This window comes from Dendropsophus ebraccatus, chromosome 9 (assembly GCF_027789765.1).
Source record: "Dendropsophus ebraccatus isolate aDenEbr1 chromosome 9, aDenEbr1.pat, whole genome shotgun sequence".
NCBI classification, from domain to species: Eukaryota; Metazoa; Chordata; class Amphibia; order Anura; family Hylidae; genus Dendropsophus; species Dendropsophus ebraccatus.
The window spans coordinates 115,776,044-115,881,151 of NC_091462.1; the positions used below are offsets into that span (position 1 = coordinate 115,776,044).

A 105,108-nucleotide genomic window follows, 5' to 3' on the forward strand; every position below is an offset into this window, starting at 1 on the left:
GAATAACCCTAACCCCAGAGGGGAATAACCTTAACCCCAGGGGGGGAATAACCCTAACCCAGGGGGGGAATAACCCTAACCCCAGGGAGGGAATAACCCTAACCCCAGAGGGGAATAACCCTAACCCCAGGGGGGGAATAACCCTAACCCCAGGGGGGGAATAACCCTAACCCCAGGGAGGGGAATAACCCTAACCCCAGGGGGGGGAATAACCCTAACCCCAGGGGGGGGAATAACCCTAACCCCAGGGGGGAATAACCCTAACCCCAGGGGGGGGAATAACCCTAACCCCAGGGGGGGGAATGACCCTAACCCCAGGGGGGAATAACCCTAACCCCAGGGGGGGAATAACCCTAACACCAGGGGGGGGGGAATAACCCTAACCCCAGGGGGGGGAATAACCCTAACACCAGGGGGGGGAATAACCCTAACCCCAGGGGGGAATAACCCTAACCCCAGGGGGGAATAACCCTAACCCCAGGGGGGAATAACCCTAACCCCAGGGGGGCCTCTAGTATATGTGAAAAAAAATGTTCATGTATTAATACAAAGCCCCCTGCCCTAATAAAAGTCAGAATCACCCCTCTTTCCCCATTTTATAAATAAAAATAAATAAATATTGTATCGCCGCGTGCGTAATCGCCCGAACTATTAAGTAATCACGTTCCTGATCTCGCACGGTAAACGGTGTAAGCGCAAAAAAAATCCCAAAGTGCAAATTGCACATTTTTGGTCGCATCAAATCTCGAAAAATTGTAATAAAAAGCGATCAAAAAGTCGTATATGCGCAATCAAGGTACCGATAGAAAGATCACATCATGGCGCAAAAACTGACACCTGACACAGCCCCATAGACCAAAGGATAAAAGCTCTATAAGCCTGGGAATGGAGCGATTTTAAAGGAGCACACATTTTTTTTTAAAAGGTTTTAATTTTTCAAAAGCCATCACACAAAATAAAGGTTATACAAGTTACACATTGTTGTAATCATAACAAATTGAGGAACATATATAACAAGTCTGTTTTACCCTAGGGGGAACATTGTAAAAACAAAAAAAAAAATCTGCCACTGCAAAGTACAATTAGTGGCACAAAAATAAGGGCTCATCTGTGTCTCTAGGTGGAAAAATGCAGGCGCTATGGCCTTATATACACAAGGAGGAAAAAACGAAATCGCAAAAATGAAAACAGGCTGTGTCCCCTAAGGGTTAAAGTGTCACTGTCGTTAAAATTTTTATTGCAGAAATCAATAGTCCAGGCGATTTTAAGAAACTTTGTAATTTGGTTTATTAGCCGGAAAATGATTTTTTATCATGAGAAAGCAGTTTGAAGCTCTCCCCCCTGTCTTAATGGTTTTCCTATGGAGAGAGAAAGCAAAAGCAGCAAAACAGGACAACAAAGAGTTAATTTACATCCCCATCATGGGCTCTCTCCTCTGACAGTCAGCACTGACCTCTCTGACCTCTAATTAGGGCTCTGAATAGCTCCCCCGCTGAGCAATCCTTTGTTCTCGGCTCTCAGCTGCCGCTAATCTCGCTCCGTCCCCCTCCCCCCCCCTCTTCATAGACCAGACAGGATCCGACTGATGAAAAAACAGTCGAGATTTCCTGATTCTGAGGAGTGGATGACAGAAAGGAGAGGAGGGGGGAGGGGCTGGGAAAAGGCTTTTTACATGTAGATAATGGCAGATTTGGCTAATAAACCCAATTACAAAGTTTCTTAAAATCGCCTGGACTATTGATTTCTGCAAAAAAAATAAAAATAAATTTAAAGACAGTGACACTTTAACCCTTTAAGGACATGGCCCATTTTCGTTTTTACGTTTTCGGTTTTTCCTCCTTGTGTTTAAAAGGTCATAGCACTTGCATTTTTCCACCTAGAAACCCACATGACCCCTTATTTTTTGCGTCACTAATTGTACTTTGCAATTACAGGCTGAATTTTTGCATAAAGTACACTGCGAAATCAGAAAAAAATTCAAAGTGTGGTGAAATTGAAAAAAAAAAACGCATTTCTTTTATTTGGGGGAAATGTGTTTTTACGCCATTCGCCCTGGGGTAAAACTGACTTGTTATACATGTTCCTCAAGTTGTTACGATTAAAACGATATATAACATGTATAACTTATATTGTATCTGATGGCCTGTAAAAAATTCAAACCGTTGTTAACCAATATACGTTCCTTAAAATCGCTCCATTCCCAGGCTTATAGCACTTTTATCCTTTGGTCTATGGGGCTGTGTGAGGTGTCATTTTTTGCGCCATGATGTGATCTTTCTATCGGTACCTTGATTGCGCATATACGACTTTTTGATCGCTTTATATTACATTTTTTCTGGATTTGATGCGACCAAAAATGCGCAATTTTGCACTTTGGGATTTTTTTGCGCTGACGCCGTTTACCGTACGAGATCAGGAATGTGATTAATTAATAGTTCGGGCGATTACGCACGCGGCGATAGCAAACATGTTTATTTATTTATTTGTTTACTTTTATTTAAAACCTGGGAAAAGGGGGGTGATTCAGACTTTTATTAGGGGAGGGGGCTTTTTACTATTAACAACACTTTTTTTTTTTTTTTTTACACATATACTAGAAGCCCCCCTGGGGTTAGGGTTATTCCCCCTGGGGTTAGGGTTATTCCCCCTGGGGTTAGGGTTATTCCCCCTGGGGTTAGGGTTATTCCCCCCTGGGGTTAGGGTTATTCCCCCCTGGGGTTAGGGTTATTCCTCCCTAGGGGACTTCTAGTATATACACTGTGATCTCTCATTGAGATCTCTGCAGCATAGATATGCTGCAGAGATCCATGAGATCGGCACTCGTTTGCTTTCGGCTGCTGCAGCCGAAAACAAACGAGTGCCGAGCCGAGGACGGCGCCATCTTGGACGCGTCCCCGGCGGCATCAGTAACGGAGATCGCTCCTCCGGGACAAGGTCCCGGAGGAGTGATCTCCCCCACTAGATACCAGGGAAACGTTGCCTCCGGTAATCGGAGGCAGCTGTCAACTTTGACAGCTGCCTCCGATTAGCTAATTAGCGGGCACGGCGATCAGACCGTGCCCGCTAATAGCAGCGGTCCCGGGCTACTCGCGGCACCCGGGATCGCGGCACTTCAAAGCGGGGCCGCCGCGCGGCCCCGCTTTGAAGTGCAAGTGAGGACATATGACGTACGCATACGTCCTATGTCCTTAAGAGGTTAAGGAAAAGGACGAATGTTGGAATAGAGCCAGACAGTTTTGTGAGGGATGCCTAAAACCGGCCATTACTGAATACACATTCAAACATCTGGGAGAGAAGATGGTGGACGACATTTTAAGTGGTGTCGATAATAGGATGTTCAGCAGCAGGACCTTTTTTCAGTGTAACCTATTAACAGTTTTACTGGAGGAAATGTCTTTTCAGAAATACGTACAATACATCCATTCATATGAGTCATATTCAAAAAAGTGGATACTAAATTATATTACGGAAAAATACCAATTTACCGAATTACTAGAGACCTTATATGAAAATATTCTTTCTTCCATTTGTGTAAAAACCCTGAATGTTCTTCAAGATAAAACTTGTCTTCAAAGTAAAAATGTTTCATTATTTTTGAGAAATGTTTGCAAGGAGTTGAACAGAGAATTGGTGATTTCAGAGCTGAAAGTCAAAGTCATCACCTTCCATAACACCGCGAAGGTGGAGCAGTTTTCCTCCAAGATTCAGGATTTACTGGGAGAAATGAAAGATGAAATACTATCGGAGCTGATGTCTATGAGTGTCGACTCTGTACTCTCCAGGGTCGCTATGAAGCCACAAGACGAATTGTTCAGGAAGGTGATTGGATGTGGACATCAGTGTCCGTTCTGTAAAGTCCCCTGTGAGGCCGGAGGGGCTGATCACAAGGACCACTTTGCATCTGTTCATAGACCCCAAGGTATAGGACGATATAGATGGAATGAAGTAGACGTTTTAGTCACAGATATTTGTACCACTGCTGTTGTGTCTGCAACCTGTTTTAAAAATTCAGCCACAGATGGTAAATGGCATCCATACAAAGAGTATCGCACCTTATATCCAGACTGGGCCATCCAGCCCGACCCCAGCATCCAGTCCTCAGATTACTGGAAATACATTTTTGCCAAATTTAACGAAAAGTTTGCTGAAAAATATAAAGCCAAACCAGCGGACCTGCCCGATGACTGGTACCAAATCACTAAACTCCAAGCGCTTGAGAGTCTACAGAAGGTTTTCAATGTGCATTGACTTGGTAACATGATGGAATCTCAGGTGTCGACTCTCAGTAATAATTTCTACAATCATCACTATATATTTTATGAAATTTAAAAATCAATCTTTCGATTCACACAAGATGTGTATGCTGGCACTGTCCCCAGTTTTAGGAAACCAAACTTGGACCTCACCGTGACTCTCCCTTGGTTTGTGTAACTGTACCGTAGGTGGTGCTCAGCTTGAGAAAACAGTCCAGTAAAGTCTTTGCACAAAAGGATAAGATGAAGTGCGGCAGCTCACCAAAAATCAATCTCTTTACCTTCACGTAATACAGTTATCAAAAATCTTTTCAATACCACGATAGTATATCACATTGCGCTGGGCCCAGGGACTGACAATCAATTTAAAGGGGTACTCCGGGCTAGGGGTATTTTTACTGTATGGCCGAGGAGGGGTTGGATAGAGATGCCACTGTCCACTTACCTCCCCGGTTCCAGCGTCGGTTCCCGGATAGGGCCGCTTCGTTTTCCCGTCCCACTGCCGCTTCTTGGTCTGAGCTGCGGTTTGAGACGTGACATCTCAAGGCAGCTCAGCCATTCAGCGGCCGAAGCAGGACCCTGCTATGACCGGACAGGAGAACGGGGCGGCACCTGGGACCCGGTGCTGGAACCGGAGAGGTAAGTGGACGGCGGCATCTATATCCAACCCCTCCAAGGCCATACAGTAAAAAGCACCCAGCCCGGAGTACCCCTTTAAATTTTAAATTTTTGGGCCTGTCCCCGTCTGAAACTCTGCCTCTCACATGGGAGCCAACAGTGCAGTGTGTGGTGAAGTTAGAAACTAGGTGCCTGCGTACAGAAAAAACCTTTCCAACAGGCCTGTGTCCTATGCAGTTAGGGTCAAGGGTACGGGTCTATATACAGATCTATCTCCTATCTATCCATCCATCTATCGCTCTCTCTATATCTATTTATCTAAATTGTGATTAAAATAGAGAATCATCTAAACTGTTGAAAAAAAAATGTAAGATTTTATTTTTAGGCCATATGACAGATATCTATAATATATGGAACAATAATAACTCCTAATCACTTTGTACCTAGATTGTCATGTAATCAATATAAATGTTGTTGTACGAATAATTAGAATTATCAGAAGCTGAGGGCATAAACCTACGGCCTATGGTCACGAAGACTTCCCAGGCTGTAATTCAGGTGCATGCTGGGATTTGTGATTTAGTCCTCTGCAGCATCCTGCACTGACCAATAAAAATATGTTATAGCTGCCATAACTGTTTTTTAGATTAAAGTTAAAAAAATCATTAGTAATCAAAATCATTTATATTCTGACAAATTATAATAAAGAAGACAAGACGTTCTTACTATGTCTCTTTTATCATTGGTTTCTGTATCTGTGTCTTTTCTTACGGCCGCCTACAGCCCATGGCGCCTACTAGGGAAATCCTGGAGATAAATGACTTGTAACCCTTGTGTTCTCGCTTCCTTATGTGTGATGGGATGACAGGCAGCTTAAAGTGTACCTGTCATTTAAATGTCAATTTTCAGAAATCAATAAGTATGAAGGGTACAACGATTTTGAGTAACTCTGTAATAGGTTTTATTGAGCAAAAGAGTTTCCTTCTGTACTCAAAAATCTGTTTTCCTACCAGCCCCCCCCCCCCCCCACACACACACACACACTTGAGAAGAAGCAGGATTTCTGTGTCCATTATGCTCTATGGAGAGGGGAGGGGGTGAGGGGGATGGCTGAGCACAGAGAGGAGAAAACTCAGCATTGCAAAACACTAAATCCTGCAATCTTCTCTCACCGAGCTCCCAGATAAGCACTGACCTTTCTGACCTGTGAATCCAGTGTTTTATGTGCCCAGACAGTCTCCAAACTGTACAGCTGCTTGTCTGCTCTTCCTGCTGACTCATCCCCCTCCACAGGTTATAATGGACTTAGCAAATCTGACTTCCCTTTGCTCCTCTGTTATGAAGACGACTTTGCCTGATGATGAGCATAGTGCTATTTTAAATGATGGTTACTTTTTACGGCTATGTTCACACAACGGTTTTCAACAGCCATTATTTAATTTTCAAAATAACGTCTGTTATACTGAATTAAGTACCAAATACCAAATATTGGCCGTTGTTTAATATACTTTGGAGGCCGAAGTTGCAATGGTACATTGTTTCGGTTTAGGTTTCATGATGGCCGTGCTCAACAGTAGAGATGAACGAGTAGTGAAATATTCTAAAGTTCAAAATTCGATTCATGTAGACTATGCTTGAATATCGAATCGCATTAAAGTCTATGGGAAAAAATGCTTGTGACTTGGTGATCTCCAAGTGGTCGAATTTAGGTTTCCGAGTCCACCATGACACCTCAGAAAATGATGCTAACATCTCTGGATACAACTGGGACTGCAGGGGGCGCATGCCTGGGTGCATCTAACACGCCAAAGCATTACGCCACTATCACAGCCTCTCAACTATACACTCCAAAAATTCCCAGTATGCAGCCGTATACCCTATGGCTAGGTTCACACTACGTATATGTCCGGCCGGACATATACGTATGAAACTCCGGCCGGGACTTTACGCAAGTTGCGGCCGGATACGTACAGACCGCGAACTTACGCCCGTAGCGTACTTACGCTTCCCGAGCGCTCTTCGTAGCGATCTGACAGCGGTCTTTTACTTGGAAATCTTCGCCTAGCCCCGGACACCCCACAGAACCTTTTGGATTGGAACAAAAAGCTGGCAAAATGAAGAAATCACCACTACGTACGGGACCGCATGTTACGGTACGGGTGTAAGTTACGGCATTTCCGTCCGGAAACAATGGTCTTGGTCATTTTTTACGGCGCCGCATACGATCCGGGCGTAAGTTCGTACGTAGTGTGAACTGTGCGCCCGTAGATCGTATACTTTCCATTGTACGCAAACTACGTAAGTTTCCGGCCGCTTATTCACGGAACGCGCTACGGCCGGAAACTTATGTAGTGTGAACGTAGCCTATATATGATTTTTTAGAAATGCCTTCAGGTGACAGGCGTTCCAATGGTTAATGTTACGCACAAAATGCAAAACAGTAGTACCACATTATAATTTTTTTTGGCACACTCTCGGTATATAGCTGTATACTTATATCTGAAGTTTTCACCCAGTATCTCTAGCTCCAAGTAGCATCTGAAAACCACTATTCTTGTACTTTATGGGTCACATGATTTAGCCAGCCAATGAATGTAGATGCACTAGGGGACAGGCTCCTAGTGCCTGTCTCCCCCCCCCCCCCCCCCCCCGAATAATTATAATATCAAATCAGAATCTTGACAACATACTCTGAGGGAAACTTTGTCCCTAACAAACAGCACAAATTGGGTGTGATCCTGCGGAGTTGGATAAGAGTGAGTAAAGAAATAGAAGCAGAATGGTATAAAAATAAAGAACATTAGGGGATTATGTATTATGCTCCCCCAGAGATAAATCTACCCCCTTACACAAGTAATAAAATGCCATCTGTTCCATGTAACTCGGGAGGACGGACTTGTACAAGATGTGGTCAGCAGAATCCTGATTGGCGGGAGGATTGTCTTAAAGGAGAAGTCCGGTGAAATTTTTTATTAAAGTATTGTATTGCCCCCCAAAAGTTATACAAATCACTAATATACACTTATTACAGGAAATGCACATAAAGTGTTTTTTTCCCTGCACTGTACTACTGCATCAAGACTTCACTTCCTGGATAACATAGTGATGTCACTTCCTGGATAACATGGTGATGTAACTTCCTGGATAACATGGTGATGTCACTTCCTGGATAACATGGTGATGTCACGACCCGACTCCCAGAGCTGTGCGGGCTGTGGCTGCTGGAGAGGATGATGGCAGGGTGATGCTCAGTGTCCCTCCAGTGCCCTGTGTCCCTCAGTGTCCCTCTGCCATCATCCTCTCCAGCAGGCACAGTCCGCACAGCTCTGGGAGTCGGATCGTGACATCACCATGTTATCCAGGAAGTGACATCACCATGTTATCCAGGAAGTGACATCACCATGATATCCAGGGAGTGACATCACCATGTTATCCAGGAAGTGACATCACCATGTTATCCAGGAAGTGAAGCCTTGATGCAGTAGTAAGTGCAGGGAAAAATGCACTTTATAAGCATTTCCCGTAATAAGTGTATATTGGTAATTTTTATATCTTTTGGGGGGCAATACAATACTTTAATAAAAACTTTCTCTGGATTTTTCCTTTAACTGTAATGCTCCCCGTCCCAGACCAGAAACAGGATTATATCCTGTAATATCCAAAACTGTATTTCTTCCTGCAGGTATTGCTCCACCACCTGATAATGTGGCCCCTGCAGGTGCAATTAATTTAGGAATAGACTCTTCTGGAGTATCAAGCCCTTCTTCCTCTACACCCAGGCAAACTGGCATCCAAACTAGACATGCGGTAGACTATAAACCTTGGTCTCTCTCTGAACGAACTAGTCTTATTTCTCAAATGCCCGACCCTGTAACCAGACCAATGGCTTTCTACCGTCATATGGTGCAAATTCAAGCCTCTTATAATGCAACCTGGGCAGACCTAGCTCCCCTCATATCATTAAAAGCTGGGGAGGCTATGGGTAAAGGAATAATGGATGCCATTAGTAATATAGAACCTGAACCCTCCACAACTGAACACAAAACTGTTTCCAGTGGTAAAAACCTGTGTAATGGACTTTGGCACAGGAAAAACTGAAAGAGACATCTATAGCTCTCACTGATGTAACTCAGAGTACGGGAGAGTCTGTAAAACAGTACTCTGCCAGGCTACAACAGAGATGGAGGGATTTGGGATATGATGAGGTGGAGGGATTTGGGATATGATGAGGTGGAGGGATTTGGGATATGATGAGGTGGAGGGATTTGGGATATGATGAGGTGGAGGGATTTGGGATATGATGACCTGGGAAACATTTGTTGAGGGTCTTATTCAGCCTCTGAGGTCTAAAAGCCTGTAAACGGGGGGGGGGGGCGTGGCTTGCTGATGGAGGAGTGAGGACGCACCTCGGCTCGGCTCCGCTCTGACCCTCACCCTGAAGCCCTATATGAACTGAACCACTCGGTCTTTTCTCTCCCATGAACCGAGCAAAGAAGAAGAGAGACCTCTCGGCACAGTCTCAGGCTGATTCGGGCTCCATCCACCGTTTTTTCGGCAGTCAGGACAGCCGCCAGTCTAAGACCCCCCGCTCCAAGATGGCCGCTGCCACGCGCGCCTCATTGTCGGCGCGGTCACAGGACTCTGGAGCTGCTTCCCCGGCACTGTCAGGCCGCTCCAGGGGCACAGATGCAGATGAGTCGGAGGACGAGTGGGATCTTAAAGCCTACATTAAAGCTCTACCTACAAAGGAGGACTTTGAGAGGTGCGTCACAAGGTTGGAGACGAGCTACAAGAAGGAGGTAGACGCCATAAGGGGGGAAATACAACACCTAGGCCACCGGGTGGTTGACTTGGACAGACAGCAAGAGGCCATACATGACAGGCTGGACGCGCACACGTCCATTTTGCAGGATCACGCGGCCAAGATACAAGACCTTCTCACCATGCAGGAGGACATTGAACCGACATAGGCGTAACAATGTCCGCCTGCGCGGTATACCGGAATCTGTGCAGCCGCAAGAGTTGGAGGAAGCAGCTCAACGTTTATTTCACACGCTCTTAGGCCCCGATCACACTGGGCCAGTTGAGCTGGACCATATATATCGCTCACTGGGAACTAAACCACCTGATAATGCCCCGCCAAGAGATGTGATATGTCGGGTTCATTTTTATAAGGAAAAAGACAAAATTATGTCTGCTGCCAGAGGAAAGGGCCCGCTCGACTTAGATGGCGCGTCTGTCACCCTATTGCCTGATCTAGCCCGTCGCACCCTGCAGCTGCGCAGAGCACTCAAACCTGTCCTGGAGGCCCTGAGAGAACGGGAAATCCCGTACAGATGGGGATACCCCTTCCAACTGATTGTCCGACAGGGTGGCAAGTCGGTGACCTTTCGACATCTTGGCGACCTGCCTAATTTTCTGGGAGCCCTAGGCCTGCCGATGATCTCTCTCCCGGATTGGCCACCTGTGTTGTACCCTGCTGATCCTCCGCAACGAGAAAGATGGCAAGAAGTCCCTCACAAGAATACAAGACTTTTCTCCACTGGGGGTCCCATGAGATGGTCTGGGACTTTGCCGTAGTCTCCTTTGCCTCGGGGCGCTCCCCGACCGGAGCTGAGAATATGGTCTACTAATGTCTCTCGGCTTTCTTCTTATTGGTTCCTATTTAGTTCCCTGGTTCAGTTTCACATACTGTTTTACGTTTATGAGTATTTTGGTACCCGTTCATACTTATCTCTCTGTGTCTTTAGGGTGCGGGGTGGGGGGAGGGGTGGGGTTTGGGTACTTGTCTTGGTCCTCCTGTTTTTGTTGATTTTCATTTCCCCCAGTAGGGTTTGTAGCCAGCGGGCTGACTACAAGTGTACTAGATTGTTAGTTATTCTTCAGTGGTTGCTACCACACCCTGGCCTAGCATTGCTAGCTATTCTGTGCGCAGTGATGTTTCTTCACTCTGTTGTTTTTGCTTTCTTTCAGACTTTTCTGCCTTTTCCTTTTTCTTTTCTGATTATCCTCCTCTGTCTTCCCTTTCCCCTCTTCTCCTTCTCCCCGGTCCCATCCCCCCTTCCCTCTTCTCCTCCCTCCCTACCCCCCCCCTCCCTGGTTCCTGATCTTTGACCACCTATGGATGCCTTAACTGTTTGTTCCTTTAATGTTAAGGGCCTGAATGTGCCTCAAAAACGAAGCCACATTCTCTCCTATCTCCAGAAACGCAAGCTTTCCATTGCTCTATTGCAGGAAACGCATTTCCAAATCTCGGCCTGTCCCAGATTATCCACCAGATTGTACCCAACCTGGTACCATTCTACTAATGACGAGGCCAAATCTAAAGGTGTTTCTATTGCCTTTCATAGGTCTTTTCAACCGGATATATCTAAGATTCAGACGGACCCGTTGGGTCGCTATCTCTTCCTCCAATTCACCTATGCCTCTCAGTTATTCACAGTTGCCTCTGTTTATTTCCCCAACCAGGGTCAGGTCTCGTTTGGACTGGATCTCCTTCGTAGCTTGGATGATTTTGCTGGGTCCTCCAAAATAATCCTGGGCGGTGATTTCAACTGGGTGTGGGATCCCGAGGTGGATTCTTCGAGTGGTAAGTCCTCACTCTCCTTTGCATCACTCCGTAGACTAAGGAAAGAATTTTATTCCCGTCATCTCATTGATGCCTGGCGTGTTTTACACCCCGGCACCAAAGACTACACTTTCTTTTCCCCCTCTCACGCCTCCTATTCCCGATTGGACATGATATTTGTCAGCCATCCCCTCTTATCTCATGCTCCTAAGACGTCCATTGATACAATGGTCTGGTCAGACCACGTCCCGATCCATTTGAGCCTGGAGTTCAGCACCAACCTTGGCCGTCCATTCTCATGGAGGCTTAATGACCACCTGCTCAAGGACACTTTATGCCAAACGGAGGTCCATCGTGTTATCACCTCATTCCTCGAAACACATAGCTCTGACCCCACGGCGGCCCCACTTAAGTGGGAGGCCTTGAAGTGCACCGTAAGGGGCATTTTCATGTCTCATGGGGCGAGACTTAAGAAGGCTAACTCCCTCCAACTGAAAAAGTTGTTTGCAGATCTAGCCTCTGCTGAAACTCAAAATAAACGGAGCTCCAGGCCCACATTTCGGCTGTCCGACAACAAATCCTCTCCAAGCTGGACAAACGGTATTTGTGTATGCGGGAGAAGGTCCATCGTGGCTATTACGAGCATGCAGATAAGAGTGGTTCCTGGCTGGCAAGATACCTGCATTCCAGGAAATCCTCCACATATGTGCTTTCCCTGAACTCCCCTTCTAAAGGCAAACTACACATCTCTTCACAAATTCTGGAAGAGTTCCGCTCCTATTATGAATCCCTGTATCTTTAAAATCAAAGTTCTCTGACCTTCCCCCACCACTCCTTCGGGATAAAATTCTAGCATACCTGCGTAAGAACAAACTCCCCACTGTTCCAGAGGAGAGATGGGAGGCCCTGGAGGAGCCAATGAGCCAGGAGGAGCTGGGCGCGGTGATTAAAGGCCTTAAAAATGGTAAAAGTCCGGGTCCCGATGGATTCACTGCAAGGTTCTATAAGGCCTTCGGTGGAATCCTCTCGACTCCTCTCTTGGAGTCCTTTAATTCCATTTCACAGGGTTCCCACTTCCCACCCCAGGCCTTAACCGCTCATATCTCGGTTATTCCGAAACCAGTAAAAGACAAAGAAATATGCGCTAATTATCGCCCTATATCATTAATAAATATAGATATTAAAATGTACTCCAAAATCATAGCCATGCGACTGGGTCCCTTGCTTCCCTCCCTGGTCCACTATGACCAAGTTGGTTTTGTGCCCGGGCGGGAGGCCAGGGACAACAATCTCATGACGTTCTCTCTCATGGCCGCTGCAAAGCAACATAAGATCCCTTCCTGTTTGCTTTCTATCGACACTGAAAAGGCATTTGACAGGATAGGTTGGGATTTTATGAGGTTGGCATTGGAGGAGATGGGTATGGGCCCTACCATGCTCCAGTATATTCTTGCCCTATATAGAGGTGCCTTTGCTCAGGTGCGTGTGAATGGAGCCCTGTCTTCTCCCTTTCCAATACGTAATGGGACTAGACAGGGTTGCCCCTTGTCACCCCTACTTTACGTCTTAGTGATGGAACATTTGGCGGTGGCCCTGAGACAGAACCCTTCCATCCCAGGTGTTACTTTTGGTAGCTTCACCTCCAAATTCTCATTATATGCAGACGATCTCCTTTTATATATTACCTCCCCCCGGACGTCCCTTCCCGCTATACTTGCGGAATTCGAAACCTTCGGCTCCCTAAGTAATTATAAAGTCAACACGCACAAATCCGAGATCCTGAACGTATCCCTACCCGTACCGGACTTCCAATGGATAGCTACCCAATTCCCATTTAAAGTCCAATCCACCCAACTCCGGTACCTAGGGATCAATATTAGTAGCGACCTGAACGACTTGTTCGGTGCTAATTTTCCGGCGCTGCTACGCTCCATTGAAGGAGACCTGCAGTCGTGGACTAACCTTACGTTGTCATGGTTTGGTAAGATGGCGGCCCTAAAGATGGACATCCTACCTAAAGTACTCTACCTTATCCAGGCTCTCCCCTGCCCTGTTCCGGCGTCCTTCCTGGCTAAATTTAGGTCCCTGATCACACGGTTCATGTGGCACCCGGGGGGCCCACGTATACGCTACACGGTACTAATCAGATCTAAGGAGTGCGGGGGTGTCGGGCTTCCAGACGTTAAGCTATATTATCAGGCTGCCGTTTGCACCCGGGTTCTGGACCTTTGTCACCACACGGCAATCAAACGGTGGGTGGCATTTGAATCTGCCTTGTCTGGGGCTCACCCCTCCGCCTTACCTTGGCTTCCTCCGTCAGATCGTCCCCCGGCCCCTACCATCCCCTATGTTACAAGGGTACTTTTGCCTGTGTGGGACGGTTTCTTCCTGAAGACAGGCCTCTCATCTAGACCGGGCCCTCTTACCCCCCTCTTTGATAAACCTCAGTTCCCCATTGGCTCAGGAACTCATGTTCTCCTAGATCTCCCAATACATGATTAACCTCGCCTCCACCAGGTCCTTTCAAGTACCCAAGTATGTTCTCTCCAGGTTGACCCCCGGCCTCCACCAGGTGCATGGCTCCTCCGGGCTCGCTTGGTACATTTTGTCAACTCACTTTGAATTACTTTGTACACAATCCTCCCCCCTTTCTCATACAGTTTCCTTAGTCTACGGTTTGCTTAGAGGCGATGCGGAGGAGACGGATGCCAGGCTCAGTTATATCTCGCATTGGGAGCGAGACCTCAATAGAACTCTTTCGGAGGAGGAGCTCTCTAAAATCTTCTTGCTCACCCACAAAGCCTCACTGTCGGGCAAGATCCAAGAAAGAAATTATAAGATCCTAAGCAGATGGTACAGGTGCCCGGATAGGATACATGCTATGTTCCCCTCTGCCCAGGGCCGATTCTAGCTCTTCTGCTGCCTGAGGCGAGAACTGAAATAGCGCCCCCCCCTCCTCAACTGAGATCAACATCATATAAACACCAAATAATTCCACCACATAATGACTGCATAATGATGATGATGATATTGATAATTGTTGACTGTTACTACTGTGCTGCAACACCATTTCAGTGACTGGGGGACTACCTGTCTGGTCCAACCTCCACCATGGACTGCTTTCCACTGTTTTCCAGACTTTCATCACCTACCTGGGATGGACTTGGGAGTTCCTTTGCTTCTTGGACTCTTCATCCTAATGTTAAATTCTGTTCTTTTGGCTCCCTGTCGCCTGATTTATGTGTCATTATATTGCTTTTGGCAAACTGTTCCACATCTGGTTTTCATATGATAATAATAATAAAAAGATTTAACCATAAAAGCCTGTAAACCAGAATGGCGGCATAGTGATTCTCCTGGTCTATTACAAGCTGCCAAGGGACTTGAGTTAGATCTTAGGTCTGAGAAGGAGAAGAAAGTGTTGTTTGCCTCTGCGAGTAGAGATTCTGGCCAGAAAAATTATAGCAGGGCAACAGACACAAAACCTGCTTTTAAATGTCATTATTGTGGAAAACCTGGTCATTTTAAAATGGATTGCAGAGCCTTCAAGGCTGGACAACCCCCTCCACGAGACACTGGTCAATGTGCCAACGCCCCTCAATGAAGCGCTCGCTTACTTGTCATTGGCGATGATGATATACCAGTCTATTTAGGTGGTACTGACGGTGAGTCCATCTGGCTTCCCCAGGTACCTGACAAATTATGGGCACGGTCAAAAACAGATATTGGTAGACTGCAGGTACCACCCCAGATGGTATACTTAAAACCTGGCTGTACTCCTCCCAGAATCCAACAATATCCTTTCAGTATTGCCCAAGAGAATGCTATCGCTGAACATGTTGATGAGTTTATGAAACTCAAAGCTTTAAAGGAAACAATGTCCTCTGCAATAAAGAAAAAGACTCCAAAAGGTACCCCAGACACACACCGGATGGTACATGATCTGAGAGAAATCAACAAAGTCACAGTGTTAGACACACCGGTGGTCCCAAACCCACATACACTCCTGGCACAAGTGCCACCTACTGACACTCATTTTAGTGTCATAGATTTGACAGATTTCAGCGTTCCCCTGGATATCAGGTGCCGGGACCTTTCCACATTTTCCTTCAGGGGTAAACAATACACGTGGACTGTTTTGCCACAAGGGGCGCACAACTCCCCTAACATGTACACTCAGGCCCACTACATGTACACTCAGGCCCACTACATGTACACTCAGGCCCACTACATGTACACTCAGGCCCACTAAATGTACACTCAGGCCCACTACATGTACACTCAGGCCCACTACATGTACACTCAGGCCCACTAAATGTACACTCAGGCCCTACAGTCACTTCTGCAATCATGGGATCAGCCACAAGGTGCTGTTACAATATGGGCGATGATCTGCTTTTGTGTGCAGAAACCTTGCTAATCTGCCGGACGGCCACCATTAGTCTGCTCCCATTCCTAGCAGACAGTGGGTGTTAGTCTCCCATTGCAGACCTTGGATAAGACCATTGTATGACCGTCTCTCTTCTGTTCCTTTTTCTCTTTCTCCGCAGGCCGTTGACAACTTCCACTCCCTGAAGCTTGCCATTAATAATAATTGTTTATTTGTATAGTGATTGCCGTTCTTTCTTCTCCAGCTCTTGGAACACCAAACTCTTCTCTAACTGTTTCTCTCCCTTGCCAGACATGTTAGAATGCAATGTGCCTTGTTAATGCCCCCAACATCACCTTTAAAAGGTGTACCACATTGAATCCACCCACTCTTCTTCCTGTAGATCATCTGGATTCAAATGGGGGAGAGGAGAGCATGTTCTTAAAATCTCTAAATGATGAAGCGTTATATGATGCCACACAGGGGCGGGCTGGGCCGGGGGGCAGGGGGGCACATGCCCCCCGGGCCGCTCTTCCCCCAGCTCTTCCCTTTTCTGTCATATTTACCTGTGGCTGTGCTGTGGATCCGGTCTGTGCTGGAAGCGGCCGCTGAAGCCCCACCCCCATGACGGTAAGCCCCGCCTCCTTTATGGCCATTATGCTTTCTATAAGCCTATGAGGCTTATGGTAAAAAGCAAACTGCTGTACGCAGTATCTTCCTCCGGCCACCAGAGGCCGCTCTCTCCTCCCAGCTGGTTCTCCTGTGTCTGGGCTAGAAGAGCCTGAAGACCGAGAAGATGGTGTCTGCAGGAAGCCAGGTACCTACACAGGAGGAGATCTACACAGCAGGACATCTACACAGCAGGACATAGGGCAGGAGGAGGGAACCAAGGCTCTTCAGATGTTGCAGAACTACAACTCCCATCATACCTGGGCAGCCATAGGCTGTCCATGCATGATGGGAGTTGTAGTTTTGCAACAGCTGAAGAGCCAAGGTTCCCTATCCCTGACATAGAGGATACATATACACAGGAGACCTACACAGGAGGATACATATATACAGGAGGATACATATATACAGGAGACCTACACAGGAGGATACATATATACAGGAGGATACATATATACAGGAGACCTACACAGGAGGATACATATACACAGGAGACCTACACAGGAGGATACATATATACAGGAGACCTACACAGGAGGATACATATATACAGGAGACCTACACAGGAGGATACATATATACAGGAGGAGACATACAGAGGAGTATATATAGCAGGGGTGGGGAACCTTTTCCATGTCGAGGGCCGGTCGGGCATTAATAAAATCATTCGAGGGCCGCATACTGTGCGCGGCAGTTAGTAGCGGGGGTTTGCAGCACCCAGGGCAAGGCAAGGTATTGTTCCCCTAGTGTCCCTGCTATTGTAGTTAACCCCCAGCCATGTCCCTGGTAGCCTAGTTAACCCCCATCAGTCATGTCCCTGGTAGGCCTAGTTAACCCCCATCAGTCATGTCCCTGGTAGGCCTAGTTAACCCCCCCCCCCCCAGCCATGTCCCTGGGAGCCTAGTTAACTCCTCAGTCATGTCCCTGGTAGCCTAGTTAACTCCTCAGTCATGTCCCTGGTAGCCTAGTTAACCCCCATCAGGCATGTCCCTGGGAGCCTAGTTAACCGCCATCAGGCATGTCCCAGGTAGCCTAGTTAACCCCCCCCAGCCATGTCCCAGGTAGCCTAGTTAACCCCCCCCAGTCATGTCCCTGGTAGCCTAGTTAACCCCCATCAGTCATGTCCCAGGTAGCCTAGTTAACCCCCATCAGGCATGTCCCTGGTAGCCTAGTTAACCCACATCAGTCATGTCCCTGGTAGCCTAGTTAACCCCCATCAGGCATGTCCCTGGTAGCCTAGTTAACCCACATCAGTCATGTCCCTGGTAGCCTAGTTAACCCCCATCAGGCATGTCCCTGGTAGCCTAGTTAACCCCCATTAGTCATGTCCCTGGTGGCCTAGTTAACCCCCAACAGTCATGTCCCTGGTGGCCTAGTTAACCCCCATCAGGCCTGTCCCTGGTAGCCTAGTTAACCCCCATCAGGCATGTCCCTGGTGGACCAGTTAACCCCCAACAGTCATGTTCCTGGTAGCCTAGTTAACCCCTATCAGGCATGTCCCTGGTGGCCTAGTTATCCCCCCCATCAGGCATGTCCCTGGTAGCCTAGTTAACCCCCAACAGTCATGTCCCTGGTGGACCAGTTAACCCCCAACAGTCATGTCTCTGGTGGACCAGTAAACACCCAACAGTCTTGTCCCTGGTGGCCTAGTTATCCCCCCCCCCAACAGTCATGTCCCTGGTAGCCTAGTTATCCCCCCCCCCCCATCAGTCATGTCCCTGGTGGACTAGTTAACCCCCATCAGTCATGTCCCTGGTGGCCTATTTAACCCCCTAATAAAAAAAAATAAACATCCCACTCACCTTACCTCCGCTCCCACGCTGCCCATGTCCTCTTCTCTCCCAGGACCTCTGTGCCGGTCTTCTCCTGCAGGCGGCGCGCGATGAAATGACGTCATCGCACGCAGCCCGCAGGAGACTGAAGACACGCGCCGCTCTGGAGGAGGAAGGAGCCGACACAGACAGCACGGCAGCTGTCACAGACACCGGAGGATGCTGTGTGCGCCGGCTCCTTCCTCCTCCACAGCAGCGCGTGTCACAGGGGAGCTGCGGGCCGCGGGCCGCATCGGGAGGTCTCAGGGGCCGGATGCGGCCCGCGGGCCGGAGGTTCCCCACCCCTGATATAGAGGATACATATATACAGGAGGATACATACAGAGGAGTATATAGAGGATACATATATACAGGAGGAGACATATATACAGGGGTACATGGAGGATACATATATACAAGAGGAGACATACAGAGGAATTAGGGCTGGGTGAGTAAACAAATTAATTCGCCCGGAAGGTTAGAATCAATTAGATTTTTGTAAAAATCTTAAATTAAATTTTCACAAAAAATCATTGCAGGCGGAGCAGCATGGATTGTCGGGTTGGCGGCCGGGCAAGAGGTGCAGGTCAAGCGGGCGGCGCAGAGGTGAGGTGCATGGCGGGCTTATGGCGGTGCGTGGAGTGTTGGGCCGGAGGTGAGGTGCAGGGCGGTCGGGCAGTCCGCCTAATAGAGCTGCGACTGACCTGCCTGAGCTATAAATATCACGTCCTGCTCCCCTCTTGGCCACACAAGCAGGTCCCCGGTCTCTGGAGCAGGTGATATCACCACTACAGTCCCTGCGGCCTCCTTCAAAGACTGGGGACCTGCATGTGTGGCCGGGAGGGGAACTTGTGTGCCAGAATGAGAGGAAGAGGAGAAGGGCTATGTGCACTCCTGCCCCAATCACCCCCAGCTGTCCCAGTCCCCCTAGAGTCACCCCCAGTCTGCCTCAGTGCCCCTCAATCACCCCCAGTCTGCCCCAGTCCCCCTCAGTCACCCCCAGTCTTTCCCATTTCCCCTCCGTCATCCCCAGTCTGCCCCAGTCCCCCTTCAGTCAACTCCAACTGTCCCCAGTCCCCCTTCAGTCACCCCCAGTTTGCCCCATACACCCCCAGCTCTCCCAGTCACCCTCAGCTCCCCCAGTTTGCCCCATACACCCCCAGCTCTCCCAGTCACCCCCAGCTTGCCCCATACACCCCCAGCTCTCCCAGTCACCCCCAGCTCCCCCAGTTTGCCCCTTACACCCCCAGCTCTCCCAGTCACCCCCAGCTCCCCCAGTTTGCCCCATACACCCCCAGCTCTCCCAGTCACCCCCAGCTCTCCCAGTCACCCCCAGCTCCCCCAGTTTGCCCCGTACACCCCCAGCTCTCCCAGTCACCCCCAGCTCCCCCAGTTTGCCCTATACACCCCCAGCTCTCCCAGTCACCCCCAGCTGCCCCAGTTTCCCCCAGTGACCCCTCAGCTATACCCGTATTACTACTACACCCCTCATCTTTACCTGTACTACTACTACTACTACTACACCCCTCATCTTTACCTGTACTACTACAGCCCACATCTGTACCTGTACTACTAATCCCCCTCATCTGTACTACTAATACACCCCTCATTTATACCTGTACTACCATACCCCTCATCTTTACCTGTACTACTACTACTAATGCCCCTCATCTGTATAACTAATACCCCCCATATCTATACCTGTACTACCTCACCCCTCATCTTTACCTGTACTACTACACCCCTTATTCACTATACCTCCACTACTACACCCTACCTAGATGGAGGCACCAGTGGTATGGTGGTATAAGTAACTATGTGGTGAAGGAGTGGTGATAATATTTGTTACTTATATAATGGTAATAGATGATGTGGCTATGGGGTCATAGAGCGCAGTTATGGGTGTGGCTATGTCCCTCTTTCCCCCCAGCAAAAGTTGGGGGGTATGCATATATACAGGAGTACATAGAGAAGACATATATACAGAAGTATATAGATGATACATACAGTATATACAGTAGTACATAGAGGAGACATATATACAGAAGTATATAGATGATACATATATACAGGAGTACATAGAGGATACATCATATATCCTCTATGTACTCCTGTATATATGCATCCTCTATGTACTGCTGTATATATGTCTCCTCTGTACTGCTGTATATATGTCTCCTCTATGTACTGCTGTTTATATGTCTCCTCTATGTACTCCTGTATATATGTATCCTCTATGTACTGCTGTGTAGGTCTCCTCCTGTGTGTGTATATATATATATATATATATATATGTGTATATGTATATACGCACACACAGGAGGAGACCTACACAGCAGTACATAGAGGATACATATATACAGCAGTACATAGAGGATACATATATACAGGAGTAGACATACACAGCAGTACATAGAGGATACATATATACAGGAGTAGACATACACAGCAGTACATAGAGGGGACATATATACAGGAGGAGACATATACAGGAGTACATAGAGGATACATATATACAGGAGTACATAGAGGATACATATAAGTATGTGTGTTTGTTGTTTTGTTTATTATTATTTTTACTAATGGGGGGTGCACACACGAGGGGGGTGTTCTAAAAAGAGGAATGCCTATACCCACAGGACCACAGCAGTGATATAAACGAGACTGAAGACACGCGCCGCTCTGGAGGAGGAAGGAGCCGACACAGACAGCACGGCAGCTGTCACAGACACCGGAGGATGCTGTGTGCGCCGGCTCCTTCCTCCTCCACAGCAGCGCGTGTCACAGGGGAGCTGCGGGCCGCGGGCCGCATCGGGAGGTCTCAGGGGCCGGATGCGGCCCGCGGGCCGGAGGTTCCCCACCCCTGATATAGAGGATACATATATACAGGAGGATACATACAGAGGAGTATATAGAGGATACATATATACAGGAGGAGACATATATACAGGGGTACATGGAGGATACATATATACAAGAGGAGACATACAGAGGAATTAGGGCTGGGTGAGTAAACAAATTAATTCGCCCGGAAGGTTAGAATCAATTAGATTTTTGTAAAAATCTTAAATTAAATTTTCACAAAAAATCATTGCAGGCGGAGCAGCATGGATTGTCGGGTTGGCGGCCGGGCAAGAGGTGCAGGTCAAGCGGGCGGCGCAGAGGTGAGGTGCATGGCGGGCTTATGGCGGTGCGTGGAGTGTTGGGCCGGAGGTGAGGTGCAGGGCGGTCGGGCAGTCCGCCTAATAGAGCTGCGACTGACCTGCCTGAGCTATAAATATCACGTCCTGCTCCCCTCTTGGCCACACAAGCAGGTCCCCGGTCTCTGGAGCAGGTGATATCACCACTACAGTCCCTGCGGCCTCCTTCAAAGACTGGGGACCTGCATGTGTGGCCGGGAGGGGAACTTGTGTGCCAGAATGAGAGGAAGAGGAGAAGGGCTATGTGCACTCCTGCCCCAATCACCCCCAGCTGTCCCAGTCCCCCTAGAGTCACCCCCAGTCTGCCTCAGTGCCCCTCAATCACCCCCAGTCTGCCCCAGTCCCCCTCAGTCACCCCCAGTCTTTCCCATTTCCCCTCCGTCATCCCCAGTCTGCCCCAGTCCCCCTTCAGTCAACTCCAACTGTCCCCAGTCCCCCTTCAGTCACCCCCAGTTTGCCCCATACACCCCCAGCTCTCCCAGTCACCCTCAGCTCCCCCAGTTTGCCCCATACACCCCCAGCTCTCCCAGTCACCCCCAGCTTGCCCCATACACCCCCAGCTCTCCCAGTCACCCCCAGCTCCCCCAGTTTGCCCCTTACACCCCCAGCTCTCCCAGTCACCCCCAGCTCCCCCAGTTTGCCCCATACACCCCCAGCTCTCCCAGTCACCCCCAGCTCTCCCAGTCACCCCCAGCTCCCCCAGTTTGCCCCGTACACCCCCAGCTCTCCCAGTCACCCCCAGCTCCCCCAGTTTGCCCTATACACCCCCAGCTCTCCCAGTCACCCCCAGCTGCCCCAGTTTCCCCCAGTGACCCCTCAGCTATACCCGTATTACTACTACACCCCTCATCTTTACCTGTACTACTACAGCCCACATCTGTACCTGTACTACTAATCCCCCTCATCTGTACTACTAATACACCCCTCATTTATACCTGTACTACCATACCCCTCATCTTTACCTGTACTACTACTACTAATGCCCCTCATCTGTATAACTAATACCCCCCATATCTATACCTGTACTACCTCACCCCTCATCTTTACCTGTACTACTACACCCCTTATTCACTATACCTCCACTACTACACCCTACCTAGATGGAGGCACCAGTGGTATGGTGGTATAAGTAACTATGTGGTGAAGGAGTGGTGATAATATTTGTTACTTATATAATGGTAATAGATGATGTGGCTATGGGGTCATAGAGCGCAGTTATGGGTGTGGCTATGTCCCTCTTTCCCCCCAGCAAAAGTTGGGGGGTATGCATATATACAGGAGTACATAGAGAAGACATATATACAGAAGTATATAGATGATACATACAGTATATACAGTAGTACATAGAGGAGACATATATACAGAAGTATATAGATGATACATATATACAGGAGTACATAGAGGATACATCATATATCCTCTATGTACTCCTGTATATATGCATCCTCTATGTACTGCTGTATATATGTCTCCTCTGTACTGCTGTATATATGTCTCCTCTATGTACTGCTGTATATATGTCTCCTCTATGTACTCCTGTATATATGTATCCTCTATGTACTGCTGTGTAGGTCTCCTCCTGTGTGTGCGTATATATATATATATATATATATGTGTATATGTATATACGCACACACAGGAGGAGACCTACACAGCAGTACATAGAGGATACATATATACAGCAGTACATAGAGGATACATATATACAGGAGTAGACATACACAGCAGTACATAGAGGATACATATATACAGGAGTAGACATACACAGCAGTACATAGAGGGGACATATATACAGGAGGAGACATATACAGGAGTACATAGAGGATACATATATACAGGAGTACATAGAGGATACATATAAGTATGTGTGTTTGTTGTTTTGTTTATTATTATTTTTACTAATGGGGGGTGCACACACGAGGGGGGTGTTCTAAAAAGAGGAATGCCTATACCCACAGGACCACAGCAGTGATATAAACTATTGTAAAAAAAAATACAGAAACCCCAGCTTTCCCAGCATCTTGTATTTGTAGTCAGTATAATGGAGGTCACCCAGCTTTTCCACCATCTTATACTCAGTATGATGGAGGTCACCCAGCTTTCCCAGCATCTTATAGTCAGTATAATGGAGGTCACCCAGCTTTCCCAGCATCTTATAGTCAGTAGGATGGAGGTCACCCAGCTTTCTCACCATCTTATACTCAGTATGATGGAGATCACCCAGCTTTCTCACCATCTTATACTCAGTATGATGGAGATCACCCAGCTTTTCCACCATCTTATACTGCGTATGATGGAGGTCACCCAGCTTTCCCAGCATCTTATAGTCAGTAGGATGGAGGTCACCCAGCTTTCTCACCATCCTATACTCAGTATGATGGAGGTCACCCAGCTTTCCCAGCATCTTATAGTCAGTAGGATGGAGGTCACCCAGCTTTCCAGCATCTTATACTCAGTATGATAAAGATCACCCAGCTTTCACAGCATCTTATACTCAGTTTGATGAAGGTCAACCAGCTTTCCAGCATCATATACTCAGTACAATAGAGGTCACCCAGCATTCCTAGCATCGGTCTATGGGTACGTTCCGTGTCATCGCTGAGCCGCCCCATAGACTTATACAGGAAAGTGACTTCTGATCCCTTCACAGGGCACAGTAGGATATTTGGTCACAAATGACAAAGATGTTATAGGTAAGGGCCAGAGTGGTCCTTAAAGGATGGGCCGCCAGCCTGCTACTTATGGGCCAGTGCTGTGTGCTTGCCCCCCGGGCTAAAATTTGCCAGCCAGCCCCTGATGCCACACGTGAACATGATTGTGTATCCTTAATGCAACAAGAAACTGCAGAAGAAGAAGAAGACTGAAGACACAAAGCTGGTGCAAATGATCACAACCAAAGACTTGGAGGTAAGTGTCTTAAAGACTCTATCTACACAGGCTACACCAACATAGAAACAGAAATGGACTGAGATGGGAGCCAGGGAGATGGATGGCCTATGGGGGACCTCTACCAGAACCTGCCTGCCACAAGCCCTTTTCCCGATGATGGCGCAAGCAGTCCATGGAAATACACATTTGGGGAAAGAAGCTATGATCACTACAGTGGACAAACTATGGATGGCTCCAGGATTCAGCCCAGCAGCTTCCAGACTTGTATAAGGTTGTATGATTGGTGCAATAAACAATCCAGGACAAGCAATGAAGACGCCGAGGAAGCACACGCCTAAGCCACTCTACCCGTTTCAGAGACTTCAAATAGATTATATTCAGCTTCCTCGAGTGGACAAGTATGAATATGGGCTTGTTTGTGTCGATCTGTTTTCAGGATGGGCTGAAGCATTTCCGGTGACGAGTCCAAATACTCAAACTACTGCTGGTAAGATCCTAAGTGAGGTTGTGTGTAGACATGGAGAACCAGAGGGAATCGAATCTGACAGAGGTAACCAGTTCAGATGGGAAGTTATGAGACCCATAATGTCAGCGCTGGGTATAACACAAGCCTTTCACACACCCTATCACCCTCAGAGCAGTGAGAGACTACATGGGACATTAAAATTAAAAATCCAAAAGCCATGAAAGAGACAGGGAAACCCTGGACAGAGAGTCTTCCCTTAGCTTTGTACAGTACGCGCCAAATAAGAAAACTGGTTTGTCAGCGTATGAAATAATTTTTGGCAACTCTCCAAGATTAGGACTTTTCTACCCTCAGCAGATGCAAATACAACATGGCCCATTAACCTCTTATGTGCAGGCACTCCAGAACAGGTTAAAAAGGACACATGATCAAGTGTTTTCTTCCATTCCAAATCCTAATTCCCTACAAGGGACTCATTGGCTCGAACCAGGAGACTGCGTGGTGGTAAAGAGACACATGAGAAAAGCCTTAGAGCCAAGGTTTGATGGTCCTTTCCAAGTACTCCTGACTACCAGTTTGAAATTAAGCTCCATTTACTTCAATGGAACTGAGTTTCAAAACTCCACCCAAACTGGAGACAACAGTAGGGGGAAAGTGGCCATGTTTTTGTAGCGCTGGATAACCCCTTTAATTGGATTCACGCTTCACATTGCAAGAAGATGTCGACACCAAAAGATGAAGATTCTCCTGAAGCTGCTACAGATGGTCCTGATGATGGACCTTTACAGGACACTTAATAATGAGTGGGACAATACGTTTCTAAAACATCACATAATATTAAATGAAGACCTAAATGTGTCCGATTGTTGGATATACACACAGTCCCATATCAGCTACGTCTATGCCATACATAGCTGTTCCCTTGACACAACAAGAAATGTTTGATGCACGTAGTCAAGAAGACACTATACCATGTTATATGAATGATACATACACCGAACAAGTCAACACCAGTGTTCCTATACCAATTGTGGGTTGGTTGTCCCTGCCCTGGTGGATGGACAGGAGGTACACAAATAATGACCTTCAGAGGGGGTCTTTGGGTACCCAGAGTCCTCAGTAAAAGTTTACCTTTGGAAGAAGTTCCCACTGAGGGTTTTTAAATTAGTTTTGGAAGAATTTTCAGCAAATTAGAAGCTGCTTTCATAGCATGGAGTCCTGTATTGTTAGAAAGAGCAATACATAACACTTCTTGGGAGTGGGCCGATTCCTTTCCTACAGCCAGGGATAGCTCATGTCTCAAGATAGTTGATGTCCAAACTATAATCAGTCTGACATATCCTACATGCCAAATCTTCACAACTATACTACCTCTATAGGATACTGGGAGCCTATGGGAGATGGAAAATGGTGCTTGACAACTAAGGTTTGTCCACTATGCACATAGGTTGAGATTGGGACATTCACAATTGTGGAAATTACCATCTAGTGTTTTCTGGATTTGTGGTAAGAATGCGTATAAGTGGATACCAGTAGCAAGTAATGGTTCCTGTACACTAGCAAGACTGACTCCAGTTACAGTAGTCTTATCAGATGAATATATTCCTATAAATAATGTTCCATATCATATGGTGGTGTAGGCAGGGTATGGTCCTGTAAGTGGGGTATGGTCCTGTAGGCGGGGCATGGTCCTGTAGGCGGGGCATGGTCCTGTAGGCGGGGTATGGTGGTGTAGGTGGGGTATGGTGGTGTAGGCGGGGCATGGTCCTGTAGGCGGGGTATGGTCCTGTAGGCGGGGCATGGTCTTGTAGGTGGGGTATGGTGGTGTAGGTGGGGTATGGTCTTGTAGTTGGGGTATGGTGGTGTAGGTGGGGCATGGTCCTGTAGGTGGGGCATGGTCCTGTAGGCGGGGCATGGTCCTGTAGGTGAAGCATGGTCCTATAGGTGGGGTATGGTCTTGTAGTTGGGGTATGGTGGTGTAGTTGGGGTATGGTGGTGTAGGCGGGGCATGGTCCTGTAGGCGGGGTATGGTCCTGTAGGCGGGGCATGGTCTTGTAGGTGGGGTATGGTGGTGTAGGTGGGGTATGGTCTTGTAGTTGGGGTATGGTGGTGTAGGTGGGGCATGGTCCTGTAGGCGGGGCATGGTCCTGTAGGCGGGGCATGGTCCTGTAGGTGGGGCATGGTCCTATAGTTGGGGCATGGTGGTGTAGTTGGGGTATGGTGGTGTAGGCCAGTGGGTTGAATGTATGTGGGAGCAAAGAGCATTAGGCTGACAGCTGTTTTATGTTTTTTTCCAATTTCTGATAAGCAGAAAAGTAACACTGTAGACTACGCACCCAGATAGGCCGTGTATGCTGAACCCCTGGCAGATCCTGGACCTATATATAATTTCTTCCTGCAAATAGTAAAAACCAATCACTGTATCAGTTGCATACGATCTATACAGGCGCTACAGGCAGTGTGCTCTGAATACAATGCAGGATGGGACGTGGCAATGTATGTTACTAGTATGGCCACCATAGACTATAAATAGTACAACATGAAAAAGGACAAACACATTATTTATTGTCTGTTTACCTATATATAAGTAATGGGAGTAAAATTACAGTACATACATGATACATTCCCTCTAAGGATCATACATGCAAACTTATTAGAATCGATCAAGCACAACATTTTTTAATGCTCAAGTGCTCGACTTGAGTAATGACCCCCATTAAAAACAATGGGAGACTCGAGCATTTAAGTGCCTATTGCTGCTCAGCCAATCAGTGGCAGCTGCAATGTCCCATCTCAGCATCTGATTGGCTGAGCAGCAACCGTTAAGATAGATAGAAGACCAGAGCAGTTAGGCTGCATTCACACGTTCCGGGAAGTTGTCCGTCCATTGCTTTCTATTGGGCTATTCAGATGTTCCGTGATTTCACGGATCCGTGATCCGTTCCGTTAAAAAATAGGACGTCATTACTCGGAACGGATGAACGGAAATTATACCCCATAGAAATCAATGAGATCCGTGTTTTTCACGGATGTACACGGATGTGACATCCGTGTTCATCCGTGAAAAACACGGATGTGATGTAATCAATGTAATTTAAAATGCTTTAACACAGATCCGTGAAAAAAAACGGACACGGATGCAAAACGGACTGTTTTGCATGGATCACGGAGGTAGCTGCCGGACCACAATCACGGACCGGGAAAAACACTGAACGTGTGAATGCAGCCTAAGTATAATTGCAGCTTTAGGCTATGTTCACACACAGTGTTTTGCTCAGTATTTTTTAACCAAAATGAGTGAGTAGGTTGAAAACACGGTAAAGCTCTGTTCACACACTGTTGAAATCAATTTGTTTTTGGTGGACAGACATCATTTAAAGGAGAAGTCTGGGCAAGTGCTGGGGAGGATAAAAGAAATAATGTGTTCTTACCTCCGCCGCTCCAGTGCTGGTGGGCACGCACCTCCCCTCTGCTCCCCGGGTCCCCGGCATTTCCTGGTCTGGGTGGGGGGACCTAGGTTGTGACGTATGCTGTCTGCCCAGCCAGTCAGTGACCATAGCGGGGTCTCACCTCAGCTGCTGACTGGCTGAGTGGACTGTACATGTCACGACCCAGGTCCGGCTCAGACCAGGAAGCGACCGGGGAGCGGCGGTACGTTGCCACCAGCACTGGAGTGGCGAAGGTAAGAACACTTTAGCACTTGCTAAAAAAATCAATGTGCCAGGACTTTTCCTTTAACAGAAAATAACGGCCATTATTTGCCATTTAATGACGGCCATCCACTAAATTTCAGCAGTGTGTGAACATAGCCTTTCTGTGCTTTCAATCCACCCCTGGTTTTGATTGCAAAATACTGTGTGTGAACCTAGCCTAACGCACTCCCGGGAATCGTGAGGTAATCGCTTGAGCATTGAGCAAGATCCTAAGAGCAGGCTCGCTCATCTCTAATCATTATACATAGATACATACACTTTAAAAAAAAGTCAATCTTAACAGAAAAGCATACATATTAAAAAGAATCAACGCCAGCAGTGGCGTAACTACCAGGGTCGCAGCGGTCGCCGCTGCGACCCGGCCCGCCACAAGGGGGGGCCCGCGGGGCCCGCAGGGCCCCTGAGGCCCCCCCTCATCAATCCCTCTTGTGACCGCAAGCAACATTGTGTTGCTTGCGGTCACAAGAGGCCGCCTCCGTCTGCCCCGGATCATGCGCTGCTGCCGGGGGTGTCGCGTCCTATCCCCGGCAGCGTGTGCATCATAGAGTTCCCTGTGTGCCTGTTACCTCCGGCACAGGGAGCGCACATTAGAGACGCTCCCTGTGCTGGAGGTCTCAGCACAGGGAACTCTATGATGCGCACGCTGCCGGGGATAGGACGCGACACCCCCGGCAGCAGCGCATGATCCGGGGGCAGACAGAGGCTGAAGAAGAAGATCGCCGGGGGAGCGCATTGTTAGGTGAGTTGTGTGTGTTTTTTTTATTTGTTTTCATAAAGGAAATAGGGGGCTATCTATAGGAGGGAGGGGGAGAGGGGGACATTTATAAAGGGGGGGGGGGGAGGTGGCCATCTATAAAGGGGGGCAAGAGAGGGGACCATCTATAAGGGGGGGGGAGGGGGCCATCTATAAGGGGGGGGGAGAGCGGACCATCTATAAGGGGGGGAAGAGGGGGATCATCTATAAGGGGGGGGAGAGGGGGACCATCTATAAGGGGGGAAGAAGGGGACCATCTATAAGGAGGGGCGAGAGGGGGCCATCTATAAGGGGGGAAGGGCCATCTATAGCAGAGGGGGGCATCTATAAGGGGGGGGGGGGGAAGGGGCCATCTATAGGAGAGGGGGCTATCTATAGGGGGGCAATATATATAAGGGGGGAAGGGGCCATCTATAAGGGAGGCATATATAAGGGGGGGAAGGGGCCATCTATAAGGGGGGCATCTATAAGGGGGAGAGGGGGCAATCTATAAGGGGGGCAACATAGGGGGAGAGGGGGCCATCTATAAGGGGGTATACACAGAGGGGGCATCTATAAGGAGGCTACATAGTAGGAGGCATATACTATAAAGGGGGATACACAGAGGAGGACCATTTATAAGGAGGCTACATATAGGGCATAAACTATAAGGGGGTCACATAGAGTCAGCCTAACCACTAAATGAGGGCATAAAGGGGCCAATAAAAATGTGCAGTTTGTAGAGAGATGAGGATGGTGTCAGTGTGAGGAGCCTAATATGTCTGTCTGGCAGATTCTGTGGATTCGTGGCTCAGAGAAGTTCATGATGGCCCAGGACGGATGGAGAAGAAGATGAAAAGGGAAGAACTCCGATCAGAGAAGACGTCCCCTGTGAGTCACCGGATATAACTGCACTGTAATGTATATGGTGTATAGAGCCTGTGTGGAGCTGCGTCCACCTCTATATGACTGGATGCGGTGATAAGTGTACAGTGGATGTTATTCAGTAGCAGCGGTGGTGTTAGTAGGTGGTGGTAATAGTCAGTAGCAGAGGTGGTGTTAGTCAGTATGTGGTGGTGTTAGTAGCAGCGTTGGTGTTAGTCAGTATGTGGCGGTGTTAGTCAGTAGCAGCGGTGGTGTTAGTCTGTATGTGGTGGAATTATTTGTTACTTGTTATCTGGTACTGTGTTTTATTGGTCTTAGTATACAGGATTTGGTCAGTAACAATATGACGGTAATATGTATGGTGATAATATTTATCTTCCTATCTTCCTTATATGCTGGTGTTATTGGTAATATCTGTCTCGGTGTATATATATATATATATACACCAATAGCATCACTTGGTCGAGGAAGGGGGGGGGGCCCAAGTTGACCTTTCGCACCAGGGCCCAGGAGTCATTAGCTACGCCCCTGAACGCCAGCACCGTTCAATATCTATGAAATTAGCTCATTTGCCCAATGGTGGCCATACATGTGTTCTTAGAGCAGTCAGCAGCTTATGGGAGTGCTTCCTGAGTTGAGGACTCCTATGTTGTCCACATGACTAAGAGCTTGTCAGGTAGGGTTCTGGGAAAACAGCAGACAAGTGTAGCCCTGCAACTGACACCCGCCCCAGCTCACCCTACCTACTTGCCTCAGCTGTCCTAGGTGACTGTGGACAACTTGTCGACGTTTCCTATACTGAATAAGGTGAAAACACGGAACAAGACAAGACGAACTAACACAATATAGAATGGTCAGAGGAGCAAAGTCAGTAACAACCGAGCAGCTAAGGTACAAAATCGGAATCAGTAAGCAAAGTCAGGGTACAAATCCAAGGTGTGAATATAACCAGCAAACAGACAGAGAAACGCTAGATCCAGGCACAAGGCTCTATCACAGGCACTGGGATAAAACTCAAGGACTGGGATTTATAGTGGACAGGAACCTAGGTACTGACAGCTGACTGGCTGGTGCCAAACACAATCCCCTGTGCACAGAACTGGCAGCAGTGTAACTCCTTCATGGCCAGAGCACACAGCAGACGGGTGGGGCTGAACATCATGCTAGAAATAGGCCAGTGTTCAGACAGGGTTCAGGTTACAGCACAACACATACAAGATACTGAATATCAGCGCCATCTCAGCCGCACAGCACGAGCCGAGGGTAGCACGGAGTTCAGCACAGGCACATTCATGACAAAGCTCATGTGAGCAATAATCTGCTACAAGTAGTATTATATGTATATGTCCTGGGTATACAGTTTTCCACCCGTTCTGGTGTACTAAAAAAATTAATAATAATAACAGTTCAAATTAATAATAATAATAACAAACCTTGATTACTGGTGGCTGAAGAGGTTGGATGCCTCCCAAGGATTGGATACAGCCTATGGCCTATGGCTGTATCCTTTTTTTTTCCAGGACTCCCTAGGGTGGTATCCAACCTCTAATAAGTGCCGCACATTCAGGTTTGGACGGACCTAAGCGTGCTCGAGATTCACTCATCTCTACTGGAAGATTTATCAAATACGGAATAACAAAGACGATACTTGTTGCCCACCAACCATAGTACAGTGTCAGAACACCAAGGTAAACTTTCAAACAGTATCAGAGCTCCCGACATCATAATGAATCGTGATGCCGGGAACTCCTAGGTCCAGTCTGCAGGACATCGTCCGTATGTGGACAGAATTCTGCGGACGTGTGAACGCCCCCTTAGATTTGATCCTATATAGGTTTAGATTAGAGATGAGTGAACTGGGTTCGGGTTCGAGTCCATCCGAACCCGAACGTTCGGCATTTGATTAGCTGGGGCTGCTGAAGTTGGATAAAGCTCTAAGGTTGTCTGGAAAACATGGATACAGCCAATGACTATATCCATGTTTTCCACATAGCCTTAGGGCTTTATCCAAGTTCAGCAGCCACCGCCAATCAAATGCCGAAAGTTCGGGTTCGGATCGACTCCAGCTGCTCCAGGTTCGCTCATCTCTAGTTTAGATTAGTCCGGGTGGAGCCTATATCAGGGCGGGCCATCCACTCTTCCTGGGTTTCCTCAGAAATTCATTTATTGCCGTTTTTATTTGTCTTCTAGCTTCTTGCTGCAAAGTAAATTTCTTCTGGACTTCGTCTAGTATGGCATTTCGCAAGTTTTCTGGGAGGGCAAGTTTCCCTCCAGATCCATCAAAGTTTGTATTTTTGATCCACTTTCGGTAAGTGTTAAAAGGAACAAAGTGTTTTAACAGAAGAAGGGCAAATCTATGCGGCTTCCCTTCATGGTTCCTGACCATCCGCTTAATGTCAGTGTTTGTCAGGTCGGCCAGTGGTATATCTGGATGACTTTGTCTTCCTGAATGACTGTTACACATTTGTAGGACTCTCCTTGCTTTGTTAGTTGGTGTTTTCTTTGGATGAGAGATATGTGAAGTCGGAGACCACCGCCCCTCATTCTCCTTCCCGCCTTCTCTTCTCTGGTGTTGTCGGCCAGGTGAACGAGAAGATGTCCTGTTTGTCGCATCTCTCAGCTCACCGGCTGTGGGAAGAAGCAACAAGAAGATGATGGAACTGTCTATTATGTTCATGACCTTACTGTCTACATTATAATGGAGGTTCCCCCTCAGTCTAACCATATGTTATGTTATGAGCGAGTAGTGAAATATTCGAATTTCGAGAATTCGAATCGAATAGGCACCGAGATTCAACTATTCTAACGGATATTCGATCCCATTATAGTTTATGGGGAAAAAATTCTCGGCACTTGGAAATTAAAATTCGACCACTTGGAGGTCACCAAGTGCCCCATGAAACCTCCCTAAATGATGCCAACACCTCCGGAATGACACTGGGATATTAGGGGGAGCATGCCTGGGCGCTTCCAACACCCCAAAATTGCAGTATAATGCCACTCTCCGCAGTTGCAAAGGAAAAATATTTGCAAACGCTTTATAAACGTTTACGGCAATGTTCACACATTTCATTTGTATTTCATGCCTTAACTATGACTATTACACCCAAAGGGGAGAACCAGTATTGTCTGCTATAGTCACATGACCATGGGCTATTGGGAAGGTGGGATGGGTTGCCAGGGTGCCCAATAGAGGTTTTTTTTCAATACAGTGAACATATTTTTGTATTTGCTTCTAAGGCTTCACAGAGCTGTGTGCATGCGCGGCCCACAGCTCCATCCAGCAGGGATCTTGGGGTCCCCATTTTAGAGATCACACAGGGATCTCTTAGTTGTGCCCTATCCTGTGCATACTGTGCATGGGGCATAACTACGCCAAATGGGAATACCCCTTGAAAGAAATGCAAAAATATTTAAGTTTTGGAAGAAACAGTATTGGTTCCAATAGATACCAACAATGCCTGATAGAGTTGATTGACTCACTATAGACGGTAAAGGTTCTGTTTAAAGCTGAGTGAGGTTCGGGTTTGCATATATATCCCGCTGGCGAGAGACGATGGATGCAGCCCTGGAACTGTGTGGAAAATGTAGGTTGTATGTGTGTTTCCCAGGCAGTAGAAGGGCCACATCCATCTTCTTCAAGCAGCGGGTGTCGAATGCCAAGCGTTTGGGTTCTCGCAAACCCGAACTTATTCTAAGTTTACTCATGTATAGTTCCATTATGGTGTCAGTGGTTTTGGTGACATCATAATGAATCCCTTAACCCTATAGAATCTGGCATCCGTTCCTATCACTGAGCCTAAATATGTTCCTTATGTTAGAAGCTGGCTCTTCGTTATTAGAGGGTGATCATACACAGACTATGGGTAGTGGGTCATGGACCAAGTTGTGTTGTTTGTCAACTGGCAAAAGGCGTCCATACACTTTGGGCAAAGGTTTGCTCAATCTGAATTCAACAGGCCCGTTCAACTGTCTAATCAATAGGACGACCTCCCATCACTCTCCTGACAGATGACGTCAGAGTACAGAAGGTCTGGGTATGCTCAAATCCCCTCCCCAGTCGTCCTGAACGTTCATGGAAATGGGGAGAAGAGGTAGTTGGTGGCCGAATGAGTTTTTGGCTGATAGCTAGTGTGTTAGTGTGCAGCCATCTGGAGAGTCTTGATTCCATCTGGTGCAGCTCTATCTTTTGGTTATGCGTTCACTATTTTTTATAACAGTTGTTTCTGCACTTTATTTTTATATATACATTTTGCTTCAAAGACATATTGAGGCTAGTTCACACGTACTGGATTTGCAGCAGGTTTCCAGTTCTGCTATCAGTTTGAATGGGTTTCTCACAGTGGATTTCTGGTTCCGCTGGAAACATAAAAACTCTGTCCCCTTTAACCCACAGCTGACTTACGCTTCCCGAGCGCCCTACGTAGCGATCTTTTACTTGGAAATCTTCGCCTAGCCCCGGACACCCCACAGAACCTTTTGGATCAGCACAACAAGCTGCAAAAATGAAGAAATCACCACTACGTACGGGACCGCATGTTACGCTACGGGCGTAAGTTACGGCATTTTCGTCCTCAAACAATGGTCTGGTTCATTTTTTACGGCACCGCATACGATCCTGGCGTAAGTTCTTACGTAGTGTGAACTGTGCAGCCGTACATCGTATACTTTCCATTGTACGCAAACTACGTAAGTCTCCGGACGCTTATTCACGGAACGCGCTACGTCCGGAGAGGTACGTAGTGTGAACATAGCCCTTAACATCTCTATAAGATTGTGCGTTGTTTCCTTACCTAAACTCCTCGCTGGTGTCTTCTCTTCATAATTTACCTTCTCTGTCAGCACTAAATGAAATAAGAAGTTATCAGATAAGTATACAATCCTTAATATGAAGACACTCAATATTATACTAATAAGAGACACAAAGAGCTTAAGGGTACGACAACCGATTCCAGGATTACTTACAATTTTTTTTTGTATTATATATTTAACATTTTTGTCGCTCTGGACCACTAGCTGAATGTTTATCAGCTTTACACTTTCAGGCAGTCGATACTTAAAGGAGCTGTCCAGGATATACTCATATTTTACTATGCTGCCAGGTCTGGGAGGAAGATGCTCACCTGGGAGGGATACTCACCTGTCCCACCTCGCCACCGGTGGACCATCCCGGGCCACCCGCTCTCCACCGCCTCCAGTGATTTCAAAACATCTAGAGACGTGCCATTCCCGACAGAAGTGAAAGCTCCGTATAGGTGCTATAGATGCAGTGGCTGATTATGGGGCAACGGTGGCAGAGCAGAACAGGTGAGTATATGTACAGAGATGTACAGAGTATATATACACAGAGATTGTGAGCACAAGAAAGGGCTGGTCGATGGCCCATTTGGTATTTCACTGGTAAAACACCTGTATTACTGAAATATATACCGTGATTAGCGGCAACTCTATGTTATTATCCTTGTAAACTGCATATACTGTGGAGGGCAGTCATTATTATGCGTCCTCCATAGGAATACGATGTGCGCCACCTCTTCTACGCCTCATCACACAGTGTATTGCTATAGAAGTGATGTGTATGTCACATGCTGCAATCGTACAGACAGAATCTCATTGGCAGGAGGGGGCAATACGGGGGTACTCCTTCACCATTGGACAAGCATATCAGGAAAGAACTTAAAGTCCTTTTACACGTAAATCGCTAGTGCGATTGTTTACGCAAACGATCAAGCAATGAGTTTTAATGATAAGCATTTAGACAAAGCGATAAATGGCTTTAAAAAAAAGTTAAATAATTGACCTAGGAGGTGGAGACTAAACGATGATTGAACGATGAGTGTTTATACCAAAAGATTTGCGAACGATAAGTTTACACCAGATGACAATCGCTTACACACAATGATATAACGATTTACTGCACGATAAGCGTCTCTATATAGAAAAGTGGCCAACCCCTCTAAGGAGAAGGTCCAATGTCAATCTCAAAAAATTCCCCCAGTCTACTGTTCCTATTGCTTTGATTCCAGCCTCCCAACTTAAAGCGATTAAACCCTCCATTAGAATCAACGGAGCTGCGTCATAGAGGGGGTTCCTCCTACTGGGAGGGGGGCGGACCACCTCCAGTGCTTTAGCCGGGACCGGTGCTCAGTACTAGACCGGTGCCGTGTGCCACGGTTCTAAAAAAGGACCACGGTAAAGGCTTCCTTGCGCTGGCGCCATTCTATTCATATGCAATACTTACAGTGAATGTACCTGATGGTCCATTTGCTTTAATTTGTCAGGACATATATGTACTGTGAATAACTGGAAGAATTTTGGGATCCTACAGTATGTAGAGACTTTGGGCGGTATTCTTTTACCAGGCCGGCTCCTAGGTCACTCTTACCTCTCTGGATACCATCCTGCAGGTCCTGGCTGACTTGACGCTCATTGATTTCTTGAAGAACCTGCACAGTTATTTCAGGTCCATAATCCACGGTATAATACTGTACAATGCAGTCAACCACGTCCTTTGCTGTTTTTTCGTCCAGTAGACTTGAAGGTATATTCTCATATGCAGATTGTACATTGGAAGAGGATAGTTTCCTTTTGAAGCTTTTTAGTGACTCCTTGCTTATATTCTCCAGCGCCTGCTCCATGAGATCTATTATTGCTTTCTTCTTAGCCATGATTGTATATGAGAGCTATATATCCTGCTAAAGGAACACAATATATCATGATTGACTTACAACATACTATGTAAGGTACACAGGGCTGTATTAACAGCTGCTGCTGCCCTAGGCACTAGACCTAAAGACGCCCCATCTACACGCACCTATACCAGACCTGACCAATACCACCATACCCCCCACCCCCCTGGAAAAGACACCAGATTTACTGGCAAGTCCGAACGGGAGGAGGGAAACTAAAAAAATAAAAACAAAAAAAAATAGTTTTTTCTGTCCCCCTGCTCCCTGGTGCTGCCCCCCTGCAAAGTGCTGCCCTAGGCACCGGACCACGGGTGCCTAGTGGTAAATACGGCCCTGAAGGTACACAGAATAAGAGTGACCCAAATTCTATTTCTTGTATGTGAAAAGGGATGAGAATAAGCTTTTATAAGGTTTAAAGAAGAGATAGCGTCAACCAAAAGAGCGGAAATCCTTCTATACGGACCCAGATGTATGGGCACCCTGATTGAATGGAGTAGCAGTGGGAATGCTCACCCCCTGCTCCATTCAGTCCAGTCTATGAGACCTCCCAATATAACTGAGCATGGGTGGTCCACTGAGACTTATACCACCTGGGCAAAGTATCTCTGTCGGGTATCACAGAGAAGGGGAAGAAGGTGTTATATATGTGTTTCCCCTCTAGATGTCACTCTCTGAATTCATGTGTATGTTATGTAGAAGCACAGCTGAAGGAGGAATGGGTTAAAGGGAACCCGTCACCATGAAAATACTTCCGACGCTATCACCGTCATGTTATAGAGCAGACAAAGCTGAGCGGATTGATATATATCTTTATGGGAAAAGATTTGGTATAATTTATTGATTGAAATCTCTGATGTTTCCATGCTAAAGAGTCCAGACCATTGAGTGACCCCGCCCACCGGACTCCTTATCACAGAATGAGCAGGGATTTCACTGAACATGTTACAAGTTATACAAAATCTTTTCCCACAAAGTTATATATCAATCTGCTCAGCTCCTCCTGCTCTATACCACGATGCTGATAGATTAGATAGCATTGTCTTTGTGACAGTTTCCTTTAAAGATCTAGCTGTCATGTGTTGATTCTTGTCCGATCACAGGTGCAGGTGCAGTTGTTTCCCTAAGGCCAAATGTGTTGGAGCGGTAGTCTAGGGGTAACTCACCTGTCTAGAGACCACCAGCAGCTCATTCTTTGGTTTAAATTCCCTGATGGAAATGAAGTATAGGTGTCAGGAATCAGGTGATACAGACACGACAAGACAGTGAGCCCTAGGTCTGAACCCACCCACTGTCACCTGCCTGCTTGCCTCAATCGACCCTAGGCGGTCGCGGACAACCACGAAGACGTTCCCTACGCTGCGTAAGCAGGGCCGTCTTAACAGTATTATGGGCCCCTGGGCAGAGGTGCGAATCTGCCCCCCCCCAACCGCCACCATCAAATCCCCCACATCTTTGCATATAGTGCCCCCCATAGTAGCCAATTCCCCCATAGTAGCCAATCCCCCCCATATAGTGCCCCCCATAGTAGCCAATCCCCCCCATATAGTGCCCCCCATAGTAGCCAGTGCCCACATAGTAGCCAGTGCCCCTCATAGTAGCCAGTGCCCCCCATAGTAACCAGTGCCCCCCATAGTAGCCAGTGCCCCCATAGTAGCCAGTGCCCCCACAATAGCCAGTGCCCCCACAATAGCCAGTGCCCCCCACAGTAACCAGTGCCCCCCATAGTAGCCAGTGCCCCCCATAGTAGCCAGTGTCCCCCATAGTAGCCAGTGCCCCCATAGTAGCCAGTGCCCCCCATAGTAGCCAGTGCCCCCACAATAGCCAGTGCCCCCACAGTAGCCAGTGCCCCCCACAGTAGCCAGTGCCCCCATAGTAGCCAGTGCCCCCCCTAGTAGCCAGTGCCCCCATAGTAGCCAGTGCCCCCCCTAGTAGCCAGTGCCCCCCAAAACAACAAACCAGTTACTCACCCGTCCGCCGGCCCCAGCAGCTCCTCTCCCGTCAGTGCGCACTCCTGACATCCTCCGGTACAGGCAGCGGGGTACAGAGAGACTGCCTGTGCCGGAAGTGTCCGGCTGCACGACACATCCAGGACACAGGCAGCGTCTCTGTACCCCGCTGCCTGTGCCGGAGGATGACGGGAGTGCGCACTGACGGGAGAGGAGCTGCTGGGGCCGGCGGACGGGTGAGTTTCTGGACTGCCCACCCCTTCTATCGCTGCTTAGCTGAGTCGATCAGAAGCCCAGGAAAGTGCTGCTCATTGCACTTTCCTGGGCTTCTGATCGGCTGTCAGCTGAGAAGCGATAGAAGGGGCGGGCGGAGGGGGTCGCTCAGGGCCGCTCACTATGCATATGCATAGTGAGCGGCAATACAGGGGGCGGGCAGGACGGCTTCCTTGCGGTGCTCAGCACTGCTTGGGAGCCGTCTTTGCTTTATAGGACGCACTTAGTTTTATAAGTGCGTCTTATAAAGCTAAAAATACAGATATGTCACAGGGGGCAGGGGCCCCCTAGGACGCAAGGGCCCCCGGGCAGCCGCCTACCCTGCCCAATGGATAAGACGGCCCTGTGCGTAAGTGAACACACAGAACAATACAGACAGACAAACACAATAGAAAGTAATGAACGATCCGGGTCAAACCACACTAGCAACAAGGTACAGAATCAGGAAAACAAGGAATAGTCTAAGTCCAGGCAAAGGTCAAAACACGAGTAGTCAAGCAAAAGGAATCAGGACGGGGATAACAGGAAAAGGACAGGGTGAGCTGGGACTAGAACTGATCTAATAGCCAGCGATGTACTGCTGGCTGGCTCTGAACTATATACCAGAGGGAGGGTCCTGGACCAGAGCTAATTGGTCCGGACTCCTAATGAGCAAAACACAGCAGCTGCACCGCTGCATGCAGAGTGAGCTGAACTGAAAGCCACTCACCCTGAGCGCAATGCCACTCAGCTGTGTCTCGGTCGGCCGACAGCCAATCACGTGACCCCACGGCGTCTCTGGTCGCTAGGGACGCCGTCGGGTCTCCGTGACGTCACCCGGCCCCGGCTGGCGGAGGCGGAGCAACGGCGCTGCGCTCCAGCCGGGGCAGACATCGCTGGAGCGCGGTCAGGTAAGTTGCTGACATTACCCCCCCCCCCTTCAGGAGGGGCCTCAGGACCCTTATTACATGGACCAGGTTTAGACGGGTTCCGAGTATGGTATCGTCTGACTAGATGAGGGGCATGCATGTCCCTGGTCGCCACCCAGGTACGCTCTTCTGGTCCGTAGCCCCTCCAGTGGACCAAATACTGTAATGACCCTTGAACCCAGCGGGAGTCCAGAATTCTCTCCACCTCATATTCCAATTCCCCCTGAATGACGATCGGAGCAGGAGGAGGTGATGGAGAGACAGGTGGAATATATTTTTTCAACAATGCTTTATGGAATACAGAATGAATTTTCAACGCCGTAGGAAGTTTGAGTCTGAACGTGACAGGATTTATAACCTCAGTAATAGTGTATGGCCCAATGTATTTAGGGGCCAGCTTCCCTGACTGTACCCTCAATTTAAGATTCTTAGTAGCTAGCCAGACCTTATCACCTACTGTATAATGGTGGCCAGATATGCGTCTTTTGTTAGAAAATTTTTTGTAGGAGTTTTGGGCTTTGACCAAGTTCTGATGAGCTTGGGCCCAAACTGTGCACAGTTTAGAGAATATGGCTTCAGCTGAAGGATTTAGAGAGTCGGCGGAGTGAACCGAGGAGTATCTGGGGTTAAAGCCATAATTGTAGAAGAACGGCGACATCTTAATGGAACGTTGTTCGTGATTATTGATCGCAAATTCGGCGAGAGAAATGAAGTCGCGCCACTTGTCCTGTGTATCAGATACAAAACACCTTAAGAACTGTTCTAATGACTGGTTGACTCGTTCTGTTTGCCCATTGGTCTGGGGATGGAACGCAGAAGAGAAGGACAATGAGATACCTAGTTTACCACAAAATTCTCTCCAGAAACCAGCAACAAATTGGACACCTCTATCTGAGACAATGTCTTCCGGAACCCCATGCAATCGTAGGATATGGTTAATGAACAAGGTAGCTAGTAGGCGAGCATTGGGGAGTTTGCGCAGCGGAATAAGATGGCACATCTTGGAAAAACGATCCACCACCACCCAAATGACCGTCTTCCCCTTAGATACAGGTAAATCAGTGATAAAATCCATAGACAAGTGTGTCCAAGGTCTCGTAGGGGCCGGCAGGGGATGAAAAAGTCCCTCCGGTGGCCTACGAGGAACCTTGGACCGAGCACAGATTTCGCAGGCCTCAACAAATGCCTTGACATCTCGGGCCCAGGATGGCCACCAGAAGTGGCGGGAGAGCAAATATTTAGTGCCCGCGATACCTGGATGACCCGCCAAAACAGAGCTATGAGTTTCCTCCAACACACGGAGGCGAAGGTTCGGCGGCACAAACAGGAGAGACTCGGGCGTGTTAGGTGGGGCCACATCTTGGGCCTCTGCGATAAGGGTCACCAGATCTGGTTGTAACACTGACACCACCACACCGGGTTTTAGGATCGTATCGACCTGATTCTCGGGGATATCTTCCGGGCTAAAGCTGCGGGAGAGAGCGTCAGCCCTGACATTACGAGAACCAGGTCGGTAAGTGATCTCAAAATAAAACCTAGTAAAAAAAAGAGCCCATCTAGCCTGACGTGGAGAGAGACGCTTAGCTGTATCGAGGTAGACCAAGTTTTTGTGGTCAGTCAGTACAGTAACCTTATGTTTAGCGCCTTCTAAAAAATGCCGCCACTCATCAAAGGCCATCTTGATGGCCAATAGCTCTCTATTGCCAATATCATAGTTGCGCTCCGCTGGAGAAAATTTTTTCGAGAAGAAAGCAACAGGTCGAAGATTGGTCAGGGTACTCGACCCTTGAGACAATACTGCTCCAAACCCCACCTCGGATGCGTCCACCTCTACCACAAATGGACGCTCAAAATCTGGGTGAACCAGTACTGGAGCTTTCGAAAAACACCGTCTAAGAGTGTCAAATGCTCCCATGGCTTCGGGAGACCAATGTACTAGATCCGCCCCCTTTCTAGTCAGGTCAGTGAGGGGTTTAGCAATGAGTGAGAACCCCTTAATGAATTTCCTGTAGTAGTTGGCAAAGCCCAGGAACCTTTGAAGAGCCTTGAGATTGTTGGGTCTTTGCCATTTTTCGATGGCCACTACTTTAATAGGGTCCATACTAAAAGAGTTGGGGGTAATATTGTAACCTAAAAAGGAAATCTCTTGGATACCAAAATGACATTTCGATAATTTGGCGCATAGACTGTGTGGTCTCAAAAGCTCCATCACTGTACGTACGTGTCTAACATGCGAATCCCAATCAGGGGAAAAGATTAAAATATCATCCAGATATACGACCAAAAAACGTCCTAGATATTCACGAAAAACATCATTCACAAACCTCTGGAATACTGCTGGAGCATTACACAGCCCAAAGGGCATGACCAGGTACTCAAAGTGGCCCTCTGGGGTATTAAATGCGGTTTTCCATTCGTCTCCTTGCTTGATACGAATTAAATTATATGCTCCCCGGAGGTCAATTTTAGAAAACCACTTAGCTCCACTTATCTGATTAAAAAGATCAGGTATCAATGGCAATGGATGCTGATCTTTTACAGTGATTTTGTTTAGTTCCCTGTAATCAATACAGGGCCGCAGACCGCCATCCTTTTTACCAACAAAAAAGAATCCAGCCCCCATAGGGGAAGAGGAGGGCCGTATGTGACCTTTACGTAAGCTGTCCTTAATATATTCCCGCATGGCCTCTCTCTCAGGACAGGACAGGTTAAAAATTCGCCCTCGAGGGTATTTAACACCGGGAATTAAATCAATAGAACAATCATATGGTCGGTGAGGCGGGAAACCCTCCACAGCCCTTTCATCAAAGACATCGGCAAAATCACACAAAAATACTGGAATCTCCTCCTTATCTGGAGAACATTCCGCCAAAGAAACAGTAACACAGTGAGACCCACATGCTGAACCCCATCTTACAAGTTCTCTGCTGGACCAATCAAACACAGGGTTGTGTGTCTCCAACCAAGGCAATCCCAATATCACGTCAGATGACAAATTGTGCATGAGAAGAAAATCAAGTTTTTCAACATGAATTGAGCCCACCTTGACTTCTAGACAGGGGGTGATATAACGTACTTCACCTTGCACAAACGGCGCAGAATCAGCTCCTGTGACATTTACAGGACGCTGAAGCAGAATGGGACATACCTCTAGACTGGAAAAGAACGTGGAGTTAATAAAATTAGCAGAAGATCCGGAATCTATCTGGGCATATCCATTTATAGTTTTGTTTCCCACGGACAAGCAGATGGGTAATAACAACTTATTTTTAAAGGGTACCTGTGCGCCTGAGAGATCCCCTCGATAATCTCTCAGGCGCTGGAGTTTTCCGGCGAGGATCTTGGTCTGGAAGGGCATTGTCGAAGTTGATGACCGGTCTTTCCACAGTAGAAACACAGATGGTTTTGCATCCGATGAGCTCGCCTGACCTTAGCATCAGTGACGTCTACCTGCATAGGTTCTACGGGTGATGAAAAAACGGGATGGGAAGGTGGGGAGCTCGAGGACCTGGAATGATCGGGGGTACTCTTTTCCTTCTGTCGGTCCCTCAGTCTGCGGTCAACCCGGATGGCCAAGGTCATACTATCCTCCAGTGATTCAGGAGTGGGGTACGCTACCAACATATCCTTCAAGCGGTCGCAAAGACCCACACGAAACTGGTACCGAAGCGCAGAGTTGTTCCATGTGGAAAGACCACTCCACTGTCTGAACTCAGAGCAGTACTCTTCCACTGGACGACGGCCCTGTCTCAGGCTTGTTAACTGACGTTCTGCGTTAGAGGCACTGTCAGGATCATCATATAATAACCCCAGCGCAGCGAAAAAATGGTCAGTAGTCAGCAACTCAGGCGAGTGAGAAGGTAGGGAAAAGGCCCATTCCTGAGGAGGACCCTGGAGAAGGGACATAACAATGCCCACCCGCTGGGTCTCATCTCCTGAGGATTGGGGGCACAATCTAAAAAACAATTTGCACCCCTCCCTAAAGGCACGGAACTTCTTCCTGTCTCCAAAAAATTTGTCCGGGAGTTGAACAGGTGGTTCCGGGGGTACTGGGGAGGTCACGGTAAGCTGTCGGGGTGCCGTCTCCTGGTCTTGGACCCTAACCGCCAGCTCCTGGACCATAGTATTAAGTCTCTGCATCTGTTCCACAATGTTAGTCATGGCGGTCCTGTTATCCATAAGGCTAGTGGCAGTATAGGCTGTCTATTCTGTCAGGAATCAGGTGATACAGACACGACAAGACAGTGAGCCCTAGGTCTGAACCCACCCACTGTCACCTGCCTGCTTGCCTCAATCGACCCTAGGCGGTCGCGGACAACCACGAAGACGTTCCCTACGCTGCGTAAGTGAACACACAGAACAATACAGACAGACAAACACAATAGAGAGTAATGAACGATCCGGGTCAAACCACACTAGCAACAAGGTACAGAATCAGGAAAACAAGGAATAGTCTAAGTCCAGGCAAAGGTCAAAACACGAGTAGTCAAGCAAAAGGAATCAGGACGGTGATAACAGGAAAAGGACAGGGTGAGCTGGGACTAGAACTGATCTATGACCTGATCTAATAGCCAGCGATGTACTGCTGGCTGGCTCTGAACTATATACCAGAGGGAGGGTCCTGGACCAGAGCTAATTGGTCCGGACTCCTAATGAGCAAAACACAGCAGCTGCATCGCTGCATGCAGAGTGGCTGAACTGAAAGCCACTCACCCTGAGCGCAATGCCACTCAGCTGTGTCTCGGTCGGCCGACAGCCAATCACGTGACCCCACGGCGTCTCTGGTCGCTAGGGACGCCGTCGGGTCTCTGTGACGTCACCCGGCCCCGGCTGGCATCGCTGGAGCACGGTCAGGTAAGTTGCTGACAATACGTCTTTTTTTTTTTCTTCTTCTCATTATTGTATCATTTTTAAGGCTCTGTTCACACAAAGTATTTTTTACTCACTATTGTAGTATTTTTCAGTGGATTGAAAACACAGAAAGGCTATGTTCACACACTGTTGAAATTGAGTGGATGGCCGCCATTTAATGGCCAATAACGGCCATTATTTAAAAACAATGGCAATTATTTGCCATGAAATGACGCCCATCCACTCAATTTCAACATTGTTAACATGGCCGTTCTCAATCCCCTCATGTTTTTGGATTTAAAATACTGACCAAATTACTGATTGTGAACATAGCCTTAATAATGATACAATAATGAGGGGGAAAAAATAAATAAATAAAGACTTATATTTCATTTCCATCAGGGGATTTGAACCAAAAAATGAACTGCTGGTGGTCTCTGGACAAGTGGGTTACCCCTAGACCACAGCTCCTACACATTTGGCTCAGAGATTCAACTTTATCTGAGTGTTTCTTTCAGCCATAAACTGCCTAGAGAGGACTGATCTGCAATCACAGACACTGGCTGACAGCTGAGCGAGCAGGAGGCCGGGCAGCACAGGCACTGGCTGACAGCTGAGAGAGCAGGAGGCTGGGCAGCAGAGACACTGACTGACAGCTGAGCGAGCAGGAGGCCGGGCAGCAGAGACACTGACTGACAGCTGAGAGAGCAGGAGGCTGGGCAGCAGAGACACTGACTGACAGCTGAGAGAGCAGGAGGCTGGGCAGCAGAGACACTGACTGACAGCTGAGCGAGCAGGAGGCCGGGCAGCAGAGACACTGACTGACAGCTGAGAGAGCAGGAGGCCGGGCAGCAGAGACACTGACTGACAGCTGAGCGAGCAGGAGGCCGGGCAGCACAGACACTGGCTGACAGCTGAGCGAGCAGGAGGCCGGGCAGCAGAGACACCGACTGACAGCTGAGCGAGCAGGAGGCTGGGCAGCATTGATTATGCATGAGGGAGGAGGAAGCAGTGGTGAGGCGGCCAGCGTGCGGCATAAACAACTCCTCTTTAAAACGTCATTACAGTAGGAGACATGAGGGAAAGAGCAGCATACCAGGAGAAGGAGACATGTGAATGTATTTGTTAAACTATTTAAGTTGAAGAGTCCTGCAAGTTATGTTAGTTGGGATGAGAATACCCCTTTTACATCTTTGGGATATGGACATCACCTGACCCTATATTACAGCTTCTTGTAGGAGCTCTCGCTGTATACTGACATATATTGAAGATAGACACAGTCAAGCTAAAAACTCTAGATACAAAAAAGACAGCAAAAGTTGGGGCAACCTCACTCCGTCTTCTCAGCTGGATGAGATGACTGAACATCCACCAGGAAGGACCCAAGTGTGGAGGAAACCCAAGTCACACTTCAAGTACCCTGCATATAATCCAACCTCCTGCCTGCCCTCCAGGTAAAGGGGTCAGAACTTTTCATACAAGGTCCCAGGGGTGGAGATAGGGGCAGATCACACATAAATAATGTACACCCACCTTCTTGGCAGTATGAGAGCCCCTCAGGCTGAACAGCTGGAATTCCCTATGTCTAATAACTGAAAATGGAGAATATAGGACACCACATATTGGTACAATAAAAATGCAACATCTTCAGCTGATCAGCCCACATGGGGGCGATATAACAAACTGTGAAACTATTCAGGGTAAGACATGGATGTAGTTAGCAACAAAAGGCAGCAGCAGAGAAAAGAGGCCAACTTGGGCCCGAGGAACGGACTATTACACGTCCATCTCATAGCAAACTATAGCTCTGCCGTTTGATCCGACATCTTCAGGAAAGTAATTCTTTCTGCCATGCTGCTATTGTCACAGATAGTGGGTATGTGACACTGTCTGTGCCCGCCCCGCTCTTTGGCCACCGCTGTATCCGCAGGCCGTCCCCGACTCCTTCAGGATGATTCACAGTCGGCTCATCTTTGGCTGTGTGGATTTCAATGTAAGCTAGCTGTCAATCATTCTGGAGGAGGCGGGGCGGTGTGAGGATACAGCTGTGGCCGGAGAGCAGGGCGGGCGCAGACAGTGTCATATACCCGCTCTCTGTAACACCGTCAGCCTGGAATAAAGAATGACTTTACAGAAGATGCCGGATCACACAGCATCGCTGATATGTCAGAAGTCAGTAATCTCTGCAGGGGGCAGCTATGCAGATTATGCACTCCCTGTCCTGGACCACTAGATGGCGCCCTAGACCATCGCCTGCCTATGGTTTGTCAGGGCCCTGGTAAGAAAGCATAGAATAAGACATACACATATGCATATACAAGCAGCGCTTTACCTCTCTAAGGGTTTGCTCATATCTTATATAAATTTATATTTCGGTTCCCCTTACAGCACAGCCCTGATCTTTCATAGTCAGCGCTGTCTTTGATAGCAATACGAGGGGACTCTGGAGCATGGGGTCCCCCCTATGACACAGCTATGGATGTATAGCATTATAAAGCATTCACCTGCTGGCACCTGCTCCCTCCATGGATTACCTGTGAATGGCGCCTGCAGCATGGAGGCTTTGTCTCTCTTCGCGCTCTTTTTCTTTTTCTTCTTCTTACAGAAGGAAGGTGACATTCACTTTCGTTTTGTATTAACTGTTTCCTTTCCTCTGCAGATTTCAGTCATTGTTAAAGGGACAGTACATCTCCAAAATAGAAAAAGTAAATATAGTGACTAGTTCTTCCTATTATCAATCAATTTAGATGTGAAGAAGGTGACGTGAATGTGATCTATTGTCCTCTGTTATCAGCCATGTGTAATATCCCATTACAGGTGTTGGTTACACCCTTCCTAAAAGCCTGTACTTTTAAGAGTAAGTGGTAATGTAGTAGTACCAGAGTTTTGCCACAAGATGTCTGTTGAGGTGTGGGATTTGTTGAGCTCACAAAAAGAAGCAATGTCACTCAGTCATAGCAAAAAAAAAATAAATTCTTCTTTATTTTAAGCAAAAAAACAAAACAAATAATATACAGCAAACCAGGGTTTGTTGCAGCTGCCTTGGTATCAAGCAGCACCCTGCTTTCCCAGCTCACATACTCTGAGCCAGACTCTCTCCAAACCTAGGGATTCCAGGTGTCTTTATACCCAATTTATCCAAAATGCAACACTCTTAAAGCAATATACACATCAGTTTAAATCCAAACATAAAAGTGTCACAAACGTATCCTTTTCTTACACATCATAAAATTAATAATACATATTGTGAAAATAAATAACATAGAAATGCAAAAAATAACCAGGAATACAAAACCCAGTATAGCTGCCTAGCTCCAGCTCAGCCTCACCTGGCAGTAATCAGGCCAGTGCTCCATATAAACCCAGCACCCCCTCCCCTCTGCTTACTCCTGATAAGCTGGGGTGCTGTTTGTTTGTGGATGTGTGTGCTGGTGGGAAATGCTGCATTGTCTGTCTGCAGAAATAACAGTGGATAGAAAGAGGTCTTGCTGGCCAGCAGAGAAAGAAAGTAAGAGAAAGACACAAACAGACAAACGTATACATCATTCGCCCCCCCAACATACCCCCCAGCTTAAGTGGAAGCTTGTCCTTCCACAAAAGAAGGTTCTTGAACTTGGGTACCAAATCGGGATAGGTGATCAGCATTTTTGTGCTGACTCCCTGGTTTATACTCTACCGAGAAGCGGTAGGGTTGTAAGCTTAGGTACCACTTTGTTAGACGAGCATTGTCACCTTTCATTGTGTTCAACCAGAACAAAGGATGATGGTCAGAAACTAATACAAATTCTTTGCCTAGTAAATAATAGCGCAAACTTTCTGTAGCCCATTTGATGGCCAAACATTCCTTTTCTATAGTAGAATATTTCTCTTCTCTGGGAAATAGTTTCCTACTTATGTACAGAATTGGATGTTCTTCTCCATTCTGAATCTGACAAAGTACAGCTCCTATACCTCTTTCTGACGCATCAACTTGGACTTGAAACAGTAAAGAAAAATTTGGATTGCTCAATACAGGGGCAGTACACAGGTTCTGTTTTAGGTTGTTGAATGCATCTTCACACTCAGATGTCCACTCAACAAGGTTCGACTTAGTTTTTTTAGTAAGATCACTTAAAGGAGCTGCCAAACTAGAAAAATTTGGAATAAATCTGCGATAATAGCCAGCCAGCCCTAGAAATGATCTTACCTCCTTTTTTGTTTTTGGAATGGGAGCATCCCTTACTGCTTGGACCTTGGACACTTCTGGTTTGATTTTTCCACCACCTATAACATAGCCAAGATACGATGTTTCTTTTTGAGCTATGGTACATTTGGCTGGATTGATTGTGAGCCCAGCATTGGCTATGTCAGATATTACACTGTCTAAATGCAAAATATGAGACTTCCAGTCACGACTAAAGACAATAACATCATCAAGATAAGCCGCACAATATGGCCTATGTGGCTTAATGATGGTGTCCATTAGTCTTTGAAATGTAGCAGGGGCATTATGTAGGCCAAAAGGCATTCGGGTACATTGAAATAAACCTTCTGGAGTAGCAAAAGCTGTTTTTTCTTTGGAGTCTTTTCCAAGTGGGATCTGCCAATAGCCTTTGGTTAAATCAAATGTAGAGATGTATTGCGCCTCACCCAACCTAGAAATCAATTCATCAATATTGGGCATAGGGTAGGTATCAAATTTAGAAACTTGGTTAAGTTTTCTAAAATCAATACAAAATCTCATACCCCCAGTTTTCTTTGGGACAAGGACAATAGGAGAACACCAGGGACTACATGATGGCTCAATGACACCTAATTGTAGCATGTTTTGAATTTCCTCTTCTATCACAGGTTTAAGTTTTTCTGGCACTCTGTAGGGTTTTTGACGTATTGGTTTAGCATCACCAGTGTCAATTACATGCTGGGTCAACTCTGTGCAACCAGGTGTAGAAACAAATGTAGGTTTGTGTTTCTGAAGTATAAGGTCTATATCTTTGTGTTGCTCATGTGAAAGTTCACTGCCTCTACGAATATCTGTGATTGGACAGTGGTTGGATGTGGGGGACAATATTGAATAAGACTGCTCAAGAACATTGGGGTAACATTCTGATAATATGGTACAAGCAACATTTGGTCTATCAAACCATTTTTTAAGCAGATTGGCATGGAAAATTTTCTTTTCCTGAATTCTGCCGGGCATAGAAATCTCATAATCTACTGGACCAGTTTTTGAATGGTCCTTGCCATTTTGCTAGCAGTTTGTTGTCAGAAGATGGAAGTAATAACAGAACTTTATCATCTGGCAAACAACATTTCTCTTTAGCAGATTTGTCATACCACCCTTTCATGTGTGACTGCGCCTTGGTAAGGTTGATTTTTACAAAATCAGCCAACTCATTCAGCTTGTCACGCATAGAAAGGACATATTCAACCAAGTTTTTTTGTTTTGGGTCAGGTTTTTCCCAGTGTTCCTTGATTACATCCAGTGGTCCTCTTGGTCGCCTCCCATACAACAACTCGAAGGGGGAGAAACCAGTGGATGCTTGTGGAACCTCCCTATATGCAAATAACAAGTATGGCAGTAACTGATCCCATTGTCCCGGATACTGCTGCACAAACTTGCAGAGCATTTTTTTAAGGGTTTGGTTAAAGCTTTCCACCAAACCATCAGTTTGGGGATGGTAGGGAGTAGTTCTTACAGCCTGAATCCCAAGTAGTTCATGAATTTGTTTCATTAAATTTGATTGAAAGTTTGTACCTTGATCTGTAAGAATTGTATGAGGAATACCCATGTGACTAAAAAATTGTATTAATTTCTCTGCAATTCTCTTTGTGGTAATAGTCCTTAAAGGAATAGCCTCTGGATACCGGGTCATATAGTCACTTATAACAAGTATATATTTGTTACATTTTTTGCTTTTCTCCAGAGGACCAACAATATCCAGAGCTATTCTTTCAAAAGGGGTATCAACCACAGGAATAGGAACCAATTTACATTTCTTGTCACCTGGAGAAACATACTGACATTCAGGACAAGATTCACAAAACTTTGCCACATCTGTATGTATATTAGGCCAAAAGAACTGGTTCAGTATCCTTGCCAGGGTTTTCTTTCTGCCCAGATGCCCTGATAGTGGAATAGAATGGGCTATCTTCATGATAGGCTCTCTATATTCAGAGGGGACCACTATCTGCCACACTTGCTCTTTTGTCTGGGGGTGCTCACAGACCCGATATAAGATATTACTTTTCAGTTTGTAGCAAGGATACTGTGCAGGTTCTTCTGCCTCGTCTTTCACCTGAGTGAACTGTGAGGAAATGGTCTTATCCTCTTTCTGTTTGACAGAAATATCTTTTTCCCACCTGAGTGTATGGAAGGGTTTTTTTTCTATGAGAGGATGTTCAGACTGCCATTTAGCACTGGCTAGTCGCTTTTCTCTCTTAGAGAGACGCCTTTTACCATCACCGTGAAATAAGTCACCATCAAATGGAAATATGTCACCCAAACACTCTTTTTCAGGCAGCTTTTTAGCTTGGGACCTGGTTGTTACTGCAGAAACTAAACTGTCTCTTTTGAGTATAACACAGAAATCAGGTACATCTTGGCCTAGGACCACAGGATATGGAAGCTTAGGCACTGTTCCCATTAGACATTAGTGTATCACCTATTTGCACAGGGAGCACAGTTTTAGGATACACTTTATCACCATGCACACATGTCAGAGATAGATGACCAGTTATGTTAGCAGAGTCCATCAAGTCCGATCTTATTAGAGACTGCTGACTCCCAGTATCAATCAAGGCCATCACAGTGTGGGAGTTCACAGTTACAGGGTGCAGATAGTCTCTAACAAGTCCAGCACAATTTACTGTAGTTCCCTTTGCCTTTTTACCAGCTGCACTAGCACAGTTTTTAGCATAATGTCCAGCTTTACCACAGGCAAAGCAAACTAGCTCTTTATAATGACTTTTACTTTTCACATTCTCTGGCCTCTGCTTATCTGTAAAAGTAGTAAATGAAGGAGATCTTACCACCCTTGGCTTACAGACCAGTCCTTTTCTTGCAAGCAGATAGTTTTCTGCCAGCCTCACTGCTTGCTCTCCATCCTCTGGTTGATGTTCCTTCACCCAGATTTGCATTGGCTCAGGAAGGACTCCAAGGAACTGCTCAAGAACAATCTGCTCCAGTACCTGTTTAACAGACTTGCCTGCTGGAGAAATCCACTTGAAGCACAATTCAGACAGCTGGGTGTAGGCCTCTCTAGGTCCTTCTTTGTCCTGGTATCTGTAGGTCCTAAATCTTTGGCGAAAGGATTCTGCATGCACATTATAACGTCTCAGAATTGCAGCTTTAACTTTCTGATAGTTCTCAGCCTCCTCGGTTCTCATCTGGCTGTATGCCTGCTGAGCTTTGCTGGTGAGAAATGGGGCTAAATGAAGGACCCATTGTTCCTCAGGCCACTTATTAGCTTGAGCCACTCTTTCAAATACTTTCAGATATGACTATATCATCAGTCTCTGTTAGCTTTGTAAGTTTTAAATGGGCAGCAGGAGGTACACTGTGTTGCATGGCTTGCAGTGCCTGAAGGAATTGCTCATCTCTCCTGGCTCTTTCTACTTCTTGTCGCCGCAACTCAATTTTACGCTGCTCCTCCTCTTTTTCCTTTCTGTTCAACTCTTGTTCATGAAAGTATTTTTGCTCCTCCATTCTACGTTGGTCACTTAATTCTTGGCGGTGAACCAACCATACAAGAAGCTCCTCCATGGTCTTTGGAGCAGTAGTTGCACTCACTGGTGGACTAGTATCGCTTGCAGCTGCAGCGCCCTCCTCTGGTATCACCCATTCACCAACCTCAGTCTGGGTGGCTTCCATCTTGGATTCAGGGGCTGCTGGGAGACTCTTTTCCACCAATCTAGGACGTGTAGTCTCCTTGGTACGCTGTGACCGTCTAGGAGAATGAGTCCATATAAATCTCTTGGCACATCCTCTTCCTGCCATGAACTGAGTTGACAATTGTACTTAGTCCAGTACAGGTGACCATCCCACCGCTGCCACCATATGTTGAGGTGTGGGATTTGTTGAGGTCACAAAAAGAAGCAATGTCACTCAGTCATAGCAAAAAAAAAATAAATTCTTCTTTATTTTAAGCAAAAAAACAAAACAAATAATATACAGCAAACCAGGGTTTGTTGCAGCTGCCTTGGTATCAAGCAGCACCCTGCTTTCCCAGCTCACATACTCTGAGCCAGACTCTCTCCAAACCTAGGGATTCCAGGTGTCTTTATACCCAATTTACCCAAAATGCAACACTCTTAAAGCACTATACACATCAGTTTAGATCCAAACATAAAAGTGTCACAAACGTATCCTTTTCTTACACATCATAAAATTAATAATACATATTGTGAAAATAAATAACATAGAAATGCAAAAAATAACCAGGAATACAAAACCCAGTATAGCTGCCTAGCTCCAGCTCAGCCTCACCTGGCAGTAATCAGGCCAGTGCTCCATATAAACCCAGCACCCCCTCCCCTCTGCTTACTCCTGATAAGCTGGGGTGCTGTTTGTTTGTGGATGTGTGTGCTGGTGGGAAATGCTGCATTGTCTGTCTGCAGAAATAACAGTGGATAGAAAGAGGTCTTGCTGGCCAGCAGAGAAAGAAAGTAAGAGAAAGACACAAACAGACAAACTTATACATCATTCACCCCCCAACAATGTCATTGTTGCAAGTATGTATACCCAGATATTGCACAGCTGTAGTACCCAAAGGGTTATTGTTTTGTTTATGTACCACATGGGTCTGTACACCGGGGCGGGCTGGGCCGGGGGGCATATGCCCCCCAGGCTGGTTCCCCCAATAAACTAGAGGGCTGTGGCCAGGCTGAGGTGTCAGTGGGACACCAGAAAGCCGCCCGCTACCAAACACTTTGCAGCGCTACAGCTGCAGCTCCTCTCCCGGCAGCGCGCGGTCTCCTGTGATCTTCAGGTGCAGGCAGCATAGTACAGAGACGCTGTCTGCACCGGATGTGTCAGGCAGTCTCTATCATGAATTATAGAGGCTGCAGGGGCATGCGATGCAAACAGCATCCCTGTACTATGCTGCCTGCGCCGGAAGATCACAGTAGACCGCGCGCTGCCGGGAGAGGAGCTGCAGGGAACGGGTGACAGGTGAGACATTTTTGTTGTTTTTTTCTGGTGGGGAAGTATGGGGGCCGGGCTGGTGTCACTAGTAGGGCACTGCACAGAGGGGAGGGGCTGGATTGGATGATATATGGGGCACTATTCAGGGGTATTAGATGCTATATGGGGCACTACTGGGACATATTGGCTACTATATGGGGCACTATTGGGGGGTATAGGACACTATTGGGGGGTATAGGACACTATATGGGGCACTATTGGGGGTATAGGACACTATATGGGGCACTATTGGGGCATATTGGCTGCTATATGGGACACTATTGGGGGGTATTGGCTACTATATGGGGCACTATTGGAGGGGTATTGGCTGCTATATGGGGCACTCTTGGGGGTATTGGACACTATATGGGGCACTATTGGGAGGTATTGGACACTATATGGGGCACTATTGGGACGTATTGGGTACTATATGGGGCACTATTGGGGGGGTATTGGCTACTATATGGGGCACTATTGGGGGTATTGGATACTATATGGGGCGCTATTGGGGTGGATTGGCTACTATATGGGGCACTATTGGGGGGGTATTGGCTACTATATGGGGCACTATTGGGGGGGTATTGGCTACTATATGGGGCACTATTGGGGGGTATTGGACACTATATAGGGCACTATTGGGGGATTGGATACTATATGGGGCACTATTGGGGGATTGGATACTATAAAGGGCAGTATTGGGGGATTGAATACTATATGAGGCACTATTGGGGGATTGGATACCATATGGGGCACTATTGGGGGATTGGATACTATATGGGGCACTATTGGGGGATTGGATACTATATGGGGCACTATTGGGGGCATTGGATACCATATGGGGCACTATTGGGGGATTGGATACTATATGGGGTACTGTGGGGGCATTAGCTATCATATGGGCACTATAGGGGGGGGGGAGGGAGTAACTAATCGCTTGTATAGAGGTGAGTAGGTGGAATTATAAAAGTGAAAAGCCTAAGATGTGAGTCCGACAGATTCTGTGGAGATGGCTTGTGACAGCCTGGGCCAAGTGGGGAAGACAACAGAAGAGGGAGACTCCAATCAGAGAAGAGGTCACTTGTGAGTCACTGGATGTACAGTTACTGTGCTGTAATATGCTCACTGTATGGGGGTATAAATGGTCTGTATATAGGGTATTGTATACAATATGGTGGTGTTAGTCATTAAGTGGTGGTAATATGTGGTCATGGTATAGCGGTATTATTTGCCCCCTGTATAGTGTACGGGGGGCAAATGTACCCTAGTGATTGGCCGTGACTCATAGGCCAGTTCTGTCTGCTTGCCCTCCAGGCTAAAACTTGCCAGCCAGCCCACAACAAGTCCGGAGGTTACTAACCATTCTGGGACAATAAACCGGCCAAACAGGTGTCAACACCACACCTGTATAGTACCACACGACTGGCGTCACGAGTAACAGCTTAACCCTTTAAGGACATGGCCCATTTTCGTTTTTACGTTTTCGGTTTTTCCTCCTTGTGTTTAAAAGGTCATAGCACTTGCATTTTTCCACCTAGAAACCCACATGACCCCTTATTTTTTGCGTCACTAATTGTACTTTGCAATTACAGGCTGAATTTTTGCATAAAGTACACTGCGAAACCAGAAAAAAATTCAAAGTGTGGTGAAATTGAAAAAAAAAACACATTTCTTTTATTTGGGGGAAATGTGTTTTTACGCCATTCGCCCTGGGGTAAAACTGACTTGTTATGCATGTTCCTCAAGTCGTTACGGTTACAACGATATATAACATGTATAACTTATATTGTATCTGATGGCCTGTAAAAAATTCAAACCATTGTTAACCAATATACGTTCCTTAAAATCGCTCCATTCCCAGGCTTATAGCGCTTTTATCCTTTGGTCTATGGGGCTGTGCGAGGTGTCATTTTTTGCGCCATGATGTGATCTTTCTATCGGTACCTTGATTGCCCATATACGACTTTTTGATCGCTTTATATTACATTTTTTCTGGATTTGATGCGACCAAAAATGCGCAATTTTGCACTTTGGGATTTTTTTGCGCTGACGCCGTTTACCGTGCGAGATCAGGAATGTGATTAATTAATAGTTCGGGCGATTACGCACGCGGCGATACCAAACATGTTTATTTATTTATTTATTTGTTTACTTTTATTTAAAACCTGGGAAAAGGGGGGTGATTCAGACTTTTATTAGGGGAGGGGGCTTTTTACTATTAACAACACTTTTTTTTTTTTTTTTTACACATATACTAGAAGCCCCCTGGGGTTAGGGTTATTCCCCCTGGGGGACTTCTAGTATATACACTTGGATCTCTCATTGAGATCTCTGCAGCATAGATATGCTGCAGAGATCCATGAGATCGACACTCGTTTGCTTTCGGCTGCTGCAGCCGAAAACGAACGAGTGCCGAGCCGAGGACGGCGCCATCTTGGACGCGTCCCCGGCCGGCATCAGTAACGGAGATCGCTCCTCCGGGACAAGGTCCCGGAGGAGCGATCTCCCCCACTAGATACCAGGGAAACGTTGCCTCCGCTAATCGGAGGCAGCTGTCAACTTTGACAGCTGCCTCCGATTAGCTAATTAGCGGGCACGGCGATCAGACCGTGCCCGCTAATAGCAGCGGTCCCGGGCTACTCGCGGCACCCGGGATCGCGGCACTTCAAAGCGGGGCCGCCGCGCGGCCCCGCTTTGAAGTGCAAGTGAGGACATATGACGTAGGGGTACGTCATATGTCCTTAAGAGGTTAAAGTGTCACTGTCGTGAATTTTTTTTTTGCAGAAATCAATAGTCCAGGCGATTTTAAGAAACGTTGTAATTGGGTTTATTATCCGAAAAATGCATTTTTATCATGAAAAAGCAGTTTGAAGCTCTCCCCCCTGTCTTCATTGTTCTCCTATGGAGAGAGCTAAAGAAAAGACCAAAACAGGACAACAAAGAGTTAATCTACAAATCCCTCACGGGATATCTCCTGTGACAGTGACCAGTGACCTGTCTGAGCTCGGATTACAGCTGTCACCCAGCTCAGTGCCTGTAATCCTCTGTTATCTGCTTTCTGCTGCCGGCTAACTCCCTCCTTCCTCCTCCCCCCTCCCCTCTCTATAGAGCAGACAGGGTACGTCTCCTGCAACAAGTCACAATTTTCAGATTTTTCAGAGTGGATGAAAAAGAGGAAGGAGGGGGGGGACCTGGGAAAAGGCTTTTTACATGCAGATAATGGCAGATTTGGCTAATAAACCCAATTACAAAGTTTCTTAAAATCGCCTGGACTATTGATGTCTGCAAAAAAAAAAAAATACGACAGTGACTCTTTAATATCACTGGCCGAGCACCACATGTGGTCATCTGCTGATAATGGAGCAGTCAAGTGTCCGGTGTGTGATCATCTACTGATAAAGGAGCAGTCAGTGTCCGGTCTGGGGTCATCTGCTGATAAAGGAGCAGTCAGTGTCCGGTGTGGTCATCTACTGATAAAGGAGCAGTCAGTGTCCAGTCTGTGGTCATCTACTGATAAAGGAGCAGTCAGTGTCCGGTGTGTGGTCATCTACTGATAAAGGAGCAGTCAGTGTCCGCTGTGTGGTCATCTACTGATAAAGGAGCATTCGGTGTCCGGTCTGGGGTCATCTACTGATAAAGGAGCAGTCAGTTTCCGGTGTCTGGTCATCTACTGATAAAGGAGCAGTCAGTGTCCGGTGTCTGGTCATCTACTGATAAAGGAGCAGTCAGTGTCCGGTGTGTGGTCATCTACTGATAAAGGAGCAGTCAGTGTCTGGTGTGGTCATCTGCTGATAAAGGAGCAGTCAGTGTCCGGTGTGGTCATCTTCTGATAAAGGAGCAGTCAGTGTCCGGTGTGGTCATCTACTGATAAAGGAGCAGTCAGTGCCTGGTCTGTGGTCATCTACTGATAAAGGAGCAGTCAGTGTCCGGTGTGTGGTCATCTACTGATAAAGGAGCAGTCAGTGTCCAGTCTGTGGTCATCTGCTGATAAAGGAGCAGTCAGTGTCCGGTCTGGGGTCATCTGCTGATAAAGGAGCAGTCAGTGTCCGGTGTGTGGTCATCTACTGATAAAGGAGCAGTCAGTGTCCGGTGTGTGGTCATCTACTGATACAGGAGCAGTCAGTGTCCGGTGTGTGGTCATCTACTGATAAAGGAGCAGTCAGTGTCCGGTGTGTGGTCATCTACTGATAAAGGAGCAGTCAGTGTCCGGTGTGGTCATCTACTGATAAAGGAGCAGTCAGTGTCCGGTGTGGTCATCTGCAGCTAGAGGGCGCCTGTCTCTGGATTGTGCCTGGTATTACAGTTGTTTCATTGATGTGAATGGAGCTGATCTGCCATACCTCACGTAACCCATCATACTGTTCCCCAGCATCACACAGTCATCTCATCACTCATCACATAGCCTTTTCCTACCTGAGTAGCCTCCCCCGCCCCCCGTACACTGCGCTTATAACACACAGCAGCTCCCACCACATCCTGTCTGACTCTATAGACTTTGCAGATAACATCTGAGCCGCTGTCCAGAATCTACACGAGGTACGGGCTTCTTCTATATTATATGTAGGAACTACAGATGAGCAAATCGATTATCTAAACAAAGTGAAGCACTTTGTCTGATCAGCGCTCTGCTCATCAACCCCCTGGCCTTTCAGTGCTGCTCTGCTCCCTGCCGCTCCTCCCAGGATGCAGGAAAAGCTGGATCCAATCCTGGGAAAGTTCTCTCAGTTTCCCAGGATTGGATCTGGCTTTTCCCCAACACCCGGGTGGAGCAGCAGAGAGTGGAGCAGCGCTGAACGGCCTGGGGATTGATGAGCAGAGCGCTGATCAGACAAAGTGCTTCACTCAAATAGACGCTAGGATGAGGTTAGACATAAATATTGTCTGTATATTGGGTGGGAGCAGTATACGCATGTGGTGATGGTGCGGGGATATATGGCACTGCTTTCCTTTATTCTAAAATTACAAACCAAATTTCTCTGCAGGGAGACTCAGAGCTTACCGCATACTGATTATACAATGACCTTAAAGTGTCACTGTAGTATTATTTATTTTTATTTTTTTGCAGAAATCAATAGTCCAGGCGATTTTAAGAAACTTTGTTATTGGGTTTAGTCGGCAAATCTGCCATTATCTGCATTCAAAAAGCCTTTTCCCAGGCCCCCCCCTCCTTCTCCTCTTTTCCATCCACTGCAAATTATCATGAAATTGTGTCTGTCATGTCCCCTGTCTGTTCTATGGAGAGGGGAGGGAAGAGGAGGAAGGAGGGAGGGAGATTAGTCACCAGCAGAGAGCAGAGACCAAGGGATTACACAGTGGGAGCTGTATGAAAGCCAGTATTCAGAGGTCAGAGAGGTCAGTGCTGACTGTCAAAGAAGATAGCCGGTGATTTAGCTGTAAATTAACTCTTTTTTGTCCTGTTTTGGTGCCTCATCTCTCCCCTCTCCATAGACAAACATGAAGACAGGGGGGAGAGCTTCAAACTGCTTTTTCATGATAAAAATGCCTTTTTCGGCTAATAAACCCAAATACAAAGTTTCTTAAAATCGCCTGTACTGAATGTATTGATTTCTGAAATAACTTTTTGACATCAGAAAGTTCTTATGTCATCACAGATGCCAAAAGTTATTGATCGCGGTGGGTCTCACTGCTGAGACCCAATGCGATCAGGAGATATAGCTGGGGAAAGATCCCGGCAGCAGTGTGATCCACTCCCCGGCCGCTCACTAATTATGACCCTTTAGCCTCATAGACTATAATGGGGCAGAAGTATCAGAAATAATGAGCGGCCGGGGAGTTGTACTGCTGCTGTGATCGTTCCCCGGCTATATCTACGAGTCTGAGCAATAACACCCGCTGTGATCAATAATTTTTGACATTGATGATGATATCGAAAGTTATTTATAATAGCAGGTACTTCTTTAATTTGAAAAAAAACCCCAAAAAACAGAAATTTGTAAAATATCATTCACAATTACCTTCTATGAACGAGGACATTTCGGATGGCGTCCGATGGTATATAGTCGTGTAGTTAGTCATCGGTGCGGCCGTCTGTGGTCTCTTCTATCAGTAAATGAGATCAATTTTTCCACCCAAAACCCAAACCAGGGTCGCTTGTTCTGAGAAGCTTCAGCAAGATGACGATTTTCACACCTGAAGTCAACATGAAGAAGCTGTGGTGAGGAAGAGTCATTTCCTCCGTTGCCATCTTCTGTCCCTTCCATCTTAACCAGATTTACATAAAAGCCAATTTATTAGTGTTCAAAAATAGTGTTTTTTTTTTTTTTTTTAAAGCAAATCTCATTCCTGAGTTATGATTAGTTAGTTCTGATCAGGTAATTCCAGGGTCTTGCCATTTGCCTTTGCAGCTGCTGCCTGGCATTGAGCCGCTGATCAGGTTATTGTTATCCTGTAGAGCAGAGTCCTTCTGTCCTGGTGGAGGAAGCCAAACTAGTATAATAGACTTGGGGCAGGATACATGGAAGGTTTAGGAAAAGGAAAGGATGGAACAGAATCTCCTACTCCCCAAACCTGGGAGTGCTATACGTCCAGTGCTAGGATCCTTGAGATGATGGACTTTAAGCCATAAGATCCTACTTGATCAGCTAGTTGTGGAACCTACCCTGGATAGGCTCATAGTTTGAGATGAGCGAATTTCCTAAAATTTATTTAGGATATAAAATCTACTTTTGGATTGGCTATTCTGGCCATACAGGAGCGGGGAGTCCTGGCTTTGATAAGAGTCCCTGCTCCTGTAAATACTGTCATACACCTTACACCCATAATGTAGGTCACTATGTGCGGAGGCCACCATGGAAGGAATGAGCATGAGGCACCTGACAAAGGCCACGCGGAAATACTAGTGCGTCACAAATCAAGGTGGTTGCTGCCGTCTTGACTAATTCATCTGAATCCAAACACCAAAAATTTGGATTTGCTAAATAAAAATATTTTGTGAATTTAAAGAGTACCCGTCATTATACTAAACTTTGAGATGTCACAGATTGGAAAGTTTTTGGTTGGTCGCGGTCTGAGTGTTGAGATCACAACCGATAAGGAGAACGGGCCGGGAGAAGCTCACACACAGCATGGTCTTCCTACTGGTTCTGTGTCAGTCCATCGTGGACGGCTGCATAGAGTCCCATTATGCGGCTCTCCTGGTCATATTGCACAAACTTTGGAGAGACCATGCTGCGTGCAGACCTCCCTCAGCTCATTCTCCTTATCTGTCGCCGTATGAACACTCAGACTCCAACCCATGAAAGCATTTGACGTGTCTCGGTGCCATGCTAACTCTTTCATTTAGAATTTAACACATTTGTCTCTCAGCTATCTCTCCTGATCCCCCCGTACACATACCCACCCATCTCCCCTATATGTATGCATTCTGAATGGGGAGTGGGTGAAAGCCGCTGCCAGATATCTCTGCCTTGAGCTTATCTTTCCAAAAACAAAAGGATCAGATGAAATCCACTACTCTCTCTCTTGATTATTGGGAAGCCACCAGAGACATTGGATGGTCAGCCGGTCCTGCTGAAAGCTCCGCATGTGCGGCTGCCTCTATAGTATGTTGTGTTCAGTGCAGACATAGACAGCACAAGTAAGCTCCATAGCGTGACCAACCTTTAGTCATAACATTTTTTGTATTTTTTTCACAGCCTTTGGAAGATGTTCTTCATCTTCCTCCTTCTCGTGTCCCCTGTGTCCACCCATGGTCCTCCTCCTCTAACCTATGCCTGCCGACCAGCAAAGATTGAAGAGTGCAAGAAAGTCCCCTTTGTACCGGGCCACACTCTTCTAGGTGAGGGACTAGACATTGTGACTATGAAGAAGAAAGGGTCCTATGTGCTTAATCTGCAGAAATTCGTCACATCCGAGGACACCTGCACGGTCTGTAGCAACCCCTACATGAACAAAGCCTGGCAGAAGCTGCCCCTAGGGGTGGTGGATTGGAGGCCCCAGTCAACGTGCGTCAAGCAGATCAGCGGGGAGACATCACGGTCTACGTCTTCCCTGGCCGGAGAATCTGCATCCGGCATTGAGAATAACTGGGAGGTTGGGCTCGAGCTTCACCACAAAGGGGCAGATGCCAAGATGGTGTTGGCCGGATCTCAGTCCCAGCTGGCCCAGTTTGGTCAGACAAAGAGCAGTGGAGATCGGTATACCTTCATCAGGCATTACCTAAACTGCGTCTACTACGGGTAAGATGTCCTCAGAGAGTTAAAGGCGTACTCCGGAAATTAATGTTTTTTTATACATTGCTTTATTACTTTGTAATATAAGGTCATTAAAAAGAAAGTGTTTTTTTTTTTAATTCATTCATCAATTTACATTGACCACTGTAGAGGGTGACACAATGCCCTCTGCTGCCACCAATGTTTGTTTCGGGAACTTCAGGGCTGTCTAAGCTGCTTCCCTCTCCCCAGCTCTGATCCAGAGCTGCTGCACCCAGGACATTGTTGATAGGAGTGGGATACCGCCTCCTTGTGTACTGTATGTTGTCATTAGAATATACAGTACCCAGGGAGGACGCTGCCTGTCACTATAGCTGTGTATGCAGCCTGGGTACTGTATATTCTAATAAGTATCGCTGTGTCAGTACAGGGGACTGGGAACTGCAGGGCTTAGACAGCCCTGCAGTTCCTGATACAAATGTTGGTGGCATCAGAGGAGCATGTGTGACTCCCTTACTACTGTATAAACAATCTATAAACAAATCTATAGACAAAAAACTATACATTTATTTTAATGGCGTTATAGTACAAAGAGTACAGAGCAATAAGGTGGTATTAGACGGGCTGATTGGGGCCCGATAATACCTGTAAACGAGCGCCGATCTGCTAGATCGGCGCTCGTTTGCTGGGCCTATTACACGGCCCGATAATCGTTTAACAAGGGCTGCAAGGACATTGTTACCGATGTCCTTGCAGCCCTTGCTTAAACTATATACATTACCTATCCATGGTCCAGGGCTGCTCCTGCGGTCCGCTTCTCCCCGGGTCCCGTGCGCTCTAGCTTCAGAGCGGCCTGTCAGCCAATCACTGGCCAGGACCGCCGCGGCCTGTGATTGGCTGAGTGGCCTGTCAGCTGACAGGCTGCTCTGAAGCTAGAGCGCGCGGGACCTGGGGAGAAGCGGACCGCAGGAGGAGCCCTGGAGCGTGGATAGGTAATGGATATCGCTAGGCGCTGGCCGCCCACCGCTATTACACGTAGTGATGTGCGGTCGGCACCCGACAAATATAAATTCTAACCTATATCAACGATCAGCCAATGACAACGATCATCGGCTGATCGTTGTCTTTATTACACGGAGCGGCCGATTATCGTTCCGTGTAATAGTACCCATAGTCTGCTGTGTACTGAAATGCTCTGCAGAATCTCTGGATGGGGGACTGGTAGAAGTGTTGGGGGAGGGGAGTAGACAGGACGGGAGGGATATGATGAACAACTGAGGAAAAGCAATGCCTTCTGGGAAGTGTAGTACTGAGCAACTTATCAACAAGGAAGTAGTGAGTATACATGGTGGTGGGGGAGGGGATTACAGACCCACAAAACAACTGGATTATTGGTGGTCTCAGAACTGGGGCAGACTGCTATATCCTTCTGCAGTATTTTTTTTACCCTTTAAATTTTTTAAATGTATCAGAGTGTTTTCAGTCTCACTCCACTGTATGGGTGACATAGCAATCCACAAGACCAATAAAATATGTGATTAATTTATCATCTATCACTTAACAAGGGGTTCTAGTGGGTATAGTGTATAGTGTTACTGACCTAGATAAGAGAACACTCCACACTAGATACACGGATAAGAGTGCGGTCAGGATGCTGCCTGCAGGAGGGTAGAGATCGGAGAGGATTTGGGTCAAACTACTGGGCGATCATATACATAGAAAACCAACTCCGGTGACAGCGCCTTCGACTCCCACCGGCTGGAGAAGTTTGATGCAGCTGTAGAGAGAGTCCTGGAGAACGTGGATACAGCCATAGACCATAGGCTTCATCCATGTTTTCCCGCTTCATCCAACTTCCCCAGGCTGCGGGAGTCAAATGGTGAGAGCAAACGTTGCCAAACCCGAACAATTTGGCACTAGACATAATAAGCTGAATCTCTAATGACTATTGTCTTCTTCCAGCCTTCGACTGACACATTTGCCTCCACTGAGCCGCAATTTTTATAAAAGCTTAAAGTCCCTGCCGGCTACGTATGACACAAAGACCCAAGAGAAATACAGACATCTGATAGCCACCTATGGAACCCATTACATCAGCCAAGCCAATGTGGGAGGTGAAGCACAACAGGTCACCGCCATCAGGACGTGCCATGCGACCATGGACAGCGTGTCCTTAGATGAGCTCAAGGACTGTCTAAGTATCGAAGCCTCGGCTGCCGTCGCCGGCAAAGCTGAAGCTAATGCCAAAACCAGCGCCTGCAAAGAACTAAGCAATAAAGCCAACCATGGAGAAAGCTTCCACCAGACATATAATGAAAGGATCTGGAAGGTAAGTGGACAGGAGGCTTCCAGAAGAAATGACCACAATGTTATTAACTCCATAGTAGTTAGGCGGCTGTGAACCCAAGAAGGCCCAATAACGGTCTCTGTCTGTTGGGTTTGATCCAGTAGACAATGGTTCTTGTCCCGGTGTCCTCTTCCCTTCTGGGCATAGCTCAGGGTTTTCATGGCAGCTAGCATTAGGACCATGATTACTGTAGGACCCACAGTACAACATCTTGAATAATACTGACTGGCACTAGGACCCTTTGACTGATTTAACTTGTAGGTAGAGAGAACCGTAGGGTCGAAAGCTCTAGCGTGGTATAAGAATTAATTTTGTCATCTAGTGTTGGCTTTGACTTGATACCTTCCTTTTCTCCTACACCTTTTAGATCACCGGTGGGACGATCACTTATGACCTGCTCTCATTTGACTCCAAAAATTCAGACAGTGCTTCAACCTTCGAGAAATGGATGGAAAGCCTCAAGACGGATCCTGATATTGTATCGTACTCTCTGGAGCCCATCCACAACCTTGTTAGATTCAAAGGACCCCAACGAGAGAACCTTAGGAAGGCCGTGAGTGACTACATCTTGGAGAAGGCTCTCCGGCAGAACTGCTCCTGTCCTTCAGGTTCTGTGCCGAGTCCCGGAGCGGAGTGCTCTTGTATCTGCCAAGGAAATGACCACAGGAGCTCAAACTGCTGCCCCTCTAAGAAAGGATTTGCTAAATTAGTGGTGACTATAGAAAGTGCCGCCAATCTTTGGGGTGACTACACGTCTAAGACTGATGCCTATGTGGTAGTGAGTTACGGGTCTGCCAAAGCTCAGACCAGCACTATCTGGAACAACGATAACCCAGCATGGAAGGACCGCTTCAACCTGGGGATCTTGGAGCTGAGCGATGCCCTACCACTGAAGGTTGAAGTTTGGGATGAAGATAATAAATATGATGATGATCTTCTTGGATCTTGTACAAAGAATGTGAACAGTGGCGAAAAGCCCGAGATCTGCTACCTGCAGCATGGGAGCGTGAGCTTCACGGTGAGTGCCGAGTGCGTCCCCCACCTCACCGGCCACCTCTGTAGGGACTACGCACCCTCCACCAACTAAGGATATAGGGACCAAAATATCAAAGTATAGACTGCTATACTTCACCACACATAACAACCGGACACCTCAACATTGCCTCAACGTCATCTCGTGATACATCTGTACCCCAGAGCGAAACTTCTGGATAGGAGCGCAAATTCTTATCGTCTTAATTGCTATGTAACAAAATAATGGGCACTTTCTTTTTATACATTATTATTTATTTTTCTGCAAGAACTTTCTGGAAGGTCGGGGGGGGGGGGGGGGGGGGCGGCCATATTGAAGGCATGGACCAACATTCTGAATTGCCAGCATAGGGGGTTGCCCCTCACTTCAGAGGTCAGTGAAGCTGTATACTATATCTAGGTGTATAGTGTTACTATCCTGCGTCATATAGAAGCACAATACAGTAGTCACTAATTCTTTGTTCTCTACTGATGAGATAACTGCTGACCCTGCCCTCTAATGATAATGAGATGACTGCTGACCCCGCCCTCTAATGATAATGAGGTGACTGCTGACCCTGCCCTCTAATGATAATGAGATGACTGCTGACCCCGCCCTCTAATGATAATGAGGTGACTGATGACCCCGCCCTCTAATGATAATGAGATGACTGCTGACCCCGCCCTCTAATGATAATGAGGTGACTGATGACCCCGCCCTCTAATGATAATGAGGTGACTGATGACCCTGCCCTCTAATGATAATGAGGTGACTGATGACCCCGCCCTCTAATGATAATGAGATGCTGAAAGAAAGAGAGCAAAAAACGGCACCGGCGTCTCGTGTAACACCTTGGGATAAATCAAATGATGGATAGGGAGGTATTGCGCTCACTTAAAAGCCACTTGGGCTTGATGCGTATCACCCAATATGGGTTGAGATGCGTAGAGATGTCCTGGTCCCAGCCGCTGCTAAGCTAGACGTACCGTATCGTACCGTACCGTATAGGAATATAGTGAAGTAAAAATAGTGAAAACAGGTCCAAAGGCTCCAGCGCTGCTACTGTAAGACCATCACGGGACTCCAATAATTTTGAGATCAAAGTGGGTTTTATTTCAAAACAGAGCATGAGGTTAACATGTTTCGGAAAAAAACTTTCCCTTCCTCAGAACCAGTATGCATGTCATTGGATACTATAACAGTCTTTGCTTTTCTGACATTTTACGACTTATTTAATAAAATCTGCTTTGAATCGGAAATTGCCTTTTTTTCGGACTTTAACTAAACTTTATTTAGCCCTTTATGTTTTTTTTTTCCAATTTTCTGCCATACTGAATTGGTATAAGTCATATAAGACCATCAGCAATATGAGAAAGAACCCCGGCCTTGAGGTGCCATGATGATCAGTGTCCCCCAACTCCAGTCCTTAAGGACCCCCAACAGGTCATGATGTGAGGATATCCCATACACAAATGGACCGACTATAGTTATATCACCTGTGAAATACTAAGGGGGGGGGGGGGGATCCTTCAAGCCTTACCTGCTGGGAACGTTGGTTTATAGGGAACGAGTCATTCAAAAGAATTCCATTTTACTATCTACTGTATAACACCGGTGTCAAACTCAGGCCCCCAGCTGTAACAAAACTACAATAATCCTCATGCCTGGACAGCCATAATAGCATGATGGGAATTGTAGTTTGACAGCAGTATGACACCCCTGATCTATACGATTAAATAATCCTAAGTCTAAAACTAAGCTGAGGCTTCCTGCTCTGTCTGTGATGATAAGGAGGAGTCTGCTGGAAAGTGATCTGTACAGCATTGCAGCATCAGGTGACACCAGTAAACTGAGAAGACAATAGCAGCTCAGCCTTCCCCTCCCCTGATGCAGTGATGCAAGATGGCGGCTTCCATAACAATTTACAAAAATAAAGGGAGGGAAAAAAATTAGAGAGTTAGAAAATAGTTCAGAAGTAGAAAGTAGATTAGAAGGGGGGGAATCATGTTTCCATATCCGCCTCATCAGCAAAAAAAAAAAAAAAAAATTGCATTCCAATTCAAAAGAAATGAAGTTCATCCGGCCAGTACTGCAGTACCAGCCGGTGTGAACTTCATTGACACCTGCCGTTCTGCTGAATGGCAGCCTCACAGAATGGCCAGTGGCATACTGTGTGTGAACCCGACCTTAGGTTGACTGGTAGCAGTAAGGGGCCATATGGTTTCTCTGCTGCCACCAATGGCTGTGTTGGGAACTGCAGGGCTGCTGTAGGTCTGGTCCCGGCACAGTTACACATCACTAGGGCTGCTGCATGCAGGTACTGAGCCTCCCCTCATCTCTATATTCAAAATTATGTAACTTTATGAAAGTTTAGGAAGAAATCTTATTCTCCAGAATACCCCTTCAAAGAGAATGGTATAAAGGGTTAACATGAGGTTACTTCATAGTAAGGAGTCTTATAGGAGGTTGTGTGTCTGATATTTATTACTCTCATACATAAAATATAAAAGTACGTCTTATTATGCAGTAAATCTTATTTTATGTTAAAAAAACAAATAAAAAATCCCAACTTTCTGCACTGATTCTTCATTTCCAGGATCTGGACTTGATTTCGATGAAACCCGCCCTGACCGAACCCGTGAGGGTCTGCCCCAGCGCCTGCCCCAGCGCCTGCCCCAGCACCTGCCCTAGCACCTCCCCCAGTGCCTGCCCCAGTGCCTGCCCCAGCACCTGCCCCAGTGCCTGCCCCAGCACCTCCCCCAGTGCCTGCCCCAGCACCCCCCCCCCCCAGTGCCTGCCCCAGTACCCCCCCCCAGTGCCTGCCCCAGCTCTCTCCAGGCGAAACAATCACAGACATTGCTATAAATTCTGCCATTTATTATAGTGCAGGTTTTCCAGGATTTATAAGCAGTTTGTGGTGGTTGTGGAGCTACACACCATAGCTGTGTAAGAGTTAATAAGAAACATTAAGGATGATAGCATTTAGAGGGGACCTGTCAGCAGAAAAAACAGGGGTGTAAATAAGCCCATGGCTACATAGAACTGGTCATCACGATTCCAGACATACCTTGTTTAGCTCCATAGTCCTTTCCAGTGCTGAGATAGAAGCCTTTTTTGTTATTATGCAAATGAGGCTCAAGTGTCCAGGGGGCGTTTCCCAGCACAGCAAGAGCCCATGTCCTTCTTATACCACCCACAGGCACACTTGCACCTTTTTACCGTTTGACTGATAGCTACTAGATAAAGAGGCCATGGGCCGGACTTACCTTGGCTCTTGCCTTGCATGGGAACGCCCCCTGGACACTTGATTTGCATAATAACAAAAGGATTTTATCTTAGCACTGGAAAGGACTACGAGGATAAACAGGGTATGGCTGGAATCGTGATGACCAGCTCTATATAGCCAGGGGGATTATTTCCTGCTGATGGGTCTGCTTTAAAACATAGAAAACATTTAATAAAAAATGCCTCTAAAAACCATATAAAAGCCACATGTGACATCACAGACATCGGATATATATATACTGTATGTTCAATAACCTTCTGACGTCTCAACCAATACGATCAATACACGGTTTGCACTTATTCTCCCTGTTACAGTAAAAAATTCTCCTGCTAATAGTGGTGTGCCAGGCATTTTTTAAAATGAAAAATAAAATTTCCTTAATGAATGAGAATGAATAAGCGCAGGTTTATTAAATCTGTGGAAAAAAGAAAAAATTGCACAACTTTTTCGTTCCACTGACCAGGTGTAAACCAGGAGTTTTTCTGCGCGAATAAAAAATTTTTTGCAAAATTCCCGGAGGTTTTTGCCTGTAACATATCAATTGGCTGAACAATGCCCAGACCCCCCCTCTCTCTATGGATGATGACATTTTTTACCTCTAGTTCTGTAATAAAAATCCTTGCATCACGTGACATGATGAATGAATCACATGACTTGTAAGGAAATAAATACAGGGGACACATTGCTGATACTAATACACAATACACTGAAAAGCTGCCAGAAAGAAAGAGTTAAAAAAAAAAGAGTTAAAATTGCTGGCAATTTTTTTTATTTTTGATTGCCGTTTTTGACTACAATGCCAGAAACACATTGTAAATGGACGACACATGTACTACATAGAAGAAAGATTTCTCTCCTCTCAGATCCATTCCTGGCTTTGTATTCAGTAATTGTAATTAAAAACCTGACCATGTTAAGGCTATGTTCCCACAATGTATTCTTGCTCAGTATTTTGCAACCAAAACCAGGAGCGGGTTGAAAACACAGAGAGGCCATGTTCACACACTGCTGAAATTCAGTGGATCGCCGCCATTTAATGACACATGATTGCTGCTATCTTAAAACAATGGCCGATCCACTCAACTTCAAAAGTGTGTGCACATAGGCTTTCTGTGTTTTTAATCTACTTCTGGTTTTGATTGCAAAACACTGAGCAAAAAAACTGTGTGTGAACATAGCCTAAAGGGGAGTTGTCATCTTGTAAATGCAGTTCATGTCATAGATCGGGAGGCGCTGAGCAGTGTGATACCTAACTCTGTGGGTATTTATTTATTTATGTAAATCTGAGCTCATTTTGGGCTAATGGTCAAGTGGGCGGTCCTACTCAAGAACTAACAGTTTTCTTCCCCTATATATACACACGTGGCCGTCAATCACCGAGTAGGACCACCTACATGACTACTTAGATTTACATGAATAAAGGACAAGGTTTACTGGATCTTTCTCCATGTATCTATATATCAATCTACTCAGCTCCTCCTCCTCTACAACACGACGCCTGCAGATTGGACGGCATTTTCCATGTGACTCAGTTTCCTTAACCCTATGACTTCTATTTATTGGATTTTGGATGGAAAAGCACATTGTATAGTCATTCTGACTAGAGATGACCGAACATCGGGAATTCTTAGGTTCGATCGAACTGGAACCTTCTTGAACCTTCGTCATTTGATTCCCCATGCCTTCCCGTTCCGTGGGGAAGGTGGAGTAAGCTCGAGTACCGCCTGGAAAAAAGGGACACAGCCTCGGTAATTGAACCTAAGAATTCCCGATGTTTGATCATCTCTAACTCTGACCACATGAGGTTCCCTGACTCTACAGCCCAGCTCCCTGCTCTCCGTAGTGTACCCGATATGGACAGTCCATGTAATGCTCTTCGATGTTCTTGGACCTGAATTCTTCCTGAATTTGTTGTTCTAACTTTTGTACAAAAAAATCAAGATAGTAAGAGCATTGAAGAACATTCGAAACTGCGACATTGAATTGAGGATTGGGGTTATGGCCTCCTTCTAGTACTGACCACACAGCTGCCACTAGGACCCCAATATCCCAACTCCTCAAGACTTCTGGGTGATTTAGCTTTTTCCTGATGTCACTTATGACTGAAGAAATGAGGTCATTCAGTAGAGTTTGAATTTTATCTCTATCTGTGTATCGGTTACAGATTTCCTCGGGAGTGTCCACTACTGGAGTGTGATGGACGCACCTCAGCCCGTGTGAACCCGCAGAGGGCATGCTCCTCGTCACGGTGCACATATAGTTTGTAAAATCCCTGACAAGATTTTGTTTGAATGTTTTCTTGACCTTTAGCTCCACCGCTGGCTTCAACCAGTCTTGACAATATTTTTTGGTTATAATTTTATCGCATTGTGCATATGTTAGGTAATTTATTACTTCATCCCCTTGATGGCTCATGGCCATGGCACACTTCTGTAGGAGGTCATTCTGTTTCATCTGAAAAAGTGGAGCAGATTGTGCCAAGATTTGGAGCTTCAGGTGTAACTCAAACAGGGTTGTGTAAGACATGGCGTCCTCGCGGGTCACTTCATTGACCATATTCAGGAGTTCCATGCCATGCACCGGGTCATAGGCTGTTTCTGAGGCAACCACTTTCTGAACATACTTCTTAGATTTCTCCAACAAGAACTTGGTAACACTTTTCCTTTTACTTTGGCAGGCCACACAGTTCTCCATGTGGTTACACTTATTCAAAAGCCAAGATTCATCATCATATGTTGCATGATATGTGAAACTTGTTGGATCATAGTCTGACAACTTTGTGATATTGTGGATCCTTTCAGTGATGAAGCTCCCTTTGGTCCTCATATCTCGTCTTAGAAGTTGTAGAAATTCATCCTCAATGTCAGAATGCTTCATTGTCATGGACTGATATTTGGCCACTGCATTCTTCCAGTAGACTGTGGCATCAAAGTTGGTTTCCTCAGGGTCCAGTTCTTCTTGGGCAAAATCTTCCACAATTATATTTCCTAACCCACGTTTTAAAATGACAACCTGTGAACACTTGCTGGTGTAGTGAGCTTCGAGCTGAGCTTTGAGGCTTTCAACTCTTCCCATGAACTCAACTTTAAACTTGTTTGCTATATGGGAATATATGTCTTCGGAGCTGTCTGAGAAGTGGACCTCTAAAGTCTCCTCCACCACCCTCACCTCTTCATTCACCATTCTCAATGCTTCTGGGACTAATATGTTTGGGTGAAGTTGACTAGGATCCTGTGAGAAGATCCCTCCTTCTCGGGACGTCCACCACCTGTGCAGTTTCCTACGCAGGTTCCATTCCAGTTTCAGGAACCTTTCATAGAGTTCACTGTAAACATTTTCCTCGATAATATTTTTAAACCTGAAGATGTGATTTTCGTGTTTCACTGAATTATATAAAGCTTTGATATCTGCAGCAAAGTTTTGCACATGGCGAATGTTGCCCCGTTGGGACTGAAGTTTTATAATATGGAGCAGGTGACGCTTCAACTCTACAACCTTCTCACTGTAACAAGAAGTTTCCAGTTTAAATGGAGGAATAACCCAGTAATTCTTCAATGTGTTACATTCGATGGTGATATGATACTCGGGGAACCTGCCGCTTTTATCTGTTTTTGCACCTAGATGTAAGAGTTCCTCATCTTCTATCTGGGGTTCTTCCTCAGAAGATGCTCCTTCTATATTCTGATAGACTAACAGATAGTTGGGCTTTTGCCCAGTTCCTTTCATCCTTAGTAATGCATGGGTCCCAATCTGCATTATATCCTTCATTTCCGAGGTGCTTCCTAAAGCCACGTTGATTATGGCAATATCACTCAACCCAATAACCAATGTCGCTAACTCATTGTCATGATCATAACTTTCCTCCACAGAAGCCCCATCAAGAGATCGTAATCCATCACAGTCAATCACCACAAGGAAGTCACAGCCCAAGTCTCTCTCTTCCACCTTAATAAGATACATCAAGGTTCCTCGTGTGCCCTGTCCAGGAACCATAGGAAATTGTAGGCCAAACATGGTGTTCAGCAAGGTGGTCTTCCCTGTGCCCTGAACCCCCAGTATGGATATTACTTTTATTCTGCATTTGCCTCTTGTTCTGCTATCCAGCTCTCTCAGGACATCAGTGATCCAGTTAGGGTGGATGCTCACTGTTTCTCCATCAATAAGTTCAAGCGGAATCCCCTGCAGGAGAAGATCGACAGCTGCCTTAGGAAAATTAGCACAAAACGATTGACTTTTATATATCTGTCCGATCTTACAGGTGATATCTTCTCGTATTGTTTCAGACAACATGGTGCTTGAAGACAACTTTTTGGACAACATGAGATCAATGATCCACATAATGTGGCCGCTTGTGGTGTCTCCATCAATGAGTTCTGGTACAATATACTGCAGGAAAGGCTCTACACTTGTTTTAATAAATTGATCACAGAACAATGTAGTTTCATACATCTGTCCGATCTTACAGATGACATCTTCTTGTATTGTCTCAGCCAACATGGCGCTTGGACAGAATTGATGGAGCTGTATCCATCGTAGGAAATATTGTTGGTCTACCTTGTTCAGGTAAGTGAATGCATATTGTAGATTTGTCCTTATATCACAGTTATCATGATGATATTGATCCACCTTTAGCTTACACAGTTCCCTGTTTAGCATGGACCTGTAGTCTTCTGTGCGAAGTTCTCCTTGGTCTAGCAGGCGGTACAACTCTTTTTCGCTTTTTGCAATCTGTAGTTTTAGATGTTGTTGCTGCTGTACGTATCCTGTGTTACATTGTGTTGTACTTACAATATCGTTGAGGAGGTCCAGAGAGTGTAATCTACCATACTCACAGCCAGGTTGGTTTTCATCAACACAGAAGTCAAATTTTGAGGCTTCCACCGACATCTCGCTCAGCTTGAGTTGTTTTGGAGATTTTTGGATTGTGTCCTTCAGGATAAATTTTAACTTTTCATCAAATTTCTCATCAGATTCCATCAGAATGTTCTCACTTAGGCCAAAGTCTGAAAGCAAATGGCCACCATACTGGCTTGGGTCTTGGTTGAATTGGCCTTGGACTATGAAATAGCAATTGGTGTTGTTGCCCTTGGCGCGTATTATCGGATCCAACTGTTGGGCGGTCATATTCTCTATAATTATGAAGACTGCACAGGACACTTGTGTTAAAAAGGAGAACTGCTTCATATTGGACTGTAACTCTCCATGGAGATTGGTTACTGCGAATGGCTTTTCGTATGGTCTCAAGTCCATTTGGTCATCAGGAAAATACCAGGATATTTCCACCAAACCATTTGAGATCCGTCTTGGTATATTCCCCCAGCTCATCGCTCTGTGAATAGAACTGTTCTCATTTCTCTGTTGGGTTGTAGTTAGAACTTGATTGATAATCTTGGCTATAGACATACATCTACAATCCCCTAGACTTACAAAGGAAAAGACCGGCAAAGACATATTCACAACACTCTCTTCCGTCAGTTTCCTCTGGTCAGTCAATGGTTGGGAAAGGCTCTTCGTAACACCTCTCAATGCCCACAGCAAAAAGGTGCCATGTGTGTCCTCCCCAGCAGGAAGCAGCAGAGGGAGAGGGACCTGGCACATGGACATCCTCTTTAGGATCTCTTGTCGTAAAAAATTGTCTGAGCAATGGAGAAGACCACAGAGGACGTCTAGAGGATGGACAGATTCCAATATGGTGCTTGATGGGTCCTGCTCTCGATTACCTTGGGCAGCTTCATGGTTGAAGTCGAAGCTTCTGAAAGCTTCTTGGATGTTTAATGCCATGAGATGTCTTAAGAAATGCATAGGGATGTCCTTCATGGACTGGCAGGAAGCATCTGACAGATCTTTACATCCAATGCTTTGGGCATCTGACAGGGTTAGCTTGCCTCGTAAATATTTACCCAGACCCAAATCTTCAATCACCAGCTTAAAGATCGGCAAATCTGGGAAAATAAAAGGTGAGACTGTAATAGTCACCAGAAACAGCTCATCACCAAAACAGCCCATCCTACCATCATGCGGTGCTGTAGTTGGGGTATGGTGGTATAGTTGGGAAATGGTATGTAGGCTGGGTATGGTGGTGTAGTTGGGATATGGTGCTGTAGGTGGGGTATGGTGGTGTAGTTGGGAAATGGTATGTAGGCTGGGTATGGTGGTGTAGTTGGGATATGGTGCTGTAGGTGGGGTATGGTGGTGTAGTTGGGATATGGTGCTGTAGGTGGGGTATGGTGGTGTAGTTGGGATATGGTGCTGTAGGTGGGGTATGGTGGTGTAGTTGGGGTATGGTGGTGTAGTTGGGATATGGTGCTGTAGGTGGGGTATGGTGGTGTAGTTGGGATATGGTGCTGTAGTTGGGGTATGGTGGTGTAGTTGGGGTATGGTGGTGTAGTTGGGATATGGTGCTGTAGGTGGGGTATGGTGGTGTAGTTGGGATATGGTGCTGTAGGTGGGGTATGGTGGTATAGTTGGGAAATGGTGTGTAGGCTGGGTATGGTGGTGTAGTTGGGATATGGTGCTGTAGGTGCGGTATGGTGGTGTAGGCTGATCCTGCCCCGTGATTCCTGCCTGTGATTCCTGCCCCGTGATTCCTGCCCTGTGTCTGCTGTTTGTGATTCCTGCCCCAAGATTCCTGCCCGTGATTCCTGCCTGTCATTCCTGCCTGTCATTACTGCCCGTGATTACTGCCTGTCATTCCTGCCTGTGATTCCTGCCCCGTGTCTGCTGTCCGTGGTTCCTGCTGTCTGTAATTCCTGCCCCGTGTCTGCTGTCCCTGGTTCCTGCTGTCCGTGATTCCTGCCCGTGATTCCTGCCTGTGATTCCTGCCCCGTGTCTGCTGTTTGTGATTCCTGCTGCCCATGATTCCTGCCTGTGATTCCTGCCCCGTGTCTGCTGTTTGTGATTCCTGCTGCCCATGATTCCTGCCCATGATTCCTGCCTGTGATTCCTGCCCCGTGTCTGCTGTTTGTGATTCCTGCTGCCCATGATTCCTGCCCATGATTCCTGCCTGTGATTCCTGCCCCGTGTCTGCTGTTTGTGATTCCTGCTGCCCGTGATTCCTGCCCATGATTCCTGCCTTTCATACCTGCCTGTGATTCCTGCCTGTGATTCCTGCCCTGTGTCTGCTGTCCGTGGTTCCTGCTGTCCGTGATTCCTGCCCGTGATTCCTGCCTGTGATTCCTGCCCGTGATTCCTGCCCTGTGTCTGCTGTCCGTGGTTCCTGCTGTCCGTGATTCCTGCCCCGTGTCTGCTGTCCGTGGTTCCTGCTGTCCGTGATTCCTGCCCCGTGTCTGCTGTCCGTGGTTCCTGCTGTCCCTGGTTCCTGCTGTCCGTGATTCCTGCCCCGTGTCTGCTGTCCGTGGTTCCTGCTGTCCCTGGTTCCTGCTGTCCGTGATTCCTGCCCCGTGTCTGCTGTCCGTGATTCCTGCTGCCGGTGACTGCTGTCCTGCTTCCAGCCGTGACTCTTGCTGTCTTCCTACCTGCCTATGTGTCTCCAGCTGCATCTCGCCCGCTGCCATGTCGTACCACATTACTGTATATTTTATGTTGTTTTGTGTCTTTTTGTTTCAGACCGATTAATGTTCAGGTGACAAGAAAAAAGGAATATAAAAGGGGAAGTGACCTGGGTGAGAATTATTACAAAGTATTACGCTACGAGGAAGGTTATAATCGCCCAATGGTCGCTGACTATTACTCACCGGCATCTCTCTCATTCAGGATTCGGGAAATCCGAGGAAACAAATGTTGGTTATTCTCCAGGTTTTGCAGGAACTTTTCACAAGCTTCTTCCCCTCCGTCCAGTAAAATGTTCAGGACTTCCTGTACTTTGTCTCGCTGATCATCCGTCTGATCCGGAGCGTCGTGTCTCAGGGTGTACTGAAGCATCGTTTCCATCTCTTGTTCCAAGCTGGTCAGATTTGATTGTAGAATCTTCTGGAACATGTCGCGCACTCTCTGGGTGGAGCCCATATCTGTACAATGGGGAGGAGACAGGTGAGTGGGGCGGGGCTTGTCATCTGATGGACACAATGTGACGGTGGGCGGGATATCTGTACTATGTTACGGGACTTATCGGAAGCTGCACGTTACGTCAATGGACCACGGTTATAATATGGCCGCACAGCGGAAAAACAACAGACTGGGCGGCCACCTCGGCCGTTGCTCCACTCTCTGTGGGGGAGGGCGGTGCTCAGAAGTGTGTGACGGCCCCTTAGAGAATGAATGGAGTGGTCAGCAGGACTGGGCGGCCACCTCGGCCGTTGCTCCACTCTCTGTGGGGGAGTGCGGTGCTCAGAAGTGTGTGACGGCCCCTTAGAGAATGAATGGAGTGGTCAGCAGGACTGGGCGGCCACCTCGGCCGTTGCTCCACTCTCTGTGGGGGAGTGCGGTGCTCAGAAGTGTGTGACGGCCCCTTAGAGAATGAATGGAGCGCTGATCTCATCCATGTTCTCAGGATCAGTGGTCGGTCTCGGCGGCCGCACCCTCAGAGTTCAGCTCCTGTGCATAGGGTTAAGCTGGGATGGGAATGCCCCTTTAAAGGGAAGCGGCCATTTTATGTGACTTTTCAGTGAGTCTATACAGGGGGACTCTAACCCCCTGTATATTATACCGTATATATATTACCGTTATATAAGTTATATGTCATTTCTCAGCAGGTTTCCCTCCTGCCGGCTCCATGTACTGGTGGGTGTAGACTGGCTGCTGTGATGTCCCCATACACTGCACAGGTATCAGAGCGGGATAACAGAGCCAGAGTGCCCCCATAACAGAACCAGACAGAGTGCCCCCATAACAGAGCCAGACAGAGTGCCCCCATAACAGAACCAGACAGAGTGCCCCCATAACAGAGCCAGATAGAGTGCCCCCATAGCAGAGCCAGATAGAGTGCCCCCATAGCAGAGCCAGATAGAGTGCCCCCATAGCAGAGCCAGATAGAGTGCCCCTATAACAGAACAAGACAGAGTGCCCCATAACAGAAAAAAATAGAGTGCTCCCATAGCACAGCCAGATAGAGTGCCCCCATAACAGAGCCAGATAGAGTGCCCCCATAACAGAGCCATATAGAGTGCCCCCATAACGGAACCAGATAGAGTGCCTCCATAACAGAACCAGATAGAGTGCCCCCATAACAGAGCCAGATAGAGTGCCTCCATAACAGAACCAGATAGAGTGCCCCCATAACAGAACCAGACAGAGTGCCCCCATAACAGAGCCATATAGAGTGCCCCCATAACAGAAACAGACAGAGTGCCCCCATAACAGAGCCATATAGAGTGCCCCCATAACAGAGCCAGATAGAGTGCCTCCATAACAAAACCAGATAGAGTGCCTCTATAACAGAGCCAGATAGAGCGCCCCCATAACAGAACCAGACAGACTGCCCCATAACAGAGCCATATAGAGTGCCCCTATAACAGAGCCAGATAGAGTGCCTCCTTAACAGAACCAGATAGAGTGCCTCTATAACAGAGCCAGATAGATCGCCCCCATAACAGAACCAGATAGAGTGCCCCCATAACAGAGCCAGATAGAGTGCCCCATAACAGAGCCAGATAGAGTGCCCCATAACAGAATCAGACAGAGTGACCCCATAACAGAGCCAGATAGAGTGCCCCCATAACAGATCCATATAGAGTGCCCCATAACAGAGCCAGATAGAGTGCCCCCATAACAGAGCCAAATAGAGAGCCCCCATAACAGAACCAGACAGAGTGCCCCATAACAGAGACAGATAGAGTGCCTCCATAACAGAGACAGATAGAGTTCCCCCATAACAGAGCCAGATAGAGTGCCCCCATAACAGAGACAGAGTGCCTCCATAACAGAACCAGATAGAGTTCTCCCATAACAGAGCCAGAAAGAGTGCCTCCATAACAAAACCAGACAGAGTGCCCCCATAACAGAGCCAGATAAAGAGCCCCATAACAGAGCCAGATAGAGTGCCCCCATAACAGAGCCAGATAGAGTGCCCCCATAACAGAGCCAGATAGAGTGCCTCCATAACAGAGCCAGATAGAGTGCTCCCATAACAGAGCCAGATAGAGTGCCCCCATAACAGAGCCAGATAGAGTGCCTCCATAACAGAGCCAGATAGAGTGCCCCCATAACAGAGCCAGATAGAGTGCCCCCATAACAGAGCCAGATAGAGTGCCTCCATAACAGAGCCAGATAGAGCCCCCATAACAGAGCTAGATAGAGTGCTCCCATAACAGATCCATATAGAGTGCCCCATAACAGAGCCAGATAGAGTGCCCCCATAACAGAACCAGACAGAGTGCCCCATAACAGAGACAGATAGAGTGCCTCCATAACAGAGACAGATAGAGTTCCCCCATAACAGAGCCAGATAGAGTGCCCCCATAACAGAGACAGAGTGCCCCCATAACAGAACCAGATAGAGTTCTCCCATAACAGAGCCAGAAAGAGTGCCTCCATAACAGAACCAGACAGAGTGCCCCCATAACAGAGCCAGATAGAGTGCCCCCATAACAGAGCCAGATAGAGTGCCCCCATAACAGAACCAGACAGAGTGCCCCATAACAGAGACAGATAGAGTGCTTCCATAGCAGAGACAGATAGAGTTCCCCCATAACAGAGCCAGATAGAGTGCCCCCATAACAGAGACAGATAGAGTTCTCCCATAACAGAGCCAGAAAGAGTGCCTCCATAACAAAACCAGACAGAGTGCCCCCATAACAGAGCCAGATAGAGTGCCCCATAACAGAATCAGACAGAGTGACCCCATAACAGAGCCAGATAGAGTGCCCCCATAACAGATCCATATAGAGTGCCCCATAACAGAGCCAGATAGAGTGCCCCCATAACAGAGCCAAATAGAGAGCCCCCATAACAGAACCAGACAGAGTGCCCCATAACAGAGACAGATAGAGTGCCTCCATAACAGAGACAGATAGAGTTCCCCCATAACAGAGCCAGATAGAGTGCCCCCATAACAGAGACAGAGTGCCTCCATAACAGAACCAGATAGAGTTCTCCCATAACAGAGCCAGAAAGAGTGCCTCCATAACAAAACCAGACAGAGTGCCCCCATAACAGAGCCAGATAAAGAGCCCCATAACAGAGCCAGAAAGAGTGCCCCCATAACAGAGCCAGATAGAGTGCCCCCATAACAGAGCCAGATAGAGTGCCTCCATAACAGAGCCAGATAGAGTGCTCCCATAACAGAGCCAGATAGAGTGCCCCCATAACAGAGCCAGATAGAGTGCCTCCATAACAGAGCCAGATAGAGTGCCCCCATAACAGAGCCAGATAGAGTGCCCCCATAACAGAGCCAGATAGAGTGCCTCCATAACAGAGCCAGATAGAGCCCCCATAACAGAGCTAGATAGAGTGCTCCCATAACAGATCCATATAGAGTGCCCCATAACAGAGCCAGATAGAGTGCCCCCATAACAGAACCAGACAGAGTGCCCCATAACAGAGACAGATAGAGTGCCTCCATAACAGAGACAGATAGAGTTCCCCCATAACAGAGCCAGATAGAGTGCCCCCATAACAGAGACAGAGTGCCCCCATAACAGAACCAGATAGAGTTCTCCCATAACAGAGCCAGAAAGAGTGCCTCCATAACAGAACCAGACAGAGTGCCCCCATAACAGAGCCAGATAGAGTGCCCCCATAACAGAGCCAGATAGAGTGCCCCCATAACAGAGCCAGATAGAGTGCCCCCATAACAGAACCAGACAGAGTGCCCCATAACAGAGACAGATAGAGTGCTTCCATAGCAGAGACAGATAGAGTTCCCCCATAACAGAGCCAGATAGAGTGCCCCCATAACAGAGACAGATAGAGTTCTCCCATAACAGAGCCAGAAAGAGTGCCTCCATAACAAAACCAGACAGAGTGCCCCCATAACAGAGCCAGATAGAGTGCCCCCATAACAGAGCCAGATAGAGTGCCCCCATAACAGAGCCAGATAGAGTGCCCCCATAACAGAGCCAGATAGAGTGCCCCCATAACAGAGCCAGATAGAGTGCTCCCATAACAGAGCCAGATAGAGTGCTCCCATAACAGAGCCAGATAGAGCGCCCCCATAACAGAGCCAGATAGAGTGCTCCCATAACAGAGCCAGATAGAGTGCTCCCATAACAGAGCCAGATAGAGTGCTCCCATAACAGATCCATATAGAGCACCCCCATAACAGAGCCAGATAGAGTGCCCCCATAACAGAGCCAGATAGAGTGCCCCCATAACAGAGCCAGATAGAGTGCCTCCATAACATAACAGAGACACATGTATATATGTATAGAGTAGAGAGATGCTCGGACCCCCTCTCCCCTCTCCTGGCCTATGTGTGAGTACAGCAGTTGCCCTGTGATATGTGCGGTGTACCTCCAGGGGGCGCCCCCTCCATGCCTCCTCCAGCTCAGGGGGATCTCTCTGTCCTCAGGGTCCTGCAGGTATTCAGTCCCTTCTTCTAAGATGTCCCAGGAGAGACTGAAGGAGGTAACGTCACCTGTAATATACTAATATACACAGAGCTCCTGCGGCTGATCCAGAGGGGGGGGGGAGGGAGAGTTTCGTTTCTACCAAGGAGGAAGTTTCCTATTACATTTACATCCTAATAGAAAGGAAACCTAAGTCAGTAATGAAAGTTATAGCAGAGCCGAGCGAGCGACACCACCGAGCGACACCACCAAGCGACAAGACAGAGCGACAAGACAGAGCGACACCACCGAGCGACACCACCGAGCGACAAGATAGAGCGACACCACCGAGCGACACCACCGAGCGACACCACCGAGCGACAAGACAGAGCGACACCACCGAGCGACACCACCGAGCGACAAGACAGAGCGACACCACCGAGCGACACTACCGAGCGACACCACCAAGCGACAAGACAGAGCGACACCACCGAGCGACACCACCGAGCGACACCACCGAGCGACAAGACAGAGCAACACCACCGAGTGACACCACCGAGCGACAAGACAGAGCGACACCACCGAGCGACACCACCGAGCGACAAGACAGAGCGACACCACCGAGCGACACCACCGAGCGACTCTACTCACGGATCAGTACACACATTATCTATAGTCAGAGATATCACTGTGTTCTCTGTGGTGTTACATAGGACTGCAGGTGACATCTACTACATTATCTGTACTCAGAGATATCACTGTGTTATCTGTGGTGTTACATAGGACTGCAGGTGACATCTACTACATTATCTGTACTCAGAGATATCACTGTGTTATCTGTGGTGTTACATAGGACTGCAGGTGACTACTACATTATCTGTACTCAGAGATATCACTGTGTTATCTGTGGTGTTACATAGGACTGCAAGTGACTACTACATTATCTGTACTCAGAGATATCACTGTGTTATCTGTGGTGTTACATAGGACTGCAGGTGACTACTACATTATCTGTACTCAGAGATATCACTGTGTTATATGTGGTGTTACATAGGACTGCAGGTGACTACTACATTATCTGTACTCAGAGATATCACTGTGTTATCTGTGGTGTTACATAGGACTGCAGGTGACTACTACATTATCTGTACTCAGAGATATCACTGTGTTATCTGTTACATAGGACTGCAGGTGACTACTATATTATCTGTACTCAGAGATATCACTGTGTTATCTGTGCTGTTACATAGGACTGCAGGTGACTACTACATTATCTGTATTCAGAGATATCACTGTTATCTGTTACATAGGACTGCAGGTGACTACTACATTATCTGTACTCAGAGATATCACTGTTATATGTGATGTTACATAGGACTGCAGGTGACTACTACATTATCTGTACTCAAAGATATCACTGTGTTATCTGTGCTGTTACATAGGACTGCAGGTGATACTAGTTGTGGAGACGCTGTAGCGGCCCCTTCCAGACACTTGGCGGCTGCCCACGGACCCCCGTTTTTACTGGTAGATTGGTTTTCCGCAGGAAAAGCCTTTGTTATTCTGTGTGTATGCAGGCCTGTACTTAGAGTTCATGCTGCCCTAGGCACTTTTCATGCTGAGGCGCCCCCCCCGGCACTGGCTGGTTACATGCATGGTATATACCCTGGCACTTGTGTGCCGCTCTGCTTGATGCCCGCTGTTCTCATCAAACAGACGTGATGGAGGAAGGAAGGAGGCCGGGGACGTCTTAGTTTGGGGACTGGTTCTGTCCAGTGTTGGACTGGGGGACCTGGGGCCACCAATATAGAACCAGTGAGACACGACATGCTGACCCGCTCCTTTCCTGAATTCATCTGTATCTGTGACAAATCCCTACATTTATACAGCTCTCAGGGTATGCTGGGAGTTGTAGTCTCTGAGAGGACAACCCTGTAATAAATCACTGTGTGCAGAGTCTTCTGGTGGCTGCAATCTGTGGGTGACAACCATCAGCCCTGAAGGTCCAGCAATACATCTGTCTACACTGTACTACAACTCCCAGCATACTCTGAGGGCTGCAGACTGTCAGTACATGCTGGGAGTTGTAGTGCCTGCAGCTGTTGTAGTTGGGTCCTATACACTGGATGTTTTGTGGCATATAAGAATACATAGATCTGTGGGGGCTCAGTGTGTGGAAGTGACCCCAGAACATCACTAATAGGGGATAGAACAACAACATCTTCCCCTATCCCCTATTAGTGATGTTCTGGGGTCACGTCCCTGTACTGAGCCCCCACAGATCTATGTATTCTTATATGCCACCTAGGGCCCAACTACAACAGCTGCAGGCACTACAACTCCCAGCATGTACTGACAGTCTGCAGCCCTCAGGGTATGCTGGGAGTTGTAGTGCCTGTAGCTCTTGTAGTTGAGTCCTAGTTTAAAAGTTTGGGTTAGTGTACTGTAGTGTCCGCGGGGCTGTGTCAGTACACTACTGCAAACATTACACTGACCCATTTAGACCCCAATGGTACACAGGCTCTGCACACAATAGAAGTGATTACAGTGCAGTTACTAATGACTCACAGGTGACGTCTTCTCCGATTGCCGTCGCTCACTTTTTGCTTTCTTCTCTATCTGGCAGCCATCATGAAGACTTCTCCGACCACAACTAGTCTGCAGGCGGGCAGCTGGGGGTGACTGGGGAAGGGAGGCAGCTCGGGGTAACTGGGGCAGGAGGGCAGCTGGGGGTGACTGGGGCAGGAGGGCAGCTGGGGTGACTGGGGAAGGGAGGCAGCTGGGGGTGACTGGGGCAGGAGGGCAGCTGGGGGTGACTGGGGAAGGGAGGCAGCTGGGGTGACTGGGGAAGGGAGGCAGCTGGGGGTGACTGGGGCAGGAGGGCAGCTGGGGGTGACTGGGGAAGGGAGGCAGCTGGGGTGACTGGGGAAGGGAGGCAGCTGGGGGGGGGACTGGGGGCAGGAGGGCAGCTGGTGGTGACTGGGGAAGGGAGGCAGCTGGGGTGACTGGGGAAGGGAGGCAGCTGGGGGGGGGACTGGGGGCAGGAGGGCAGCTGGTGGTGACTGGGGAAGGGAGGCAGCTGGGGTGACTGGGGAAGGGAGGCAGCTGGGGGGACTGGGGCAGGAGGGCAGCTGGGGGGGGATTGGGGCAGGAGGGCAGCTGGGGGTGACTGGGGAAGGGAGGCAGCTGGGGGAGACAGGGGGGAAAAGCTGGGGTGACGGGGGGGAGCAGCTGGGGTGACGGAAAGGGGGAGCAGCTGGGGGTGGCAGGGGCAGGGCGAGAATCTGGGGCGCTAGGGGGAGCATCTGGGGGGGCAGGGGGAGCCGCTGGGGTGGCAGGGAGAGGATGGGGGCAGCTGGGGAGAAGCTGGGGTGGAAGGGGGAGAAGATGGGGGGCAGGGGGAGAAGCTGGGGGGGGGCAAGGGGAGAAGAGGGAGCAGCTGGGGGCAGGGGAGCAGCTGGGGGCACAGGCAGGGGGAGCAGATGGGGGGCACAGGCAGGGGGAGCAGATGGTGGGCACAGGCAGGGGGAGCAGATGGGGCAGGGGGAGCAGATGGGGGCACAGGCAGGGGGAGCAGATGGGGCAGGGGGAGCAGATGGGGGCACAGGCAGGGGGAGCAGATGGGGCAGGGGGAGCAGATGGGGGCACAGGCAGGGGGAGCAGATGGGGGCACAGGCAGGGGGAGAAGCTGGGGGGGGGGAGAGGGAACAGCCGGGGGCAGAGGCAGACTAGGCAGGTCCCCCCAAAGCAGCTTCAGGACCGGGGTGAGCTCCTTCCGGCACACGCTGCTTCTATCTCAGGCCGGCAGCTCACCCCTGCAACCCCGCGGTTCCCGAACTTCTTCCTGCTGCAGCGCACATGACGTCATCGCGCCGAGCAGGAATAAGTTCGGGCACCACGGGGCTGCACAACGTCGTTGTCGCACCTGGTAACACCAGGGGGTCCCCACAGTCCCCTAGTAGGTTGCGTCCCCATCAATCTGTGTGACAGAAATACAGAGACTGTTACTGGCTGAAGAACCACTACTCCCAGTCATACCACAGCCGTGCTCCCTGTCTCTGCGCTGCCACTGGTCAGCTACTCCCCACACAGAAGTGCAGGATCTCCTCCTCCTCCTCAGAGACGTTAGACTCACCGGTACACTCTAACATTCCGAGGCAGAAGAGTCACAGATCATCAGAACAGCGGCTACACAGATCTCTCTGGTGATTTGCTACAATGTGTCAGTGTCCAGGATGTTGGTGACAGATCATTGTCTAGACTGTGTGCTCAGCTGGGAGAAGGCTCTCCGCCTCCGCAACTTTGCTCTATCCGGATCAGTTCCTGGCTCTGTTGTGGATGCTGTCCTGCTCTGTAACTCTCCTTGTCCTCGGCGAGGGTTGAGGTGATCTCTGGCTTCTCCTCTGTAAGAGGAGTTTAACACTGCAGAGTGCTTTGGAGTGTAACTAGTGAAGAAGTTGGTAGCAGTGTAGTGTCTTGCGTCCTTCCCATGCGGGGTACTGACTAAGACTAACTTGGGGTACGGGACCTGGCAGAGGGCCCGGACCCAGATAGGATCACTGTGGAGAGCTATCTGGCTCATGTCCTTCCACCCATGTGACTAACTTCCTCTCCAGCGTGTATGGTGCGCTATGAGTGGGTAAGAGAGCAACAGAAGAAGAAAGGAGGGAGACAATAGGAAAATAACCCTCCTCAGAAAGAAAAACCCAAAAGGTTTCTGGTCCCATTCTGTAAACTTAGCCAAAACTTTTATAAAGTTGGGAACAAATATATCCTGGACTGTGTAGTTCATCCCTACCCTCTACCACAATATGGTGCCTATATGGAGGTACTTTGGTGGTCTTTGGTTTAGAAAAATGGTCATCAATATAGAGAAAAAGGGAAAAACCCATGACTGCAGAATCAGAATGCACATGGAGGAAGACACATGTAACCATGGAGACACAGACGCTCCAGACACATGTAACCATGGAGACACAGAAGCTCTAGACACATGTAACCATGGAGACAAATATAACTAGAGAGACAAATGTAACCATGGCGACACATGTAACCATGGAGAAACATAACTCTAGACACATGGAACCATGGAGACATAAAAATGGAAACACATAACAAATGTAACAACGGAGACACATAACTCTAGATACATGTAACCATGAAGACACATATCACCAAGGAGGCACATAATCCTAGACACGTGTAACTATGGAGAAACATATAACCATAGAGACACGTAACTATGGAGACACATATAACCATAGAGACACATGTAACCATGGAGACACCCAGCTCTAGACACAAAAAAAAACAGGACAATGTAAGAATATTTGCAAATTTACTTCTTTTGCACATGCTTTAAATGGGAATATAACAATTTCAGATAAAATAGGGGGGGGGGGGGGGGGGGGGGGGGTATGAGGAGCTCTCCGGAGAGGAGAGACCATCTTTACCGTCCATTGGATGTGTGGCCTTCTGCGATATGTAGAGTAATTCCTACCCCATCAGAGGGGTCACTGTGGTATACACATGGATGGGGGTGAGGGGGTCACTGTGGTATACAGATGGATGGGGGTGAGGGGGTCACTGTGGTATACACATGGATGGGGGTGAGGGGGTCACTGTGGTATACAGATGGATGGGGGTGAGGGGGTCACTGTGGTATACATATGGATGGGGGTGAGGGGGTCACTGTGGTATACAGATGGATGGGGGTGAGGGGGTCACTGTGGTATACATATGGATGGGAGTGAGGGGGTCACTGTGGTATACAGATGGATGGGGGTGAGGGGGTCACTGTGGTATACATATGGATGGGGGTGAGGGGGTCACTGTAGTATACAGATGGATGGGGGTGAGGGGGTCACTGTGGTATACACATGGATGGGGGAATGGGGGTGAGGGGGTCACTGTGGTATACAGATGGATGGGGGTGAGGGGGTCACTGTGGTATACACATGGATGGGGGAATGGGGGTGAGGGGGTCACTGTGGTATACAGATGGATGGGGGTGAGGGGGTCACTGTAGTATACAGATGGATGGGGGTGAGGGGGTCACTGTAGTATACAGATGGATGGGGGTGAGGGGGTCACTGTGGTATACACATGGATGGGGGAATGGGGGTGAGGGGGTCACTGTGGTATACAGATGGATGGGGGTGAGGGGGTCACTGTGGTATACACATAGATGGGGGTGAGGGGGTCACTGTGGTATACACATGGATGGGGGAATGGGGGTGAGGGGGTCACTGTGGTATACAGATGGATGGGGGTGAGGGGGTCACTGTGGTATACACATAGATGGGGGTGAGGGGGTCACTGTGGTATACATATGGATGGGGGTGAGGGGGTCACTGTAGTATACAGATGGATGGGGGTGAGGGGGTCACTGTGGTATACAGATGGATGGGGGTGAGGGGGTCACTGTGGTATACACATGGATGGGGGTGAGGGGGTCACTGTGGTATACACATGGATGGGGGTGAGGGGGTCACTGTAGTATACAGATGGATGGGGGTGAGGGGGTCACTGTGGTATACACATGGATGGGGGTGAGGGGGTCACTGTGGTATACAGATGGATGGGGGTGAGGGGGTCACTGTGGTATACACATGGATGGGGGTGAGGGGGTCACTGTGGTATACAGATGGATGGGGGTGAGGGGGTCACTGTGGTATACACATGGATGGGGGTGAGGGGGTCACTGTGGTATACACATGGATGGGGGTGAGGGGGTCACTGTGGTATACAGATGGATGGGGGTGGAAAGGTCACTTTGGCTTCAGAAGCGAATTGCCAAATTTTTCCACTTTAGCCTGGAGCACGACTCCGACCACATCGATTACCGCAGGAAATACAGCTTGGGCCACCTTCTTGCACGTGTCTACAATGGGGGTGTACCATGCAGGCCCTTGTATGTTCTCCTTGTCCCGGAGGTCTTGGATCTGCGCTCGGTACATGTCGGCTTGTTTCTGACATCCCTGTTTCTCATAGAAATCCTGTTCCTGAACCAACAAGAAGAATGGTGAATCTTCAGTAAGACATCACTACTAGGGATATACATAATACTGGGAATATAAATCAAACAAGATGTGAACATGGTCTTATCGGCACATGATGTGATCATGGAGTGAAGCAAAGCTTTCTGTGGTCACAATCTTATAGAAATGTGGCATGTACTAGGCCTTACCGAAATGTGGTGCGAACAGAGTCTTATAGAAACATGCCGTGACCAAAGTCTTAAGGTCCTTACTCACTTTGTCGCAGGGCCGTCTTAACAGACAGTATTATGGGCCCCTGGGCAGAGGTGCGAATCTGCCCCCCCCAACCGCCTCCATCAAATCCCCCACATCTTTGCATATAGTGCCCCCCATAGTAGCCAATCCCCCCATAGTAGCCAATCCCCCCATATAGTGCCCCCCATAGTAGCCAATCCCCCCATATAGTGCCCCCCATAGTAGCCAGTGCCCACATAGTAGCCAGTGCCCCCCATAGTAGCCAGTGCCCCCCATAGTAGCCAGTGCCCCCATAGTAGCCAGTGCCCCCCACAGTAGCCAGTGCCCCCATAGTAGCCAGTGCCCCCCACAGTAGCCAGTGCCCCCATAGTAGCCAGTGCCCCCATAGTAGCCAGTGCCCCCCATAGTAGTCAGTGCCCCTCATAGTAGCCAGTGCCCCCATAGTAGCCAGTGCCCCCCCCTAGTAGCCAGTGCCCCCCATAGTAGCCAGTGCCCCCATAGTAGCCAGTGCCCCCCAAAACAACAAACCAGTTACTCACCTGTCCGCCGGCCCCAGCAGCTCCTCTCCCGACAGCGCGCACTCCTGACATCCTCCGGTACAGGCAGCGGGGTGCAGAGAGACTGCCTGTGCCGGAAGTGTCCGGCTGCACGACACATCCAGGACACAGGCAGCGTCTGTACCCCGCTGCCTGTGCCGGAGGATGACGGGAGCGCGCTGCCGGGAGAGGAGCTGCTGGGGCCGGCGGACAGGTGAGTTCCGGGACCCCCGGCCCCTTCTATCGCCGCTTAGCTGAGTCGATCAGAAGCCCGGGAAAGTGCTGCTCATTGCACTTTCCTGGGCTTCTGATCGGCTGTCAGCTGAGAAGCGATAGAAGGGGCGGGCGGAGGGGGTGGCTCAGGGCCGCTCACTATGCATATGCATAGTGAGCGGCAATACAGGGGGCGGGCAGGACGGCTTACTTGCGGTGCTCAGCATTGCTTGGGAGCCGTCTTTGCTTTATAGGTCGCACTTAGTTTTATAAGTGCGTCTTATAAAGCTAAAAATACAGATATGTCACAGGGGGCAGGGGCCCCCTAGGACGCAAGGGCCCCCGGGCAGCCGCCTACCCTGCCCAATGGATAAGACGGCCCTGCTTTGTCGAATGAACCTGCCGCAGGAGGTGGGTTTGGCCATAAGTATAAAGTATATGGGGGTCTCCCAACACTCAACCGACACAGGACAGTAGATTAAAATAGGGGTCTGGCGTAATGGATTTACACTGGATTGGTAGAAGAGGAGGCAGCTGAGGGGTCCTTTACAGGAAGACACACCTCATGGACTAAGAAATAAGTTGCGTTCTGGCCTTAAAGGGAACCATTCACCCCGTGGCCCCCGGCAGAAACTGACATACAGGGACATAAAGGTCAATATACTTACACCATCGCTCCCGGTCCCGTCCCGGATTCCGTTGTTGACACGGAGAAATCGCCGATTCTTCTTCTCCCGCCCATTATGGTAATGAGCTGAGATGAGTCCAACGTCCATAGGAATCGACGGACGAGTCCAACTTATTCATGAGGTCCTCTTCTCGTCGCCGCCCATCCACGCCTCCTGGAACTTGATTGATGTCTTCAGTCTTCAGTCTTCTGACGAATTCCCGCGCAGGCGCCGTTGTGATGGTCTCGTCACCTCTTCTGCGCCTGCGCGGTAAACAGGATATGTGTTCGAGCCAATCGGCGCACGTGCAGTAAACAGTGAAGTTGTGGAGCGGCTTCAATTGTGAACTGCGCATGCGCCGAAAACGACTGTCACGGCGCCTGCGCGGGATCCGGCGAGAAGAAAGAAGATGAGGAGGAAGAAGACCCGGCGTCAATCAAGTGTCGGAGGCGGGGAGAAGGCTGGACTTCGGACCCGGCGGTGCTCATTACCATAATGGGCGCGAGAAGAAGAATCGTCGATTTCTCCGTGTCAACAACGGGATCCGGGACGGGACCGGGAGCGATGTGGTAAGTATATTGACCCTTATGTCACTGTATGTCAGTTTCTGCCGGGGGCCACGGGGTGAATGGTTCCCTTTAATGGAAAAAAAAAAAAAGGAGAAGTGATGCATTTTTGCCATCAGTTGTGGCAACAGTTGTCATCATAAGAAGGATGTCGGACCACCGAATATATGTAAACCAACCAAGAAGGTCACTGAGTTTAAAAAAATAAAAAGTTTTTGCTACCTAAAAAGTTTTGATTTGTTGGGGTCCAGGTTTTCAGACCCTGACTGATCGCACTGGGTTGACACCATAGGAGTTACATTATGAGTAGTGTGGAGAGGACTTGCCAAACTCTTCTAGTTGGGCAATGCTCTGTGAACTCAAACGTTCAGCATTTAACTTCAGTCGGATGCTGCCCTACGGAGTCCTGGAAAACATGGATCCAGCTATAGACCATAGGCTGTATCCTCATTCTCCTGGCAGCCCTAAGGCGGCACTTAACTCCTCCAGACGCCGGGAGTCAAATGCCAAGCGGTAAGGTTCGTAGAACAGTTCACCAAGTCTGCCCAACACTAATTATGAGGCCATCTCAGCCATGTGGCACAGAGCCGGGAGAGAATGAGCTTTATCAGTGAACCATGGATTGGGGAGGCTTCCCAGCCCAGGCCTTACCCTTTCCTTCTCTGCAATCACACGTTGTACTTCAGCCCTCATCAATCTTCTTTCTTCCGCAATTTTTTCGAACAACCCCTCCATGTTCCTCTCCACAGACATCTTATTGTCCTCAAGCTTCTGGTTCTTCAGACATTCTTCCATTTCTCGCACTTTTTGTTCCATCTCTTCAACTTTTTTCCTCGCCTTCTCCTCTGCGCACAGAAGAACGGAGAATATATATATTATCTGACTCTTAGGTCTATCCCATCATGGGATCCCAGTATGCCTACACATGCTTCTAGACAATATGTGCGCTGCACAGGATCTCTCATTTATGGAGGTTGTATGGAGGGGTAATAGACCCGTATACACCAGACTGGACATATCATGTAGGGCCCCAACTCAACGCCCAAACTCAACAATATAAGTGATTCCTCACCTTCTATCTCCTTCTCTTTCTCACTCAAAGCTTCATCGCTTTTCAGAATGGTGTTTCCGATGGATTCCTGGGACACCATGTATTCCTTCAGCACAGTTTCAGCCTACACCAATGAAGGTTTAGAAAATATGACAACTGTTGGATGAATAATGAACACCAAGCCCATGTATACCGCACCACAAGCTTAGTGTTACTGGAGTCACTAGATATAGCTGTCAAAGTATTGTGGTCATATCTATCACGTCCCGCACAAATGATGGAGAAGATCTGATTGTCATTGTAGGAAAACTTTACACACATGTTGGACACAACTTCTTCTACCAACCTGAAGGCCTTTCCCAGGTTCCAGGTGATATTTGTCTTCTATCTCTTTTAAGTCTTTCCTGAATTTGTCATGGCCGCCAGGGATGGTGTATGACCCCTTGGATAAAGCTCCCTCATAGTCCCCACAAAGCTTCTTAATCAGAGCTTCACACACTTCCCGAGACTTCCCCTCGTTCATGAGACAGAACTCCTTCTTCTTCTGTTCTATCAGTTCCTGTAGGAAGAAACACAAACTGTAGGTTTTAATTATTTGCTGATTTCTTCATCTTTAAAGGGGTCTTCTCATCACCTAAACTTTTGTTAGGTGATCGAGAATGTAAAAGGAAGAAACTTCGCAAATGTTTTGCATTAGCAAAATTGCTTTCTTTTGTATTTTGGCCCCTTTCTGTCCACGTAGTGTTGATAGCTTGTTGCCTAGGTTCCCGACCACCTCTCCCTGCTCTGAAAGTGGTGGCCAGGCAAAGATGTCACAAGGCAGCTGGGATCATCAGGAGTTGGTAAGTTTTGCCACTGCGCTTACACATGTCTCCGGGGATAATCCACAAGCCCCGGAGAGAAGTCTATGCTCAGCGGGTGATACGTTCAGAATCTGATTCAGATTCACTGCTGCCTCCTGTCCTGCTGCCCCATAACTCGCCCCACCCCCACACCAAACCAAGAAGTGAGAGGGGACGCAGCTGTACCAGACCGGATCTGGTGGAGATGAGAATCCCTTTTAGGGTAAGCTCCAGGCTCAATCTAGAAAGGATTTGGGACATTTCTCTATCATCTAGTTAGACATATCCTGTATTCTGTAAGTGGGTCCTATAGTAGATATGCTATGCAAAAACACTGCAGAGACACCATCACATGTCTCAACGTCAGTGTATCTAGGACATTGCCCCCTGGGGGCATTTCCTAGGGGGCAATGTCCTACATAAACTGATGTTGAGACGTGATGGTGTCTCTGCAGTGTTCTTTTGCATATTTGATTTCCCAGGGGGCAATTTCCTAGATACACTGATGTCAAGACACGCAATGATGTCTCTGCGTTGTTTTGGTTGATCTCACTGAGGTCAACCAGCGTCCTTTTGCATGCACTTACTAGTCATTGCTCCCACTAGCCAGAATCCTACTCCACACTGATGAGGGGCAAACACCCGAAACAGCTGTCTGTCTGTTGATGGATACCTTGCTTGGGTGGTTTCCTTGATTGGAGACATTCCTTGGCTTGGTTGTTCATTCCCGGAGGAAGGTCTGGCTAGTTCACTGACGTTGAGACATGTGATGGTGTCTCTGCAGTGTTCTTTTGCATATATGATTTCCCAGGGGGCAATGTTCTAGAATACACTGACGTCGAGACACGTGATGGTGTCTCTGTGGTGTTTTGGTTGATCTCACTGAGGTCAACGTCCTTTTGCATGCACTTACTAGTCATTGCTTCCACTAGCCAGAAACCTACTCCACACTGATGAGGGGCAAAAACCTCGAAAGAGCTGTCTGTGGATGGATACCTTGCTGAGGTGGTTTCCTCAATTGGAGACATGCCTTGGCATGGTTGTTCCTTCGCGGAGGAAGGTCTGTCTATCTCACTGACGTCGAGACACGTGATGGTGTCTCTGCAGTGTTTTTGCATACCTGATTACCCAGGGGGCAATGTCCTAGATACACTGACGTCGAGACATGTGATGGTGTTTTGGTTGACCTTTTTGAGGTCAACCAGCGTCTCCTATAGTAGATATGGCCATTGCCCAATTTATCCCTAAGGACACCACTGTTTTATGGTGAAACATGTATGGGGCACTTCCTGGGCTTTATTGATAGGCTTATAAATAACAGGAAATAAGCGTATTATGTGGAAACGTAAGTATAAAGTATAGTAGATCGGAGTCACAACACTTGAGAAACATTTCTGATGTCTTGTAGGTTTCCAATGCTCGGCACTTCCTGTTCTCTGTGGCAATGTCTGCTCAGCCAATCAATGACTACAGCAGTGACCCACCTCACACAGTGATTGGCTGAGCGGGCACTTCCTGTGTGTTGGGATTGAGAGCAGGATGTGGCAAACCCCAGGGACCAGCCCTTACAGGAATGGCAGTGACATGGGATCGGCAGCAGATGAGTACATGTGATTGTAGTTTTAGCTCCCTGACTGAGGACTTTCAGACCGGGTTCCCACATTTTGCGCCATTTTTGAGCCCTATTTTGTTCTGAACCAAAGTTATTATAACAGAAAACTTTGCACCTTTTTCTGTGTTTTTAATCCCATCCTCATATTAGTAAAATTACTGACCAAAATGAAAACCAAAATGAAGCTCAAAAACTGGTTCAAAAAGTGGGAGCATAGCCTTGAAGTAAAAAATAAAATAAAAATTTCTGAATAACCCCTTTAAAGCCTTGATGTTTCCTCCAAGCCTAAAAACTCGTCAGCTGGAGATGAAGTAGAATAGATGCTCGGAGACCTGACGTCCTGCAGAATGCCGCGGGGTGGATTCCGGAAGGGAGAAGTCTTTGCCCGGATGTCAGACTTACCATGTATTGCTGCTGGAATCTCTGCTCTTTGTCTTTTAATGATCTTTTTAGGAATATCTGGAGCGCTTCGTTCTCGTAGCGTCTGCTGAGCTCCAGGAACGGCTCCAGAGTTTCGGTGGGGAAGACAACGTTCTCCTTCATCTTGTTCTCGTAATGTTGTGCAGCCTCCTGGACAGCCGCTGCGTTTTCCATGTCAGACAGTGTCTGGGCCACGTCCTCCATGCAGGCAAATTTGGAGGTCATTATAGATTCGGTGTACATTGCTGCCAATTTACCCAGTTCTGAATAAAAAAAAAACAAAATGTACAAGAATTAATGAAAGTAATCGGATGACTTAAAGGGGTACTATTTTTTTTTTCTTTTAACGCAACCGGTGTCAGAAAGTTGTATAGATATGTATTTTACTTCTATTTGAAAATCTCCAGTCTTCCGGTACTTATCAGCTGCTGTATGTCCTGCAGGAAGTGGTGTATTCTTTCCAGTTTGACACAGTGCTCTCTGCTGCCACCTCTGTCCATGTCAGGAACTGTTCAGAGCAAGAGAGGTTTTCTATGGGGATTTGCTGCTGCTCTGGACAGTTCCTGACATGGACAGAGGTGGCAGCAGAGAGCACTGTGTCAGACTGGAGAGAATAAACCACTTCCTGCAGGACATACAGAAGCTGATAAGTACTAAATTTAAATAACTTTCTGGCATCAATTGACCTGAAAGAATCTGCTGGAGTTCCCATTTAATGGAGGTAGGGTAACATCTTCTCTATTGTAACATTCTCTAAATATAGAAATGACAAGTAAAACACAATCGGGCAGGATAAAAAGCAAAGGCTACAGGACGGAGTGGGGGGGGGGGGGGGGTCATGGTATGGGTGGCACCAACCTGTAGATTGCCCCTATTTGCCGATCAGTAGGGAGTCCCACCCTAGTAAATTTGTCCATAAAGGGCCAGTGACACAGAATTTTCTTTATTTCCATGTTTTCACAGATCTAATTGTCACGTTGAGAGCTTAATATAATATAAAAAATGTTGGCTGGCCGTGGGCCCCCCAAGAGCTCAGGGCCCGAAACTGACTTATAATAATCCTCTACTACTACTGTTTATGTGTTCCCTATGGGGAGTGGTGAGCTACTGTCAGGCCGCTCTGGTGCCAGCTTATCTCTCCAAGAACAAAGGGTTTGAATTGAAAATCTATCAGTCCCAACTCCTGTCTCCACCTCCTTCATCTGTCGGTGGAGAATCGGGATGACTGAACCAGCCTATAGTACTTCACTCTTAGGTGGTCACAATATTTTAAAGGGGTATTTTGGCCCTAGTGTAAAAATTCATACGGTACTAAAGCAGGGTGGGTGGTAATAGAAAACAAAATCCATTTACTGAGCCTCAGTCCCCCGCTGCTCCCCGGCTCCGCCAATCACTGGCCTAGATGGGACATCGCTCCAGCCAGATGGAGGTGAGTGGATGCTGTAGGGGAGAAGTGGAGGGGAACCGGGGGTTAAGTGACTATTCCCACCATCACCACCACCAAGCAAGACATTAATTGTCATCTCTAGAGCCAGAATACCCCTTTAATCTCCACCTTTGTTTGTGGACATAGCCCCTATAGCCCTGAACCAACTCACGGTTTCCTGTAACGGTGACCATGCCAATCACTCTTTTGGCTTCAGCTTCCCGGAAGACATAGTCGCAGAACCTCTTTGTCTGCTCCAAAAATTCAGGTTTTAATTCCCTCTCGGAGATATTGTCCATGTTCTGGAGATCTTCTTTTTTGGCAGATGGTTGATCAAACACAAAGCACTTGCGGCTCCTGAAGTACATGTGGAGACGTTCCCTCGGTCTATTATAATCCGCATCCCTGGTTGTTTTTTCCGCTGATATAAAAAAAATAAGAACGATAAGTGACGTGAATGAGTCTCACCATGACCTTCATACTGGTGGACCTCTGTCTCATGGAGACCTCCAGACGTCTCATTATTACTTACGCTTCCTCAGCTTTAGAGCGTTCTCCAGGTAGTCGTCTTCCGTAACTTGCCTCCCGTCAACATTAAGCCTCAGATGGAAATCTCTCACGGCCCAGATGAAAATGGGAAAATGCATGGAGAATTCCGCCTCCTCGTCCTCGTTGTCGTGAGATTTCACTTTGATGAGATCTGCAATATCTCCCACAAATCTGTTCACAGTTTTTCAGGAAATTCAGGCAAATGTTCTATAACGTTCATCTGGTCTATCACCCATTACTCATGACTATTGACTATCTGAAGGAACTTCTGGACTATGCTTCTTGGACTCCAGCAATTTAAAGGAGAAGTCCGGACATCTTAAAATTTTGGCAGCCGGCAGGCTCAGGGGGGTATTTTATCAGGAGTAGGAACTTACCTCTCCCCGTGCCTGCGGTGAACGGCGGGACCAGCCTCGGGACCCCCACCAGAAAGCCTTTCCCTTCGAGTTGCGATGACGTCCTGGCTGATAGACTGGCTGCTCAGCCAATCAGTGACTGGAGCAGTGTCCCGCCCCAGTCACTGACCGACTGAGGGGCCAGTCCATCAGCTGGTTCGTATCGTGTCAGCGCAAGAGATCCTGGAGCCCTATGTGACTCCCGAGAATGGTCCCACCGCTCACCGCAGGAACGGCGAAAGGTTAGTTCAAACTCCTGATCAAATTCCCCCCTGCCCGCTGCCAGATTTTAAAAATGGCCGGACTTCTCCTTTAACTAAAAATTCACCAATAATGTTGAGTGGACTTTCCAATCTGTTTGTTCGGGTTTGATAACGCTCTTCTAACCCGAATACTTGGCATTTGGCTCCCGGTGGCTGCAGAAGTTGGCTGCCAGGAAAACGTTGATACAGTCTAAGACCTATCGCCTATGGCTGTATACATGTCTTCCAGGACTCCCTAGTGCAGAATCCAACCTCCAGTCACCAGGAGTCAAACGCTGAGTATTCAGACTTGTTGAACATTGCCGAACCCGAACAGTGCGGCAAGTCCACTCAACACCATTGGCAGATTGAATCAATAGTATATGATCAGCCAACTAGGATATAACTAAACAGTCTGTCCCTAAGGGGCTTGATCCTAAGGAGGGGGTTGCTGATGTGAAATAACCATAAGCCGGACCAGGGCTATGTCCATAGCTACGGAGGGTGTTTTGGGCAACATTGTTAAATATAGTGGATTTGAAGGATACTTCAACTTGTCTATAGCATCTTGGTCGATGGTGCCCTTACTGTTATACACCAGGGCGCTACTCAGGAGGACGGCGAGGCAGAAGATCCAGATATCGTTTTTTTTGTCTCCCTGTAAAAGAAAGCGTGTTCTCAATGAGTCCCGTCTTAACTGATGATTTGCGTTACTTACAACCGGCTCGAGGGTTGTAATGACCGCTCTTTCTTGGAGCTTTCATACCAGCAATAGAAAACCAAGAAGACATTTTAGTAGCCAGATTATTTTACAGCGCCTGACATCTTTCTAAATTTTCCCTTTAAGAAGTTTGAGAAGATTTCAGATAAACCTTGACACCAGATGGATGAAGAAAGAGGAGAACGAAGAGATCAGTCAAGATCTGTACAGTCAAGATCAGTCAGTCTCTGAATCCCTTAGAAGGTCCTCAGTCCTATCATTTTGGTGAAATCTTCTCCTCTACAGGGAGGCCTCATATATACACAGGTATATACCGTACCTTCTCCACATCACCCAGACCTTCAGTGTCCAGCAGAACCAGCGTGTGATTAGTCTTAGTGGGATGGGGAACGCACCACATCCAGATGCCTTTGGTCTCGGCTTGGACATTGTAGCCCAAGTTAAAACCTGTCGGAGTCAAATATAGTAAATTGTTATTGGCCGTGATGGTGTGAGCCTATATATGATGAGAGTAGGATGGATCAGTTAGTGTTGTACCTTTCTTGGCTCCGGCTAACTTGTTCATCAGGTAGGACTTTCCTGTGCGATACAAGCCGACTATTGACACCACCACCACCGGCTGCCCGATTCTGGAAAGGATGCTTACGGCTTTGGCATTCACCACCAGCTTTCCTTCCTTGGTGTTCTCGATCAGACACACTGGTCTGTCCATCATAGCTTCAGGTATGGAGGAATCAATCAGGGACAATATTATACTAGGCGTATGGTCATACAATATCACAGTCATAGCAGAAACATCTGGAAGAATATTTTTTGTGCGGCACAAAGACTTTAATGTCACACAGTGGCATCACCTTTCCCGGTGCCCTCGATGAGCAGCGTGACCCCTGCCGGAAGGCATCCCCCCCGAGTTGTGATGATAGGGAGGGGAAAAATGCCCATGCCAGCTGATGGACAGCCTGGTCAGCCAATCAGTGACTGGAGCAGTGTCCCGCCCCATCGGCCAGTCCATCAGCCCAGTTTTGACATTGACTCTGCTGGAGATCCCAGAGCCCGGTGGAGGGTCCCGGAGCAGCGATCCAGCGCTGGAGGGGCACAGGGAGAGGTGAGTCGGTGTAGTTTATTATGTCCCCCCCCCAGACGGACTTCTCCTTTAACCCCCAGCTTACAATACATTTTCCCATCCACCCCAACTATGTCCTTCTTCTAAACAGATTCCACAAAAAGAACGGACACTTAGGTTAACGTTGGAGTAAATGGCCATAACAGCCTCTAAATACAGAATAAATAACATAAACCAGATCCAGATCCACAAAACAAGGGAGGCCTGGCAGGCGCCATCTAGCAGCACCAGGGCCGGAACTTCTCCCCAAGCCGAATTGTGCTGAGTCTATGGAGAATGTCTACAGGTGCGCCCCAACAGCTGCAAAACTACAACTCCCAGCATGCCCGGTTGGCTGGCACCATGTGGAGAGCGCTGCTCTGGAGGCACTTATTAAAGGGCTACTTCAGCCAAAATCTTTCAAATCAACTGGTGTCAGAAAGTAATAAAGATTTGTAAGGGTCCATATGCATGGAAAGATTATCTGACAGATTTGAAGCCAAAGCCAGGAACAGACTATAAACAGAGATCAAGAAAGCCTGAGATTTTTCCTCTTCAAATTCATTCCTGGTTTTGGCTTAAAATCTTTGGCAGATAATCTTTCTGTGTAAATGGACCCTAATTCTCTTCTATGTAAAAATCTCCAGTCTTCCAGTACTTATCAGCTGCTGTATGTCCTGCAGGAAGTGGTGTATTCTCGCCAGTCTGACACAGTGCTCTCTGCTGCCACCTCTGTCCATGTCAGGAACTGTCCAGAGCAGGAGAGGTTTTCTATGGGGATTTGCTGCTGCTCTGGACAGTTCCTGACATGGACAGAGGTGGCAGCAGAGAGCACTGTGTCAGACTGGAGAGAATACACCACTTCCTGCAGGACATACAGCAGCTGATAAGTACTGGAAGAATGGAGATTTTTAAATAGAAGTAAATTACAAATCTATATAACTTTCTGACACCAGTTGATTTGAAAGAAAAAAGATTTCTGCCGGAGTTCCCCTTTAACAAGACAAAATGAAGCCCTGACCGCTATGAGGATAAAGCCGACATTCACTTAATTCTGCTCAATCTGATGTCACCGATAAAAGGAGTCGAAACAAATCTTCATTACACGATGTTTACGTGAAGGGTTAATAATGTCTAAAGAGAAAGTGAAAGGAGCGGGATGAAAGTTCAGCAGCAATGGCGGCCACACCTATGTGTATACAGGGCTCCGCGCCGCCCCCTGCTGCCCTCTCTCTGTTACATCACCCCTCCCCCCCATTCACCGCTATCTACACCCTACAGATCAACCCTATAGAAAACAGTAACAGTAAATAAAAAACAAAAAGATCAAGTGCCATATAACATTTTGGGGAAAAAGATTTGAAAAATCTTTTCAAACCGTCTGCTAAGAACTCCATTTTTTTTTTCCAAAAAGATTTTTCAAATTTTTTTTTCTAAAAAAACTAAAATGTTGTATGGCTTTTGCTCTTTGCTGCAGCTCAGTGTGGCCGCAGATGTAGCAGAGCTGAGGGTGTCATGCGTCTCTCTCTGTAGTGATGCACAGGACAAACTCAGCTCTGCTACATCTAACACAGAGTGAGCAAGGAGAGAGAGAGAGAGACAGAGAGAGAGAGAGAGAGAGAGAGAGAGAGAGACAGAGAGAGAGAGAGAGAGAGAGAGAGAGAGAGAGAGAGACAGAGAGAGAGAGAGAGAGAGAGACAGAGAGAGAGAGACAGAGAGAGAGAGACAGAGAGAGAGAGAGAGAGAGAGAGAGAGACAGAGAGAGAGAGAGAGAGAGAGAGACACAGAGAGAGAGACAGACAGAGAGAGAGAGACAGAGAGACAGAGAGAGAGAGAGAGAGACAGAGAGAGAGAGAGAGAGAGAGAGAGACAGAGAGAGAGATTACCGGAGACTCCTGGAGGGGTGACCCCGCGATGTCCGAAGGAGAAAAGACCGACAGATCCCCGACCGTTATACACACTGTGCGCAGAGCAGAGAGGAGGTGAAAGTGAAAGGAAGATCGAGGGAGAAGCCGCCGCCTCATATTATATCACTGCTAGGAAACCATAAACACACCTCTCTGTAATATATATATATACCACACCTCAGCTGCTGCAGAACCTCATCATACACCTCAGCTGCTGCAGAACCTCATCATACACCTCAGCTGCTGCAGAACCTCATCTTACACCTCAGCTGCTGCAAAACCTCATCCTACACCTCAGCTGCTGCAGAACCTCATCATACTACACCTCAGCTGCTGCAGAACCTCATCCTACACCTCAGCTGCTGCAGAACCTCATCATACTACACCTCAGCTGCTGCAGAACCTCATCCTACACCTCAGCTGCTGCAGAACCTCATCATACTACACCTCAGCTGCTGCAGAACCTCATCCTACACCTCAGCTGCTGCAGAACCTCATCCTACACCTCAGCTGCTGCAGAACCTCATCATACACCTCAGCTGCTGCAGAACCTCATCATACACCTCAGCTGCTGCAGAACCTCATCCTACACCTCAGCTGCTGCAGAACCTCATACTACACCTCAGCTGCTGCAGAACCTCATCTTACACCTCAGCTGCTGCAAAACCTCATACTACACCTCAGCTGATGCAGAACCTCATCCTACACCTCAGCTGCTGCAGAACCTCATCATACTACACCTCAGCTGCTGCAGAACCTCATACTACACCTCAGCTGTTGCAGAACCTCATCATACACCTCAGCTGCTGCAGAACCTCATACTACACCTCAGCTGCTGCAGAACCTCATCATACACCTCAGCTGTTGCAGAACCTCATCATACACCTCAGCTGCTGCAGAACCTCATCATACTACACCTCAGCTGCTGCAGAACCTCATCATACTACACCTCAGCTGCTGCAGAACCCCATACTACACCTCAGCTGCTGCAGAACCTCATCCTACACCTCAGCTGCTGCAGAACCTCATACTACACCTCAGCTGCTGCAGAACCCCATACTACACCTCAGCTGCTGCAGAACCCCATACTACACCTCAGCTGCTGCAGAACCTCATCATACACCTCAGCTGTTGCAGAACCTCATCATACACCTCAGCTGCTGCAGAACCTCATCATACTACACCTCAGCTGCTGCAGAACCCCATACTACACCTCAGCTGCTGCAGAACCTCATCATACACCTCAGCTGCTGCAGAACCTCATCATACTACACCTCAGCTGCTGCAGAACCTCATCCTACACCTCAGCTGCTGCAGAACCGCATCCTACACCTCAGCTGCTGCAGAACTTCATCCTACACCTCAGCTGCTGCAGAACCTCATCATACACCTCAGCTGCTGCAGAACCTCATACTACACCTCAGCTGCTGCAGAACCTCATACTACACATCAGCTGCTGCAGAACCTCATCCTACACCTCAGCTGTTGCAGAACCTCATCCTACACCTCAGCTGCTGCAGAACCTCATCCTACACCTCAGCTGCTGCAGAACCTCATCCTGCACCTCAGCTGCTGCAGAACCTCATCCTACACCTCAGCTGCTGCAGAACCCCATACTACACCTCAGCTGCTGCAGAACCTCATCATACACCTCAGCTGCTGCAGAACCTCATCATACTACACCTCAGCTGCTGCAGAACCTCATCCTACACCTCAGCTGCTGCAGAACCGCATCCTACACCTCAGCTGCTGCAGAACCTCATCCTACACCTCAGCTGCTGCAGAACCTCATCATACACCTCAGCTGCTGCAGAACCTCATACTACACCTCAGCTGCTGCAGAACCTCATCATACACCTCAGCTGCTGCAGAACCTCACACTACACCTCAGCTGCTGCAGAACCTCATACTACACATCAGCTGCTGCAGAACCTCATCCTACACCTCAGCTGTTGCAGAACCTCATCCTACACCTCAGCTGCTGCAGAACCTCATCCTACACCTCAGCTGCTGCAGAACCTCATCCTACACCTCAGCTGCTGCAGAACCCCATACTACACCTCAGCTGCTGCAGAACCCCATACTACACCTCAGCTGCTGCAGAACCTCATACTACACCTCAGCTGATGCAGAACATCATCATTATATACCCTACACTCTTCCTATACCCTTCCTGTCCTTGTGGGTTTCCCAGTGATTATATGTTGTAGGGAGGAGAGTGCAGAGAATATCGGGGCTCCCACTGGTTCAGCGTCTTATAGGATCTTCCACCCATGTGACGGTGAAGAAACCCCCCGCTCCTGCTCTGGTGTACAGCTGTTTATTGGTGTTCACTGTTCCAGATCAATAACCCTATAGTTTTATAGGCTGTACTGAAGCAGAGCAAGCCTGGAAGCATCAGACCCGGCCTGTGACTGGGACTTGTAGTGTGTAGCTGGCCGGCTCGGTGACTGGGACTTGTAGTGTGTAGCTGGCCGGCTCAGTGACTGGCACTTGTAGTGTGTAGCTGGCTGGGTCGGTGACTGGGACTTGTAGTGTGTAGCTGGCCGGCTCGGTGACTGGGACTTGTAGTGTGTAGCTGGCCGGCTCAGTGACTGGCACTTGTAGTGTGTAGCTGGCCGGCTCGGTGACTGGCACTTGTAGTGTGTAGCTGGCCGGCTCGGTGACTGGCACTTGTAGTGTGTAGCTGGCCGGCTCGGTGACTGGGACTTGTAGTGTGTAGCTGGCCGGCTCGGTGACTAGGACTTGTAGTGTGTAGCTGGCCGGCTCTGTGACTGGGACTTGTAGTGTGTAGCTGGCCGGCTCGGTGACTGGGACTTGTAGTGTGTAGCTGGCCGGCTCAGTGACTGGCACTTGTAGTGTGTAGCTGGCCGGCTCGGTGACTAGGACTTGTAGTGTGTAGCTGGCCGGCTCTGTGACTGGGACTTGTAGTGTGTAGCTGGCCGGCTCGGTGACTGGGACTTGTAGTGTGTAGCTGGCCGGCTCAGTGACTGGGACTTGTAGTGTGTAGCTGGCCGGCTCGGTGACTAGGACTTGTAGTGTGTAGCTGGCCGGCTCGGTGACTGGGACTTGTAGTGTGTAGCTGGCCGGCTCAGTGACTGGGACTTGTAGTGTGTAGCTGGCCGGCTCGGTGACTAGGACTTGTAGTGTGTAGCTGGCCGGCTCTGTGACTGGGACTTGTAGTGTGTAGCTGGCCTGCTCGGTGACTGGGACTTGTAGTGTGTAGCTGGCTGGGTCGGTGACTAGGACTTGTAGTGTGACTGCCGCCTGGACAATCTAAAGGTTGAAGGGAAGCCCCTCCCACAGCTTCCTGTGCCCCCCCCCTCCCCACTCGATGTCTATATGTGTAATAGAGCGGACAACGAATGGGGAACAAGGGGGAAGTGAGCACTAACCTGACAGGTTGACGCTCGCTTCCTCCTCAATATCGGGCCGTGTAATAGGACATGTGCAGTCACATGACAAGAATCTGCAGAGTGAAGCATATGCTAGAGAGCTGCAGGTCACATGTATGTAAGAGATTGGCAAGATGATTGCCTATAAAATTATAGTAGCCTCATGTTCAGAGATGTGGGGGATGGTGAAATATGGAGCCTGGAAGACAAACGTTCTAAACACTCACAGGCGGGCAGGGAGGTGCGAGAACATAATACACATAATAAGTATACTCACCTGTCCCTGTGCCCCTGCAGCAAGGTCACATACCTGGCTGATGGATTGCCTGCTCAGCCAATCAGTGACTAAGGTGAGCGGGCAGTCCATCGCCGAGCTGTGATGTGGCAGCTGAGAAGCAAAAAAATTCTCTTGAGATCCAAAAATTCTATCTCGAGACCCAAGAGTGATGCTACGGGGGCACGGGGACAGGTAAGTATACTTTCTCTATTATGATCCCTCACACCCCTGCCTTTTTTTTTTTTTTAGTTTCACTAAAGGGCTTCTCCTATAAGGTCCTATTACACCCGAAGATTTGTCAGCTGCGGGCGATCAGCGAGATCAGTGCAGTGCCATTACATAGCCCGAGAAAGGAAGTGGTTGGGCTGCATGAACGATCTACGTATTGTTTGTGCAGCCATATAATCTGACAGCACAAATAAGTATATAGTGAGATCTGGGATATGTATGTATCCATGCTGTCAGTTTCCAGATGGATGGATAACATGTATGCTGTGCTTGTGATCTGGTATCTGACATTCCAGTCCTCCAACCAGCAGCTGTATCCTCAGGCCCCGCCTCCTCCTCCTGTCCATCATTCTATGGCCAATACATTTTGAAACCTGCCCGAAAGATTTGATCGGCTGAGGATCGGGCGTTTTCACTGACATTTTATACAGGTCAATATCACCAAAAGAGGAAAGACATGTCATATACAGAGAACTGGAACACCAAGGACTCACAAGTAATAATCACAAAAAACTTTATTAGA

The 105,108-nt window shown here is 47.8% G+C and overlaps 3 protein-coding genes across 5 annotated transcripts; 1 reads left to right on the forward strand and 2 right to left on the reverse strand.

Annotated features, from left to right (window-relative positions):
• Positions 1 to 21,432: 21,432 nt before the first annotated feature.
• LOC138800560 (perforin-1-like) lies at positions 21,433 to 65,823 on the forward strand. 2 transcript variants are annotated; one of them, XM_069982328.1, is made up of 4 exons: positions 21,433 to 21,452; positions 61,657 to 62,199; positions 64,135 to 64,501; positions 64,887 to 65,823. In XM_069982328.1, exons 2-4 carry the CDS (start codon positions 61,667 to 61,669, stop codon positions 65,604 to 65,606), a joined length of 1,620 nt encoding a protein of 539 aa, XP_069838429.1. In that variant the 5' UTR covers positions 21,433 to 21,452; positions 61,657 to 61,666; the 3' UTR covers positions 65,607 to 65,823. The 2 variants fall into 2 exon arrangements, with proteins under 2 accessions (XP_069838429.1, XP_069838428.1); XM_069982327.1 differs by lacking the exon at positions 21,433 to 21,452 and adding an exon at positions 58,498 to 58,537.
• Positions 65,824 to 68,613: 2,790 nt separating this feature from the next.
• Positions 68,614 to 81,250, reverse strand: LOC138801625 (up-regulator of cell proliferation-like). 2 transcript variants are annotated; one of them, XM_069984641.1, is made up of 3 exons: positions 81,166 to 81,250; positions 76,512 to 76,784; positions 68,614 to 74,759 (listed from the first exon to the last, which is right to left on the reverse strand). In XM_069984641.1, the coding sequence occupies exons 1-3, from the start codon at positions 81,185 to 81,187 to the stop codon at positions 70,633 to 70,635; spliced, it is 4,422 nt and encodes a 1,473-aa protein (XP_069840742.1). In that variant the 5' UTR covers positions 81,188 to 81,250; the 3' UTR covers positions 68,614 to 70,632. The 2 variants fall into 2 exon arrangements, with proteins under 2 accessions (XP_069840742.1, XP_069840744.1); XM_069984643.1 differs by lacking the exons at positions 76,512 to 76,784; positions 81,166 to 81,250 and adding an exon at positions 76,293 to 76,310.
• Positions 81,251 to 86,525: 5,275 nt separating this feature from the next.
• Positions 86,526 to 100,747, reverse strand: LOC138801626 (guanylate-binding protein 1-like). The gene is made up of 11 exons (XM_069984644.1): positions 100,665 to 100,747; positions 98,214 to 98,393; positions 97,996 to 98,123; positions 97,504 to 97,613; positions 96,302 to 96,489; positions 95,942 to 96,190; positions 94,326 to 94,606; positions 91,816 to 92,028; positions 91,491 to 91,593; positions 91,070 to 91,263; positions 86,526 to 88,204 (listed from the first exon to the last, which is right to left on the reverse strand). Exons 2-11 carry the CDS (start codon positions 98,389 to 98,391, stop codon positions 87,971 to 87,973), a joined length of 1,878 nt encoding a protein of 625 aa, XP_069840745.1. The 5' UTR covers positions 98,392 to 98,393; positions 100,665 to 100,747; the 3' UTR covers positions 86,526 to 87,970.
• Between the last annotated feature and the right edge of the window lie 4,361 nt (positions 100,748 to 105,108).

What these genes read in the sequence shown, in the direction of transcription:
- LOC138800560 (XM_069982328.1), top strand. Translation starts at nt 61,667, where the DNA reads ATGTTCTTCATCTTCCTCCTTCTCGTGTCCCCTGTGTCCACCCATGGT. An exon ending in CTAAACTGCGTCTACTACGG is followed by an intron (nt 62,200 to 64,134) that starts GTAAGATGTCCT and finishes GTCTTCTTCCAG; the next exon opens with CCTTCGACTGACACATTTGC. An exon ending in ATAATGAAAGGATCTGGAAG is followed by an intron (nt 64,502 to 64,886) that starts GTAAGTGGACAG and finishes TACACCTTTTAG; the next exon opens with ATCACCGGTGGGACGATCAC.
- LOC138801625 (XM_069984641.1), bottom strand. Translation starts at nt 81,187, where the DNA reads ATGGAGGGGGCGCCCCCTGGAG. An exon ending in GGAGGGGGCGCCCCCTGGAG is followed by an intron (nt 76,785 to 81,165) that starts GTACACCGCACA and finishes CCCATTGTACAG; the next exon opens with ATATGGGCTCCACCCAGAGA. An exon ending in CCTGAATGAGAGAGATGCCG is followed by an intron (nt 74,760 to 76,511) that starts GTGAGTAATAGT and finishes TTATTTTCCCAG; the next exon opens with ATTTGCCGATCTTTAAGCTG.
- LOC138801626 (XM_069984644.1), bottom strand. Translation starts at nt 98,391, where the DNA reads ATGATGGACAGACCAGTGTGTCTGATCGAGAACACCAAGGAAGGAAAG. An exon ending in GTCTGGGTGATGTGGAGAAG is followed by an intron (nt 97,614 to 97,995) that starts GTACGGTATATA and finishes TTTCTTTTACAG; the next exon opens with GGAGACAAAAAAAACGATAT. An exon ending in CGCTCTAAAGCTGAGGAAGC is followed by an intron (nt 96,191 to 96,301) that starts GTAAGTAATAAT and finishes TTTTTATATCAG; the next exon opens with CGGAAAAAACAACCAGGGAT.